Source organism: Nicotiana tomentosiformis, chromosome 8 (genome assembly GCF_000390325.3).
Source record: "Nicotiana tomentosiformis chromosome 8, ASM39032v3, whole genome shotgun sequence".
Taxonomy (NCBI): domain Eukaryota; kingdom Viridiplantae; phylum Streptophyta; class Magnoliopsida; order Solanales; family Solanaceae; genus Nicotiana; species Nicotiana tomentosiformis.
The window spans coordinates 132633606-132777784 of NC_090819.1; positions in this window are offsets into that span (position 1 = coordinate 132633606).

Genomic DNA, 144179 nt, shown 5'->3' on the forward strand with positions numbered 1-144179 from the left:
TTTAGCACGTCGGGCATTTTAAATAGCTTCAAAATTAATTGTGGTGTCGCTCTTGGTTTGTACTACAACTGAGTACACTTCTTTGAGTCTGGCCCTTTCAGAACCGGTGGTGCGCCTGGGATTTGGTCCATGTGGGTGTTCACTTACCTCATAAACCATAAATGTACGCTCTTGAAGCGACCGTTCTCACTGTTGGGGTCGAATCCTCTCCCCCAGCCACATCGGATCCAACCTCGCCCCTCGGGGTGTTGTTGTCGACCTTTTGCGTTGCCTGATTCGCAGGAGTCCCGGGAGGAACTGGACCTCATCAATTCGCACTATAAAAAGCCCCCGACAATGCCTACTTCAACTTTGTCATAACCTTATCCTGTTGTGTGAGATGGACTATAATGGTCGCCTGATGCTCTTGCAGGACCTTTACCACTTTAACGACTTGCTCCTCTTCAGCATCATCGAGAGTCGCCTCCGGAACATGTCATGAGTACCGCCTGTCGTGGATCGGTGTGGCATCATTTCCCTCATTACAGGTGTCACTGACTGAATCCTCATGATGAGGTTGCTCTCCTTGGGCCTCAAGATTGTATGTGTTATTAACAACGTTATCTGCCATTTTATGATATTTTTGATAAGACAAATAATCGAAACACGTTAGTAAAAGAGGCAAGGATCAACTTAATTACATGGATGTCTAGGCTCCACATTGGGCGCCTAACTGTTTACTTGTAAAAAAGATACGATTGAATTTATACGTGGTTTCTAGATAAGTAAATTAATTTGATCCTGAAATAATAATATAATTGAAGAAATACGCAATACTTAGCCATGAAGTGAAGATAAAATAGCAGAAACAGTAATTCTGGGACCAGGGTTTCCATGAACAACAACAATGAAATCAATGAATAAGAAAATAAAATTGTATAAAGCTTTGAATCGATTGTAGCATAAGTTTGCCAGAAAAGTCGTGTCCTTTATAATGATAACAAAGCTCACTATTTATAGTTGCACATAGGGAACAAGGTCCTAGAATCATGCCCTTATTTAATGTCAATTATGAGGGACATTGAAGAAGGTGTAACGGTGAGCATAAATGACAATTTCTCTGTAACGGGTTGTGGAATAATTTTCATTGAATTCTACTGGGAGGAGGGTATTTATTGCATCTTTACGAGTGTCATCCTTTCCGGTGACAAACGGGACAGTTGCCTTCTGTTTTAACTGATCCCCGCGTTAGGCTCCACGTGTCATTCTCTTAAGCGGCCACTTAGCATAGAATATTTTACTCTATACAGTGTATTAATTTGTTAAGAATATAAAATCACTTACTACATGATTTGTGGTGTAGTGTGGCGTGACTTCGTGTCATGATGTTGGGTCGTTAAAAATTATTTCTTCGATGCCGTAATATATTTGGGACATTATGTATGCTGCCGTGGTAGATTTGAAGCATTGTGTATGCTGTCTTGGACTCGTCGAGGTATTTGGTTAATTTCCTTCACTGTCGCTATGACAAGTCCATAGTATAGATTATGTTGAGATAAATAGTGTTGCGGTTGAATATTTGTTTGGAACTTATTGAGTATTATATGGTGATATAATTTTTGTGTATATTATATTTGTGCTCATTATATGTTAGTATTTTTTAACACTTGTTCCAGGAGTATTTAAACTGATAGATTGAGGATCTTACTAGTTATATTTACGTATAACTTACTCCTTACTTGCATGTTCATGCAAATACTGTTGCTGACGATAAACCTAATAGTTGACGACGAAGCTAGAATTGATCCAATTGTTGAGATGATCCACCGATAGAGTCTTTATTTATTTATATTTATTTCAATTGGTATTTGTGAACATAACTCTGAGCCTTTATGTGTTTCTTTAGATGCTTTATGGTCCAATGTGAGAATTGGGCAAGAGTTTTAAATATGTATTTTGAGATATTAATCGTTCATAATTAATTATCGGCTTGTTTGAACCGTATTTAAATTATTAAATAACGTAAATTAATGGTTAATGTATGAAAATTTGATTCGTCTGACGATGAAAATCTGATTCGTCTGACGGATGACGTGTGCTGGGTGTCAGTCACATCTAGGGGTAGTTTGGGACATGACAATTCCGCTTGATTTATGATTGAAAATTGACGCACATATACCATTGTTAACAATTGTTAACAATGTTTTAGCCAAATATTTGGCTTAGCAATTGTAGCTTAATCAAATTGGTTACGGATAGACAAATTCTCCAAACTCGACGAATATACAGGAGATCTTGGTGTTTTCGTGGAGTTCTTATGATATCTTTGATATCCCGTCCCCTTGCTTTTGGTTCGTTAAATTTTAATAGACAAAGCATCTTACACTACAACAACAATGACCCAATGTATTCTCATAAGTGGGGTCTGGGGAGGACGAGATATATGCAACCGGGCGAGACAAAGCATCTTAAACTACTTATAATAATTTACATCATCATAAAATGTAATCTCACCATAAAAGACTCACCTGAAACATCAATTGGAAATCTAAAAATTTTGAGTAGTTTTGTTTTTAAGTAGGTGTAATAGGAGTATTTTTGGAAACACCTAGACAAAGTTATATACAAAGTTGAAGGAGATTAAAGGTGATTTGGACTTCTTTTGAGACAAAATTCAGAGCTGACATCGACTTGGAAAACGTTGTGACGATAATGTATATCACATATGTATATTGTATATATCCACACATATTTTCATGGATATCACAAATGTATATGATATATAGGAGATATATGTACATGGAAGATCTACACATGCATGTATATAGGGTATATACACAATTATATATACATCGCGCTTCAGCACGTCTTTTTCCAGCTTGTCCAGCTCGAAATTCCGACTAGCGGCTCTTTAAATCAACCCACAAGTGTTTTCAAATCAACGTCCAACTCTTCGAATGAGCTTTAGTTTTAGAACAAGCTTCACACAAGTGTTATCAATAAAATATTTGAACATAAACTTCAAATTATAATATCTTAGAGCTTCAAGCTTGATCAATAGTTGTGGGTTTCAAAATCTTCTCCAAATTCAGTGAATTCAATGAATTTCTGATGGTGTTTTAGTGAATGAAGGTGGCGGAAGTGTTAAAATGGCATTGACGATGTGGTACTATTACGTGGTAAAGGAATGCTGAGGAAGAGGATGAACTATTTTGAACTTTGCTAATTGTTTTACTAAAATAATTGAATTGGGCTAAATCATGCCAATAATGATAAGTTGGGATATTTCATGCCATATGTTTGTCCCATTGGCCATAGAGTGCCAAATTTCCTTTTATTTTAGAGTTGCTTAAGTTACACATATAAGACGTTGTAATTTTCTTAACTACACTTAGAGCAATTTTACAAGTTATCATATCAAAGTAATTATGATTTGTGTTAGAGGTCAACTTAACTTGATATGTAAAAACTTCTGAAATAATTAGAGGGCAAAACATAAACTCTTCATTTTATACGAGGAAGTCCTTGAAATAAGCTTTATTTCGTATATTTATATTATTAATAAAAAGAGTGTGTTATAAATTTGAATGAAGAATTATCTTAATTATAAGCTTGGTCCAAACCTAACGATGACTTCTTCAAACATGAGCTTGGGTATAGTAGAGTGGAATAACATATGGATTGGCCTGTTTATATATGGCTTCTAACATTTTGACCACTTGTGAATCCTACAGAGCACAAGTATTTAATGGTAAGTAGGTAATGCCAACACAGAAGTCCAATTTATAGAAAATAGGATCATATTTCAATCAAAAGGTCATTTGAACAAAGTGATCTAGTAATTACAGATTGCTATTTTAAATTAGAGATGCACATTAACTCAAATACAATCATACTTGGATGGAGAAATATTAGTCCTCGTATACATGACATTATTAAAGCATTTAAAACTAATAATGTATCAAGCATCATTAACTAAATCAAAGAAGGAAATGAATGAAAAGTAACAAAATAACATAAACTGAAAAGATATTAGCAGCATTCGACAAAATAAGTACTTTATGCACTTATTCTGCATTTGAGATTGAAAGCATTAGTAGAAGTCCACTGTTTATGGCCCAGAAAAGGGGGGGGAGAGAACTGTCGATCTCGTAGTTTCACAAAACCAACACAACTGCAATTGGACTTATTTCTGTCATAGTGCCTATTTGGATACCAATTTGTTCTTCTCCACTTGTGCAACTTTACATGGGCGTGCCAATCTCAACTTTATCGGCATATGGTCTGAAATGTCGCTTCCTAGAATCGTTGGTGTTACACGTTCAAATGAAGTGTAAAATTTCGAAGTGCAGATTATCTTATCAAGTTTGGAAAATCTTTGTGGTGGTTTGGTATCTCCACATGTAAAGGGCTGAAATCTAAATCTAAAATACTGGGCCTAGCCGTAAAATTGATGAAGTTACTCATTTGCTCTTTTGTATTTGGAGATCTGATGATTCTCTCTGATGGGCGGGTTAGATTACCATCCCCCGATCATAGGTCATGATATATCATATAACTTATTACGTGACTCAGGATGTGGTGTCAATTTTAATGTTTCTAAATCTAGACCATATGTTAGATCTCCATAAACTCCATAAAATTTGAACTTAACAGATGGATATTTAACCAGTTGAATATTTGCCAATACATATTTGTCAATCCCTCTGGCATTTTCTTTGTGATAACTAAAAGATATATCATAGTTAATGCGTTCTTTGTCCCATAGTAACACAAAGTTTTCATATTTAGTGCTAGTTTTCCATTTGATGTGCGTTTCGCACTCTTGCCATATTATCAAGTGTGGTTTGTGCATTTGTATATATGCTTCTATAGACTATTTACTAAATGTATTTTTCTCATAACAGTGACTGACATTCCACGTAACAATTTCCAATAATATTCATGGGAAATGTTCGATGAACTTGAAGCGCTCATTCTGTTATGCTTCTCTCTTTGTTCAAACTCTAGTTTGTTTTTTGAATTTGTATAGCGTCTATAAGTAAGAAATGTCTCTTGGTGCATATATATAGAGTTATTGGTGCATATATATAGAGTTCTTGGTGTATATGCTTCCCGTACACCCTTTCTTAATTACTGGTTTGTTTCCGATCCTAAAGATAAATTAGAGATGAAAAACTCATTATTTCTAGTTGTATTATTTAACTTATTTTTTTCTCCATTTCATAATGATGTTTCTACACCCCAAACTTTAGACAGAGTCCCACATCGGCGAAACGCAAGAGTGATGCTTGGTATATAAGTTAACAAGCCTTAGACCCTAGTGATGGGTTTTAATCCGTGAATGCCTAGGCCCCGAGCGGACAATACCACTAGCGGACTGGTCTGCTACAAATGGTATCAGAGCCACTCTTGTGTGAGCCATGTTGATGGTGGGTCAGATGTCAACTGAGTTTAGAAGAATTCCAGTTAGACGGGGCAAACCTCAGTGCTGAGTCTAGGCGAATACCATACGATGGGGTAAACCTTAGCGAGGACGCTGAGTCCATAAGATGGGGTGTATGTAACACCCCAGAGTTTAAATGGAGTGCCACATCGATAAATCACAAGAGGGATGATGGGTATATAAGTTAACAAGCCTTAAACATTAGTGACACGTCTTAAACCCGTGAGGGCCTAACCTAGAGCAAACAATATCACTAGCGAGTTGGTCTGTTACAAATGGTATCAGATCCACTCTTGTGTCAGCCCTGCCGATGTTGGGTCAGAGTTCAACTTAGTTTAGGAAAATCTCGGTTAGGTAGGGCAAGCCTCAGTGCTGAGTGTAGGCGAATCCCATGAAGTGGAGGCAAACCTCAACGAGGACGCTGAGTCCCTAAGAGGGGGTGTATGTAACACCCCAGGCTTTAGAAAGAGTCCCACATTGCCAAAACACAAGAGAGCTCTAATACCACTCTTGTGTTTTGCCGTCGTGGGACACCGTCTAAAGTCTGGGGTATTACAGATGCATAGTACTTGTTTCTAAAATAGGAACCAAATAAATTCCACTTCATATTAAGTGCATATTCAACTTTCTTTGATACTTTGTAGTACTCTAGAACTTTAATGTAAAAGATTTGAGATCTTCCTTTGTTCTCTTTACTGTCTTTTTAAAACTTTATCTTCTCAGGTACAATATTAAGAGGGTAATATATTACCGCAACCGGTGTTTTCATCTACTTACAACTTTCTGCATAGATCACTTTTTAAAATATGAAAACTTGACTTGAGCCCTCGCTATGACATAGCCGGGGGTGTTCATGATTCGGTTTAGGTCGATTTTTCGAATATAGGAACCAAACCAAACCAATTGAGTCGGTTTTTTATCGATTCGGTTTATGTCGATTTTTTTCGGTGTTTCGATTTTTTCGATTATTTATCGGGTTTTTTCTTAAATATGAGACATACACTACCAAACGCATATTTCGGCGAATACATTTTCAACGTAACACTATCAAATAAATTACTCTTTGAGAAATCTATCATTTTCAAGATATATTGATGATAATTGAATCAAATAGTGATGATGAATTTAAGTACTCAATTAAAAATTATTTATTTTTAACATGAAATAAATTCTTGTATATAGTAAAAGAAAACTACCAATCAAACTAGAATGTAAAGGCAAAAAATTAGCTTATTATAATAGCAAAAAACTAGACTAAATATACAAATGACTAATATGTACCATATAATTTTAGAAACTTTGTATAAAAATATACATATATATATATATATATATATATATATATATATAGGTGTAATAATAAATTTAAATAGCTACTTTTATAGTCGGTTTATTCAGTTTTTTTGGTTATGATTTGATTAAGACCAAAACCAAACCTAAAATGTATCTATTTCTTTGGTCGGTTTGGTTCAGTTTGATTCTATTTTTTGGGTTCTTATGAACACCCCTAATTGAAAGCATTAGTAGAAGTCCACTGTTCATGGCCCAAAAAAAGGGGGGAAGGAGGGAAGGGGGGGGGAGGCTAAAGAGAAGAGAATTGCCAATCTCATAGTTTCACAAAACCAACACAACTGCAATTGGACTTAATTCTCACATAGTGCCTCTTTGGATACCAAAATATTTTTCTTCTGCACTTGTGCAACTTTACCTGGGCATGCCAAACTTAACTTTATCGGCATATGGTCCGAAATATCGCATCCTCGAATCATTGGTGTTACAATTTCAAGTGAAGTGTAAAACTTTGAAGTGTAGATTATCCTATCAAGTTTGGATAATCTTTGTAGCGATTTGGTATCTCCATATGTAAATGTAATGAACCGACTTGTCGTTTTGTGAATTAGCATCCTGTTCAGCTACATAAGGTCCCAAGCAGCTTTGTGATGTGTATTATGACTTGCGTGTGTGGTCGAGTTTGATTTTCGGATGATTGGGAATCAAATTGGAAGAACAATTTTTATTTAAGAAGCGTAAAAGAAAAGAGTTGACCGGAGAGTTGAATTTTGACCAAACGATCCAAGAATAGAGTTTTGATGATTCCAATAGCTCCGTATGGTGATTTAGGGCTTAGGAGCGTGTTTGGAAAAGTTTTTGGAAGCTCGTAGCTAAATTAGGCTTGAAATGGCTAAAATAAAATTTAAGTTTGGAAGTTTGACCGGGGAGTTGACTTTTTGATATCGGGGCCGGAATCCAATTCTGAAAATATGAATACCTCCATTATCTCATTTATGACTCGTGTGAAAAATTTGAAGTCATTCCGGATTGATTTGATATATTTCAGCATGAGTATTGGAATTTATAAGATTTGTAAATTTATGAGTTCGATTTGTGGTGTGATTCATAGTTTCGACGTTGTTTGATATAGTTTGAGGCCTCGATAAGGTCCTTGTTATATTTTACGACTTGTTGGTATGTTTGGTTGAGGTCCCGAGTGGCTCAGGTGAGTTTCGGGGTGAGTTTTGAACGATTTGGGCATTTCAGCACTCTGATGATGTTTTGTGGCAGTTGAAGTGCGGAGGGCACATTTTGGAGTACGGATGTGCGGCCGCAAACTCCCAAAGTGCGAAGGCAGTAGTAATTGTGCGGACCGCACTTGAAATTGTGCTGTCCCTCGCGGCCGCAGAAATGAGATTTTCATGTTTGATGGTCCGATTTCGGAAGCTTATATGTTTTACTCTACAAGGAATTTGGAGATGACTCAATAAGCAAAAGTTGTAGCCCTTTGAATCTAGTTTCTAGAAATATATACCATTAAGCATTTAGAGATTTGTGTAGAAAGTTTTGATCAATTTACTGAAGCCTGGTAGTGCAAAGCTGCTGAAGTGCGTCCGCTCAATTTGGAGTGCGACCGCACAAGAAAATGTGCGGTCAGCACAATGGGGATCAGATTTTGTACTATATGAACGAGGATTTTATCTCAATTTTTATTTTTGGACTTTGGGAGCTCGGTTTGTGGCGATATTTCATGGGATTTTCAAGAAAATCATCGGGATAAGTGATACTAACTCAGATTTGGTTAATATACATGAATATATCATTGTTTTCATTATTTAATTAGTATTTTGAGATGGAAATTTGGGGAAAATTGTAGAAATTTTATATAACGAAAATTTAAGATTTGGAGATCGTTTCGTTATCAGAATTTGGTATGGTTGAACTTGTATTGGAATGGGCGTTTGGATTTCGTGAAATTTCTGTCGGGTTCAGAGAGGCGAGCCCCGCGTTAACTTTTTAATGTAACATTTTAAGTTGACATTTTATTATCTAGAATTATTTTTGATGAATTTTAATGAAGTTATACAATTAATTTGGTTAGATTTGAGCTGTCTAGATGTCAATTCAAGCAAGAAGGCAATTTTGGAATATCGGCATAACTTCAAAAAGGTAAGTATCTTGCCTAACCTTGAGTGGGGTAATTACCCCTTAGGCATCGAGTCTTATGCTCCATTTGTGAAATGAGAAAAGCCGTGTACACGAGGTCTAAATCAAGACCTTATGTTAGGTCTCCATAAACTCCATGAAATTTGAACTTAACCGATGGATATTTAACCAGTTGAATATTTGACGATAAATATTTGTCAATCCCTATGGCATTTTCTTTGTGATATCTAAAAGATATATCACAGTTGATGTGTTCTTTGTCCTTATAGTAACACCAAGTTTTCATGTTTAGTGCTAGTTTTTCATTTGATGTGCGTTTCGCACTCTTGCGGTATTACCAAGTGAGGTTTGTGCATCCGTAGATACGCTCCTATAGCCTCATTTCTAAATGTATTTTTCTCATAACAGTGACTGACATTCCACGAAACAATTTCCAAGTAATCTTCATTTGAAATGTTCGATGAATTTTAAGAGCTCATTCTGTTATGCTTCTCTCTTTTTTCAAACTCTAGTTCTTTTTTTTCTTTTTTTTTTAAATTTGTATAGCGTCTGTAAGTAAGAAATGGTTCTTGGTGCATATATATAGAGTTATTGGTGTATATTCATCCCTTCTTAATTATTGGTGTGTTTCCTATCCTAAAGATAAATCGCAGATGAAAAACTCAGAATTTCCAGTTGTAATATTTAACTTGTTTTTTTTCTCTATACGATAATGATGTTGTAACACCTCAAACTTTAGATATAGTCGTACATCGTCAAAATACAAGAGTGATGCTGGGTATATAAGTTAACAAGCCTTACACCCTAGTGACGCATTTTAAATCTGTATTGTCTAGGCCCAGAGTGGACAATATCACTAGCGGGCTAGTCTGCTACAAATGGTATCAAAGCCACTATTGTGTCAGTCATGTTGATGGTGGGTTAGAGTTCAACTGAGTTTAGGCAAATCCTGGTTAGGAGGGGCAAACCTCAGTGTTGAGTCTAGGCGAATCCCATGCAGTGGGGAAAATGTTAGCGAGGACGTTGAGTCCATAAAAAGGGGTGTATGTAACACCCAGACTTTAGACAGAGTCCCACATCGCCAAAAAATAAGAGAGCTCTTATACCACTCTTGTGTTTTGCCGATGTGGGACTCTGTCCAATGTCTGGGCTGTTATAGATGCATACTGCTCCTTTCTAAAAGAGGAACCAAATAAATTCTACTTCATATGTACATCTTCTGCTTTCTTTGATACTTTGTAGTACTCTAGAATTTTAATGTAAAAGATTTGAGATCTTCCTTTGTTCTCTTTACTATCTTTTTAATACTTTATCTTCTAAGGTACAATATTAAGAGGGTAATATATTACCGCAACCTATGTTTTCATCTACTTGCAAATTTGCTTACATCTTTTTGCAGAGCTCACTTTTGGAAATATGAAAACTTTACTTGAGCCCTCCATATGACATAACTAGGGTTCTTAATAGTCCGGTTTGGGTCGATTTTCCCTAAAACGAAACCAAACCAAGTAAGAGGGTTTTTGAAATATTGGAATCAAACCAACTAAGTGGGTTTTTGAAATATTGGAACCATACCAAACCAATTGAGTCAGTGTTTTATCGATTCGGTTTATGTCGGGTTTTGTCGGTTTTCGGTTATTTATCATTTTCTTTCTTAAATATGACACATACACTACCAAACGCATATTTCGGCGACTACTTTTTTAACGTAACACTATCAAATTAATTGCTCTTTGAGAAATCTATCAATTTAAAGATATATTGATGATAATTGAATCAAATAGTGATAAAGAATTTAAGTACTCAATTAAAAATTGATTATTTTTACAATGAAATAAATTCTAGCACTTAGTAAAATAAAACTACCAATCAAACTAGAATGTAAAGGCAAAGAATTGGATTATTATAATAGCAAATAACTAGACTAAAAATACAAATGACTAATATGTACCATAAAATTTTAGAAACTTTATATAAAAATATACATCTATATAGGTGTAATAATAAATTTAAATAGCTACTTTTATAGTCGGTTTGGTTAGATTTTTTCGGTTATTTTTTTATTAAAACCAAACCATACCAAATTTGATCGGTTTTTAAAATTCAAAATCAAAACCAAACCAAACCTCAAAAGTATCAGTTTTTTTGGTCGGTTTGGTTTGCTTTTTCGGGTTTCTTATGAACACCCCTAATTGAAAGAATTAGTAGAAGTACATTGTTCATGGCCCAAAAAAGGTGGGAGGGGGGTAAAGAGAAGAGAACTGCAAATCTTGTAGTTTTACAAAACCAACACAAATGCAATTGGACTTAATTCTTACATAGTGCCTATTCAGATACCAATTTTTTCTTCTCCACTTGTGCAACTTTACCTGGGCGTGCCAACCTCAACTTTATCGACATATGGTCCGAAATGTTGCTTCCTAGAATCGTTGGTGTTACACGTTCAAATGAAGTGTAAAATTTCGAAGTGCGGATTATCTCAGATTTGGATAATCGTTGTGGTGATTTGGTATCTCCATATGTAAAGGGGCTGAAATCTAAATCTAAAATACCGGGGCTAGCCGAAACATTGATGAAGTTACTCATCTGCTCTTTTGTATTTGGGGATATGATGCTTCTCTCTGATGGGGGGGTTAGATTAACATCCCTCGATCATAGGTCATGATGTATCATATAACTTATTACGTGACTCAGGATGTGGTGTCAATTTTAATGGTTCTAAATCTAGACCATATGTTAGATCTCTATAAACTCTGTGAAATTTGAACTTAAGCGATGGATATTTAACCAGCTGAATATTTGGCGGTATTCATGATTTTAGTGTTGTTTTAGGTGATTTGAGGGTTAGACAAAGTTCGTATGATATTTTAGGACTTGTGGGTATATTTGGTTGAGGTCCTGAGGGGCTCGGGTGAGTTTCGGATGGTTAACGTGTTGGATTTTGGACTTGGAACTCTGTTGGAATTTTTCTGATGCACCATCTGGTTTCCTTCATCGCGTTCGCAAAGAGGAATTGAGAGCCTGGCAATATTTGCCCTTCGCATTCGCGAAGGGTGGATTGGGTGTGAATCGCGAACGCGAGAGGTGTTACGCTTTCGTGAAGAAGAGAGGAAGCAGCTGAGGACCCCAGGCAATTGGTCTACGTGCTCGCGTAGGGTGTGTCGCGTTCGCTTAGTGAGGGGGGATGAAGCATCTCATTCGCGATGGGTGGAACGCGTTCATGTAGAAGGCATTGAGGCAAATGCATTTTTTGCTTTGCGAATGCGAGTGTGATGTCGCGTTCCCGAAGGAGGAATTTGGACGAGAACTAGTTTTTGCTTCGCGAACGCGAGGAATTGACCGCGTTCGCAAAGAAGAAAAGCCTGGGCAGTGAGTTTAAGTTCTGAACAGTTTTTGAAGAATTGGAGCTTAGGAAGAGGTGAGTTTCGGGAGTTTTTCAAGAAAAACAATGGGGTAAGTGTTCTTAACTAAATATTGGTTAAATTACCTGAATCCATGGTTGTTTTAATCATTTAATTGGTGAATTGAGTTGGGAAAGATTGAAAACCCTCTTGGTTTAAATTGAAGATTTGAGGGTCGAATTGGAGTCGGATTTTGGTAAAATTAGTATGGTTAGACTCATGGTTAAATGGGCTTCTACATTTTATACCTTTTGTCGAGTTCCGAGACATGGGCCCCACGGGAGATTTTTTAGCTAATTTTAGGATTTTTATGGAAAATTATTATTTTCTTATGGAATTTATTCCAATGAATTTTATTGACTTAAACATATTATTTATAGCCATATTAGAGGTGTTTCGAGACCAATTCACGAGTAAAGGACATTGCAGAATAAGAATTTCATAGCTTGATGTAAGTAACACTTCTACACTTGGTTCTGAGGGTCTGAATCCCCGAATTTGGTATGATATAAATTGTTTGGAGGTGACATACACGATAGGTGACGAGCATGTAGACGTGCACCATATAAATTGTATCTTTAATAAATCTTGTGCAGTTTTAAGATTAATGAATCATGTTATTATCTGAACATTCTCCACGTGTAAGAGAAATTGAGCTGACGCTCGTATTCAAGATCATGTTTAGTCTATGTGCCAATATTTTGGGAACCATGGGGTCGTGTTGTTGTTGAATTAATTGTTCAAAAATATATATTTCAGACTCAGTAATAATTGTCCATTGTGAGGATATTTATGGGATTGAGCTGCGCAACGCAGCAGTCCATTTGGCTTTATATATTTTATTATTAAATGGATCGGGGTTGCCCGCCTGCAGCAGGCTAGAATGGATTTATTCATTATTATTGTTCTGGATCGGGGCTGCCCTCCTGCAACAGGCCTTATTGGCTTTACTATTTTTTAGATCGGGGCTGCCCGCCTGCAGCAGGCCTTATTGGCTTTACTATTTTATGGATCGGGGCTGCCCGCTAGCAGTAGGCCAGAATAGCTGTATACATTATTATTGTTCTGGATCGGGGCTGCCCGCCTGCAACAGGCCTTATTGGCTTTACTATTTTTTGGATCGGGTCTGCCCTCCTCCAGCAGGATTTATTGGCTTTACTATTTTATGGATCGGGGCTGCCCGCCTGCAGCAGGCCTTATAGGCTTTGTTATTATACGGATCGGGACTGCCCGTCTACAGTAGGCCATATTGGACTTGTATTACAATTGGGCGGAAGGAGCCCCTCCGGAGTCTGTACACACCCCTAGTGAGCGTAGATGATCATCGATATTCGGGATGGACTTTCCAGGGCATGGACTTGCCTTACTTAGTGCTTATATATATATATATATATATATATTTGGGATGGATTTTCCTAGGGCATAGACTTGCCTTACTTATTTATATTGTAATGAGTTATGTGGACATGGATCTTGTCAGTATCATTTATATTTAAGGATAAATTATCCTAGGGCTGGATTGGCCTTATACTGTACTGGTGACTGATTGTCAGTCGATGTGCTTATATATATACGGGTTGGAACACCCTTGGGTTGGATTTGCCATAAACATTACCAAGTGACCGGATAATTTGTGACCAGTATTTACTTGAGATATTTCTACTGAGATGCCATATGCCTCATATCATGCAGTATTGATCTATTTCACTTGTATTGAGTTTACTGTTGAACTTGAAAGCATGCCTAAAATTCTGTACCATTGTTTTTACTGGACTGCACCTGCGAAGCTCATCATTTCCTTCAGTCCAGAGGTTAGTCTTGTTACTTATTGAGTTAGTTGTACTCATACTACACTATGCACCTCGTGTGAAGATCCAGGTGCTTTCGGACATAGTGATTGTTAGATTTCAGAGTACTATCAGTTGGAGACTATCAAGGTAGTTGTTTGGCGTCCACTGACCTTGTCTCTCTTTCCTTCAGTTATTAGATTGTTCTATACTTTCTGACAGTCGCTTTTTATCAGTCAGACATTGTATTCATATTAAATTCTCATGTACTCACTGACACCGAGTTTTGGGAGTGATATAAATGAAATTTTGAGATTTATTCCGCTGAATTAATTATTTCATTTTCAAATTTAAAAGAAATGGTGGTTTATTGGGACTTTTGGCTTGCCTAGTATTGAGATAGGCGCTATCACGACAGGTGATATTTTGGGTCGTTTCAAGTTGGTATCAGCGCTCTAGGTTACATAGGTCTCATGAGTGATGAGCATGTTTAGTAGAGTATTACGGATCAGTACAGAGACGTCTGTACTTATCTTCGAGAGGCTGCAGAACCCTTATGTTCAACTTGCAACATAATCTTTGAATTCTATCATGCAGCATCGGTTCAACTTGCAACATAATCTTTGAATTCTTTCCATGCATTTGTATGTGCACATGACCGCTTGGTATAAGTTGTGCATCGCCAGCTTGTGATTCTATGAACGAGGTTCAAGATGTGTATTCTGTGTTTTGGAGATGGGCCAGTCTGGAGGACTTGAGGCCAGGTTTAGACCGCAACTTAGGGTCGGTGGCTTCAGTTGTAACATGTACATTTGGAATCATATGTCCGATAATATCCCTACGAGTTGAATTTGTGGCTCGATTAGCGGTGGAATGGCTTTGTGATAATTATGATGTAACTGCGGGATGCATTAAGATGATTTGAATGTGACGAGAAGCGTTTCCTTGAAATGTAAAGGAAGGCCATTGGGTGCGTTATTTTTGTTTTGATGTGACGTACAATCTTGAGTGTGAATACTTTGAAAGATTTTTCACCTTGTTAAATTTTGGGTAAAATTAAATTCTCGTGTCTGGTTAATGAGTTTGGACTCAGAAAGATTAAGTGATTTCATAGTAATTGTGGTTGCGAAAGGGTATAACAAGATGCCAATTTGAGACTAAGCATGTGGGTTATCTCCTGCGGAGTAATCTATATAGGTGTGTTCCTTATGATGTGAATAGAGAGTTTCTTTTCTACCAGTGGGGTGTATGTAGAGTTACTTCTTTGAGTGTTGTTGTGCTGATGGGGCACGTGTCTTTTGGCCCATTTGGGCGGTGTAATGTGAATTTAAATAAAGGGGGTGACTCTAGAGAAAGTGCTAATGGATTTGAGATTAATATGTAACAATTGAGAATGTTTGGCAAATTTGTTTATGGCAAAATTCTGAGATTTAAGTTGAATGGTATCGAGACTTGTGGAATTTTTGTATATCATTATGGATTTTATATTTAGGTATCAGGAAGGTGAATGAAACAGCCTTATACTCAATTATGGTATTTTCAGAGTGGGTGTTTCGGTTGCTTTATTTATAGGGGTAATTATGATGTGGTGAGACTCTATATATGTTTTGGTGGCAATATTCTTTGGTTTTGGTGACCTACGTGGTTTGGTCGAGTTAGAGGAATTTAGTTCTAATAGCTTGGTTCTGTGCAGTTTAATTTCAAAGTGTTCTTGATGGTTTCTACCATTGTTTGAACCGGATATTTCTACTAGTATGGGAAACATGTTGTGTATTGTGATTTCCTCCTGGAAGGAAGCAAGAGGAAGGTTTCTAACTAGACGGGTATGTAATTTGTTGGTGACTCACAGTTGATAATGAGATTCTTGTCTTTTTCACATGATGACATGTTAGATGTTGTGTGTTGTGCGGGATTTAGATTTATATGTACGAGGTGGCAGTTCATTCTGGAAAGGAAGATCACGAATTCTAGACGGAATGGTCGGTGTTATATATTTAGATGAATGTTATAGTTTCTCGGTAATTCATGATAAGGGTGTGCGGTTGAAAGGGGAATTGTGTTTTGATTTACTAAGGTGCATTGGTATTACGATACTCTCCTAGTTATTAGAGTACTGATATACGAGTTATTGATATATGGCACGGAAGAATTATAAAAATATTCCTAGTGGGATGAACGTGCATGAAGGATGTGATAGCCATGCGAGTGCTGGAGTTGTGGTCAGTTACGATGGTTCATGTGTACTTATTTGATTACTCTAGTATGATATGCTTGGATTAGAGGCCTGTGACCATGCCATGTGGATTATGTTATTGGCACGTGAGTTGTCCGTGCGGATCCATGTACTGATATTTTTGGCACGTAAGTTGTCCGTGCGTGTCCAGATATTTATATTTTTGGCATGTGAGTTGTCCGTGCGGGTCCAGATATTTATATTATTGGCACGTGAGTTGTCCGTGCGGGTGTCACGACCCAAACTAACCCCTGTCGTGATGGCGCCTATGGTGGAACTAGGCAAGCCGACTCATTTCCAAAACAAACCGATATTTTCATTTCAAGGATGATTTCAATGTTATTTAATACAAAAACCTTCGTAAAGGAGTTCCAATCAAAATAAAAGTGCGGAAGGAAAAGCCCGACATCGGGGTGTTACTAGTCATGAGCATCTACTACAATCTGTCTAACAATATCAAGGCTAACTTAGCCTGGAAAATAGCTAAATACAACTAGAGGAAGATAAGAGGGAGAAGAGCAGGGGTCGCGGTCGCCAAGCAGCTACCTTGCTATCCCCGAGAAAATCTGCAACCAAAATAATCAACAACCTCTACCGTCTCATGCAACACCCGGATCTGCATACAAGGTGCAGGGAGTAACGTGAGTATGCCAACTCAGTAAGTAACAACAATAAATAAAGACTAAGCAGTAGTGACGAGCAATAAAGCATATAACGTTCATATCAGGAAATCTCAGTAAAATACCACATGCTTTTAAAATCAGGATTTGAATTAAAATATATCGTTTAAACACAGTTCCAGTAAAAATCATTTAAAGATATTTTTCAACAGTTTTCAAACAGAGGAAAAATGCAAAGGTGAGCAAAATGATGAAATCATAAACAGCCCCTCGGGCAAAACATCACTCATATACAGCCTTTCGGGAAAACCTTACAGTCACTTGCCACTCGGGCATACCTCACAATCACTCTTTCCACTCGGGCATACCTCACAATCACTCATGCCTCCCAGTCACTCAGCACTCGGCACTCGACACTCGCACTCAGTAGGTACCTGCGCTCACTGGGGGTGTGTACAGACTCTGGAGGGGCTCTTTCAGCCCAAGCGCTATAATCTGCACACGGACAACTCACGTGCTGCACGGACAACTCACGTGCTATAATAATAAAGTATGCTGCAAGCGGGCAGCCCCGATCTACACTCATCCTCACAAATCAAGCTGTCGGCCTCACTCAGTCATAAACCTCTCAAGCCACTCCGGTATTTCAGTAAAACCGAGCATTCGGCCCAAAACATTTATATGCATCAAAATAGAGTCATAAAACTGAGTTATACAGTAAACAAGTATAAACATTACTGAGTATAGATTTTCAATCAAAAGCAATGAGAGGATGGTAAGAAATAGCCCTTAAGAGTCCAAACAATGTTGCTATGGGACGGACCAAGTCACAATCCCCAACAGTGCACACCCACACGCCCGTCACCTAGCATGTGAGTCACTAAAGAAAGTAGAATGATACAAAATTTGGGGTTTCATACCCTCAGGACTAGATTTACAATCGTTACTTACCTCAAACCGTTCAAATCTCTACCCGGCAATGCTCTTGTCTCTGGACTCGGCCTCCAAATGCTCCAAATCTTTTTACAATCAGTACAATACCATCAATATACGCTAATGGAATGAGCTCCACAAGAAAAACTATCAAATTACACCAAAACCCGAAATTGGCTCAAATCCGGCCACCGGGCCCACATCTCGAAATTAGACAAAATTTACAAAACTAGAAAGCTCATTTACTCACGAGTCTAACCATACCAAATTCATCAAAATCCGACATCGTTTGGTCCTTCAAATCCTTAAATTAAACTCTTATAAATTCCAAGCCCTAACCCCTCATTTTCACTAATTACAATGATTAAACAACAGAAAATCACCATGTATACAAGTATTAGGTCTCAAGCAACTTACCTCTAATAGCCCTTGAATCACCCTTCAAAAATCACTCCAAAAGCTCCAACAACTAACTTGAAAATGGTGGAAATGAACCAAAATCGCGAAGGGTTATATTTATGGTTTCTTTCTAGGTTTTTCGCACCTGCGGGCTCTTTTTCCGCGCCTGCGGGACCGCACCTACTGTGAAGCCACCACATCCGCGAACTCCACTTAATTCCCCAACTTACGCACATACGCTCCGGGCCTCGCACATGCCGGGTCGCAGGTGCGGCAAAATCCTTCGCGCCTGCGCTCCAGCCTTGGCCTCACATTTTTTCGCATCTGCGAAGCAAATTCTCGCGCCTGTGAAAGCGCACCTGCTTGTCATACTCCGCTTCTGCGAAGCGTGCCCAGCATCCCCCTTTTCGCATATGCACCCCAGGTTTTGCACCTGCGGGCTCGCAGATGCGACCTCCAACTCGCACCTGCACAACCTGCCTAGCCCAGCATTGCCCACACCTGCGAACTCCCCACGCCCACCAGCGGCCTCGCATCTATGACTCCTCCTTCTGCACGTGCGGAAATAGCAGTAGCGGCAGCTTCCGCTGCATTTTCCATCTTTGACAAGTCCGTTAACCACCCGGAATCACCCCAAGGCCCTCGGGACCTCAACCAAAATTACAAAAAAGTCATATATCAACATACAAACTTATTCAAACCCTCGAATCACTAAAAACAACATCAAATCACCAAATTACCCTCGGATTCAAGCCTAAGAACTTCTATATTTCCAAATTCGGCAACCGATGCCAAAACCAACAAAACCATGTTCGAATAAGCTCAAACTTTGTACACAAATCACAAATGACGCTATGAACCCATTCCAACGTCCGGAATTCCATTCCGACCCCGATATCAAATTTTCCACTGCCGGTCAAAAATTGCCAAATTTCCAATTTCGCCAATTCAAGCCTAATTCTACCACGGACCTCTAAATCACATTACGGACACACTCCTAAATCCAAAATCACCTAATGGAGCTAACATAACCATCAGAATTCAAATCCGAGATCGTTGACACATAGGTCAACATCCGGTTGACTTTTCCAACTTAAGTTTTTACTTAAGAGACTAAGTGTCTCAATTCACTCTGAAACCACTCCAGTCCCGAACTAACTAACCCGATATAACATAATATAGCTCAAGAGAATAAAGGAAACATAAATGGTGGGAAACCGGGCTATAACTCCCGAAACGACCGGTCGGGTCGTTACATCCTCCCTCACTTAAACATACGTTCGTCCTCGAACGTGCCGAGAGTTGTTCCAAAAGCCAATAAATGGCTGTGTAACCTTACCATGCACATACCCGGGGGTGATCCCACGTCACCCTATCCCATACAGGTCCATATGAAATACCTCAAGCCATCCTGCTAAAATCAATAATCATGCGCAATTCGACATCAAGTACCCAAAGTTCATTACCATAACCATGGAGAAGCAAACGACAACATGCCACACAAAACCCGAAAGAACATGACCAATACACCATCAACCAATCAATATCCAGTACTATTCTCGCTCAAATTCCTCTATAAGGCCACAATTGAATCGCACCATACGTACATGTAACCAACGAATCACAACTCCTCGTAGCATAGAAGAGTAACTCGCAGATAATTTTAGAACACGAATAATCTTCACATCAACCGAATGGCACATCCTTCAACAATAGCAGTATGGAACCAGCCAATCCGTCTCGGTGTAGAATACACATCCTAATTGGGCCTACCAATGGGCCCCAAATCAACTATGGTCATCCACAAATAGATAAACAACCTCCGAAAGTCCACAATGACGGAATCATAATACCTTCTATCGTCTGTCTAGCTCCGGCCACAACTTCATAGTCCACAACCATGAAATAATCTGCTCCTGAGAACTCTCAATCTCTAATTTCATAGAGCACATGAATCACCATATTTGATTCCACCTCCACCACCCGAATGCCTAACATCTCTCTCATACACAATCATCCCACGAGAAATAGTTAAAAAAAATTCTTTAGTGCCACCTCGCAAAAATTTGAATATCAACAGTCGATCAACTAGGAGAGTGCTGCAATACCAACGAAGTACCCATAAATCAAAACACACTGCCCCTTCTGAAATGTACACTCTCATCAAGCCATACCAAATAGTAATATCATTTATCTAGTCATCTGAAACCATCCATGCTGCCTAAGAATTTATGTCCTTCCCTTCAAAACTGAACTGTAACCTTGTACATGTAAATCCTATTCCCGCACAACACACCACATCTATTATGCCATCATGTGACAAGCATAAGAATTCCATTATCAACTCTAAGTCACTAGCAAATTACATACCTTATTAGTCATAACCCTCTTTCTTGCTTCTTTCTAGGAGGAAATCATAACACACAACACGTTTCGTACATCAGTAGAAAATATCCGGTTCAAACCATGGTAGAACCCATCATGTACACTTTGAAATCCATTTGCACATAACCAATCTATATGAACTGAATTCATCTAACTCCACCAAGCCACACAGGTTGCCAAATTCGAGAGCATTGCCACGAAACACCTGTAGATACTAGCCACATCATAAGTACCCAAAGAACTGATCATACCCATTATTGTGCTAACCCAACCTACTACCAAGCCGTCCTATTTCTCCAAGTTCTTTCTAAATTGCCTTCAAATTGCTACTTTTTCCTTGTCAGAACACTACTATCCTTAACTAAAACTTACCCCACGAACTCTAGCAAAGAATCAAGCCGCCCTAAGGCTTATAAGCCGCCGAACCAAAAATGCCTACTCCGAAGAGACTTTATGTGAACCTAAAACTGTTTCCTTCACCTTCTTGATACTGAAATGCATAATTCACAATGATATAAGATGCCACGAGTCTCAATACCGTTCAATGTAACTCCCAGTTTTCTAGCCATATTTATAAATCTTGAATCCATTGGAACCATTCTCGAGAGTCATCCACTCTACTCAAATCTCGAATTAATCGACCAGACGGACCAAAAGGACATGTGCCCCATTAGCACACAAACACCCGAGGGATTAAAGATTAACCCACACTCCTATGCAACCGAGCATAGGAGTGTACACTACATTCTCTGTGAATAACCACTCAATTATTTTATGGTCCTCCTATAACCATAGAGTATAATACAACTTTTGTCCAGAAATTCCTTTACCCGAGTCATCCTCGATCTCAACCTCCGTAAGTCATAACTGATTCACCAGTATACCCCGAACCAAAACTAATACGACCCATAACCGTGCAATCAACTTGTCGATAGCAGACTTCCCCACTTAGCCTTAAGCTACAATTATATAAAATTAGAACTCGTAAGGATTTCTCCTTCTCAATTACCAAGGTCTCGCACCATTAACCTGCTAAACTTCTCGAAGTCTTTTATTAAGCCTTTCATGAACATTCTGAATCTCCAGCCAAAATCATACACGCGACCTCCTACCGGGTAGCAAGTAATATTCCTCGCAAAAGCTTCATCAATATCATCCACCACTAGCTACACACAGGAGATAACCCACATGTGTAATTCCTTACCGACATCTTCCAATGACACTGCACTGAGTGCAACGACCACTAAATACATAAATTCTCCTGAGTTCATGCTCGCCCACCATATGTATAAGTTTGCACTTTCCCTATTGACATCAACTGTATGTCAACAACACCTTCCGAACTCAAGTCATATTGCACCTGGCACGATAATCAGATCTTCACACCTCTATTCATTTCAACCACACTCCTTTCTGCTATATTCAATTTTTCCTTTGTACACTAACCATTACTCCAAATAGAGTCTGCAGGCCGATTAACATACTAACACAATTCCAAACCATTCTACACTTTCTCAAGGCACACGACTACCCTACTAGTTAATTCATATGCTAATCTGCCACTCTTACTTCGGTTAAATCATCTCCTTTAAGAAACTTCTCAACCTCTATTTCTCCTACTTGACCTGCTAGTACTTCAACCATCGCGAAACACTTCCCGTCATGTCTTCCCTCATACTTTGCTACCCAACTGCTGCATCAAATGGAAATGTATCTCTGTCGCACCTGAACCAATAAAATGTTACCGACTCTAAGTCTCTTCAAAGATCATCTTTCTAGAGCCATCAATATCAAAAATACCCATTCGCAACCACAATTACTACACAATCACTTACTCTTCTTGAGTCCAAATTCATTGACAAGACATGAGAATTTAATTTGCCCCAAAATTTAACAACGTGAAAGATCCTTCAAAACATTCACACTCGAGACCGTACGTCACATCAAAACAAAAAATCAAGTGCCTAATGGCCTTCCTTTACATTTCAAGGAAACACTTCTCGTCACATTCAAATCGTCTTAACACATCCCGCAGTTACATCATACTCATCACAAAGCCATTCCACCGCTCATCGAGCCATGAATTCCACTCGTAGAGGCATTACCGGACATATGAGTCCAAATGTACAGGTTACAACTGAAGCTACCGAGCCGAAGCTAGGGTTAAAACCTAGCCTCAAGTCCTCCAGACTAGCCCATCACCGAAACACATAATACACATCTCGAGCCTTGTTCATAAAATCACAATCCGGCGATGAACAACTGATACCGAGCGCTCATGTGCGTATACGAATGTGTGGAAGGAATAAAAAGAGTTATGTTTCAAGCTGAATCAATTTCGCATGATAGAATACAAGAAAGTGAAATTTTCCTATGGGTTCTGCAGCCTCTCAAAGATAAGTACATACATCTTTGTACCGATCCGCAAGACTCTACCATATCCGCTCATGACTCGTGAGACCTATGTAACCTAGGCTCTAATACCAATCTGTCACGGACAACTCACGAGCTGCACGGACAACTCACGTGCTATAATAATAAAGTATGCTAAAGGCGCGCAACACCGATCCACACTCATCCTCACAAATCAGGCCCTCGGCCTCACTCAGTCATAAACCTCTCAAGCCACTCGGGCATTTCAGTAAAATAGGGCATTCGGTCCAAAATATTTATATGAATCAAAATAGAGTCAAAAAACTAAGTTATGCGGTAAACAAATATAAACATGACTGAGTATAGATTTTCAAACGAAAATAATGAGAGGATGGTAAGAAACAGTCCCTAAGGGTTCAAACAGCATTGGCGCAAGGCCCAAACATGGCATTCAGCCCAATTTACAAAAACTTTCTAAAAACACATAAGTATCATATAATTTCCATAAAATATACAACTTTTCAGTTGCTATGGGATGGACCAAGTCGCAATCCCCAACAGGGCATGTCCACACGCCCGTCACCTAGCATGTGCGTCACTAAATATAGTCGAATGATACAAAATTCGCTGTTCCATACCCTCAAGACTAGATTTACAATCGTTACTTACCTCAAACTGGTCAAATCTCTACCCCGCAATGCTCTTGTCTCTGGAATCGGCCTCCAAATGCTCCAAATCTATTTACAATCAGTACAATACCATCAATATATGCTAATGGAATGAATTCCACAAGAAAAACTATCAAATTAGACCAAAACCCAAAGTTGGCTCAAACCCGGCCCCCGAGTCCACGTCTCGAAATCCAACAAAATTTACAAAACTAGAAATCTTATTCATTCACGAGTCTAACCATACTAAATTCATCAAATTCTGACATCGTTTGGTCCTTCAAATCCTTAAATTAAACTCTTAAAATTTCCAAGCCCTAACCCCTCATTTTCACTAATTACAATGATTAAACAACGGAAAATGACCTTGTATACAAATATTAGGGCTCAAGCAACTTACTTCACTGATAGGCCATGAATCACCCTTCAAATATCACTCCAAAAGCTCCAAATATCGACTTGAAAATGGTGGAAATGAACCAAAATCGCGAAGGGTTCTATTTATGGTTTCTGCTAGGGTTTTTGCACCTGCGGGCTCTTTTTCCGCGCCTGCTGGACCTCACCTGCGGACAAGGTGCCACATCCGCAAACTCCACTTAATTCCCTAGCTTCCACACCTGCTCTCCAGCCTTGGCCTCACATTTTTCCGCATCTGCGCAGCAAATTCTCACGCCTGCGAAAGCACACATGCGCGCTCATGCTCCGCTTCTGTGAAGCCTGCCCAACACCCCCCTTTCCGTATCTGCGCCCCACGTTTCGCATGTACGGGCTCGCAGATGCGACCTCCAACTCGCACCTGTGCAACCTGCCTAGCCCAACATTACCAGCACCTGCGAACTCCCCACGCGCACCAGCAGCCTCGCACCTGTGACTCCTCCTTCCGCAGGTGCAAAAATAGCAATAGCAGCAGCTTCAGCAACATTTACCAACTTTGACAAGTTTGTTAATCACCCGGAATCACTCTGAGGCTCTCGGGACCTCAATCAAAATTACCAACAAGTCATATATCAACATACAAACTTAGTCGAACCTTCGAATCACTCAAAACAACATCAAATCACCAAATTACCCTCGTATTCAAGCCTAAGAACTTCTAAATTTCCAAATTAGGCAACCGATGCCGAAACCAACAAAACCACGTCAGAAATGATGCTACAAACCCATTCCAATTTCCGTAATTCCATTCCGACCCCGATATCAAATTTTCCACTACCGACCAAAAATCGCCAAATTTCCAATTTTGCCAATTCAAGCCTAATTCTACCACGGACCTCCAAATTACATTCGGGATGCACTCTCAAGTCCAAAATCACCTAACAAAGCTAACGAAACCATCTGCATTCAAATCCGAAATCTTTGAAACATAGGTCAGCATCCGATTGACTTTTCCAACTTAAGTTTCTACTTAAGAGACTAAGTGTCTCAATTCACTCTGAAACCACTCCCATCCCAAACCAACTAACCCCATATAACATAATATAGCTTAAGAGCATAACTCCCGAAATGACCGGCAGGGTCGTTACAGCGGGTCCAGGTATTGATACTATAGCACGTGAGTTGTCCATGCGAGTGATGTTAATGTGAGCTCTAGAAGAGCTAGTTACTATTATTAAATTTGTGTGTCTTGGTTCTACTATATATAATGACCTTATAGCATTACAGTTGTAGTGGTGCTTGTTAAACTTGCAATATGGTTCTCTTCCTTGAGACATCTCTCATATTTGGGTACACGGATTGGGCAGTTGTGGCTGGAGTTATATTGAGGTGGCGTGTCCATGGGATAGTTGTGTTTAATAAAAATAAGGTCATTGGACCTAGAACAGATACTATCATGGTTGATTCTGGTATATTGGGAGGATAATATTGAAAGTCGGCTTAGAAAGTGATTATGGTTATGGTTGGGGCGAGAGAGCTCCATGGCTTGTTGCTCTGATAAGGGGTCATGATATTTTTGCACGTTTAGTTTATTATCAGCAGTGCACGAAGGTTTTGGAATGAGGTTTGGCTTGATATGAGGTTTAATACTTGTACTTGGTTGGTTTGAGTAGTTACTATCATCGGGAATGGTGCTGCGAGCATGTGAGTTGCGTAATATGTTACATGATTATATATGGGGTTATGGCTGTAGCTTGATACAGCTTGTTCAGACTTATACGGTGTGTGAGATTTAGATCTTGGAAAGAATTCTTGGTGTTAGAAATTGGGCTCCAAGTTTTGGACTAAGGTTAAATTAATGATTTTCAGTTGTGTTATGTTGTCAGGCCTATATAGAATAGGGTGACGTGAGATCACCCTCGGGTATGTGTGTGGTAAAGTAAAATAGAGATTTGAAGTTTAAGAACAACTCTTGGCACATTCGAGAATGAACGTATGTTTAAGTGAGGGAGATTGTAACGACCCGACCGGTCGTTTTGAGCATTTATTCTTCTTTCAACTATTTGAAGTCTTGAATGACTTCCTACGAAGTATTATGAATTGTATGAATTGTCGGTTTTGTTTTTAAGTATTTAGAATTTAGCTTGGAAGGATGAATTTTCATGTTGGAAGCTTAAGTTGAAATAGTTGACCGTATATTGACTTATGAGTGAACGATGTCGAAATTTAATTTTGATGATTCCAGTAGCCCTGCATGGTGATTTCGGACTTAGGAGCATGTTCGGAAAATTATTTGGAGATTCGTAGTGGAAATAGGCTTGAAATGCCGAAAATTTAATTTTGGGAAGTTTGACCGGGGAGTTGACTTTTTGATATCGGCCTCAAAATCTGATTCTGGAAAATGGAATAGCTTCGTTATGTCATTTATGACTTGTGTGCAAAATTTGAGGTCAATCGGACGTGATTTGATAGGTTCTGGAGTCGTTTGTAGACATTAGAAATTTCAAAGTTCATTAGGCTTGAATTGGGGTGTAATTCATGGTTTTAGCGTTGTTTTAGGTGATTTGAGGGTTCAACTAAGTTCGTATGATGTTTTAGGACTTGTGGGAATATTTGGTTGAGGTCCAGAGGGGCTCGATCGAGTTTCAGATCGTTAACGGGTTGGATTTTGGACTTGGAACTTTGCTGGAATTCTTCTGATGCACCATCTGGTTTCCTTCATCGCGTTCGCGAAGAGGAATTGAGAGGCTGGCAATATTTGCTCTTCGCATTCGCGAAGGGTGGACTGGGTGTGCATCCCGAACGCGAGAGGTGTTACGCGTTCGCGAAGAAGAGAGGAAGCAGCATAGGACCCCAGGCAATTGGTCTACGCGTTCGCGTTCGCGTAGTGAGGGGGAACGAAGCATCGCGTTCGCGATGGGTGGAATGCATTCGCGTAGAAGGCATTAAGGCAGAGGCATTTTGTGCTTCGCGAACGCGAGTGTGATGTCTCATTTGTGAAGGAGGAATTTGGACGGGAACTATTTTGTGCTTCGCGAACGCGAGGCACTGATCGCGTTCGTGAAGAAGAAAAGCCTGGGCAGTAAGTTTAAGTTCTGAAGACTTTGTCCCATTTTCAGTTTTTGACGGATTAGAGCTTCGGAAGAGGCAATTTTTGGGAGGTTTTCAAGGAAAACAATGTGGTAATTGTTCTTAACTCAATATTGGTTAAATTACTCGAATCCATGGTTGTTTTATCATTTAATTGGTGAATTGAGTTAGGAAAGTTTGAAACCCTCTTGGTTTAAATTGAAGATTTGAGGGTCCAGTTGGAGTCGGATTTTGGTAAAATTGGTATGGTTAGACTCGTGGTTGAATGGGTGTCCGTATTTTGTAACTTTTGTCGAGTTCCGAGTCATAGGCCCCACTGGCAACTTTTGAGCTAATTTTCGAATTTTTATGGAAAATTATTATTTTCTTAAGGAATTAATTCCAATGAATTTTATTGACTGAAACGAATTATTTATAGCCAGATTCGATGCGTTTTGAAACCAATTCATGAGGAAAGGACATTGTAGAATAAGAATTTCACGGCTTGATGTAAGTAACACTTCTAAACTTGGTTCTGAGGGTATGAAACCCCGAATTTGGTATGATATAAATTGTTTGGAGGTGACATACACGATAGGTGATGAGCACGTGGACGTGCACCATATAAATTGTGTCTTGAATAAATCTTATGCAGATGTAAGATTAATGAATCATGTTATTATTTAAACATTCTCCACGCATTAGAGAAATTGAGCTGGGGCTCCTATTAAAGATCATGTTTACGCTACGTGCCAATATTTTGGGACCCATGGGGTCATGTTGTTGTTGAATTAATTGTTCAAAAATATATATTTCACACTCGGTAATAATTGTCCATTGTGAGGATATTTATGGGATTGAGATGAGAAACGCAACATGCCATTTGGCTTTATATATGTTATTATTAAATGGATCGGGGTTGCCCGCCTGTAGCAGGCCAGAATGTCTTTATACATTATTATTGTTCTGGATCGGGGCTGCCCGCGTGCAACATGCCTTATTTGCTTTACTATTTTTTGGATCGGGGTTGCCCGCCTGCATCATGCCTTATTGGCTTTACTATTTTATGGATCGGGTCTGCCTGCGTGCAGCAGGCCTTATAGGCTTTGTTATTATATGGATCGGAACTGCCTGCCTGCAGTAGGCCATATTGGCTTTGTATTACGCTTGGGCTGTAGGAGCCCCTCCGGAGTCTGTACTTACCCCCAGTGAGCGTAGATGATTATCGATATTAGGGATGGACTTCCCAGGGCATGAATTTGCCTTACTTACTGCTTATATATATATTTGGGATGGATTTTCCCAGGCCATGGACTTGCCTTACTTATTTGTATTTTAATGAGTTATGTGGACATGGATCTTGTTAGTATCATTTATATTTAGGGATAAATTATCCCAGGGCTGGATTGGCCTTATACGGTACTGGGTGACTGATTGTCAGTCGATGTGCATATATATACGAGTTGGAACACCCCTGGGATAGATTAGCCATAAACAGTACCAAGTGACCGGATAATTTGTGACCAGTATTTACTTGAGGTCTTTCTACTGAGATGTTATATGCCTCATATCATGCAGTATTGATCTATTTCACTTGTACTGAGTTTACTATTGAACTTGAAAGCATGCCTATATTTTTGTACCATTATTTTTACTGGACTGTACCTGCGGAGCTCAACATTACTTTCAGCCCAGAGGTTAGTCTTGTTACTAATTGAGTTAGTTTTACTTATACTACACTCTGCACCTCATGTGCAGATCCAGGTGCTTTCGGACGCGGATATTGTTAGATTTCAGAGTACTATCAGTTAGAGACTATCACGGTAGATGTTTGGTGTCCGCTGACCTTGACTCTCTTTCCTTCAGTTATTTTACTGTTCTATACTTTCAAACAATGACTTTTTATAAGTCATACATTGTATTCATATTAGATGCTCATGTACTAAGTGACACCGGGTTTTGGGAGTGATATATTTGAAATTTTGAGATTTCTTCTGCTGAATTAAATATTTCGTTTTCAAATTTAAAAGAAATGGTGGTTTATTGGGATTTTTGGCTTGCCTAGTATTGAGATAGGCGACATCACGACAGGTGAGATTTTGGGTCGTGACAGTAAGTAGAAAATGGTTCTTGGTGCATATATATAGAAATCTTGGTGTATATGCGTCCACAACACCGCTTTTTAATTATTGGGTTTGTTTCCTATCCTAAAGAAAAATCGGAGATGAAAAAATCAAAATTTCCAGTTGTATTATTTAACTTATTTTTTTTCTTCATTCCATAATGATACTGTAACATCCCAGACTTTAGACAGAGTCCCACATTGGAAAAACACAAGAGTGATGCTGGGTATATAAGTTTACAAGCCTTAGATCTTTGTGACGTGCTTTAAATCAGTGAAGGCCTATGCCTAGAGAAGACAATATCACTAGCGAGCTGGTGTGCTACAAATGGTATCGGAGCCACTCTTCTGTCAGCCATATTAATGGTAGGTCAGAGTTCAACTGAATTTAGGCAAATCTCGGTTAGGCGGGGCAAACCTCAGTGCTGAGTGTAGACGAATCTGATGGGGTGTTGCAAACCTCAGCGAGGACAGTGAGTCCAAAAGAGGGGGTGTATGTAACACCCCAGACTTTAGACATAGTCCCACATCGCCAAAGCACAAGAGGGACAACTGGTGGATCTGCAGGTATTGCCCTAGCTGTTGTACGGGCTGCACCTCTTCCCCTGCCACGGCCTCTACCGCGGCCTCGGCCTCTCACTGCCCTGGCTGGTGGTACTGGTGGCTGGCCCTCCTGACCGGTAGTGCGAGTCCTCACCATCTGTGAGAGAATGAAACAACAGATGTTTAGTTACTAGAATCAATAGATTCGCACAACAAGAATTTAAGAATGTGGAGTTTCCTAAAGGTTCTGCAGCCTCTCGGAGATAAGTACAGATGTCTCCGTACCGATCCGCAAGACTCTACTAAACCCGCTCATGACTCGTGAGACATATGTAACCTAGGCTCTGATACTAATCTGTCACGACCCAAAACTAACCCCTGCCGTGATGGCGCCTATCGTGGAACTAGGAAAGCCGACTCATTTCCAAAACAAACCGATATTTTCATTTTGAAGATAATTTCAAGGTTATTTAACTTAAAACCTCCATTTAAAGAGTTCAAATCAAAGAAAAATAGAAGTGCAGAAAAGAAAAGCCCGACATCGGGGTGTCACTAGTCATGAGCATCTGCTACAATCTGTCTAACAATAACAAGGCTAACTCAGCCTGGAAAATAGCTAAATACAACTAGAGGAAGATAAGAGGGAGAAGAGTAGGGGCCGCGATCGCCAAACAACTACCTTGTTATCTCCAAGAAAATCTGCAACCAGAACACTCAATAACCGCTACCGTGTCTAGCTATACCTGAATCTGCACACAAGGTGCAGGAAGTAACGTGAGTACGCCAACTCAGTAAGTAACAACAATAAATAAAGAGTGAGCAGTAGTGGCCAGCAATAAAGCATATAACGTTCATATCAGGAAATCTCAGTAAAATACCACATGCTTTTAAAATCAGGATTTGAATCAAACATCTCGTTTAAACCCAGTTCCAGTAAAAAAAATCATTTAAAGATATTTTTCAAACAGTTTTTCAAACGAAGGCTCAATGCAAAAGTGAGCAAAAATGATGAAATCATAAACAGCCCCTCGGGCAAAACATCACTCATATACAGCCCCTTGGGCAAACCTCACAGTCACTGGTGCCACTCGGGTATACCTCACAATCACTCTTGCCACTCGGGCATACCTCACGATCACTCTTGCCACTCGGGCATACCTCACAATCACTCATGCCTCCCAGTCACTCAGCACTCGACACTCACACTCAGTAGGTACTCGACACTCATACTTATAGACTACGGAGGGGCTCCTTTAGCCCAAGCGCTATAATCTGAACGGATAACTCACGTGCTATAATAAAGTATGCTGCAGGCGGGCTACCCCGATCCATACTCATCCTCACAAATTAGGCCCTCGGTCTCACTCAGTCATAAGTATGTTGCAGGCGGGCTGCCCCGATCCACACTCATCCTCACCAATCAAGCCCTCGGTCTCACTCAGTCATAAGTATGTTGCAGGCGGGTAGCCCCTATCCACACTCATCCTCACAAATCAGGCCCTCGGCTTCACTCAGTCATAAGTATCTCAAGCAACTTGGGCATTTCAGTAAAACATGGCATTCGGCCCAAAACATTTATATGCGTCAAAATAGAGTCATAAACTGAGTTATGCGGTAAACAAGCATAAACATGACTGAGTATAGATTTTCAATCAGCATTGGCGCAAGGCCCAAACATAGCATTCAGCCCAATTTACAGAAATTCTTTCTAAACCATATAAGTATCACATAGTTTCAACAAAGTATGCAACTTTACAGTTGCTACGGGATGGACCAAGTCACGAATCCCCAACAGTGCATGCCCACACGCCTGTCACCTAGCATGTGCGCCACTAAAAATAGTAGAACGATACAAAAATTTGGGGTTTCATACCCTCAAGACCAGATTTACAATCGTTACTTACCTCAATCCGAGAAATTCTTTATTCCAATAAGACTTTTCCTCGCGATTCGGCCTCCAAACGCCTTGAATCTTAGTCAAAATAATTCGATACAATCAACACGAGCTGTAGGAATCAATTCCAAATGAAAATGCCAAATTTCACAAATAAATCCGAAATTGACTCAAAACTCAACCGTGGGGCCCACGTCTCGGACCCCAACAAAAGTTACAAAATATGAACGCCCATTCAACCACGATTCCAACTATACAAAACTTTCTAAATTCCGGGTCCGATTCGGCCTTCAAACCCTCTAATCAATTTTTGAAACATTTATATTCTAATCCCCCAAATCACGAAATAAGTACTGGAAATAATGTTAGATTCATGAATAACGGACCAAATCAAGTTAAGATCACTTACCCCAGTCCAATTTGTGAAGTTCGCCTCTGAAAATCGCCCAAACCGAGCTCCCCAACTATTTTTATGTCCAAAATGGCCAAAAGACCAGTTTATAGAGCCTCTAACGTTTTCGAGCGTCACAGGTAGCGTGGGGTGCTGCCTGTGGCGCAATTTCCAGTACCCTTAAATATCCCAGCACCAGGGCAAACGCCCCACGCTACTCTGGGCGCTCGCGGCGACGGAAAATCTTTTCCGATACAGAAATGGGCATAACTCTCTCAAACGATGTCCGAATTCGACGATTCTTTTTGGTATGGCTGTGAAATTTCAATACGGATCAATTGTGATATCACTTATTCTCGAAGTACCATCGTCGAACATTCTTGAAATGCCAAAATCAAATTTCGTTGACTACCCGAGACCCTCGGGGTCTCAACCAAATATACCAACAAGTCCTAAAACATCATACAGACTTATTTGGGGTCTCATATCACGTCAAACGACGCTAAAATTACAATTCACACCTCGATTCGATCTTTTGAGTTTCCAAACATTTCAATTTACAAATATTGTGCCAAAACATGTTATATGAATCCAGAATGACTTTAAATTTGGTACACAAGTCATAAATGACATAACAGAGCTATTTCAATTTCCCGAATCGGATTCCGACCCTGATATCAAAAAGTCAACCCCGTGGTCAAACTTCTCAAAAATCAAACTTTCGGCATTTCAAGCCTAATTCCTCTACGGGCTTCCAAATAATATTTCGGACACGCTCCTAAGCTCAAAATCACCATACGGAGCTATTCGAATCATCAAAATTCAAATCCGAGATCGTTTACACATAGGTCTATATCCGGTCCACTTTTCTAACTTAAAATTTTTTAATTATGAGACTAAGTATCTCATTTCACTCCGAGTTTCTTTCGGACCCGAACCAACTAACCCGATATAATATAATATAGTTGAATAACATAAAAAAAGTAGAAATCAGAAAAACGGGGCTATAATCCTCGAAACCACCGGCCAGGTCGTTACACAGAGCCACGCTTGTGTCAGCCTTACCGATGTTGTGTCAGAGTTCAACTGAATTTAGGTAAATCTCGGTTAGGTGGGGCAAATATCAGTGCTGAGTGTAGGCGAATCCCATGCGGTGGGGAAAACCTCAGCGAGAACGCTGAGTCCATAAGAGGGGGTGTATGTAAGACTTGACTTGAGCCCTCGCTATGACACAACCATTCTATATTTCTTCACAAGGCTAAAGATAAATCACAGTTGGTGAAGCCAAAACTTTTACCTCTTTATTTATAAATATATTCAGTAAATGCATTTCCTATGGTTCTTTTCATGGTACTAATATAATGTCTCTTTTCATCTTTTTGAGCCGATGGCCTTTCGGAAACAGGCTCCCTATACTCTTCGGAGTAAGGGTAAGGTTTGCGTACACTCTACCCTTCCCAGATCCCACTTGTGAGAACTCAATGTGTTGTTTTTGTTGTATTCAGTAAATGCATCATGCTGACATGAGATTCTTTCTAATATGGGAACAAAATAAATTCTATTTCAAATACAGCTTTGAAATCTTTCTTTTTTTTCTTTCTGCTATTCTCAGGTACAATATTAAGAGAGTAAGTATTTGGTAGAATACATCTTTAAGAAATCTACTTTATCAAAAAGGTTATCTTTAAAAGAGAACAAATAACTTCCTTCACTTATGAATTGAAAAATTAATTTCTTTTGTGAATAATTTGAATTCTCGCTTTATTTTGATTGTCTCAATTCTCAATTCAGAATAATGTTAGTGTTGTATTTTTCTTTTCCAACGTATAATATAATGTTTATTGATGAGAAAAATTCCAAAACATTAAACTTTCAAGCTCAACGTCACATTTTCATGTTCAGTTATGTGTGCTTTATTTTTATATGCTTTAATTTCTATTGTACAATCTAAACAAATATTTTTATAAATAAGCAGGCAATTGTCAGTTTATTATTGTTCATATAAATTTGCAATAGTTATTATTTTTTTGAATTGAGTTAACTTTTATTTTGTAACTCCCACTCATTTTTCATCCTTGCAGTTTTAAATGTGCAAGTACTCTGATATTTGAAGCATTAATCCTCTCTGCTCTCCAGGGTAGGGGTAAAGTCCGCGAACACATTACCCTTCCCAGACCCCATTTGTGAGATCACATTGGGTTGTTGTTGTTGTTGTTGCAATCCTCCCAGAAGTGCGTACCGACACGAGCTCCTTTCTCAAATAGGAACAAAAACAAATTTCTTATCTTATGAAGTACATTTTCCAATTTGAGCTTTAATTTATTTGATACGTTCTACTTTCTAGTACTAATACTTTAATGCTACAGGTTTGAGATAATTGTTTTTTCATTTTTCTTTGTTTGTGTTTTCTTTGTCTTCTCAGGTGTAAGTAATAAGAGGGTAAAATTTTATCCTCAATCGGTGTTTATGGAAAATTAATGCATTACATGTATTTGCATACAGATTCTCTCACTTATCCATGAAGCTCGCAACATTTGCCCCGATAAACCCCAATTATTTAATTTTTCATCTCCCCTGAATTTGCCTACACCTTGAACTTGTTCGAAAAAATTAGGATTCTTAATGAAACAATTTTGCTACTGTCACGATTTCACGACCCCAAATTCCCTCCGTAGGAGGTCATGATGGCACGTAGTCTCTAAGACTAGATAAGCCTATCAATGCAGAATAATAATAATAAATATCTTAAATAAATAAACTTCAATTCAAACAATTACAACTCTCAAAATCCGGTAGAAATAAGTCACAAGCTTCTAAGAATTTATACTCTACGTCTCTATACATCAGAGTCTAAAACAAATAAGGAAGACAACATAGTAAGATAGAAGGGGACTCCAGAGTCTGCGGACGCTGGCAGATATACCTCGAAGTCTCCTTGTACAACTAGTTTACTGATGTCTGATCTGATAAGATGTACCTAGATCTGCATAAAATGATTTGCAGAAGCGTAGTATGAGTATACCACAACGGTACCCAGTAAGTGCCAAGCCTAACCTCGGTAGAGTAGTGACGAGGTCAGGCCAGGCCCTACTGGAAAATAAATAATGGCATGCTAAAATGTTTAACAATATAATAAGATAAACTGACAATGAAAATAAATCAACTAGTATGTCACCATTTAATTACACCAAATAATGGCAATTTATACCTCGTGAAAACAAAACAGAATTCTTTTCAACTTTAAGAAAATCACAACAATAATCGAAGGCAACTGCGACCATAAATCAATATCAACAAGGGCACTCCTGAGGTACCGCCTCGTAGTCCCAAATCATAAATAAATTCACAATATCTCATTTCCTTATATCACCGCGGGAGCTTTCGCAATTTATTTTAAAGAAAATATTTTTTCCTGAAATAGCATCCCATGTTTTAGCCATCCTTATCACACCGCATGACTTCTAGTAGATTCCCCTACTAGCCACGCGTATCAAGCCATCCTTATCTCACCGCATGCATTTCAACACCCAAATCTTATACCACCGCATGCGTATCAATATCACAATATATCACAATTTGCACCTCAAGTGCGCAAATATTTCAATTTGCCAAAGTAAATCAACAATAATATTTTGTTTTTCCATAAATAAGATTTCACGGCTCCATCACAATGAGTATGAAAATCTCACAATAACTCAACAAAATAATATTTCAAAATTTTAATACGTTGCTTCAATACCAAATTTAAAATGTCAAATAATTCATATTAATAATATTTAATTTAAATAAAATCAACCTTCCAATAATGCACAGAATAAAAGAAACCAAGTTTCAACTAAATATGTAAAACAGTTATCAGGAAAAGGTCAAGAAAAATTAAAATATAAACATTTAAATCAATGATGAAGAATATAACAAGGTAAAATTATTTAATTAATATGCAACAACGATCTACACAATTTAAAGGCATAACATTTCACATTTAGCCCGTGTACACACTCGTCACCTCGTGTACATGACTTTCAACACATTTCAATTTTAACATTAATACCAATCCTAGGGATAATTTCCCCCACACAAGGTTAGACAAGTCACTTACCTTGACTTGCTCCAATTTAATCACGTAGTAATGCCTTTTCCTCGACTTTTCGACGCTGATTGACTCGTATCTAGTCATAATAAATGCGATATAATCAAGAAAAATTATAGAATCAATTCCATAAGAAAATACAATATTTTTAATAAAATCCGAAATTAGTCCAAATATTGCCCGTGGGGTCCACGTCTCGGAAACCGACGAAACTTACAAAATCCGATAACTCATTCAATTACGAGTCCAACCATACTAGTTTCACTCAAATCCAACTGTGAATAGATACCGAAATCTCAAAAATTCGTTTTATGCGATTTCTAAAATTTTCCCAAATTTCCATCTCAATGGACTAATTAAATGGTTAAAACAATGATATATTCGTGTATATTGACCAAATCCAAGTTAGAATCACTTACCCAGTTATTTTTCCTTGAAAACCTGCCAAATATCACTTCAGCTCAAGCTCAAGTTCGTCAAAAATGACAAATGGGACGAAATCCCCAGTTTTATAAACTGCCGAGGCAGCCATCGATCCTGGGTATCGATCATGGCTTCGATCTTTATGGCGCTCGATCCTGTCCTCGGTTATAGCCCTCGATCCTGTTAAAGAATTCTAAAACCTACAATACGGAAATTTTTACTATTAAGCACCGAAACGCTCCTGGGTAATCCAAAACCCAAGCCGAAATACGCCCAAGTCAAAAATCATCATACGAATCTATTGGAACTATCGAATTCCGGTTCTGAGGCTATTTACTCAAAATATTGACGAAGGTCAAACTTAGCCTTTCTAGCCAACCTTAAGGAACCAAGTGTTCCGATTTTAACCGGAAACCTTCCAAATCCCTAACTAACCATCCCCACAAGTCATAAAATAGTAAAAGCACATAAGGGGAGTCTTATTTAGGGAGACGGGGATCTTTAACACATGCGACCTATCGGCATGATACCTTCGGGGCATAGACATGTGGAAAACTGGATGAACTCCTGATAGATTGGGAGGAAAGGCAAGCTCATAAGCAATCTCCCCAACTCGCCTCAACAACTCAAAGAGACCTATAAACCTTGGGCTTAACTTTCCCTTCTTCTCTAACCTCATGACTCCCTTCATCGGCGAGACCTTCAAGAGAACTTTCTCGCCACCATAAATGATAATTCGCACCCCTTCTGAAATCACTCCTGAATCAACTTTACCTTTTCCAAGGCATCCTTCACCAAATCAGTGCTATATAATTTAGCCTCGCCGGGCTCAAACCATCTGATGGGTGAACGACATCATCGACCATATAAAGCCTCAAATGGAGCAATCTCGATACTTGGCTGATAATTGTTATTGTAAGCAAACTCGGTCAAAGCAAGAATCGACCCCACTGCCCTCCAGAGTCAATCACACAAGCCATAAACTTATCTTCAAAAATCTGGACTGTCCGCTCCGACTACCCGTCGGTCTGTGGATGAAAGGCTGTGTTGAGTTCTACACGGGTACCCAACTCACTCTATACTTCTCTCCAAAAATGCGAAGTAAGCTGGGGCCTCTATCTGATTTAATGGAAACAGATACACCATGCAACCAAATAGTCTCTTGAATATAAATCTTGGCCAACCTCTCTAAGGTGTATGTAGTCACAACTAGAATGAAATTTTCCTACTTGGTCAACCTGTCGACGATGACCCAAACTGCATCAAACTTCCGGAAGGTCCGCAGCAACCCAACTACGAAGTCCATAGTAATGCGCTCCCATTTCCACTCAGGTATAGTCATATGCTAAAGTAGACCACATGGCCTTTGATGCTCATACTTAACATGCTGGCAATTTAGACACCTTGCAACATACTCAACTATGTCCTTCTTCAACCGCCGCCACCAATAATGCTGCCTTAGGTCGCGATACATCTTTGTAACACCCTGATGAATAGAATACCGAGAACTGTGTGCCTCCACTAGTATTTTCTCCCTCAAGCTGTCAACATTATGGACACATAGGCGACCCTAGAGTCGCAAAACACCATCCTCACCGATAGTAAACTCCTTGGCACCACCATACAGTACCATATCTCTAAAAACCAACAAATGTGGATCATCAAACTGTGGAGCCTTGATCTGCACAAATAGTGAAGACTGGAGAACGACACATGAGGGAACTCGACTGGACTCTGAAATATCCAAACTCTCCAGTCTGCTAGCCAAGGACTGGCTGTCCAAAGCTAGTGGTCTCTCCTCCGCTGAAATAAATGCCAAACTACCCATACTCTCTAACTTTCTGCTCAAGGCATATGCCACTACATTCGCCTTGTCCAAATGATAAAGGATGGTAATATCATAATCTTTTAGTAACTCAAGCCACTTGCGCTGTCTCAAATTGATATCCCTTTGCTTGAACAAATATTGCAAGCTGTGATGATTGGTTTAAACCTCACAGGACACTCCATATTATGTCTCCAGATCTTAAGAGCATGTACAATGGCGGCCAACTCAAGGTCGTGTACATGGTAATTCTTCTCATGGGGCCTCAGCTGACATGTAGAATAAGGAATAACTCGCCTATCCTGCATCAATACACAACCCATAATAACATGTGAAGCTTCGCAATACACAATATACATCCTTGAACCGGAAGGCAACACTAACACTGGTGTTGAAGTCAATCCTGTCTTGAGTTTCTGAAAGCTCACCTCACAATCATCTGACCATTGGAACAGAACACCTTTCTGGGTCAATCTAGTCAAAGGTTTTGCAATAGATGAAAAGCCCTCTACAAATAGACTATAATAACATGCTAACCCAGGAAGCTCCTAATCTCAGTCGTTGTGGTAGGACGATGCCAACTATAAATTGCCTCGATCTTCTTGGGATCAATCTTAATACCTTTGCCTGACACAATATGTCCCAAGAATGCTACGGAATCTAGCCAAAACTCACACTTGGAGAACTTAGCATATAGCTTTTATTCCCTCAACGTCTGATGTACCACTCTCAAATGCTGCTCGTGCTCCTCCAGGCTACGTGATTAGATCAAAATGTAATCAAAGAAGACAATGATGAACGAATCAATATGTGGCTTGAACACCCTATTCATTAAATCCATAAATGATGTTGGGGCATTAGTCAAACTGAAGGGCATTACTAGAAACTCGTAATTGCAATATCTAGTCCGGAAGGTATTCATCGGAACATTCGAATCCGAAATCTTCAACTGATGGTATCTCGATCTCAGGTCAATCTTAGAGAACACGCTGGCACCCTGCAACTAGTCAAACAAATCATCAATACGCAGCAACGGGTACTTGTTCTTAATGGTAACTTTGTTCACCTGGCAGTAATCAATACACATTCGCATAGTCCCGTATTTGTTTTCACAAATAATACCGGTGCTCCCCAAGGCGACATGCTCGGTCGGATGAACCCCTTCTCTAGTAACTCCTCGAGCTGCTCTTTCAACTCCTTCAACTCTTTCGGAGCCATGCGGCACGGTAGCATAGATATAGGTTGCATACCTGGAGCCAAATCAATATATAAATTAATATCACAATTTGGTGTCATGCCTGGAAGATCAGTAGAAAACACATCACTGAACTCCCGAACTATGGGCACTAAATTTATCGCCGAAACCTATGCAGTAGTGTCCCGAACATAGGCCAGATAAGCCAAACAACCTTTCTCAACCATGTGTCGAGCCTTCAGAAAGGAAATAACCCGACTAGATGTATTGATAGATGAACCCTTCCACTCCAATCTAGGCAACTCTGGCACCACCAAGGTAACAGTTTTGGCATGGCAATCAAGGATGGCATGATATGGAGATAGCCAGTTCATGTCCAGGATGACCTCAAAGTCGGTCATATCAAGGAGCAGAAGATCCGGTCTAGTCTCATAACAATAGAAAGTAACAATGCGAGATAGATAGATTATATTCACAACAATAGAGTCGCCCACAAGAGTGGATACATAAATAGGAGTACCCATGGACTCATGAGAATCACCCAGGAAACGAGCAAACAGAGATGAAACATATGAATACGTATACCCTGGATCAAATAGTACTGAGGCATCTCAACCCCAGATAGAAATAATACCCGTTATCACGACATCTGAGGCCACTGTATCTGATCTAGCCGAAAAAACATACAACCTAGCTAGAGCGCCACCTGACTGACCTCCACCTCTAGGACAACCCCTACACACTTGACCCCGCCTCTAGACAGCCGGACGATTGGTGGGGCGGCTGGTGCTGAAATCATAAACTGCTGACCTTGCTGCACTGCTTTGCCCCGAAGCCTAGAGCATAATCTCCCCATATGACTGAAATCCCCACACTCGAAATAACCTTTCGGTACATTAGACTGCTGACATGAAGTATGACCCTGATGGACTGAATACTCACTGGAGGAACCCTAGATAGCTGGTGGGCTGTAGGAACTCTCTAACATAACACTAAAATAAGGTTGCACTAGGGCACCTAGAGGAGACGGCGGTGCTGGATATGCGGGCCTGCTAGGCTGACCCCTCACAGACTGACCCCTGCCCCCTGCCGGGGCACTATTTAATTTCCCAGAATATTTGAACCTCTTGTCCCTTGCCGCTCACTCTAGGTTTTGCTAACGAATACCCTCGATCCTTTGAGCTATCTCTACAACTAGCGTGTAAGAAGTCCCCATCTCCACCTCTCGAGCCATGGTGGCCTAGTTACCTGAGTGAAAAATGGTGACAAACCTATGTACTCTCCCTGCATCAGTAGGAAGTATCATAAGTGCATGGTGAGACAACTCAGAGAATCTCGTCTCGTAGTTAGTCACGGACATCTGGCCCTTCTGAAGTTGCTCGAACTAAAACCGCAACTCTTCCCTCTAAGAGGGTGTAATATATCTGTCCAAGAAGAGGCGTGTGAACTGATCTCAATTCATGGGAGGAGAGCATGCTGGTTTGCCGAGAAGATATGACTGCCACCATCTACGGGCCCTGCCCTCCAACTCAAAGGTGGTGAAGTCCACCCTGTGGGACTCTAATATACTTATGATGTATAGTCTGTCCCTACACCGATAAATAAGATCCTGGGGGTCCTCATGTCGCTCAGCTCCGAAAGCAGGAGGATGAAGCCGAGTCCATATGTCTAATAGCTTTTGCGGATCACACCGCAGCAAGTCCGGGCTCAGGTATAGCGGCTCCAACTGGCTAAGCTCCGCCCACAGGTAGTGCACCCGGGGTCTGATATACGGTAGATGCATGCCCTGGAGCCTGAGCAGTAGGGGTTTGTGCCCTCCCCCCTGCTTGAGATATGGGTGGGTCCGCTGGAAATAAACCAGCCTGAGTCATAGTATCCATAAACCGTAGCATACGACCCATGACCCACTGGAATCCCGGTGCGAATATGAAATCTACCGGGGCTGGATCTGCTACGAGAACCTCTCACTGCTCCTCAATAATGAGATCCTCTATTGAATCTGCTGGAGGCATAGCGGGAGCAACGCTAGTCCTCGTCCTCTATATGGGATGGAGTCCTTCCTCGGTCTTTGTGTCAACCCCTAGCAACAAGCGGAGTAGCTCTTCCCTGGTCAGGAACATCTGTACAGCGCGTTCTCATCATCTGTGAGAGAATGAGATAAAGATACTTAGTACCAGATAAACTACATGATAAAAGATGAAGAAGGGTAATTCGCTAACACCGTATAGCCTCTCGAAGATAAGTACGAATGCCTCCGCACCGATCCGCAAGACTCTATTAGACCTGCTCATAACTTGTGAGACCTACGTGAACCTGGTGTTCTAATACCATGTTGTCACGACCTACTTTCCTCTGTAGGTGATGATGGCGCCCAACGTTATCGCTAGGCAAGCCAATTAGTGAATTAGACAGATTATTCCTCTTTTAATAAGTTTCTGAGTAATTGAATTTTTCATTAATTAAAAGATTTAAGAAATAACAGGTTTAAATAAATAAAACGAAAGCACCTGAGTGCAATCATAACCATAGTAATACTCCAAAATAACTAATCTACTGGTTTGTACCAAGACCTGGTGGAACAAGTGTATGAGCATCTAGGAGCTGCAGAACGGCTTAGGAAGCAGCTCAACGCTAACGTTCGGGATATCTAGGTTGCGCACCTGTAGGACCGCCTGATGCACCTGCCTCAGATCCTGCACGGTCGATGCAGAAGTGTAGCGTGAGTACATAAACAACATGTACCCAGTAAGTATTAAGTCTAACCTCGAAGAAGTAGTGACGAGGGGTCGATTTCGACACTTACTAAGGGCAAATATTATTAAGATAGAAATTTTAAATAAACATGGGTTATGTAAATAATACAGAAATACAATAACAAGAAAGAGCAAATAATTCTTTCACAATTTTTATAATTTCAAATAAGTCACTTTCCGTACAAGCTCTAACCTTACAATCTAGAATAATGTGTACACTGCCGAGGGTCGAGCGACACGAACCATAGATGCATCTATCTACTACCGAGGCATTTGGCTCGCTCCACAAGAAGAGAGAATACTTTATAAGCATTTAACTTATTCATTATTAAGGCTAATACACATTGCAATACAATTTCCATTAACGGTCTTTCACCCTTTTATTTAATAAGCTCTAATATAATTTAGGCACTTAAAATTAACAAGTAAGGTGCACACATTTCAAATAGTTCATGATCTGGGTCCTAAAACTACCCGGACACAAGCATAATTAGTAGCTTCGTACGGATTCTTGTCACTTCATACGTACGTAGCCCCTACAATTAGAAGCAACATTAATATGAATCACCTATGGGGAATATTCCCTCTTACAAGGTTAGACAAGAGACTTACCTCTTCTCAAAGCTCACTTCCCGGTTCCAATTTCGCTCTAAAGCCTTAACTCGGTGCCGAAAAATCCGAAACTAGTCAAATATTATATAATTTAAGTAATACATGCTCAAAAGTTTATAATTTAACTATTAGAGTAATTACCCAACCCAAATTTGGAAGATTTCTAAAATTCACCCCGAGCCCACGTGCCCAGATTTCGGAAATGTTGGAAGGAAATTGTTACCCATAACCTTAAGAAATCAAATATACAATTTCATCTCATTCCATAACCATTTTCGTGGTTAAAATCTTTTTTTTTTATCAAAACCTAGGTTTTTCATCTAGACTCATGACTTTTCACAATTTACATGTTAAAATCTACCCATAATCTATATATTTATCTTACAATAGGCTGATTTTACTTACCTCCAAGTTTCTAGGTGAATACCCCTCCCAAGAATGCAATAAATGGGCTCAAAAATGGTTGAGTCCTGTTTTTAAAACATTCTTCCCAGCTCGTGAATGCAATAGGGTCCTCACGATCGTGAAGGCTAGGCCAGCCCAAGCATCGCGAACTAAATAAGCCCCTCGCAAACGCGAAGATTAACGACCCTCAGTGTCACGACCCGACATTCCCACCTTCGGACCGTGATGGCGCCTAACATTTCACTTGCTAGGCAAGACAACGTTAGAATAATATTATCCATTTTTAAAACAATTTTTAAATTTATTAATAACAAAGAACAATTGCGGAAGTAAAGTTTGAAATATAGTGAATAATCCATAAAAAACAATGGTATCTAAATACCATCCCAGAATTGGTGTAACTAGTGCACGGGCTTCTAGAATAATACAAATAAAGGTCTGGATAAAATAATGCTGCAGGGACCAACTCCAAAATCGGTACAAGAAGTGTAGAGTGTAGTATCAGTACAACTGACCCCATGTACTGGTAAGTACTGAGCCTAACCTCGATGAAGTAGTGACGAGGCTATGGCGGTTCACTTACATTAGCCTGTACGCAATATTAATGACAACAACAAATAATAGAAATAAAACAGGTAACTCATTTATAATAATTGAAGCCAACTCAGCAGTCATAATCCATTAACATTTCAACCAATTCTGTTGCAGCGTGGAACCCGCTCTCATAATATATTCATATTTAATTCTGTTGTAGCGTGCAACCCGCTCTCCCAATATATATATTCTTTTTAATCAAGTCTGTCATATATTTATTTCAATCAAGTATATATATAGAATTTTATATAAGTCTGTTGCGGCGTGAAATCCGATCCCCCAATATTGACTTTTAAATAAGTCTATTGCGACGTGCAATCCGATCCCCCAATATTAACTTTTAAATAAGTCGATTGCGGCGTGCAATCCGATCCCCCAATATTGACTTTTACTTTCATTTCCGTTGCGGTGTGCAACCCGTTCCCCCTAATATATATAACTTTAAACAGCTCATAATGTGAATAAAAATTACTCCAATAAATACCACGTCCAGTGAGAACTATTAAACATCAAGGCACACAATAATTATAATTTATTTAAGAACAAACAATGGTAATAACAATTTATTTTGTAAATCAAGGAGAAAATAGACAGTTTAATATTTAATATTCTAAATGTCAAGTGGCAATTAGTGCACATAATTAAAATAAGCATGTAGCAATTATTACATGAATTTAAGAATTAATATTTGGCAAAGAATAGGAGAGAAACAATCATTATAACAATTAATTTATGGTTTAAAACAATTTTTGGGTTTTAAAGTAAGCAGGCAACCAATAAATTTCACGACGTATAGACACTCGTCACCTCGCTTATACGTCGTTCACATGCATTTCACATAACAAATAATTTAAGGGTTTTATTCCCTCAAGTCAACCCTCAGGTGCGAGCAAATTGGCGTAGAAGCAGGAAAATGGAGGAGTGTCAGGGGTTGCAGGTGCGAGGTGTTTTTCGCATCTACGATGCCCGCAGATGCGTTATGGGACTTTGCAGGTGCGCAAGGTCCGCAGAAGAGGAAGGGAATTCCGTAGGCGCACACGCGTAGATGCAACCCTTTCATCGCAGGTGCGAAGGCAGAGGAGGGCCAAAGAATTGTGCAGATGCGCACAATTTCCGCACAAGCGCACCCGCAAGTGCGAGCCCAGGTTCCGCAAGTGCGGAAATACCTGGGTAGTGGTTAAAACCTAAGGGCTTCGTGATTTTTGTCATTTTTGACTTTGCAAACTCGGTTGAGGGCGAGTTTTGAGAGCAGTTTCGAGGAATTTCTTGAGGTAAGTCCCTTGTGCTTATTTTTGATCAATAATCTTGCCTTGCCATGTATTTTCCCACCTAGTTAGTGTGTATTTAAGGTGTGATTTGGAAGTTAGAGGCTAGGGAATTGGAAGTTTGATTTGTGGATTTGAAGGAAAATTTGGTATCGGAATTTAGTAATTTTGGTATGGTTAGACTCGTGGTGGAATGGGCGTTCCTATTTTATAACCTTTACCCGATTCCGAGACGTGGGCCCCACGGGCAATGTTTGAGTTAATTTCGGGATTTCTGTTAAAGTGTTGATTTCATTAATTAGATGAGTCTAATATTGTTATATTTATGATGTGTAATTGCTTTTGGCTGGATTTGGGCCATTCGGAGCCGGATATTCGTGGTAAAGGCATTGTGACCGACTGATTGAGCTTGGTTTGAGGTAAGTGGCTTGCCTAACTTTGTGGGGGGGGGGAATCCCCTTAAGATTTGGAACCATTGTGTTATGTGAGCGCTATGTACGTGGGGTGATGAGTACGTACATGGGCTAGTTGTGGTAAAACCCGATTTTCTTACCGAGCAGCAACATGTTTTCCTGTTATTTTGAGTTATACCATTTTAATGAGTACTAATCTATTCTCATTCTTAATTGAGTTATTCCAATATGTGTTGCTACCATGTTTAGTCTGATACAGCATGTCTATGTGTCTTAATTGTTTATGTGAATTATGTGCAGCATGCTTAGTGAATTTCCTGCTTCTTCCCTAACTGGTACTTAGTCTAAATTGTAAGATCTTTGCGATGTAGTTGTATTTCTATCATTCGCGCTGCATATTTACTTTGGGACTACGGAACGGTATTCCTGGAGATCCCCCTGTACTGCATATTTACTTTGGGACTACGGAACGATATTCCGGGAGATCCCCCGGTACTGCATATTTACTTTGGGACTACGAAACGGTATTCCGGGAGATTCCCCTGTCTTGCTATTTACTTTAGGAGTACGGAACGGTATTTCGGGAGACCCCCCTGCACATTTACTTTGGGACTACGGAACGGTATTCCGGGAGATCCCCCTGCACATTTACTTTGGTACTACGAAATGGTATTTCGGGAGATCCCCTATTGTGTTTCTATGTACTAAGTTGTTACATTCTATGATTTCATTGTAGTTAAATTTCAGCCTTTATTTTATTTTGGTATTACACTCTATATTGTTTTATTATATATTTACCAGTAGGGCCTTGACCTGACTTCGTCACTACTTGACCGAGGTTAGGCTTGGCACTTACTGGGTACCGATTGTGGTGTACTCATGCTACTCTCCGCACATATGTTTTGTGTGCAGATCCAGGTACACCTTATCAGCACACTATCAGTGAGACGGGACAACTTTGGAGACTTCAAGGTATCTCTACCGCATCCGCAGACCTCGGAGTCCCCTTCTACTCTTTCTCATGTCCATTATCTTCTGTTAGATTCTGATGTATAGAGACACTAGATTTTTCATTCTGTAGTTTGTTATTCACGATGTTCCGGGTTTGGGGATTTTTTGTGTATTTTTGAATAATTGGTTAAATTTATATTTATATTTCAATATTCCGCAAAATATTAGGCTTACCTAGTTGTAGAGACTAGGTGTCGTCACGACGTCACACGGAGGAGGAAATTGGGTCGTGACAGTCCATTTTCTAGAAATGTTGACCAAAGTCAACTCAGTTGAGTTTTAAAGCTCTATTTCAAATTTTAATCAATTTTTCACATGAAAACTTTTTGGAAAATTTTACGGACTGTGCACGCAAGTCGATAAATGATAAATGGTGTTTTTCGAGGTCTTAGAACACAGAATTACTTATTAAATTTAAAGATGACATTTTGGGTCATCACATTCTCCACCTCTAAAACAAACGTTCATCCTCGAACGGAGTTAGAAAACAAAGTACCTGAGCTAGAGAAAAGGTGTGGATATTTACTCCGTATGTCCGACTCGGACTCCTAGTTAGATGCCTCTACCGGCTGACCTCTCCATTGCATTCGAACTGAAGGATAACTCTTAGACCTAAACTGCTGGACCTACCGGGCTAGAATAGCCACCGGCTCCTCCTCGTAAGTCAAATCTTTGTCCAATTGGACTGAGCTGAAATCTAACACATGGGACGGATCATCATGATATTTCCGGAGCATAGACACATGGAACACCGGATGAACCGCTGATAAACTAGGTGGTAATGCAAGTCTGTAGGCTACTTCACCCACCCTTTCAAGAATTTAAAAGGGTTCAATATACCTAGGGCTCAACTTGCCCTTCTTCCTGAACCTCATTACACCTTTCATGGGTGAAATCCGGAGCAATATTCTTTTTCCAACCATGAATGCAATATCACGAACTTTGCGCCCGGCATAACTCTTTTGCCTAGACTGAGCTGTGCGAAGTCGATCGTGAATAATCCTGAACTTATCCAAGGAATCCTATACCAAATCGGTACCCAACAACCGAGCCTATCCCAGTTCAAACCAACCAACTGACCATCGGCATCGCCTTCGGTATAATGCCTCATATAGAGCCATCTGAATGCGTCAAATCTTCTCTGAGTTCGTGGGAGCCCAACAACAAAATCCATAGTGATACCCTCCCACTTTCACTGAGGAATTTCTAACTTCGGAAGCAAACCACCAGGTCTCTGATGCTCGTACTTAACTTGCTTACAATTCAGACACCGAGCTACATATGCAACCATATCCTTTTTCATTCTCCTCCACCAATAATGTTGCCGCAAATCTTGATACATTTTGGTGGTACCTGGGTGAATAGAATACCTGGAACTGTGTGCTTCTTCAAGAATTAATTCACGAAGCCCATCCACATTAGGCACACAAATACAACCCTGCATTCGCAGAACCCTATCTTCCACTACAGCAACCTATTTGGCATCACTGTGCCGCACTGTGTCCTTAAGGACAAGTAAATGAGGATCATCATACTACCTCTATCTTATGTTCTCATATAAAGAAGACCGAGCAACTGTGCAAGCTAGAACCTGACTGGGTTTTGAAACATCTAACCTCACGAATAGATTAGCTAAAGTCTGAACATCTGCAGCTAATGGCCTCTCACCAACCGGAATATACGCAAGACTGCCCATGCTCACAGCCTTTCTACTCAAAGCATCGACCACCATATTGGCCTTTCCTGGGTGATACAAAATGGTGATATCATAGTCTTTCAACAACTCCAACCATCTTCTCTGACTCAAATTAAGATCTTTTTATTTGAATAGATACGGAAGGCTGTGATGATCAGTAAATACCTCACACGAGACACCATAGAGGTAATGCCTCCAAATCTTCAGCACATGAACAATGGCTGCCAATTCTAAGTCACGAACATGATAATTCTTCTCGTGAACTTTCAACTGCCACGACGCATATGCAATTACCTTGCCATCTTGCATTAATACTGCACCAAGCCCAATGTGCGATGCGTCATAATATACTGTATATGATCCTGAACCTGTAGGTAATACCAACACTGGCGTCGTAGTCAAAGCGATCTTGAGCTTCTGAAAGCTCAACTCACACTCGTCTGACCATCTGAATGGGACACCTTTATGGTCAATCTGGGCAATGGGCTTGCTATAGATGAAAACCCTTCCACGATCCGACGATAATAACCTGCTAAACCTAGGAAACTCCGGATCTCTATAACTAAAGTAGGTCTAGGCCAATTATGAACAACCTCAATCATCTTAGGATCCTCCTTTATGCTTTCTGCCGATACAACATTCCCCAAAAAGGAAACCGAGTCTAACTAAAGCTCACATTTTGAAAACTTTGCATATAACTGATTATTCTTCAAGGTTTGAAGCACACTTCGAAGATGCTGCTCATGTTCCTTTTGACTGCTGGAGTAAATCACGATATCATCAATGAATACAACCACAAAAGAATCCAAATAAGGCTTGAACACCTGATTCATCAAATCAATAAATGTTGTTGGGGCATTTGTCAACCCAAATGATATCACTACGAATTCGTAATGCCCATACCGAGTTTTAAAACTATTTTAGGGACATCAGATACCCTAATCTTCAACTCATGGTAACCAAACCTCAAATAGATCTTGGAAAATACCTTGGCACCCTGAAGTTGATCAAATAAGTCATCAATTCTTGGCAGCGGATATTTTTTTTTGATAGTGGCCTTGTTCAACTGCCGATAGTCTATATACATTGACATCGAGCCATATTTCTTATTTACAAATAATACTGGTGCACCCCAGGGCCAGACACTAGATCTAATGAATCCCTGGTAAAGCAAGTCTTGTAACTTTCGAGGTCTTATAACACAAAATTATTTATTAAATTTAAAGATGACATTTTGGGTCATCACACTCAGACCCTTGGCCCAAAATCCTTATACGCGAACGCGAGAGGGCCTTCGTGAACGCGTAGGCCTGGGATCTCAAAGCCTTGTGAACGCGACTCCCTACCCGCGAACGTGAAGAAAAATCACCCATATTTACAAATCCTTCATCGCGAACAAGAGGGTCCTTCCGCGTTCGCGAAGAAGGAAACTATAATTAGAAATTCTGGTTTTTCCAACTCACCTTTGGGTGGTCCGAAACACACCCGAACCACTCGGGACCCCTTCCAAATGCACCAACAAGTCTATAAACATAATACTGACCTGCTCGACCTCTCGAAATGCGTAAAATAATAACGAAAATAAGAGTTGCACCCCACAAACAAATTGAACCAATTTATATATTTCAAGTTTCCAATTAGCTCAAAATGCGCCGAATCATACTTAAACCACTCGGAATGATACTAAATTTTGCACGCAAGCCTTAAATCACTATAGAGAACTATTACTAGGGGCGGAATCCAAAACGGACCTGGATAACAACAAAACCTACTCAAAACCAAATTTAAAGAACTCTAAACCTTCAATAAGGCAATTGTTACTATTAAGCACCCAAATACTCCCAGGTCATCCAAAATCCGATCCGAACATACGCCCCAATCCAAAATCATCATACGAACCTAGTGGAACCGTTGAATCTAGGTTTTGAGGTCGTTTACTCAAAATGTTGACCAAGGTCAAACATAGCCTTTTAGCCAACCTTAAGGAACCAAGTGTTCCGATTTCAACCCGAAACCTTTAAAATCCCAAACTAACCATCCCCACAAGTCATAAAACTGTAAAAACACATAAGAAGAGTCTTATTTAGGGAGACGATGATCTAGAAAGCAAAACGACCGATTAGGTCGTTATAGTTACTCAGCAACCATGCATAGAACAACCTCAGTAGCCAATTATACTACTGGGCGGTCTGCCCAGTAGCTAATTTATTAATAATAAAATAAAAAGAAAAAAAACACAAAGGAAGAGTACAAGTAAGGGGGGGCAAAACCTACAGTAGTGATCTCCAAACACATACTAAGCTAGACCTTACCTTACAATTCCTATTGAGGCATGAACAACCTCATCTTTTAGCAAGCGTGTAAAAAATAAGAACTCGAAAAAAAGCAAGTACTCTCTGATGATCATAGAGTTTATAACACACTCTATGATGATATTACATATGATATTGCCCCTCATTCATGATACTTGTGATTTCTTCAAATTGTAGCTCCTTAAAATCCTCTTCAACTCTCTTCAATACATCTTCAAAATTCCTCATTTCTTCTTCGATGAATTGGAATTTGTGGATGTGGTCGGGGCTGTCCCTTTTCGCTTTGCATCTCTCATTGGGAGTATCCTAAGTGTTACTCCTTCATTCACTTTACCATCCCAACTATTCTCCCTTGTGTGTATCATATGTTTTTTCCACTATGCGTAGGAGATAAATCTCCACATCTAGCCGCCTCAGCTCGGCAGTAATCAAGCAAATCTTCTTCCTTGCCTTCTTCCCAAATTCGAACACGTACGTTGTTCTCTAGTTGTTGAATAGCACATTTCTGTGCAACCATCTCTAATGGTTCATTCCTTTTCACAACCATGGCATTAGATTTTATTACGGAATCTTCCAATTGAGAATTTTTGTTCTTACCCGATTTTTTCTGCCCCTTTTCAGCCATCTTTGAGGTCACCTGGAATTGAACATTATTGATGATTCGGGCTTCTGCACTATGGATTAGTTGCTACTGTCCAGTTGCATACTTCTTCTTATGCTGGTGTTTTGCACTATCTGGAGTGCTGGTTATTCCACTGATTGACATCGCATCAGCATTCAATTGTTGCACATCCTTCCCGTGTTCCATCATAGAATGATTCTGCTCGTTAACAAGAACATCCGGTACTTTACTTCCCTGACCAATATTATCATCAATAGTTACGGTCTCAAGTCGAGCATGTATGCCATTTGTAATATTTTGATGCTTTTCAGCAACTGTACAATAGGTTTTTTCAGCTACTGATCTTGCCTTATCATCCAGCTGCTGCAAATCCTCTTCAGTAGCTAGCTTGGACTGTTGCTGCATTTTCCTCCTCCCTGTATTCGAACTCTTTTGAGCCTCATTGGCGTTGGTTTTACGATCCGGCGCCTTAGCTTCATTTATGGTTGTTCAGTTTATGAAAACTTCATCCTTTTCCACAAGTGCAGCGAACATATTTGGTCCAGTAGCTGCAAATATTACACTCATCTGCTGCTTTTTACTCTTCAGTGTTGGTGTTGTTCCTTGCCTCCCATAAGATCTCACAACTTCTTTCCCATCATCCCCAAATGTGTTCTTTATATCTCCATCACCCTTAATTAATTTTCCACTGAGTTCATGCTCAGATACAGTCGTGACAGTAGCTTGCAATGAATTTGATTGCACACCATCATCCATTGCCTTTCCCACTGCCTCGTAAATCGTTGCCAAAGCTCTTGTAGCAGGGATATCAGCTGGAAGTTTATTTTTTACAACTACTGGAGCTGCACCAGTTGTTCTTGGCAATACCTACCCAGCCTTATCAAATTGTTGCCCTGGACCTGGCCCCTTAACAACCCCAATTGGAATATGAAACAAAACAGTTGCATCTTTCAGTTCCTGCCCCTGCTTTTGGACATTAGCACCTTTCAGGTCTGTTTGTTTACCACTTGTAGCTGCTTGTTGCATTGTAGTCTGCCCAATTGATGCAACTCGACCAAGCTCCTTACCATCCTGCACAACAACATTAGTAACCACTGTCACACTATCAGTCACAGTATGAGCAGATGCACCCATAGCCATTTTTCCAGTGCAGTTATTCAAGAATTGTAATTTTATTTCCTTTGGATGTTTGGCTAGTAAATCTAGGATAACTCTTACCCTAGTTGTACTTGGTCATGTATTTGCTTGTGTTGCCTTATCAATTGCAATTGGTTTTCCAGCAACTGCTGCTATGGACATTAAAGCTCTTCTTGCGAAGAGGTCTGGTGATAAATTGGGCAACGAAATCCACACTACAGCCATTGACGTCTCCTCTTTAGAATTGAAATAAAGTGTCCATGAAAAAATTCTAAGTTGATGTTCTTCCCCTTTGAATGGTAGATAGTTTACTGATCTTGATAAATCTTTAACAAAATCATCATATTGATCAAAACGAACACGAGCCAGTAAACCTATCAAACAGTTGCCCTTTATGCCAAAGTGTTTGGGCAGTAGATTTTTCCATATCTTTAAATCTGGTGCAGCTTGATTAACTTTGATGACAATGGCCTGGTGTAAGCCTTCCATCCTTGTAATTATTCTCGTTCCTCCATAGAAAACTTTAGAGTTGGAATTCCATGTATAAGCTCAATAGGATTTAGCTTCGTTGTTGTTGGATTTTGGACTGACCTGTTTGTCACTAACCTTGCGGCATATGAAGTGATGGGATTTGGAGTAGAATTAGTATTTACCACATGTAAAGGATTGGTAGAAAGCTGCTCATCCATGGCAGCCTTGAAATTGCTCAAATCACCATTCTTATAACTCATTATACCGGCAATGAAATCCACCGATTTTTGTCGGAGAGATAGCTCTTGATGTGGAAAACAAACCCCATCGCTTTGAATTGCAAAATCCGAAGAAGAATCATGCTGGAAAATTCCAGCAGTTCCATTGCGATTTCGAGCTACAGTAATCACGTCACCAAATAGGAGATCTGAAGCACTTGGGTTTGAGTTTAATGGAGTGCCTAGTTGGGGTTTGTACGCCTTTGGATTGTGCATCTTTTGGGACTGGTCCGGTGGCTTTTTACCACCGGACGACGGCACAATGGCCATTACTGTGTTGTTTGGTTACTAGGTAAGTGACTTGCCTAACTTTGTGTGGGGGAAATTACCTTACGATTTGGTACAGATTTTACCATGCGAGTGTCGTGTACGCCCATGCATGGATACTTGCTTCATCTTTTGTGGTATTTTTATTAGTTCTTTAAAAGTGGAATTTAATGGCAATCGGTGGGTGCGATTCATTCGGTCCAGTCTTTGTCATAAGTAAACTTTCAAAGAGAAATACTGAAGTTTCCGTCTATCCTAAACTAGAAAACCACGTTTTTAAATATCTGATGTATTGTGAAGAATTTAGACGTTCTTCACGTATCACACTTTTCGTGTGCATGCGCTTTTGCTGCTAAATTTTAGAATATATTTTTAAAAAAGCTGTATGCATAAAATAATTTTTTTTTCTAAATATCCATATCACACGTTTGACTTGGGTATTGTTGTGCGGTGCCTTCCTGAGATACCCAGGAAGGGCGACGTAAGGCAATGCAACCGACTTCCGTGTGATTACTTTTTGCCAGTCAAACAACCCCTCTGCATGCTAGACTAGACTGTCAGTGCCTTGCGGGAAAGCCAATGTCAGGATCACAATTTTTAACGAGAAAATTGAATGAAAGCTAGCTTGTATTAACGGAGAACAATGATTGAAAGAAAGCCAACGTGGTGCCAGGAGGGGAGGAGACACTAATGAAGAGATTTTATTGCTTGCAAAAAACTTCAAAGACTATACCCTCCTTATATATATATCATAAAAATTAAAACTTAAGTTATAGGAGTAGACATAAATAAGCTAGAAAATCATAATGCAAATACATGAAGTAAAACTACTCTATATTTACATGGAAAGAGACCTAGGCTTATACAAAGGAAAAGCTGGATCAGCGGCCGACACTTGTAAGGCTGGCGTCCTTGTCAATAACATTAGTGTGCGCAGGACATGAGCATACACTCTGTCTGCGGGGCATCTTCTTGTAGGCGCAAGATGCGGGTTGGCACTGCCTCCTGACGGGTGCTTTTGAGCATCGCCTGTTGCTGGGCGCAGGCGCGGACTATCGGTGTGGAAGCATAGGCACATGCGCACTTATTTCTTGGTGCTGCCAAGACACGGGAACATCCTCCCTGACACTCGGCGCCAAGAGGTTTATTAGGGTGCTATGGGGCACAACCAAGGAGTCATAGGGAAAGATCGAAAGGCGGCCCATGCATGACATTATGAAAGATGTATAAGGCCATATGTTGAGGAAGTGGTTAAAATGGTGCTCACCAATATATTAAGTAGTAAATGAAAAATCATTTTATCACTCAATCCCTAATGCATACCAACAAGAATAATCAACTACTAGTACAATCAAAGACAGATCTAGAATTTGGAGGTGCCCGGTACTAACTATTTTGGGTTTGGTTTAACCCTATTTTGAACTTTATCGATTTAGGTTATTCTTCTTTTCTGTTTATATAGACAAACCAATCAAACGAAATAATTTACTCCCTCTATTCCAATTTACGTGGACCTATTTTCTTTTTGGTCTATTCCAAAAGAATGACCCATTTCTAAATTTGGAAATAATTTAGCTTAACTTCCAATTCTACCCTTAACGGGAGCTTTTATGACCACACAAATATTCTGGACCGCTTTTTGACTTGTTTAGGACCACAAATTCGAAAAATCTTCATTTTTTCTTAAACTACGTGCCCAATCAAACAAGTTCACATAAATTGAAATGGAGGGAGTAATAATTATGACTACTTGGAGCAGAGCTTAAAAATTAAACAATACCACTAATATAAATAATAATATATCATTCATTTATAACATTTCTCAACGAGTTTTCATATTCTAAAGCTAGCTATCATGCGACTCGAGGATGGAAAACTAAAACTAAAACATACTATACATGCATATTTTATATTTTGATATTCAAAGTAAAAATGTATACTAATTGAGACTCATAACTTTGAAATACAAGCAAGAATCAATAAAAAGTGCAACATGTATATCTGACAGCAAGACAAGGCTGAAGCCTTGATATGAAAAAGGCGACACAGACAAAGATGAACCCAAGATTTAAAAGTCATGGTGCATTACCGCCTTTGATGTAAATCTATCACTCGCCGTATAAAAACCACAAGGGTTTGCATTTTGTTGGATAGTTGAATTTTGATTAATTTATGTTATTTAGTTAACCCATACCATTAAAAATACTATCTCTTTATACAGAAATATTAAATGGAATCCCAAAAAGTTCAAACAAGTCAAGGAAGTGCCTATATTAATTTTGGTAATTTGATTAAAAGAATAATTGAATTTTGATATATGCTTTTTTTTACTTAAAGAGTAGACCTTTAAATTTAATTTTTTTTCCATCTCAATCCTAATGAATTTAATCGTTTTCCTACAAAAATGTAAGGGGTCGTCTATCTCTTTCTCTTCAATATAAGTGGAGTTTTGGGTAAAATGGAATAACCTGAAAACAACAAGGGCTCGGTCGTTAAAAAGAATAAAACAAGAAAAGACAAAAATAGAGCTCCCGCAGCTTGAGGAAAGAAGAAAACAAGAAAAGAAGAAAAGCACAAAAGGAATAATAAGAATATGAGTTCCTTGTTATTGAAACAAAATTGAAATTTAAAGCTTTGATTCTTAACAAATTCGAACACAAGATGCACAAAATTCTTAACAGGGGCTTCCTCGAGCAGTGACCCCCTTCCTCACTTATGATGGCGGGTGCCAACTCTTATATATTGGAGTTCCTAGATGTAAATCTATACATATATACTGAAACATTCCGAAGCCTCAGTCTTACATGTAGGTCCGCCTCCGGCACAGGAGAAGGCGAGAAGCTAAGCCTCAGAGGCATGCTTCATCACAGACATAAGATCGTGCCACGAAACATGTAACATAAGAAGGCTAGCTTGTAGTTAGGTGGGACTACGGGCGCCAACGAGCAATTTGAGTGCCTCTGACACTTTGGAGAAGTTGGCTCGTGACAGTACACTTGCATAAAATCACAGAATTATGTATGAACAACAACGGAAATTAGCATATTTCATATGATGAAGTGTGCAGTGAATAAGATCCATAGAGACTTCACAAGGGAGGTTTAGCTGACCCAGCTTGAAGTCTACCAACCCTTTTCAAGTCGAGAATTCCACATAAGTCTGATATTCTAATATTACTTCATGAATTTTTCGGCTGATATTCTCGGATAGCCTTTTTTTATGACACTGTTTATATTTTGTTTCTTGTTTTAAAAGATCTGCAAATATAATCTATGCGGTTTAGCAATGAAAAAAAAAGAAAATGTATCGCCATCGGTTCCGTATAACTATAAACCAAGTGTACATAATAGCAATTTGGCATCGTAAGATCAACCATATTAGATTAACTGCAAAATAAAATGATAAGTAAAAGTAACGAAGCTTTGTCCTAAAAAGTTTTATAAAAGAAACTGAATGCTTATATGGTAAGGGTTGGCACTTACATTTTTTTGTTTTCGTGCTGCTCATAACAATATTTTAATTCTCTAAACTCCAAATTTCATGTGATGGCTTAACCCAAAAAAAATAGAAAATATTTTCATGGTTGTTATCAACAAAAAACTTGAGTTCATCAACCGAAGTTTTAACCTAGCGATAATTTCTAGTTTCTTACTGTGACATTTGAATTATTATATCGAATATGTATGGAAGACATATACTCATTGCAGTTTAAATAATAAACCACTGATTTGAAGTTCAAGAGCAGGATTAGTTTGAAGTTCACGTGCAACTGTTCGAACTTCACAGTATTGATACAAAGTTCAGTTGCAACAACTTTGAACAAAACAGTTAATCTGAAGTACAAACTGTTGCATCTGAACTTTAGGCCAATGATGCATTGACTTGAAGTTCAGTCGTATTCTATACCAAACTTCAAACCAAAAGAAGAAGAATAGTGTGGCGAAGAGATAGAAGTGATCATGGACCCCGAGGATCTATTTCAAAGGTCTAGGGAGTGGAAATGTTTACTAGTATTCTCTCTCCGGAGAGAAATTGTCAAGAAGACATCAAAAAACATAAACTGGCCAAGTGGCCTCCTATTTTCTTTTTCAATTTCTTTTGGATTGAAAAATTTCTAAATGCGTGGCTTAAGGTGGTTGGGGCCTTTTTAATATTTTTCAAAACTTGTGGGTCACCTATAAGGTTTGAAAAACCTTATTTCACCAAAATATTTCCCCATTTTCTGTTTCATCTCTCTATTGTCTATTCTCACTATCACTCAAAGTCTACCAGTAAAAAAAAAGAACAATATCAAGGTCTAGATTAGTTGACGAAGACATACATGTTAGTAAAAATCTGTTTCAAGGAGATTAGTATTAGAGCGTGCTACTGAGGAGGAGGAAGAAGACTTGGACATAAATTTAGCCCAAACTCAAATGGAAGAGTAGGTTTCCGAAAAAATAATTTTCAAAGAAGAAAATGATAGTGATGATAAATCTTTATGTGGGGAGGATGATGAAAATGGTGATGATGCTGCATAGAAGGATGAAAATGGTGATGTTGCTCAAGAGGTTGATAAAAATGCTGAAGATAGTAAAGATCGATTGGAAAGTGGAACACATGCAACAGTTGAAGGTGACCAGGATGCTCTGTCAATTCTTATGTTTGTAAGGGCGATCGACGTATCTAAGTACAAACTCTGGACGTTTCTAAGAAAGCATAGACATTTTTCGGCCAAGATTAGTGTGATGTCTTGGATCAATTTATTCCATGAGTTGAAGAAAAAATATAGAATAATAAAATTAGTGGAAAAATTTGGTAATAGTTGTTTTGGACAGTTTGCAAAACTTTCAGAGCATTGGACATAGTTCAATGGATAGCTTGTTCATTTCGTGCTGATTCGCCGAATTTATTGCGCAAAAAAGCATGCGTTATGGTTTTCAGTTGGAGACAAGCCTGTTCACTTTGGATGCGTTATGATGACAGGATTGAACTATTGTGCCAAACCAAGTAAAGAAGAAATGAACAAAGTGATGGATGAGGGCAAAACATTATGAGACAAAGTTTGTGTATCTAACAGGTAGGAGGTGAAAGCAGAAAATCTTTTGGAACAGTTGAAGTATGAGAGGTTTGGCACAGAAGATAGGTTTAAGCTTGCATTGTGTGATTTGTCCATTTAATCTTACTTTCAAGGGATAACATAGAGCGTGTTGATGAGAAGTGGACTTGTATGGTTGACAATTTAGAAGTTTTCATGAAATTTCCATCTGGCACGGAGTGTGTTGAGTAAAATTGAATACTTGAAGAAGGACATGTTGCCGGTTTACAAATCATATGTGAGAAAGAGTAAGGAAAATAAAATCTTTGGAAAAAAATCCAAATCGGCTAGTTATGCCCTGTACGGCTTCCCATGGGCATTTCTAGTAAGTATTTAACAAACCCCCTCAAAAGTTCTTTGCAATTGAGACTATTATTTTATTGCTGCAGATAAAAATTAATATTTTTTGTTCATGAAAAAATTATAGGCATGGGCATACGAAGCAATTCCGCTATTTGGCCGTAATATCGAGAAATCAAAGGTCGTACTGATGCCAAGGATGTTGAGATGGCACAATAAGAAAGTGATATATGTCCTTGATTGGTATCCCTTTAAGCACAGCGTTGATGACCCTGGTGTGGTAAGATAGGGAGTGCAATAACACTCCACTAGTAGATTAGACTCAACCAAAGTAGGAGATTATCATAGACCTCGTGTCTATTTTTTTTGTATTGTTTGTCTATTGACTTGCATCCATGCTATATTTCAGGAGGTGCACCCTTACCTTATTTCTATCCTACGTGAAGAATTTGGTACCATACAACTATGAGGTAGTAGATCCTATAATCGACCAACTAGTGGTTGATTTAAAATTGGTAACTGCCATTAGGAAGGCACCTTGTACAGTGAGCTTAGAGATTAGTGATGAAGTTGACTTTGCTGATGATGACCCTTTGGGTGGGAGTATTCCTAGTTCACCATTAGTTGGTGGTTTTTCTTGTATTAGTAGAGGAGGACCATTTAGGATGTGTAATGCTCAGCCAAGTGATGTAGATGTGCGCGAAGAGTTGAAGGTTGTGAATGACAAATTGGATAAGGTGTTGAAGATCCTTGGGGAGATGCAAAATCAGAATGAGAGCCCTTCCAAACTAGTTGAGTCACCTTGGTACAGAGTTATAAGACTGCAAAGAAGATTGAGGAATTCTCCAATTTCTGCAGGCAAGATGAGGAAACTGAAATATATTAAGAAGAAGAAAACAAAGGTAGACGTACTCAAACTAGTTGCGGAGGAACATACGAAACTATTCTGTGAATTGTTTGACAAGAAAGAGAAGTTTCCCAAAAACGTTTTGACAGGCAGCTATGGTTGGAGGTTTTTTGAGCAGTTGTGCTGTCCTAACCCGTCCGTTTTCACTTTTGTAAGTCCCTTAATGTAACGACCCGGCCGGTCTTTTCTGGAGTTATAGCCCCGTTTCCCCTATCTCTTCTTCCTTTATGCTCTCAAGCTATATTATGATATATCGTGTTAGTTTGTTCGGGTCTAGAATGGTTTCGGAGTGGAATGAGATATTTAGTCTCTTATTTAGAACCTTAAGTTAGAAAATTCAACCGGATGTTAACCTTGGTGTAAACGATCTCGGATTTGAATTATGATGGTTATGTTCGCTCCGTTAGGTGATTTTGGACTTAGGAGTGTGCCAGGAATGTGATTTGGAGGTCCGTGGTAGAATTAAGCTTGAATTGGCAAAATTTAGCGATTTCGGTCGGCAGTGGAAAATTTGATATCGGGGTCAGAATGGAATCCCGGAAGTTGGAGTAGGTTCGTAGTGTCATTTGTGATGTGTGTGCAAAATTTGAGGTCATTCGGACATGGTTTGGTTGGTTTCGGTATTGGTTGCCGAATTTAGAAATATAGAAGTTCTTAGGCTTGAATCCGAGGGTAATTTGATGATTTGATATTGTTTTGAGTGATTCGAAAGTTTGACTAAGTTTGTATGTTGATATATGACTTGTTGGTATTTTTGGTTGAGGTCCCGAGGGCCTCGGGTTGATTCCGGGTGGTTAACGGATTTGTCGAAGTTGGAAATTATAGCTAAAGTTGCTGCTACTGCTATTTTTGCACCTGTGGAAGAAAGAGTCGCAGGTGCGAGGCCGCTGGTGTGCGTGCGGAGTTCGCAGGTGCGGGCAATGCTTGACTAGGCAGGTTGCGCAGGTGCGAGTTGGAGGTCGCATCTGTGAGCCCGCAGGTGCGAAACCTTGGGCGTAGATGTGAAAAGGGGATGATGGGCATGCTTCGCAGAAGCAGAGTATGAGAGCGCAGGTGCACTTGCGCAGGCATGAGAATTTTCTGCGCAGATGCGGAGAATGTGTGGCCAAGGCAGGAGCACAGGCGTGAAGGATTTGGCTGCACCTGCGAGCCTGCATGTGATGACCCAAAAGGTCATCTTATATTTTAGAACTCGAATCTGTTCTCTTAAGCCTTAAAAGTTTTATTTTTACCCTCCTCGATTTACGTGCGCAGTCCGGGCAGGTTTCCGAAAAGTTTTTATGTTGAAAACTAATGAAAATAAGAAATTTTGCCTTGAAAGTTGATTTTAGTTGATTTCGGTCAATACTTTTGGTAAATGGGCTCGGATTCGTGCGTTAATGGTCCCGGTGGGTCCGTATTGAATTATGGGACTTGGGCGTATGCCTGGAATTGAGTCCGGAGGTCCCTTGCTCAAGTTATGACTTTTTGATGAAAATTAATATTCTAAAAATTAATTATTTTTAAGAATTGATTGATGTTTGACATTGCTAGTGCCTGGTCTGTATTCTGGTTCCGGAGCCCGGTACAGGTTCACTATGTTATTTAGGACTTGTTTGTTAAATTTGATGAGAAACGGAGTTGATTTGACGTGATTCGGACATCTAGTTGAGAAAATAGAAATTTTAAAGTGTTCTTGAGAATTTCATTTGATTTGGTGCTAATTCGTAGTTCTTAGTGTTATCTTGGCGATTTGGTGTGCATGTTGCTTTTAGAGCCACGAGGGTTCAGGTGACTTTTGGATAGGCCACGGGATGTTTTGGACTTTGAAAATCTGGTATTTTGCTGCAGCAGGTGTTCTGGCATGTCCTTCTTCGCGTTTGCGAAGGTCCTCTCGCGAACGCGAAGAGTAAATTGTTGAGGCAAGAATTTGTTCTTCACGTACGCGTAGGCTTGGCCGTTAACGCGAAGCGATGGGGGCGTTACCCTTCGCGAATGCGAGCTGTGTCTCGCGAATGCGAAGGCTTGGCAGCCAGAACCCTTCGCGAATGCGATGAACACTATTGCCCAGCACTTAACATAATCCAAAAACGGGATTTAACCCAAAAACTCATTTTTCTCAAAAATCAAATGGTGAGAGGCGATTCTTTAAGAGCCATTTCTTCCCCAAATTGTTGGTAAGTGATTCTAAACCATTTTCTTTCAATTACCCATTACATTCTTGAATTTTTAACCTAAAATCAAGAGTTTTCATGGTAGAATTAGGGGTTAGGGTAGAAACTAGGGATTTCAGGAATTTTGGGATTTAGACCTCAATTTGAGGTCGGATTCCAAAACCAATTATATATTTGGGCTCGGGGATGAATGGGTAAATGGATTTTGGTCCATACCTCGGGTTTTGACCATGCGGGCCCGGGGTCGATTTTTTGACTTTTTGGAGGAAAGTTTGGGAAATTTAATTTATGCAATATAATTGATTCCTTTAGAAATATTTGATATTATTTTGTCATATTTGAATTAGATACGAGTGGTTTGGAGGTGAATTCCAAAGGAAAAGCTGTGATTGAGAATTAAGTGGCCTTCGGGGCGAGGTAAGTGTTGTGTCTAACCCTGACTTGAAGGAATTAGGAACCTTCGATTACTTGTTAAGTAAAATCCATGTGAGCGGCGTATATGAGTGGTGAGGAGTACTTATGCGCCGCCAATTTACTTGTTTTCCATGTTTCTCTATTTTCCTTATATTGTCTCTTTCCTATGCCAAATTGCTACGTGTTATACTAGTGTTGTTCAATTTATCATTCTTATCATGTTTACGGATTTTTCTGGTGATAATTGAGTTTTTATTTCAAAGTTGAGATTGATATTATGGAACCAAATGTTGAAGTAAGGTTTGTGCTTGTTATTCTATCTCCATGTTGTTATTTATGCATTTCATTATGGTAAGGGAGAGTGTTAATGCACGAAGGGTGATGCCGTGACACATTGTGAATGTTAATGCACGAAGGGTGATGTCGTGCCATATTGTGAGTGTTAATGCACGAAGGGTGATACCGTGCCATATCGTGAGTGTTAATGCACGAAGGGTGATGCCGTGCCATGATATAAGAGTTAATGCACGAAGGGTGATGCCGTGTTGTTTCTATTAATTTTATGGTGAGATTGAGAGTAAAAGCACTAAGGGTGATGTCGTGCATTGTTTCTTACTGTATTCACTATTCATGTTGATTCATGGTATATTGACTGCTTTGGTGATCATTCTGTTGTAGTTCTTATCTTGTATTCCTCTCAGTATGTTCCCCTCCCGACATTTCCTGTTTAGTTCTTCATTTCTGTTATTTGTATATACGCTGTTAAATTGTACAGGTTGATTTGTAGGTGCCTTGCCTTAGCCTCATCACAACTTTGTCGAGGTTAGGCTCGACACTTACCAGTACATGGGGTCGGTTGTACTGATACGGCACTCTATACTTTCTATGTATATTTTGATACCTGCTTGGGTTGATCGAGATTTTGCTATTGGTCCGCCGTCCGGAGACTCAAGGTAGATCTGTCGGCATTCACAGTCCTTGAAGTACCCATCTAGCTTTTCTGTTCTACTGTTTCTTTCATTCAGACAGTTGTATTTCTTTCAGACTATTTCTTATAGTAAATTCTAGAATGCTCGTGAATTGTTAATTATTAAATGGGAATAAGGAATTGGTTTAATTATTCTCTAACGTTAGCTTTCCTAGCAAGTGAAATGTTAGGCGCCATCATGGTCCCGTCGGTGGAAAATTTTGGGTCGTGACAGTTGGTATCAGAGCTCTAGGTTACATAGGTCTCACGAGTAATGAGCAAACTTAGTAGAGTCTGAAGGATCGGTACAGATATGTCTGTACTTATCTCTCAGAGGCTATGAAGTTTAGGAACAATATCATTTCTTTCATTCCTTATCGTGCGGCATTGATTTTTGATTGAAACCTATATCTCGTATTCCTTTGTATCCACTCGTATATGACATTGCGCACTTGGTATCAGTTGTGCGTCGACGATTCGTGATGCCGCTGATGAACTATGAGGGAGCCAAAGATACTCAAACATTACCTCAACGTGTGATTCCGATTGAAGATGCAGACGTATTAAGAGATCACCCTGTGAATCAGGTGGGGGGTGTAACAGACCTTGGTATCTGGTTGATTTATACAAGCTGTGAAGGTTAATATTGTGGACCATCGAACGTGGTGAACTATGACTTCGCACCAAGTGGAGGGGGAGTCCACTATCAATGGATGGATTGCGGGGTCATGTGTTATATCAGTTTTGGCCCGAAATGTATATATGTGGTACTAAAAGGTTTCCCCAAAAACATAATTACACATGTTTAAGGCCTGAGATTTTGTAGAGGATAAAGTTGGTTATTGCGGTATGTCTGCCTACTTAATAATCCTATACTTCAGTACCAAAGAAGTTAGAGAAACAACTTTAAATTTACAGAAGATCTACTCAGCATGGACGTCATGGTTGCGGATTATGGGATTCTTCGGAGGAAGTACAATGGTTGATGAGATTTTGGACTATGTGGTTTGTGCCAAGATTTTCCTGTATGGAGCTCTACTTGTGTGATCGTTGTGTATAAAGGGGGGTAAGGGTTACCCCAAAGAAGAATCGAAGAGTATGTTAAGAAATGGGTCAGCTAGACAATGTTGAGTGAGCATAACAAAAGAAGAAATTGGGCTTGGGAGAGATAATTCTCCACAGGTGTCTGTGGCAATCCTATGAAGAGGGCAGACCAGTCAATACAACACCGCCCACTTGGCTCGGTTCTCAGAAATACTTTTGAAAGAGTTTGTTTCCCGGACTCTCCATAATGCATGGCGCATAGGGTTTGAACGATTGCGTGAGGTCACCATGACGATGTCATAATATGCATTAGGTTAAATATGTAAGCTCATAGACTCATTAAAGGACTTAATTATTATCGTAAAATTTTGTATGACTCGGGAGCTACAGGCTGATACTTCACTTCCACTAGTGGTAGAAATTGCCAAGATATTAGGATGTGTTCGGGGTGAGGAAACAGGAAACTAAGGAGACCAAGACGTCTCGAGGTTCTGGGGATTCAATGGATTCTACTCTGCTAGTATAAATCATTATGGCGGGGGCTCGGGTAGTCGGCTAGCCCAGTTCACACGTCGGATTAATCGAGGTGCTCCAGTAAGTTCTTTTAATGCACCATTGACATAAGTTTCCTACAATGGTTATTCTAGTTATCTGGCACAGACTCATGTGTTGTGGTTTTGTGTAACGAATGTTATTTACAAGGAGAAAATGGAAAGTTTTGATTGGCAAGATGTGCATATTACTTGTGATTCAGAACTGAGGCCGAGGTCCTCGTATTTTAAAATAAATTGATATGTTTAAACTGGGCTATGAGCTATGGTGGAAGTTATATAAGGACGTGATCCTTGTGATAAAAATTCTTGTGTTTACATTCTCCGTTGTGAAAATTTAATTTGTACTATAGTGTTAATAGGGAGTCATGCCTGCTAGGCTTATTTGAAATTTTTTTGTTTGAAATTATCTGTGCATATTTGCCAAAATATTGAATTTTGTAATTACTGAGTTTTAACCTACGAGGTAGGTGCCCGCCCAAGTGGTGTTAAATGTGACTCGTTAATTCGGGTAAATAATTATGAGGTCTTCATGCCTCGCATCTTTTTATTAGTATTGTGAAGGTTTGAAATGAGATTTTTGTTAACATGAAATTAATTGATGATTCTGTAATTGATTATGAACAACTTTTAAGACCAGATTGACCTAGAAAGGTGCCCCATTTGGATGGTCAGACGAGTGTGAGTTGAGCTTTCAGAAGCTCAAAACCGCTTTGACTACAACACTAGTGTTTGTATTACCCACAGGTTCAGGATCGTGTGCGGTATATTGTGATGCCTCTCACATTGGGCTTGGTGCAGTATTAATGCAAGATGGCAAGGTAATTGCATATGCGTCGCGGCAATTGAAAGTTCACGAGAATAATTAACTTGTTTATGACTTAGAATTGGCAACCATTGTTCATCTGCTGAAGATTTGGAGGCATTACCTATACGGTGTCTCGTGTGAGGTATTTACTGATCATCGTAGCCTTCAGTATCTGTTCAAACAAAAGGATCTTAATTTTAGGTAGAGAAGATGGTTGGAGTTGTTGAAAGACTATGATATCACCATTTTGTATCACCCCGGAAAAGCCAATGTGGTGGCCGATGCTTGAGTAGAAAGGCTGTGAGTATGGGCAGTCTTGCGTATATTCCGGTTGGTGAGAGGCCATTAGCTGCAGATGTTCAGACTTTGGCTAATTAGTTCGTGAGGTTAGATGTTTGAAAACCCAGTCGGATTCTAGCTTGCACAGTCGCTCGGTCTTCTTTGTATGAGCACATCAGGGAGAGGCAGTATGATGATCCTCATTTACTTGTCCTTAAGGACATGGTGCGGCACAGTGATGCCAAACATATTGATGTGGGGGAGATGGAGTTTTGCGAATGCATGGTTGTATTTGTGTGCCTAATGTGGATGGGCTTCGTGAATTAACTCTTGAAGAGGCACACAGTTCCAGGTATTCTATTCATCTAGGTATCGCCAAAATGTATCAAGATTTGCGGCAACATTATTGGTGGAGGAGAATGAAAAAGGATATAGTTGCATATGTAGCTCGGTGTCTGAATTATCAGCAAGTTAAGTACGAGCATCAAAGACCTGGTAGGTTGCTTCAAAAGTTAGAAATTCCTAAATGAAATGGGAGCGTATCACTATGGATTTTGTTGTTGGACTCCCACGGACTCAGAGAAAATTTGATGCAGTTTGGGGTCATTGTGGACAGGTTGACCAAGTCAGCACATTTCATTCTAGTGGCAGCTACCTATTCTTCAAAAAGGTTAGCTGAAATTTACATTCGTGAGATTGTCCACCTTCGCGGGGTGCCCGTGTCTATTATTTCATTAAAGGTACGCAGTTTACCTCACACTTTTGGAGGGCAGTACAACGTGAGTTGGGTACGCGGGTTGAATTGAGCATAACATTCCATTCTCAGACGGACGGGCAGTCCGAGCTTACTATTCAGATCTTGGAGTATATGCTTCGTGCCTATGTTATTGACTTTGGAGGTTCTTGGGATAAGTTCATGCCGTTAGCGCAGTTTGCCTATAATAACAACTATTGGTCGAGCATTCAGATGGCTCCACATGAGGCATTATACAAAAGGCGATGTCGTTCGCCAGTTGGTTGGTTTGAACCGGGAGAGGCTCGGTTATTGGGTACCGATTTGGTACAAGATGCGTTGGATAAGGTCAAGATTATTCAGGATCGACTTCGAACATCTCAGTCTAGGCAAAAAGAGTTATGCCGACCGTAAAGTTTGTGATATTGCATTCATGGTTGGAGAAAGAATATTGCTTCAGGTATCGCTCATGAAGGGTGTTATGAGATTTGGGAAGAAGGGCAAGTTGAGCCCTAGGTATATCGGGCCATTTGAGATCCTTGAGAGAGTGGTGGGGGGTAGGTTATAGACTTGCATTGCCTCCAGGGTTATCCTCAGTTCATCGGGTAGTCCATGTGTCTATGCTCGGTAAATATCATGGTGACCCGTCCCACATGTTCGATTTCAGCTCTGTCCAGTTGCATAAGGATTTGACTTACGAGGAGGAGCCGGTGGCAATTCTAGCCCGACATGTTTCCCAGTTGAGATTAAAGTGTTACCCTTCAGTTCGAGTACAGTGGAGAGGTCAGCCTATTGAGGCAGCTACTTGGGAGTCCGAGTTCGATATGCGGAGTAGATATACCCACCTTTTCACCAGCCCAGGTACTTTTCTATGTCCGTTTGAGGACGAACGGTTGTTTTAGAGGTGGAGAATGTGATGACCCGAAAGGTCATCTTATGTTTTAAAACTTGAATCTGCGCTCTTAAGCCTTAAAAATCTCATTTTTACCCTCCTCGATTTGCGTGCGTAGTGCGGGCAGGTTTCCGGAAAGCTTTTATGTTGAAAACTAATTAAAATAAGAATGTTTTCCTTAAAAGTTGATTTTAGTTGATTTCGGTCAACATTTTTGGTAAACATGCCCGAATTTGTGCGTTGACGGTCCCGGTGGGTCCGTATCGAATTATGGGACTTGGGCGTATGCCCGGAATCGAGTTCGGAGGTCCCTAGCTCAAGTTATGAATCTTTGATGAAAATTAAAAGTCTGATAATTAATTGTTTTTAAGAATTGATTGATGTTTGGCATTGTTAGTGCCAGGTCTGTATTCTAGTTCCGGACCCCGGTACAGGTTCATTATGATATTTAAGACTTGTCTGTGAAATTTGGTGAGAAAAAGAGTTGATTTGACGTGATTCGGACGTCCAGTTGAGAAAATAGAAATTTTAAAGTATTCTTGATAATTTCATTTGATTTGGTGCTAAATTCGTAGTTCTAGGTGTTCTCTTAGAGATTTGATCGCGCGAGCAAGTTCGTATGATGTTTTTAGACTTGTGTGCATATTTGATTTGGAGCCCCGAGGGCTCAGGTGAGTTTCGGATAGGCCACGGGATGTTTTTCACTTTGAAAAACTGGTATTTTGCTGCAGCAATTGGTCTGGCATGTCCTTCTTCGCGTTCGCAAAAGTCCTCTCGCGAACACGAAAAGCTGATGATGCAGGGATTTATTCTTCGCGAACGCGAAGGCTTGGTCACGAACGCGAAGCATTGGGGGCGTTACCTATCGCGAACGCATAGTGTTAGGCATTGGGGAGTAACTATCGCTCCGAACACGAGCAATGACTTGTGAACGCGAAGTCCAGGGGGGAGTAACCATCGCTAGCGCGAGCTGTGTCTCACGAACGCGAAGGCTTGGCAGCCAATACCCTTCACGAATGCTACAGTTCTCTCTCGAACGCGATGAACATTGTTGCCCAGCACTTAACAAAATCCAAAAACGGGATTTTAGCCAAAAACTCATTTTTCTCAAAAACCAAACTGTGAGAGGCGATTTTTTAAGAGCCATTTCTTCCCCAAATTGTGGTTAAGTGATTCTAAACCATTTTCTTTAAATTATCCAATACATTTCTTGAATTTTCAACGTAAAATCTAGAGTTTTCATGGTAGAATTAGGGGTTACGGTAGAAACTAGGAATTTCGGGAATTTGTGAATTTAGACCTCAATTTGATGTCGGATTCCAAAACCAATTATATATTCGGGCTCGGGGATGAATGGGTAAATGGATTTTGGTCCGAACCTTGAGTTTTGACCAAGCGGGCCCGAGGTTGATTTTTCGACTTTTTGGAGGAATGTTTGGGAAATTTAATTTAAGCAATATAATTGATTCCTTTAGCAATACTTGATATCATTTTGTCATTTTTGAATCGATAGGAGTGGTTTGGAGGTGAATTCCAAAGGAAAAGTTGTGATTGAGAATTAAGTGGCCTTCAGAGCGAGGTAAGTATTGTGTCTAACCCTGACTTGAGTGAATTAGGAACCTTCGATTACTTGCTAAGTAAAATCCATGTGAGCGGCGTATATGTGAGGTGACGAGTACTTATGCGCCGCCAATTTACCTGTTTTCCATGTTTCTCTGTTTTCCTTATATTGTCTCTTTCCTATGCCAAGTTGCTACGTGTTATACTAGTGTTGTTCAATTAATCGTTCGTATCATGTTTACGGATTTTCTGGTGATAATTGAGTTTTTATTTCAAAGTTGAGATTGATATTATGGAACCAAATGTTGAAGTAAGGTTTGTGCTTCTTATTCTATCTACCTGTTGTTATTTATGCATTGCATTATGGTAAGGGAGAGTGTTAATGCACGAAGGGTGATGCCGTGCCACATTGTGAGTGTTAATGCACGAAGGGTGATGTTGTGCCATATTATGAGTGTTAATGCACGAAGGGTGATGCCGTGTCATATTGTGAGTGTTAATGCATGAAGGGTGATACTGTCCCATGATATGAGAGTGAATGCACGAAGGGTGATGCCGTGCCGTTTCTATTAATTTTATGGTGAGATTGAGAGTAAAAGCAAGAAGTGTGATGCCGTGCATTATTCCTTACTATATTCACTATTCCTGTTGATTCATGGTATATTAACTGCTCCGGTTATCATTCTGTTGTAGTTTGTATTCCACTCAGTATGTTCCCCTCCCGACATTTCCTATTTAGTTCTTCATTTCTGGTATTTGTATATACACTGTTAAGTTGTACATGTTGATTTGTAGGTGCCTTGCCTTAGCCTCATCATTACTTCGTCGAGGTTAGGCTCGACACTTACCAGTACATGGGGTCGGTTGTACTGATACTGTACTCTGCCCTTTCTGTGTAGATTTTGATACCGGCTCGGGTTGATCGAGATTTTTCTATTGGTCCATAGTCCGAAGACTCAAGGTAGATCTGTCGGCGTTCACAGACCTTGAAGTCCCCATCTATCTTTTCTGCTCTACTGTTTCTTTCATTCAGACTGTTGTATTTCTTTCAGACTATTTCTTATAGTAAATTCTTGAATGCTCGTGAATTGTGACTCCAGATCCGGGTGGTAGTAATTAATACAGTTTTATGATATTCCGCACTTATTATATTTCATCTTAGTTAATTATTGTTAATTACTGAATGGGAATAAGGAATTGGTTTAATGATTCTCTAACGTTGGCTTGCCTAGCAAGTCAAATGTTAGGCGCTATCACGGTCCCGTCGGTGGGAAATTTCACGTCGTGACACCGCATGTGCGAGGCTTGGAGCTCAGGTGCAGAAGCTGGGGAATTAAGTGGAGTTCGCGGATGCGGCACCTTGACCGCAGGTGTGGAAAAAGAGCCCGCATGTGCAAAAAACCTGGGCAGAAAGCATAAATACAACCCTTCGCGAATTTGGTTTATTTACACAATTTTCAAGTCGGTTTTTGGATCTTTTGGAGTGCTTTTCGAAAGGTGATTCAAGGGCTATCAGTGAGGTAAGATGGTTGAGCCCTAATACTTGAATACATGGTGATTTTCCGTTGTTTAATCATTGTAATTTGTGAAAATGAGGGGTTAGGGCTTGGAATAATTAAGAGTTTAATTTAAGGATTTGAAGGACCAAACGATGTCGGATTTTGATGAATTTTGTATGGTTAGACTCGTGAGTGAATGAGTTTTCTAGTTTTGTATATTTTGTCAAATTTCGAGACGTGGGTCCGAGGGTCGGGTTTTAGCCAATTTCGGGTTTTGGTCTAATTTGATAGTTTTTCTTGTGGAATTCATTCCATTAACGTATATTGATGGTATTGTACTGATTGTAAATATATTTGGAGCATTTGAAGGCCGATTACAGAGACAAGAGCATTGCAGGGTAGAGATTTGACCGGTTTGAGGTAAGTAACGAATGTAAATCTAGTCCTGAGTGTACGAAACCCCGGATTTTGTATCATTCTACTATTTCTTTTTTAGTGGCGCACGTGCTAGGTGACGGGAGTGTGGGCGTGCATTGTTGGGGATTTTGACTTGGTCCGTCCCGTAGCAATTGTAAAGTTGTATACTTTGTTGAAACTATATGATACTTATATGTTTTAGAAAGAGTTTCTGTAAATTGGGATGAATGCCATGTTTGGGCTTTGCACCAGTGCTGTTTGGACCCTTAGGGGTTTTTTCTTACTATCCTCTCATTGTTTTCGGTTGAAAATCTATACTCAGTCATGTTTATACTTGTTTACCACATAACTCAGTTTTATGACTCTATTTTGATGCATATAAATATTTTGGGCCGAATGCCCTATTTTATTGAAATGTCCGAGTGGCTTGAGAGGTTTATGACTGAGTGAGGTTGAGGGCCTGATATGTGAGGATATTTATGGGATCGGGCTGCACGGCGCAGCATGTTGCATATTTATGGGATCAGGCTGCACGCCGCAGCATGTTTGATATCGGCCGAGGGCTTGATTATGAGGATGAGTGTGGATCGGGGTTGGCCGCCTACAACATACATTATTATTATAGCACGTGAGTTGTCCATGTAGATTATAGCGCTTGGGCTGAAGGAGCCCCTGCGGAGTCTGTACACACCCCTAGTGAGCGTAAGTACCTACTGAGTGCGAGTGCCGAGTGCTGATTGACTGGGTGGCAAGAGTGATTGTTAGGTATGCTCGAGGGGCTGTATATGAGTGATGTTTTGCCAGAAGGGCTGTTTATGATTTCATCATTTTTGCTTACCTTTGAATTTTTCCTCTGTTTGAAAACTGTTGAAAAATATCTTTAAATAATTTTTACTGAAACTGGGTTTAAACGAGATGTTTTGATTCAAATCCTAATTTTAAAAGCATGTGGTATTTTATTGAGATTTCCTAATATGAATGTTATATGCTTTACTGCTCGTCACTACTGCTCAATCTTTATTTATTGTTGTTACTTACTGAGTTGGCATACTCACGTTACTCCCTGCACCTTGTGTGCAGATCCAGGTGTAGCTGGACACGGTAGCGATTGTTGATTATTATGATTGAAGATTTTTTCGGGGATAGCAAGGTAGTTGCCTCGCGATCGCAGCCCTACTCTTCTTCCTCTTATCTTACTCTAGTTGTATTTAGCTATTTTCCAGGCTAAGTTAGCCTTGATATTTTTAGATAGATTGTAGTAGATGATCTTGACTAGTGACACCCCGATGTCGGGCTTTTCCTTCTGCACTTTTATTTTGATTGGAACTCCTTTATGAAGGTTTTTGTGTTAAATAACTTTAAAATTATCTTTGAAATGAAAATATCGAATTGTTTTGGAAATGAGTCGGCTTGCCTAGTTCCACAATAGGCGCCAACACGATAGGGGTTAGTTTGGGTCGTGACACTTAATCACTGCGTATATTTATTTTTTTAGTAGCTCCATATTTAACGTACACTTTTTATAATATTTAGCATGTGGAGCAACTATTAACACTGATGCGTACATGAAACATAAAATGTCCGCACTTTTATGCCCATAGTCTAGTTGTTATGGATGTTGCATTATGCAGCAACATGTGCACTACATGGAATAAGATCAAGGAGGTTGCCGGTAAAGATGGGAGTGATGGACTTTTTTGAGACAGTTGATTCTTGCTAAGACTTGTGCGTTACACCCCTAATGGTATATCCTCAAGGAAGTATGCCAAAACCTGGGGTTGTGGAGAGGTGCAAGGCTAAGGTGTTGTAATATTTGTGGCAAATTGATAAAAAATATTTTGTGCCTGTTATTTTCCATTTTACAGAGAGTTTGATTCGAATTTACGATAGCAATGTTAGTTTGTATGATGATGGTAAACTAGAAGAAGTTTTACAACCACTCGCACTCATGATGGATAGGATTTTTATAAAAACTAGTCAGTGTACAAACTTAGGCCAAGATGTGCATACAGAGAAATGGTCCTGAGAGCGTATAATGGATGTGCCACCCATTCAGCAAAGGTAAATTAAATATGCCATCCATTATGTTTTACTCATTCTTCTAGTTTCTTTAATAACTAATTGTGTATTTGATTATTGTAGTGAAATTAGTGTAGCTTAATGACAAGCGAATGAAGTTGTTTAGGGAAATATAGCAGCAGATATCTTCAGGGGAAGAATGGACCCTTAATAGTTTTATTAGTGTAATTTGTGTTTGTGTTGGTCATGGGACAAATTCATTTTGTGTAAGTGATTTAAGACACTTGTATATACATCTATGTAATGAAACTACCTTTTTGCTGATTAACTAGTGATGCTTTAATTTTTGTTTCCCTAACACTTCTTTTATGTATTACAACATTCATCTAGAGGTTGCGCAATACACAATGTTGTAATGACTCGACCAGTCGTATTGAACTCTAGCACATCGTTTGGTGGTTTGAGACATTGAGTAGCTTTACTTCATATTTGATGACTTGTATGCTTAGTCGGAATTTAATTTTGGGAAGTTCTGAGTTGATTCGGATGGAAAATACTCAATTCGAAATCTTTAAGTTGGAAGATTTGACCAAGGTTTTACTTTTTAGTAAATGACTTCGGAATAAGAATTTTAAGGTTCCAATAGGTTTGTATGGTAATTTCAAACTTAGGCGTACGTTCAGATTTAGTATCGGGTATTCCGGGAGCATTTCGGCGCTTATTGTGGAAATTGGCATTTTAAAGGTTTTAGAATTTTTTATGTTTGGTTCGAAGTGTATTTTGGTATTATCGATGTTTGTTTGGGGTTCTGAGCCTTGGAATAGGTTCATATCATGATTTTTCACTAGCACGTAATGTTTGGCATCATGATAGAATGTTTAATTGTAATTCTGACGCGTTCAACAAAGTTTGAAAGTTTGCAAGTTGAAAGAAGGATTTTGATCGTCAATTCATGATTTTGATGTTATTCGTGGTGTTTCGAGCATTTGGATAAGTTCGGATAAGGTATTGGGACTTGTTGATGTGATTGGATAGGGTCCCGGGTGAGTTTCGAGGTAGTTTCAGATTGGCTGTTGCTGTTGCTGGTTCTAGTGTTGTTCGTCGCGAGTGCGTAGGGGTACTCGCATTCGCGAAAAGAATTTGAGATGAAGGATTTTTGTTCACTGTGTTTGTGATTGGGTCCCGCGTTTGCAAAGGTATGGGAAGATGTGCACCACATGAGAAGTGTTAACTTGAAGGCAATTCAGAAGAAACTTGCAGGAAATAGGATAGCTTGGTAGTAGGTTGGATCAATATGGTAATGGTATACTCGGTTCTTTTTATTCTTACGATGTGATGAGGCTTTATAGATGTTTTGGCAATAATTTTGGGTTTGGCGGCCTGCGTGACTTGGTTGAGTTAGAGGGATCCAAATCTGATGACTTGGTTATGTGCATATGGGTTCCGCAGAGTTGCTTAATGTGATTTTCTCTTGGATGGGATCAAACAGAAGGTTTCTAACTAATTGAGAATGTATTCTGCTTGTGACTCAAAGTTGATAATGAGATTCTCGTGCATTTCACATGACGACATGATAGATGCGGTGTGTCCTGTCGGATTGAGATTTGCATGTACAAGGTGGCGATTCAGATTTGTAGGGAAGGTCATGAATTTTGGATAGCATGGACGGTTTTAGATGAATAGATAAATTCTATTACTACTTAGTATTGCCTGAGAAGGTGCACATTTCAGAAGGGGCCTTGTGTTTTGACTTACGGATGCTTCATTAGTATTGCAGTACTCGCATGGTTGATTGACTACTAATGTTCATATTCTACTATGTGGCACAGAAGAATGATAGAATTATTTCTCGTGAGATGATTGTGTACAAGGGAAGTGTTAGTCATTCTGGTGATGGAGTTGGGATCAGTTATGGTGATTTATGTATTCTCGTGATTGGGAGACTTAAGTCTTAGAGGGAGGACTATTCCTTAGTTGCGGACTATAAAGATATGACCAGAGTTAGACAGTTGATGATATGTGTTATGGATATGTTTCAGCGGATCTTTGGGGGGGGTTATCTATCTATTTCGGAAGGATGGGAATCGATTTAGAGGCCATTGGTAGGCCCAATGAGAATATGTACTCTACACCAGGTCGAATTTGTTGACTCAAATCTATTAGTGTTGAGGGGTGTGTCATTCGGGTAGAGTTGAGCTTGTTCATGTTCTGATATGCTCTATGAGTTACTCTTCTATGCTACAGGGGGGTTGCGATTTGTTGGTTATATGCACACATGATGTGGTTCTGTTTGGGCCTTGTAGCGGAATTCGAGCGAGATGGTTATTGGGGTATTGAATGGTCAATTGTGCCTTAGTTATGGTCTTTCAGTGCTGTGGTATATTGTGGTATTCGCTTCTCTATGATTATGGTCATGCACTTCATGTACTTGATTTCAAATTGCGTGTGATTGTTGATTTTGAGCATTGTGCCTTGAGGTATTTCATATGGACCAGTGTTGGATGGGGTCACGTACTGAATATGGGTTATGTTGGGATATGCTCCTTTGTGATAAATTTGTGTGTTTTGGTTCTACTATGTGTAGTGGGTTCTTAGCATTGCGCTTTGTGGTGGTATCTATTGAACTTGAGGGGTGATTCTCTCATTTGATTTATTTTTCATTTTTGGTTGCATTTGAATTGTTGCGTATTATTGCACGGATTGCACGGTTTGTGAATTGAGATTGTATTGATGTGACATGTTAGCAGAGTGGCTTTATTTGATGAGATGAGGTCATTGGACCTAGAATTTGTGCTATCAGATTTGATTGAAGTATATTTATTATCACTAATCAGCTTAGAAATTGGATATGGTTCTTGTCGAACGAGGGAGAGCTTTGTGCCACGTTGAGTTGATGAGTGGTTATGAGTTTCTGCGTTTTTCACTCACCACTGGCAGTGTACGAAGTGTTGGAACAAGGTTTTAGTTGATCTGACGTTTGTTGCCGGTGTCGGGCTTGTTTTTGCGAAGCTATTATGGTCAGAAGTTACTGTTGTGGGTATGCTAGTTATGAGGTATATCATGTAATTACATCTTGCAAGTCACAACTTGTTGAGACTTATACATTGTGTAAATGCGAGATTCGGGTCTTGTTTGGAATTCAAGATTGGTTTCTACTGTTTACGGTCTAAGGTTGAAGTAATGAAATTTAGTTATTTCGTATTGTCAAGCTTACATGGATTGGGGTTACGTGGGATCACCTTCAGGTATGTGCAAGGTGAGTTACACAATGATTTGATGGCTTTGGAATGACTTTTGGCATGTTCGTGGACGAACATATGTTTAATTGGGGGAGAATGTAACGACCCGATCGATCGTTTTGAGCAATTGCCCTTTTCTCAGTGGTTTGAGGGCATTAGTAGCTCTGTATTATGTGTTAGGACTTATGTGTATCGTCCATTTTGATTTACATGTGATTCAGGATTGATTTGAAAGAATAACTCTCATGTTAGAAGCTTTATGTTGGAAGAATTGACCAACTTTGACTTTTATGTATTTGACCCCATATCGGAGTTTTGATGGTTCTGTTAGGTCCGTATGGTGATTTTGGACATGGATGTATTCTTGAATTTGTAATTTGATGTTTCTAGAAGGTTTCAGCACTAATTGACGAAAGTTGGCAATTTGAAGGATTGGATAGTTCATAAGCTTGAGCGGGACTTGACTTTCATGATATTAAATTCGGATCATGGCCCCGAGAATTGGAATAGTTTTGTTATGTTATTTGGGATGTGTGTGAAAAATTTGAGGTCATTCCGGTTTGGTTTGAGTGATTTGAAGCCTCGAGTAAGTCCATGTTATGCTATGGAACTTTTTGGTATATTCGGTGGGGGTCCTGGGGGGCTCATATTAGTTTCGGACGAGTTTCGGATCGTTTTGGATCATTCTGGCTATGCTGATTAGGCAGGGGTTCTGGTGTGACCGCACCTACGAAACTATGGGCGCAGGTGCTGAGCTACAAAGTGGCAAAAGATGTCGCAGAAGCGAAAAGTGGAGTTGGGAGCAGGAGTTCGCAGAAGCGGAAGATTAAACGCCTCTGCGATGGCGCATATGCGGGCTTCAGACCGCATGAGTGGCATGCTTCGCATATGCGCATTTCTTATCGCACCTACGAATGCGCAGAAGCGGGACTTTATCCCCACGTGCAAATGGATGGGGCTACAGTGGTTTCCACAGAAGCGGGCAAGTTGTCGCAGAAGCATAATTTTGTTCATAAATGCAAAAATAGTTTAGTAGAAGTTATAAATCGAGGGTTTTGTTCATTTTAACACATTTTAAGTTGTGGGGCTCGGATTTGGGCGATTTTGGATGTGATTGTCAGCCCATTGATTGGGGTAAGTATTTTCTACCCGGTTTTGATTATATTTCATGAATCTATCTTCACTTTCGGCATTTAATTAATGATTTCAAAGGAGAAATTGGGGGGGGGGGTTGTCTAAACTTTCGTAGAGTGAAATTTTCAGGTTTGAACATGGATTCAGAGTCGGATATGAGTGAAATTAGTATGGTTGGACTTGTAATTGAATGTGTTTTCGGATTTTGTAAGTTTTGTCGGGTTCTGAGGTGCGGGCCCAGGTTTGACCTTTAGGTCGATTTGAGAAAATGTGAAAAGATTCAACCTTTATCATTTGGGAATATGTCATTAGGCATTATTTGATGTATTTGAGTTGCTTTTGGCTAGTTTCGAACCGTTCGGAGGTTGATACACGCTGGATGGCCTTTATACAGTATAGCTTGGCTTGCTAGGTATTGCATTTGGTTTGTTCGAGGTAAGTAACACTTTTAAACTTGGTATTGAGGGTATAAAACCCCTGAAATACGTGTTATATGGTTGGTATTGGGGTTACACACATGCTAGGTGACGGGTGTGTGGGCGTGCACCATGGTAATTACAGCTCGAATGATTATGTGATACTGTGTAGTTACCTAGTCTCGTTTGTACTTGTGTAACTCCTACGTGGTAAAGTAATTGAGTTGTGAATCATGTTCGAAATCATGTTTAGGCTATATGCTTATTCGGTTGATACTAATGATATTATTTCTATTGTTTTGAGTTATCTTCTTTAACAATAGTCATAATTCTTCATTTGCGTATCATATCTTAGTATATGTTCATCATTCATTATTACATCACATGTTATCATTGTTGGGCTGAGTAGTACGAGATTGTGAGCCTTTGAGACTTGAGAGATTGATGACTGGGTTGAGCCCTGAGAGCCGGATTGTGAGTGATATTTATGGGATCGATTTGTATGACGTAGTAGGCTGTAATTGCTTTATATCTATTATTATTATTATGGACCGGTTTGCATGCCACAGCAAGCCTTATTGGCTTTTTATGGGATCAGACTACATGCCGCAGCAGGCCATATTGGCTTTATATCTATTATTATTATTATTATTATTATTAATATGGATTGGGTTGTACGCCGCAGAAGGCCTTATTGGCTAATTTATTATTATGGGATCGGTCTGCATGCTAAAGTAGGCCATATTGGCTTTATATTAGCGCTTGGATGTGCCTTCGGAGTGTGACATACCAGCAATGAGCGCATGTACCGTCAAGTGTTGAATGATTAAGAGTGTTGAGTGATGGAGTGTGCCAAGTGAGTGAGTGTGCTAAGTGATTGAGAGTGCCGAGTGATTGAGGGTGATGCGTTACATTTGACATGCATATTTCACATGTAGGAATAGAGAATTGACATTCCTCATGCTAGTGGTACCCGGAACATTTATCAGCCTAAATTCATGTACTGTGTATGAGCTGAGTATGGAAGTCCTCTAAAAATGATTGTCATTCTCTTGTTATATCTGTGTTGCCATTAGTTGGTTCAGACTATATCTTCTCTGTTTTTGAAATGTTTGGGAAAAAGAACCATAGTTTTTATTATATACCCTTATGTTTTGGTGACTTCAGTGAAAGATATGGTGTCACGACCCAAACCGATGGGCCATGACGAGTGACTAAGTCCTACCTGTCGAACACCCCTAAGCATACATCTAAGATATAAACATGAAATAAGTGTAGGTCATGCATAATGTCTGGCAATAAACTACTTAATCATGTGAATAACGTATGGGAGAAACCATGCCCAAGATATATATATATACACACACACACGGAGTACGGTAGGGCGAGCCGACAAGGCCATATACTATCGAACTATACATTGTTGTCTTCAAAACTCTAATAGAGTGTACAATTGTATACAAAAGTATCGTACCCAAACCCAATACAACTCCGGATCAAATAAAGCACACCAACTCTCACTGAGCAAGGATCCTAAGAAGGGAGACCGTCAGCCTGTCTACCTGCACCTGCGGGTAAGGGTGGTATGTGGGCCGGTTAGGACCGGGACAAGGCCAGGACCGCAAGCCCACATGGGCGGTGGGACTAAACGGTCCTAACCGTATAGGACCGTGACCGTGGGGTGGTGGACTGGGTAGTAGGACGGTCTCATAGGGGAGGCCCGCAAGACCGGGACCATTTAGGACCGGGACCGGCTGAGAAGTGGGCCGATTCAAGCGGTCCTAAACGGGCCCAACGGATAATTGTTTTTAAAAAAATGACCGTTTGGCCATTTAAAAACTAGCCGTTTGGTCTGCCAAAATAGCCGTTGGCTATTTGCAAAATAGCCATTTAACCCCCCAAATTTTGTTTTAACCCCAAACTTTTTATAATTATACTTTTCTCCATTTTCAACTATAAATACCTCCTCATTCTTTTATTTTTCTCACAAAATCATCAATCTCTCTCTAATATTCTTCTATAATTGCTTACTTAATTGTTACAATTTGTGAAAAATTGTGAAGTTGGTGAATTGAAGTCTTCAAGTCTTCAACAATAATTATTTTTCAACAAGTTGTTCGTCAATTCGGTAAACTCGTTCCAGCTCTTAAGTTTTAATATTATAGTTTTGTTTGTTTTATTTACTTTTCTTGATTAATTAAGATGGCTTATTCCCTAAAAACATGTCTAGTAAAAATAAGGGAAAATCCAAGAGTGGTGAATCTAGTGGACAATCTGTTCCTCCTCCACTTCCCTCGGCTCCCTGGCCGAAACCTGTTACCCGTCCTACACCTGCTATTCTTGATAGCGATAATAGTTTATTACAATTTACCGAGAGTCAATTTTGCCATACTATTGCACCCGGTGAACAATTAAACCATGAATATATGAATGCTCTTTATGGTAATCCAACTATTGATGAAAATTATGATGAAGAAATAGATTTTGATGAAACGCAACCGGATGACGATACACCCACTACTCCTGCTCCTGAAGTTAACCCAACTAATAATAATCCAAATGATCCCCCGTCTGATGCTCCTGTTACTGCCTTACTTTTTCTAGACAACCTTCTAAACGGGCAGAAACATCTCTTGTTTTGCCATTTTTTACTCAACTAAGAGAAAAAAATAGGGCTAAGTGTAAAACTTGTGGCAAAGAGTTAGTTTTTAAATATGTTAGAAGGGGGGGGGAGGGGGGGACGGGAAGTTTGACTAGACACATATTGCTACACCCTCAAGATAAAGCTAGATATTTTCGTATGAAAGCTTTGGCCGAGGGGACAAGTGCACCTAGTCAGGCTGACCTTAGTACCGGGTCAAATCAATTTCAACCGGGAATTAACACTATTACCGGTGGTATTTTATATTATGATCCAAAAAACATATCGGGAAGAATTGGCAAAAATGCTTACTGTTATGTGCTTACCCTATAGTTTTCCTTCTAACCCTCACTTTGTGCATTATATTAGAAAAGTTTATAATCATACTTATAAAGGTTTTCCTCACACAACCGTAAAGAGTGATATTTATAAATATAAACATGAATATGAACAATATTTGCGCTATTTATTTACTCATATAAATTGTCGTATTGCTATTACAATTGATATTGGTAGAAGTGGTAATGACTGTGATTACCTTACTGTTACCAGTCATTGGATTGATGAGGATTGGATAATGCAAAAGCGCATTATTGCTTATAGAATAATTAATTCACATCACACATGGCAGTTTATTTCTAGCACGATTACAGATATTTGTAGATATGTTTGCATTAGTGATAAAATAATGTCAGTTTCAATGGATAATGCTACTAGTAACACAAATGTTGTTGCCTTGCTTACCACTACACTAAGTCCTGCATTTAGTAACATTTTTCATGTTAGATGTATTTGTCATATTTACCATTTAATTGTGGGTCATGGTATGCGAATTTTAAATGTTGAAATTGAAAAGGTTAAAATGGCTCTTAATTGGCTTTTTTATTGATACCCTAGAAGTTGACTTAGAGAATATTTTAAAAGATGCGATGAATTTGGCCTAAGAGAAAGAAAGGTTCCTAAACCTTGTCCAACTAGATGGAATTACATGTATCAAAGTTTAGTTATTGCATATGAATATAGAAACCCCATAAACTCAACGTTTAATGCTCATGTAAGTGATGATGATGAGCCCCATATATAGTAAGATGTATATAAATCTATATATCAAATATACATCTTAAGATATATATATATCTTAAGATGTATATATAGTATAGTATAGTATATATATTATAACGCATTGCTTTGAATATCTCTTTACAATATTTTTTTCTTTAAATTTGAATTAAACAATTTAGGTGACAATTCTATAATCTAATTTACTAGGAATTGCCTTAGATATTTTTATTATCATTTTTTTTCTCTAACTTGTATAAAAATAATTTAAAAAATAGAAAGTTTCTGTTGGGCCCACTTGAGCCCGCTGAGGACCGTTTGGGCCCGCTTAGGCCCGGGACCGGTCCACTTAACACGTGACCACTAGTTAGTGGTCCCGATCCCGGACTTGTTCCAATGAGAAGCCCGCGAAGCCCGGGACCGCTTAGGACCGGCCCGCCTAGGACCGGCCCACTTAGGACCGGGCCCGGCCCACATACCACCCCTACCAGCGGGCATGAAACGCAGGCCCCCGGGCAATAAGGACGTTAGCACGAATAATGTATCGAGTATGTAAGGCACGAAAATTAGTACATAAAAGACATAAAACAAACAAGGAGTAAAGGACTCCACCTGTAAGCCTAAATAGCTATGTGAATCCTGAAACATTTATAATGTCATGTATGTGCGTAAAAATTCCATATCATGCATATGTATATGTGTACATAATATCATCAAGACTCTATGGGCATCCCATCGTATCATCTCAGCCTCAATGGGCGAAATCATCAACGTATACCAACTGATCAGGTGGTGGTGCGTATCTAACACCATAACCTTTTCCCATACCCAATATACATATAATATACTCGTATATAATGCCATATGGTCATTGGTCAATGTACATGTTTAAATGAATGCAATGCATAATGAAGTAAGTCAATAAGATCTCTCGGAATGTCATAAGATCAGTATGCCTTCGGATAAACTTTATCAACTTGTGTATTTTTTTGAGACCCATGAACAAACGATATAATAATAGGACACATGGGGAATCAAGAACATAGGAATCACTAGTACTTCTATGAATAGAGGCATTTATGAAAGTTGTGCGTCCTCGAATGTTAAACTCCGAGATATCTAAAGAAATTTTGGCATAGTCTCCTCTGTAATGGTACTACTACCAACTGATCACACAGAAAACCCAACAATACAAAGCCATACGGGACCACAATCATTAATAACACCAATGGCATCACATGACCAATGACAGTAATTAACATAAGAATCCAGTATCATATATTTACCTAAAGACAGTGATGTCTCAGCCTGCTCCTCCTCCGGAAGCGGAAACAAGTGACGATACCTAGACATCATGTCTTCTTCAGCTTCCCAAGTCATCTCGTCCACATTCTTGTTTCTCCAAAGTACTTTAACCAAAGCTACATCCTTAGTTCTCAATCTTTGAACTTGTCTATCTAGTATAGAAATGGGAGCTTTCTCATATGATATGTGCTCACTCACCTGAACATCATCAACTAGAACGACTCTAGAAGGATCTCTGATACACTTACGAAGCATAGACACATCAAAGACTAGATGTACATACTACAAGTTGGAAGGCAAGTCTAGCTCATATGCTACGTGGCCTACTCTGTGTATGATATTATAAGGTCCAATGTACCAAGGGTTAAGCTTTCCTTTTTTACCAAATATCATAACGCCTTTCATCGATGACACCTTTAGGAATATCAGGTCGTCTACCTAAAACTCCAAGTCTCGTCGTCAATTATCTACATAGGACTTGTGACAACTCTGAGCTGCTAATAGCCTTTCCTATATAAGCTTAATCTTCTCAACTGCCTGTTGTACCAACTCTGGTCATACTAACTTAGTTTCCCAATATCAAATCATCTGATAGGTGACCTACACTTTCGTTTGTAAAGAGCTTCGTATGGAGCCACCTGAATGGTGGAATGATAGTTATTATTATTTCCAAATTCAATAAGCGGAAAATGATCATCCCAGCTACCCCTGAAGTCTATCACGCAAGCCCGTAGCATATCATCAAATGTCTGAATAGTACACTCAGCCTTACTATTTGTATGGGGATGAAATGTTGTACTATGACTTACCTGAGTCCCAAATCCTTTTTGGAAGGACCTCCAGAAATTAGTTGTAAATTGAGCACCTCTATCTGAGATAATAGCTATAGGGACACCATGAAGTCATACTATCCCTTAATGTAAATCCTTGCATAATCCTCTACTGAATACATAATATTGATAGACAGAAAATGGGTTGATTTTGTAAGTCTATCAACAATCACCCATATAGAATCGAACTTACGCTGGGTACGAGGTAAGCCTATGATCAAATCCATAATAATTACGTCCCATTTCCAAGTCAAAATTTCTATAGCCTGCAATAATCCACCGGTTTATGATGCTCCATCTTAAATTACTGACAATTAGGGCATTGAGCAACATAATCTACCATATCATTCTTCATTTCGTCCCACCAGTATATTTCCTCAATATCACGATACATCTTCGTCACTACTGGATGAACATAATAATGAGAATATTGAGTTTCTCCTATAACCTGTTGGCGCAGTCCTGCCATATTATGAACACATAATCGACCTCAATATATGAGGAATCCATCTCCTGTAATCTCAAATGGTGTCTTCTCGTTTGGAGGGGTTGTATCTCTGTAATGAACTAGCATAATATCCTCATACTGGCATTCCTTCACTTCAGTTACAAAAGAGGATGTTGTTGTGTCATGAATAGTAACTCTGGTACCACCTGAATCTAGTAATCGAACTCGAAGATTAGCTAGCTGATGAATCTCACGGGCTATCTCACTCTTCTCTGGCAGTAAATATGATAGACTACCCATAAATCTATGGCTGAGGGCGTCAGCTACTACCTTCACCTTCCCTAGATTATATAAAATATCAATATCATAGTCTTTTAGTAGCTCCAACCATCGCCTCTGATGTAAATTCAATTCCTTTTGCTTGAAGACATGTTGTGGGCTCTTATGATCCGTATAGATATCACACTCATATTACCCTGGCGAAGGGTCAAGAACCTATCAACTCTGGACCATCTAAGCTCTAGTGGAAAATAATGACGAAGAAAAACCTCTATAAACTCCCACCATAGTGCTAAAAGAGAATCCTCACCTCTGGACAACTCCCAAGACTCGTACCAATTAACTGCAACATCCCGAAGTCTATAGGAAGCAAACTCAACTGACTCAGTCGCAGTGGCCTTGATTACTCTCAGAGTCCTCTACATCATATCGATAAATACCTTAGGGTCCTCGTTTGGATCTGCTCTGATAAATACCGGAGGGTCCAAATTAATGAAATCATGAACACTCTCACTAATGGCCCAATTTGCATAACCAATACATACCTTCTGGCGATGATCCTGTACAGTCACTAATCGAGTCAATTGATGAATAACATCTCTCATCTCCTAACCTGATGCATCTGGTTGAGGAGCTGTGGGTACTGGGGCGGGCACTGGAGCTGGTGCCCCTTGGATATCCTCTGGATGGGGCAGGGTATGTGAAGTCTGAGATGGAGTCTCACACTGAGACTCTCCCCAAGCCCTGGTAATTCGTGGCACTTGACTTGTAGTCTCATCAACCATAGACTTGCCATTCTAGGCGGATATAGCCTTCTTGGGCATCGCTGAAAACATAACATATCATTAGGAAAATGAATCCTTTTATCGCATGATCTAAGATAAGAAGGGAGCAAAACATCCTATATGCTCTGCAGCCTCATGTTTATAAGTGTGGTACACAACAACTCATAAACAAGACTCTACTAGACACAGTCTGTAGACAACCCAAGGATGGAACTACTCTGATACCACTTTTGTTACGGCCCAAACCGATGGGCCATGACGAGTGCCCGAGTCCTACCCGTCGAACAACCCTAAGCATACGTCTAAGATATAAATCTGAAATAAGTGTAGGTCATACATAACGTCTAGCAATAACCTACTGAATCATGTGAATATATATATATATATATATACGGAATACGGTAGGTCAAGCCAACAAGGCCACATACTATTCAACTATACATGACTGTCTAGAGACATCTAATAGAGTGTACAACTGTATAAAGGATAGGACTAAGCCTCGTCATACTCATATATGTATACAAAAGTATCATACCAAAACCCAATAGCAACTCCGGATAAAATGGAGCACACCGACTCTCGTTGAGCAAGGATCCCAAGAAGGGGGACCGTCTGCATGTGTACCTACACTTACGAGCATTAAACTCAGTCTCCCAAGCAATAGGGGCATCAGTACAAATAATGCACCAAGAATGTAAGGCATGAAAATCGGTACATAAAAGACATAAAAGAAACATTGAGTAAAGGACTCCACCCGTAAGTCTAAATAGCTATGTGAATCCTGAAACATTTATAATGTCATGCATGTGCGTATTAATGCCATATCATGCATAGGTATATGCGTACATAACATCATCAAGCCTCATTGGGCAACCAAACATATCATCTCGGCCTCAGTGGGGGAAATCATCAACGTATACCAACTGATTAGGTGGTGGTACGTATATAATGCCATAACCTTTCCCTATACCCCATATACATTTAATATAAGCGTATATAACGCCATCTGGTCTTGTTTCAATTTACATGTATAAATGAATGCAATGCATAATGAAGTAATTCAATAAGATCTTTCGAAATGTCATAAGATAAATATGCCTTCAGATAAACTTTATCAACTTACGTATTTTTCTAAGAGCCATGAATAGACGATATAATAATAGTACACATGGTGAATCAAGAACATAGGCACCAATAGTACTTCTATGAATAGAGGCATTTATGAAAGTTGTGTGTTTGCTCGTTTCGTTTATATCATATGGATCATGCCAAAAAGAAATAAAGGATATACTTAACGTACATTATAGAAATCTGTCCAATAACAATGCTAAACTCAACTTACTTTACCTTAATCTACAAGAACGACAGTGAAGCTATTGTAATGCTACGAATGACTCTGTCATTTATATAACGAAAGTTACTTAATTTGTAACAAACCGGGCAGCATTTCCCCTGATTTTACTGCTCCCTAAATCCTACTATAGGTGAGAAAACTAACAATACAATCAGCAACTCAAAAACAATCTAACTACAATTCATGACCTTTAATACAGCAAAAAACCTAAATATACATAACACACCCAATCAACAAGTTATCAGTTAGCCTGAAATTGGAACTACAAGCGACCAACCCACTACCCTACCATATGTGGTGTTTCTCCATGCCCTTTATACTTCCAAACTCCAAAAATCAGAAGCACAAGAAGCCAACATGAGTGGACTACAAAACAGTTCACTAAAAGTGGAATATATTGAACTCATGGCTTCCGATCACCGTCCCGTGAGTTCTAACTATTAGCAAACGAATTAATAAACCTTCCTTGATATTTAAAAGCTTAAATAAATAAATTAGGATTTTTAGTAACTATGAAGTACCTTCCAAAACTCAAACTACAAAGAAAAAGAGAGGCGGTATAATGATACTTACGTCGTAGGGATCATTCTAATATTATCGCTTCTTGATTTCGTACCCGGGATTTTAATCTTCTTTGAAACTCCTGTAGAGATCTTAAGGATAGGTTTAAGGGAGGTTTTATGTTATAGTTCTATGAAAAATGAAGAGAAAAATTATATAGGACCTATATATATCAATTTTTGAAATGTCAAAGTACCCTAGCATTGGCCCTTCTTTAGACGCTCATATCATTTTATCCGGACATGGTATGAATGAACAGTTAAGAGTATTGGAAACAAAATTCAAAGACCTTTAATTTAGTACATAATATGTCCCAAAAATACCTCATATAATACACGAAATGTATTTCTCAAAAAGCTTCGTTACAAGATAAATCCTTAGTCGTTATTTCCGCAACTTAAATCCGATTTTTTACAAACTTTATATTTTAATTAATAAGTCTCATATTCATTATACGTCACTTTGGGATGCACATGGTGTAACATATGGGTATCACTGTCACACCTGAAAAACATGTCTAGTTTTCCATGACTGCAAATGAACTGAGCATAATACTTTCTGAGTTATTCCTAGTATTGCTTTCATTATGTTGCTATGAGTTGTGTTTTGCATTTGGTGTTGGACTCTGACAGTATTGTTGTGCTCATCACTGATTTCAACCTAAGGTTAGGTTTATTACCTACTGAGTACATGGGGCCGGTCGTACTCATACTACACTTATATACCCTGCATGCAGATTTTGGAGCTGATTTTGCTGTGTATGGTAGGAGATGGCATTGAATATGTACCTCCGTTCTGGTTATAGCTGCCTCTTATTCTAGGTAGCTTTAGATTTATAAATCTGTTTATGTATATTTCAAATAGTTGATGTATTTATTTCGTACTAGGTTTGTAAACTCTAAGTCTTAGAATCTCATGATTTGTATTACCAATCCTTGGGTTGTTGTATAAAAGTTCAGTTATTTCATAATTTTTTCTTAGTAAATATTATTTGAATTGGATTATTGTTAATTGGTTTACCTAGCGGTCGTGTTAGCTTCCATCACGACTAGTGGATTTTCGGTCGTGACACCAATACTCGAGCATATTCCATTTGAGACTTCTTTGGCATTTATTATTTAGAAGAGTATTGTTAAATCACGTGGTGTTCTTGAAACTTTAAAGTCCAAATATTTGAACTTTTCAAGTACCATTTTAATATAATGATATTGTGACAAGATTAAACCTTAAGGAGTCTTAAGGATATTAATTCCCAAAATTAAGTCGGCAACTCTTAAGTCTTTCATATTAAACTTAGTAGTAAGCATGCACATAGTAGCATATATGTTAGCATTGTCTTTACTCATTATCAACATATAATCCACATATCAACAAACAATGACTATTTGATTCGGAGCGTTCTTAATGTAGACATATTTGTCACACTTATTGATCTTGAAACCATTTGACAACATTGTTTGGTCAATTTTTGCATGACATTGTTTTGGTGCTTGTTTCAGTCCGTAAAATGATTTAACAAGTCGGCACTCCATTGTTTCTTTCCCGGGAACCACGACCTTCAAGTTGTTCCATATAAATATTTTCCTCCAAATCTCCATTTAAGAATGTTGTCTTCACATCCATCTGATAGATTTCAAGGCCATACATTACTGCTAATGCTATTAACACCCAAATAGATGTAATCCTCGTTACCGGCGAGTGTATATCAAAGTAATCAAGATCTTCTCGTTGTCTAATCCCTTTAACAACTAATTTTTCCTTATATATTTCAATAGTACCATCAACTTTCATTTTCCTTTAGAAAATCCACATAGAACCCAAAGGTTTATTTCCTGGAGGAAGATCTACTAATTCCCAAGTATGATTACTTAATATGGATTCTATCTCACTATTGACTACCTCTTTCCAATATTGTGCTTATGAGGATGACAATGCTTCTTTGAGCAGTTAAGGCTCATTTTCCAACAAGAATATCATAAAATCTGGTCCAAAGGAAGTAGTTGTCCTTTGACTTTTACTACGCCTTGGATTTTCCTTATTAAATGCACTTTCCTTTGCTTCTTCCCGAGGCTGCTTAGATTTTTCACTTTATAACTCATATTCCTTTTTATACGGATAAATGTTCTCAAAGAATTCAGCATTGATTCGATCATTGTGTTACTATAAATGTCGGTATTTTCTATTTTATGAACTAGAAAATGATATGCCTTACTATTTGTTGCATATCCTATGAAAATGCAATAAATGGATTTTGGTCCAATCTTTACCCTATTGGGTTTAGGGATTTGTACTTTAGCCAAACACCCCCACACTTTAAAATATTTTACATTACATTTCCTTCCTTTCCATTTTTATATGGAATGGATTGCATTTTGCTATGGAAAACTTGAATAAGTATTCTATAAGAATAGATTCCCCCCACAAGTTCTAAAGGTAAAAAGGAATATGTTAACGAGGCATTGATCATCTCCTTTAACGTTCTATTCTTTCTTTCCCCAACTCCGTTAGATTGCGGTGAGTAAGGGGAAGTTATGTGTTGAATAATGCTATATGCCAAACATATTTCTTCAAAAGGAGATTCATATTCGCCACCCCTATCACTTCTTATCATTTTGATATTTTTATTTAGTTGCTTTTCATCATCATTTTTATATTGTTTGAATGTGTCAGTTGCTTCATCTTTACTATTAAGTAAGTAAATATAGAAATATCTAGTATTATCGTCAATAAAAGTTATAAAATACTTTTTTCTACCGCGAGATGGTAGTGACTTCATATCGCAAATATCTGCGTGAATTAAGTCTAAATGATTTGAATTACTTTCAACTAAATTATAAGGATGTTTAACATACTTTGGTTCCACACATATTTGACATTTCTAGTTATTGCATTGAAACTTAGACAATATTTCCAATTTAATCATTTTTCGCAAAGTTTTGAAGTTGATATGACATTAACGTTCATACCATAAATTATTTGACTCAAGAAAGTAACAAGAAACTGAAATTCTGTTCATATCAATGGCAATTACATTAAGTTTGAAAAGGCCGTCAGTAAGGTAACGTTTTTTGTAACAACCCGGCCTGTATGTTTGCTTTCTAGATCACTATTCCCCTAATTAAGACTCTCATATGTTCTTTTACTATTTTATAACTTGCGAATATGGTTGGTTCGCGTTAGGAAGGGTTCGGGTAGAAATCAGAACACTTAGTTCCTTAATAGTAGCCTAAGATGAAAGTTTGACTTGAGTCAACATCTTGAATAAACGACCTCGGAATCGGGATTTGATAGTTCCTGTAGGTTCGAATGATGATTTTGGAGTTGGTGTTACAACCCAAATTCGCGTACCTTAGATCACACCGTAAGTTAATCAACATAAATTCAAGAACAGATTATCTTTGAGATGATAAGAAGTAAATCCTATAGGTCTTAAACGATACAAGGGTGTATAAGAGTGGTTAACAAGTATTAGAAATTAAACGAATCAAGGATGTTGTAACCCGTATTTTCGGGTAACACTAGAGGTGATTAATTGTCCCAAGAGGTCATGTTTTAATGTATTTGAATTATATAATATCCGTATCATAAGTCTTGAAGTCAAGCGAGTTATGAAACAAAGTCGATAAAAGTTGTCGCAACTTACGTTTATAATTTTACTTAAACTTTAGGTCAAATGTTACTACATTTTTATCCCAATATACTTGGAATTATGGGGTGATCTACCTATCAAATTGAATATCTATGAGTCTAGTTTCCAACGCATTAAACCATTCATCGATACGATCTCGGAATAGAGAGATATTATCGTTTTTTGTGAGAGTGCGCCAAGCAGCTCTCTATGGGGCCCACATAGGCGGTTTAAGACATATGGATATATATAAGATACTTCAACCCCATTTTAAGTCATTATTTTTCAGTATATTCAGACCTTAGAACCCTAAAAACACTCTCTCAAGGTTCTCTCATGATCCAAGACCCAAACAAAGGGCAAACAACACAAATCAAGTGTCAGGAATCCCGTGGCGCTAGTAAGTTTCCTGTTCTTCTTGTTGTTGCTGATTTTTGTGTTGTTCCAGCTCGTGTGGGAGGTTTTTTTAAGTATTTTATGTTCTGTAAATACTCCTTCAAGTTTTTAATATCAACCCTAGGTGATTTCCAGTCTTCTAAAGTAATTCTAGTGCCGAAAAACCCGAATTGATTGCTAGTTTCGCTTCCTTGTTCTTGTGGCAGAATTGGAGAGATATTTCGGGGAAAATTAAGGTCAAATTGGAGTTGTTATTTCTGTTTAAAGGTAAGGAACCTCTTACTCTATATATATATATATTTAAGATTATCCAAGTTGCAACTAAGTTGTTGAAGCTAGAACTTGTGAAATATATATATCGAAAGGCTTGGTAGTAATGTTGTTGGTTGGTGGACGGTTTTGGGAGGCTCAAGATAATTATTAATGATGTTGTTTTGGCTGTTTGGTGATTGTATTGACTTGTGTGAAGTCATATAAATAGGGGAGGTGCTGTCCGTTTCATCGTAAAATAGGTTGCGGTCGATACATAATAGTTACGACGCTTAGACGATAATGATAGTGTCATTTCTCTTATTGTAGACTAAGGAGTCGTGACATTTTCATAGCTTGAGGTTGGGCAGTATATACAAGGTATGCGAGGCTATCCCCTTCATTCTTTTGCACGACTCCGATTGTACATAATGTAATGAACGAGCTCCCAAAGATACTCTACTCTTAGAAGCTAACAGTACTTACATTGCTGCCCTTCTTATGAAACGATTGATATTGATGTTACTTCTCTTATTCTTATATTATCAATGTTGTTGGTAGTTCCTGATTCTAATAAGATTCTTGATGAAGATTTAATCCTAATAACGTGTACGAAGGATACTGACCTTACGTCACCCCGAAAGGTTCAAAATGTGATTCCAATGAGTCCAGCATGCATCATATATATGTATCTATTTTACTCTACCGAGCCGCGCTATAGTCGGCCAGGTATGGCACCTATTGTGCAACCACTGATCAGTTGGGTTTTACCGAGCTCCACGTGGTCGTGTATGATTCTACCGAGCCCTATGATGGCCAGGTACGTTTTACCGAGCCTATTACGGCTGGGTATGATATGATGATGTTGATGCCCACAAAGGCGTATGTTTTAAAAGTTTATGTATATATATGTATGTATCATGTGTTTCATGTCAGTAGCCCTCAGAGGTACCCAGATGTCACTGGTTGTATATTCCCTATCCCTGTTTACATTACTGTTCTTACTTATGATTTCCTGCCTTACATACTCAGTACTTTATTCGTACTGACGTCCTTTTTATTTGTGGATGCTGCATGTCGTGCTGCAGGTCCTGATAGACAGGTAGACGTAGCTCCCCCACCACAGTAGGCTGTCCAGTTCAGCGGTTATTGGCGAGATCCCTTCTCCGGACTTGCCGTGGTCTTGGTATGCATTTTTGTTATAGACCTTATGGGTATGTCGGGGCCCTGTTCCGGCAATGTTGTAGCACTTATGTTCTTTTAGAGGCTCATAGACAGGTGTCGACTCATGGTAGCTCGTACCTTATATATAGTTTCTTGACAGTCTTGTCGTCCCATGTTATGTATGTTCATGACATTATCTTTCATTGTTGGATGTTCATGATCCATGTCTACCATTTATATTGATCTTGTCGGCCCTTAAAGATAATAAGGAAGGTTAGATAAAATGTACGTTGGTGCTCGGCAAGTATGGCCCGGGTGCTAGTCATGACCCTCCAGTTGGGTCGTGACAAACTTGGTATCAGAGCAAGTCTGTCCTAGGGGTTGTCTATGAGCCGTGTCTAGTAGAGTTTTGATTATGGATGTGTAGCGCGCCACATTTATAATCAGGAGGCTACGTGACATCTAGGGTTGTTACCTTCTTCCTGAATCTAGATCGTGCGTAGAGTTGAGTCGTAAGTGTTCATATCTAATATTCACCTTGTTTTCTTTTAGCGATGCCTTCGACTAGGAAGCAAGCGATTAGTAAACGGCTTGATACAGCTGTAGGAGAGGGTAACATTCAGGTGCCTCCAGCCATAGCAGGCCAAAGTGAGCCTCAGAGTGAGATGCCGTCTCATACCTCTCTGTCTCCTCCAGAGGATATTAGGAGGCACCCAGTACATCCAGTTCCTCCGTCTGGCACTACAGACCACGATATGCGCAGTGCAGTGCAGTTGTTGAGTAGCTTAGTAGCTGCTCAGGCTCAGAGGCAGAATACCGGTGCTGCTGATAAACCGGTTAGTGCGAGAGTTCATGATTTTATTAATCTAGACCCTCCAGTGTTTACCGGATCAGACCCCAAGGAGGACCCGCAAACATTTATTGATCAGGTTGATTGTACATTGCGTGTTATGCATGCTAGTGATACGGAGGCAGTAGAGTTGGCTTCTTATCGGTTACGGGATTTAGCGATTTTATGGTATGATAGTTGGGAGAGATCTAGGGGTCTGAGCGCTCCTCCAGCCATGTGGAAGGACTTTTCTGAGGCCTTTCTTCGTCACTACTTGCCAGCTGAGATACGACGAGCTAGAGCTGATAAGTTCTTGAACCTTCGACAGGGTAATATGAGTGTACGAGAGTATAGTATACAGTTTGATTCTTTAGCAAGGTATACTCCCCATATGGTGGCCGAGATGAGTGATAGGGTGCACCTGTTCGTGAACGGGTTGGGACCACATCCGATAAATGAGTGCACAACAGCCTCCTTGGTAGAGGGCATGGCTATTTCCCGTATTCAGGCTTATGCCCAGACCCTTCAGGATCATAAGTTATATGCTAAGCTCTCTAAATGTGAATTCTTGCTGAACTTAGTAGCATTCCTTGGCCATGTGATATCTGATGAGGGTATTAGTGTCGACACTCAGAAGATCGATGCAGTGAAGAATTGGCCGAGACCTACAACACCGTCAGAAGTCCGCAGCTTCCTGGGGCTAGCAGGATATTATAGGCGGTTTGTAGAAGGGTTTTCCTCTATATCAGCACCATTGACTAAGTTAACACAGAAAGCTACCAAGTTCCAGTGGTCTGATGCTTGTGAACATAGTTTTCAGGAGCTAAAGAATCGATTGACATCCGCGCCAATGCTCACTCTCCCAGAAGGAACAGAAGGTTATGTGGTATATTGTGATGCCTCAGGTATAGGTTTGGGGTGCGTATTGATGCAACGTGGGAAGGTGATTGCTTATGCATCAAGACAATTAAAGAAGCATGAAAAGAATTACCCGACTCATGATTTGGAATTGGCTGCAGTAATATATGCTTTGAAGATATGGCGACACTACTTATACGGCGTCCATGTTGACATCTACACAGATCACAAGAGTTTACAATACATCTTCAAGCAGAAGGAGTTGAATTTGAGGCAGCGTAGGTGGCTTGAGTTACTGAAAAACTACGACGTCGAGATATTGTACCATCCCGGTAAAGCCAATGTTGTGGCAGACGCTCTCAGCCGTAAGTCAATGGGAAGCTTAATACATATTGAGGCAGGTAGACAAGGGTTGACCAAAGAGCTTCACCACCTAGCCAATATGAGAATGAGATTGTTGGACTCTGATGACGGAGGTGTTACTGTACAGAATACAGCAGAATCATCTTTGGTAGCTGAGGTAAAAGCACGACAATATGAAGATCCTACCTTAGTAAGATTGAGAGAGGGAATTCAGCAGTGTAAGATTACAGCTTTCAAGATCGGAGGAGATGGGACACTGAGATACCAGGGCCGATTATGTGTGCCTAGTGTGGCAGGGTTGCGAGAGAATATTATGATTGAGATTCATCAGTCTCGATATTCTATCCATCCCGGCTCGACAAAGATGTATCATGACATTAAGGAGTAGTATTTGTGGGATAACATGAAGGAGTCTATTGCAGAATTTGTAGCTCAGTGTCCTAATTGTCAACAAGTAAAGATCGAGCATCAGAAACCCAGTGGATTGATTCAGAATATAGAGATTCCGACCTGGAAATGGGAGGTGATTCATATGGACTTCATTATTGGATTACCTCGCTCTTATCATAAGTTTGACTCCATCTGGGTGATAGTTCATTGACTTACAAAATCTGCCCATTTTCTGCCAGTTAAGACAACTTACACAGCTGAAGATTATGCGAAGTTGTATATCAAGGAGATTGTTAGGCTTCATGGTGTGCCGGTATCTATTATATCAGACCGAGGAGCTCAATTTATGGCTAACTTTTGGAGGTCTTTTCAGAAGGGTTTAGGCACACAAGTAAATCTCAGCACTGCATTCCATCCGCAGACTGACGGACAGGCTGAACGTACCATCCAGATGCTTGAAGATATGCTACGAGCATGTGTTCTAGATTTCAAGGGTAATTGGGATGACCATCTGACACTTATAGAATTCGCCTACAATAATAGCTACCATTCCAGTATTAAAATGGCCCCGTATGAGGCACTGTACATGAGGAGATGTAGATCACCAGTTGGATGGTTCGAAGTCGGTGAGATAGAATTATAGGGGCAAGATTTGATTCACCAAGCCATTGAGAAGGTGAAAGTGATACAAGAGCGACTGAGGACGGCACAAAGCAGGCAAAAGTCTTATTCCGATGTCCGACGTCGTGATCTGGAATTTGAGGTTGGTGATTGGGTTTTCCTGAAGATCTCGCCGATAAAGGGTGTTATGCGTTTTGGGAAGAAGGGTAAGTTGAGTCCGCGGTATATTGGGCCGTACAAAATTCTTCGATGAATTGGACAGGTTGCTTATGAGTTAGAATTGCCAACCGAATTGGAATTTGTACACCCGGTATTCCATGTATCTATGTTGAGGAAATGTATTGGAGACCCTTCTCGGGTCGTCCCTATCAAAGATGTACAAGTTACAGAGGATCTATCATATGATGAAGTGCTAGTGGCTATATTAGATCGACAAGTCCGCAAGCTGAGAATAAAGGATGTAGCTTCCGTCAAAGTATTATGGAGGAAGAAGAATATAGAAGAAATGACATGGGAAGCAGAAGAGGAGATGAAGTCTAAATACCCTTACCTATTCCAGAGTGAAGATAACGAGGATGCCGGGGGACGCATTATAAGGTGGAACGGCTCTATGAGGTAAGCAATAGCTTGTGAATACTTTTTTTTTAATACAAAATGGTGATATGCAGATAATGTACATATCCATTATGCTTTGTATAGTCTTGTAAGGCCATAGGTTGGGTTTAACTGATTGAAAGTTTGGCTAGTGTCCATTTTATAGGGGAAGCTCAGCCGGAAATTTCCGTCGGAATCCACGATGAGTTAGACACCCCATAAACCCTTACATTCGAGGACGAATGTTCCTAAGTGGGAGAGGGTGTTACAACCCAAATTCGCGTACCTTAGATCACGCCGTAAGTTAATCGACGTAAATCCAAGAACAGATTATCTTTGAGATGATAAGAAGTTAATCCTTTTGGTCTTAAATGATACAAGGGTGTATAAGCGTGGTTAACAAGTATTAGAAGTTAAACGAATCAAGGATATTGTAACCCGTATTTTCGGGTAACACTAGAGGTGATTAATTGTCCCAAGAGTTCATGTTTTAATGTATTTCAATTATATAATATCTGTATCATAAGTCTTGAAGTCAAGCGAGTTACGAAACAAAGTCGATAAAAGTTGTCGCAACTTACGTTTATAATTTTACTTAAACTTTAGGTCAAATGTTACTACATTTTTCTCCCAATACTTGGAATTATGGGGTGATATACCTATCAAATTGAATATATATGAGTCTAGTTTACAACGCATTAAACCGTTCATCGATACGATATCGGAATAGAGAGATATTCGCATTTTTTGTGAGAGTGCGCCAAGTAGCTCTCTATGGGGCCCACATAGGCGGTTTAAGACATATGGATATATATAAGATACTTCAACCCCGTTTTAAGTCATTAGTTTTCAGTATATTCAGACCTTAGAACCCTAAAAACACTCTCTCAAGGTTCTCTCATGATCCAAGACCCAAACAAAGGGCAAACAACACAAATCAATTGTCGGGAATCCCTTGGCGCTAGTAAGTTTCTTGTTCTTCTTGTTGTTGCTGATTTTTGTGTTGTTCCAGCTCGTGTGGGATGTTGTTTTAAGTATTTTATGTTCTGTAAATACTCCTTCAAGTTTTTAATATCAACCCTAGGTGATTTCCAGTCTTCTAAAGTAATTCTAGTGCCGAAAAACCCGAATTGATTGCTAGTTTCGCTTCCTTGTTCTTGTGGCAGAATTGGAGAGATATTTCGTGGAAAATTAAGGTCAAATTGGAGTTGTTATTTCTGTTTAAAGGTAAGGAACCTCTTACTCTATATATATATATATTTAAGATTATCCAAGTTGCGGCTAAGTCGTTGAAGCTAGAACTTGTGAAATATATATCGAAAGGCGTGGTAGTAATGCTGTTGGTTGGTGGACTATTTTGGGAGGCTCAAGATGATTATTAATGATGTTGTTTGTGATGTTTGGTCATTGTATTGACTTGTGTGAAGTCATATAAATAGGGTAGGTGCTGTCCGTTTCATCGTAAAATAGGTTGCGGTCGATACATAATAGTTACGACGCTTAAACGATAATGATAGTGTCATTTCTCTTATTGTAGACTAAGGAGTCGTGACATTTGCATAGCTTGAGGTTGGGCAGTTATACAAGGTATGTGAGGCTATCCCCTTCATTCTTTTGCACGACTCCGATTGTACATAATGTAATGAACGAGCTCCCAAAGATACTCTACTCTTAGAAGCTAGCAGTACTTACATTGCTGCCCTTCTTATGAAACGATTGACATTGATGTTACTTCTCTTATTCTTATATTATCAATGTTGTTCGTAGTTCCTGATTCTTGTAAGATTCTTGATGAAGAGTTAATCCTAATAACGTGTACGAAGGATACTGACTTTACGTCACCCCGAAAGGTTCAAAATGTGATTCCAATGAGTCCAGCATGCATCATATATATGTATCTATTTTAATCTATCGAGCCGTGCTATAGTCGGCCGGGTATGGCACCTATTGTACAACCACTGATCAGTTGGGTTTTACCGAGCTCCACATGGCCGGGTATGATTCTACCGAGCCCTATGATGGCCGGCTACGTTTTACCGAGCCTATTATGGCCGGGTACGATATGATGATGGTGATGCCCACAAAGGCGTATGTTTTAAAAGTTTATGTATATATATGTATGTATCAGGTGTTTCATGTCAGTAGCCCTCAGAGGTACCCAGATGTTACAGGTTGTATATTCCCTATCCCTGTTTACATTACTGTTCTTACTTATGATTTCCTACCTTACATACTCAGTACTTTATTGGTACTGACGTCCCTTTTATTTATGGACACTGCATGTCGTGCTGCAGGTCCTGATAGATGGGTAGATGCAGCTCCCCCACCATAGTAGGCTGTCCAGTTCAGCGGTTATTGGCAAGATCCCTTCTCCGGACTTGCCGTGGTCTTGGTATGCATTTTTGTTGTAGACATTATGGGTATGTCGGGGCCCTGTTCCGGTAATGTTGTAGAACTTATGTTCCTTTAGAGGCTCATAGACAGGTGTCGACTCATGGTAGCTCGTACCTTATATATAGTTTCTTGAAAGTCTTGTCGTCCCATGTTATGTATGTTCATGACATTATCTTTCATTGTTGGATGTTCATGATCCATGTCTACCATTTATATTGATCTTATTGGCCCTTAAATATAATAAGGAAGGTTAGATAAAATGTACATTGGTGCTCGGCAAGTATGGCCCGGGTGCTAGTCATGACCCTCTAATTGGGTCGTGACAGTTGGGTACCCAGGTAGAGCTCAGCACAGCCTTCCATCCATTGACCAACGGGAAATCGGAGCGGACAGTTCAAATCCTGGAGGATTTACTTCGGAGGGCAGTGGGATTGATTATAGCCCCTGACCGAGTTTGCTTATGACAACAGTTATCACTCCAGCATTGAGATTGCACCATTTGAGGCTTTATATGGTCGGCGATGTCATTCTCCCATCGGATGGTTTGAGCCCAGTGAGGCAAGGTTATATGGCACTGATTTAGTGAAGGATTCCTTGAAGAAGGTAAAGTTGATTTAGGAGCGACTTCGTACAGCACAGTCAAGACAGAAGATTAATGCAGATAAGAAGGCGTGTGATTTATCATTTATGGAGGGCAAGAAGGTTCTCTTGAAAGTCTGGCCGATGGCAAGATGAGTCTGAGGTTTATTGGCCCATTTGAGGTGTTGAGGCAAGTTGGGAGGTTGCGTATGAGCTTTGAAAGTACCATGCCGATAGGTTGCATGTGTTATATTACTGCACGGTTCAGCTAGATGAGAGTTTAGGTTATGAGGAGGTGCCAGTTCCCATTGATGACATGTAGGTTCTCCAGTTGAGGTATAAGAATATTTTTGCAGTAAAGGTCTGGTGGTGGGGTCAACCAATCAAGGAGGAAACTTGGAAGACCGAGGATGACATGCGGAGCAAATATCCACACTTATTTTGCACTTGAGGTATGATTCTAGACTCGTTCAAAGACGAACATTTGTTTAAGAAATGGAGAATGTAACGATTCGATCAGTCATTTTTCTTTCTAGATCCACGTTCCCCTAATTAAGACTCCATGTATGTTCTTTTACTATTTTACGACTTGCGAGGATGGGTTATTTGGGTTAGGAAGGGTTCGAGTTAAAATCGGAATACTTAGTTCCTTAATAGTAACCTAAGATGACCAAGTTTGACTTGAGTCAACATTTTAAGTAAACGACCTCAAAACCAAGATTTGATAGTTCCAATAGGTTCGTATGATGATTTTGGACCTGTGCGTATGTTCATATCGAGTTTCGGGTGATACAGGAGTGTGTCTGCGCTTAATGTTGAAAGTTAGCACATTGAAGGTTTTCAAGTTCTTTAAATTTGGTTTGAAGTTGCCTTTGGTTCTATCAAGTTCTATTTGGGATTCCGAGCCTAGTAATAGATCCATATGGTGATTTATGAATTGTACACAAAATTTGGAATCATTCCGAGTTGTCTATGTATGATTCAACGCGTTCAAAGTTAGTTGAAGAAGTTTGAAGTTCATAAGTTGATCAATTTGGTTTTGGGGTGCGCTGCTTAGTTTCGATGTTGTTTTATGTGTTCTGATGGTTCGAGCTTGTCTGTATTATGTTTATAGACTTGCTGGTGCAGTTGGACGGGGTCACGGGTGGCTCGAGGGTGTTTCGGACCGCCCGAAGCTAAGTCCAAAACTACTGAAGTTGCTGGTTCTAGTTTCCTTCTTCGCAAACGCAGAGAAGCCCTCGCGTTCGCGATGAAGGAATGGTACTGGGGGAAGTTATGTTCTACATGTTTGTGATAAGAAGCTTGCGTTCGCGAAGGCTTGGGCCACTGGTCATCGTGTTCGCGTACCTGGGTCCAAGATCGCGTAGGAGAAATTATGTCTGGGGTCAGCTGGCCAATTTCGCTTCGTGTTTGCGAAGGTGTGGCCGCGTTAAAGAAGCTTTGGTCATGCAAGCCTTCAGGTTCACGTGCACTTCTTTGAATTCGTGAAGTACATTTTTAGAGGGCCTTGGCAACTTGCCTTCGTGATCGCGAGGCCCCTTTCGTGACCGCGAAGAAGGATTGCTCGGCTGTAGACTTGATTAAAAATGGGAATTTGTCTTATTGTTTTCAGTTATCTCAACTTGTGGTTAATTTTAGAGCTCTTTGAAGAGGGTATTTCATCTAGCACATTGAGGTAAGTAATCTCTGCATAGTGTGAGTTTAATACATGAATTATGGGTGGATTTTAATATTAATAATGTGAAATTTTAGGATTTTGCTGAAAAACCTAGATTTTTATAAAAATGGGATTAGATCACAAAAATTATTGTGGAATTGAATTAAAATTATATATTTGTGTTCGTGAGGTTATGAGTAATATTTATTAACAAAAACTTTCGGAATCCAGTCACGTGGCCCTGAGGGTGAATTTTAGGAATCTTCCAAATTGGGTTGGGTAATTACTCTAATAGTTAAATTATGAACTTTTGAACATATATTGATTAGTTTGTACAACCCTTGGCTAGTTTCAGATTGCTTGGCACCGATTTGAGGCTTTTCGTGTAAATTGTGGACTGTAAATGAGGTAAGTCATTTGCCTAACCTTGTAAGAGAAAATTATCCATATAGGTGTTTTAAATAGTGATTTGCTAATAATTGTGGGTGCTATGTACGCGCGATGTGACGAGAGTCCGTACGTAGCTAAATTCATGCTTGTGTCCGGGTAGACTTAGGACTTTACCATGAATTACTTGTATTATTTGCACCAAACTTGTTAGTTTAGTTACTTGAATTCATAAATGAAATTGGGTAAAGGATTTTAAAAGACTGAGCTTCATTACTTTGAGTTTTGGCGGAATACTTGATTGCTAGAAGAATTTATGCCTTCTTTGAGTATTATTCTTATGTAGTAGTCGTTGATCGGTATTTGTACAGTTTTCTCTATTTCTATGGATTAGGTCGAATGCCTCGACAGTATATTAGATGCATCCATGGTTCACGTCGGTCGACCCTCGATAGTGTACACACTATTCTGGATCGGGCAGCACGACCTCACCATAAATCGTGCATGATAATCTCGTAGTCCGATTATACTTGATATTTCTTTCTTGATCAAAGACTTGGAAAATTACATGGTGACCCTTATGCGTTAAAGACTTAGCATGCTATAGTTGGAGATATTACATTGATATTATGTTTAAGAATCATTATTTATTATTTCTTATTTCACTGTTATTATTGTATTTCATGCCTATTCATGATTCCTATACTTTATTTATTGACATTTAGTAAGTGTCGATGTCGATCAATCGTCACTGCTTTTTCGAGATTAGATTAGCTACTTACTGGGTACATGTTGTTTATGTACTCACGCTACACTTTTGCACTAATCGTGCAGGATCTGAGGTAGGTGCATCTGGTGGCCAGTCAGGCGCGTATCCCCGCTACCTAGATACTTAGTGGTGAGTTGCTTCCTATGTATGTTCCGCAGCACCCGGAGTCTCCTCCTTGTTGTATTTACTTTTCAGTGTATCTTACTTTAGACAATAGTATAGGAGGTTTTGTATATTCTACTAGTTGCTCATGCACTTGTGACACTGGGTTTTGGAAAATTCTAGTAGACATTCATGGTTCTGTTTATAATTTCACTACTTTACTCTTATGTTTATTTTATGCTTTATATTACTATGGTCATCCACTATTTGTTTCTTTATTAAATAAAATCAATGACTTTAACAATATTAAAATGAACAATTAAATGGATAGTTCACCATTGGCTTGTTTGACGGCGACGTAGGGCGCCATCACGGCCTATAGTGGGAATTGGGTCGTGACACTTTTCCTACATACATTTCATTCTTACTAACTACAACCTTGTCTGAACAAAAGCACACTTAAAGTTGTTATTGACTAGAAGTGATGTCGAGACTAAATTCTTATGCATTTCAGGAACATGAATGACATCATTTAAAGTCACAATCTTGATAGAAGTCATCTTTAAAGCTATCTCGCCCGTTCCTTCAATTTTTTCAGTAGCGAAATGTGCCATAAAAACTCTCTCTTCGAGCCTTTGGGGAGGATAAAAAGTAAAAAACTCCTTGTTAGTACAAACATAACGAGTGGCCCTAGAATCAATCCACCATTCTCTAGGATTTCTTACCAGACTGCATCCAGATATCATGGCACACTAGTCATATATTTCTTCATTCTTCCCAATCATGTTTGCTTGGATTTTCTTTTTGTACTTCTTCGATGCACGACAGCCAGCAACCTTATGTCCAACCTTTTCACAATTTTGGTAATTACCTTTAAACTTTTTTTACTTGGGTAATTCTTTAGTCCATATGGATTCTTTCTATTTTAGCTCGTTGGGACTTCCTCAACAATATTTTCTCCCATTATTGTTGAGTTTCCACAAGTAACGACCCGACCGGTCATTTTTAGTATTTACATTTCATTCCGCTGATTGAAATCTTGAGCAGCTTAATATTATGTATTATGACTTGTTTGGATCGTCAGTTTTGGTTTTCAGGTGATTCGAGATTGATTTGGAAGAATAATTCTGAACTACAAAGCTTTAAGTTGGAAAAGTTGACCAAGTTTGAGTTTCGAGTATTTGGAATCAAATCGGAGTTTTGATAGTTCCGTTACATCCGAATGGGGATTCTAGACTTGTCATATGGTCGGATTTGCATTTGGATGTTTCTTGAAGGTTTTGGCATTACTTGGCGAATGTTGGAAATTTGAAAGTTTGGAATGTTCACAAGTTAGACCAGGAGTTGACTTTAATGATAACGGGTTTAGATTGTGGTTCCGGGAATTGGAATAGCTTCGTTATTTCATTTGGGACTTGCAAATTTGAGATCATTCCGGGATGATTTGATATGGTTCGGCACGAGTTTTGAAAGTTGAAAGTTCAAAAGTTCATTAAGTTCGATGAGGTGCGATTCGTAGTTTTGATGTTGTTATATGTGATTTGAGGCCTCGAGTAGGTCCGTGTTGTATTTTGAAACTTTTTGGAATGTTCGGACGGGGTCCCGAGGGGCTCGGGGCAGTTGCAAACGTGTTTCAAACCATGTCTCTTCATGATTCCATTGTTTGATGCCTCAATTATTCTTTGGGATCGCGAAGATAGAGACACGATCGCATAAGGTAAAGTCTGGAGCAGGAAATTGTTTGCTTCGCGTTCGTGAGAGATAGAACGAGTTCGCATATGTTATGGGGTCTTGAGTATCGTGTTCGCCAATGAAGAATCACAGTCGCGTAGTGTTGATACTGGCCAGGTTGGAGCTGGAGAATTCTTCAAGCGTTCGCATAAGATAGGTTGCATTCGCGAGGCTTTAGAGTATGTGGTCACTGCGCTCGCGTGGCTAGTATCACGAACATAAGAGTATGTTGATTGCGGTAGCGTTCATGTTCTTCGCGATCGCGAAGGTATTCCCGCGACCGCGAAGAGTATTTCGGTTCAGTGGTTATAAGTACTCTATTTTTGGACTTTAAGTTATTTCACTACATGAATTGGGGTAAGTATTTTCTACTCGGGTTTGATTATATTTCATGAATCTATCTTCGATTTTGGCATTTGGATTATGAATTTTAAACAGAATATTGGGGGGTTTGTTTAAACTTTCCTAAAGTAAATTTTTAGTTTTGAACATCGATTCAGAGATGGAATTGAGTGAAATTATTATGGTCGGACTCGTAGTTGAATGGGTTGACAAAATTTGTGAGTTTGTCGGATTCCGAGGTGCGAGCCCGTGTTTGACGTTTTGGTTGACTTTGAGTTATTGATTTAAGATTCATTCTTTATTCTTTAGGTTTGCTTCCTATGGCATTATTTGATGATTTTGAGTTGTTTTTGACTAGTTTCGAGTCGTTGAGTGGTCGATTTGAGCGGGATGGCGCTTCTAGTGTATCGATTTGGCTCTTTTCAAGTAAGTGTCTTGCCTAACAATATTGGAGGAATTTTTCCTACTAATTAATATTGTTTGCTACATGCGAGGGTGATATATATATGAGGTGACGAGCATATATGCATGTGTTAGGAATAATCATACTTGGGGGTAGATTATATGAGTATTTGTGCCTTGTATGATTATGTGACCTTCTTGTTTAGTGTTTTACTTGATTTATAGATTAAGATGAATATGAAGTTAAATTCTAGAAATCATGATTTAGCTTATTATAACTTGATTAAAATTTTACTGACTATTGTTGAAATTATTGATGTGCTAAATTTGGTCATCATTATACTTAATCACAAATACAACTCTATGACCGTTATCCTTGAGATATTGAATTCTATACTTGAGTTGAACATCATTGTCACGACCCAAAATCCCACCACAGGCGTCGTGATGGCACCTAGTCTCTAAGACTAGGTAAGCCGATTTTTTTTAAGGCAAATTATACTACTAGGCATGCCTAGTAGCTATTTTATTAATAATAATAAAAGAAAAGAAAAAAGAAACCACATAGGAAAAGTACAAAATAAGGGGGACAATAGCACCAGTAGTGTTGCCTATATGCCTTGGCTATATAGTCACTCCTCTGCGCCTCTCATTGCCTTATGATGGTAGCCTCATGTAGAGGATCATGGTGTAGCTGCCGGCAAAGTCTCACGAGGGCATACAATCTCATAGTCATTTAAATATCTTTCCAAAGGCATACGACTAAAGCAACACATACTCGGCTAAACCTTACCTTGCTAATCCTATTGAGGCATAAAATAGCCTCACCTACTAGCATGCATGTAAAACGTAAGAACTAGAAAGCACCAAATATTCTATGATCATCACAGAGTTTATAACATACTCTCTTATGATATTACAAATGACTATACTAATAAAATGATAGAATAAAATGTAGTATGAATTAAAGTCTTGTCCCTTCTTACCCAAACTTGTAACTTCTTCAAGTTGTAATTCCTTTTCATCTTCTCCACACCTCTTCAAAATGTCTTCAAAATTCATGACTTCTTTTTTGAATGATTGGATCTCATAGATGTAGTTGGGGCAGCTTGTTTTTGTTTTCCAACTCTCATTGGAAGTCACCTAACATTTACTTCCTCATTCAACTTGCCGTCCCAACTCTTCTTCGTTGTATGGGTCTTCTTACTTTGTCCAATGTACATAGGTGATAAATCACCCTTTTTGGCTGCCTCTGCCCGGCATTGTTGCAATATTCCGTCTTCCTCTCCATCCTCATAAACATCCCTTCCAACGTTCACTAGAAGTGGCAACCTTTGATCAAGACCCTGTTTCATCAATACATTCCCATCGTGCGTATTTGCCAAAGTTGACTTGTTTTATTGTAGTTCTATGCCTTGTATCTTGTTCCTGTTCTTACCCAGACGACCAGTGCTAAAAGCAGAAAGGTTTAGTGAGTTTATAGTTTTGGAACTTACCATCGGGTCTAGTAATTTTCTCTCCTCCAAAGTGATCAGTGGTGCATTTAACTCCTCCTACTGCTTTCCAGCCTTTGAAGGCAATATTAAAGCAGCTGACATGGTTGAATTTTGTTGCTGCTGTCCAGTACTCGACAGTGCTGCTGCTAATTCCTGTTGCTGCTGTTCAGCGTTTGAAGTTGATATTACAGCATCTGGCAAGTTTGCAATTTGTTGTTGCTGTTCAATAACTGATGGTATTGCTGCATATTGATCCTCCACAGAGGTAGCATCTGGTGTGATTGTAATACTCTGCTGCTGCCCAGGCCTAGTTGGTGCTGCATTTTTCAACAGAGAAGCACCTATTGTGCTTGTTCCTATATGTTGTTGTCCAGTTTTAGGCACAAATACTGGTGCTTTTGCATTAAGTTTGTTGCTGGAACTTACCATCGTAAAGCTTCCAATGTTTGGCAAAGATGGTGAGCTAACGGAAAGCAAACCCCCATCTTCATTATCTTGATCATCTTCCTCAGTCGAGTTCCCAGCATACTCATCACCCCAGCCCTCTTCATCATTATCCTCACGTTGGTCTGCCCATAGCTTATATTTGATAACCATCCACCTCACATTTGCCTGTGTAACTTCGTTGTTATTTCCAGAGGGCAACATCAACTGCCCTGGCTCACCTCCACATTCACCACAGGACTCCAAAGATTGTGATGCTACTTCAAAAACTGAGGTGTTCAAAGTGACCATTGATTGCTTAACCATATTAGTATTCATCATCATTGCATTCTGGGACTCTTTGAAGATTTTCTCCACGTGAGGGTTGGAAAAATGCAGTGTAGGAGTATTAGAACTGTGTGCCTCGGCCTTTTGCGCATCAGCAGGAACAATGTCCTTCGAAATAATTAGTCGACCACCTGTGTTCTTGGAAAGTTGATGTTGTTTGCTACTGCCTGGGGATTGTGGTTGCCTATTTTTTGGAGTTGTGTTCATCATCATAGCTGCCTGGGCATCCTTTACCATTGTAGCTAGCTCTGGATTGGAAATATGCAGTGTTGTTGTAGCTGCAGCAGGTATTTGACTTGCCTCACCAGTGTGATTATCAACAGTTGGGATCTCAAGTCGAGCACCTATGTCCTTTGCATTTTTCTGCTGCTTTTCACTGCCTGTAGAGCTGGTTTTTCTAGCTACTGATCGTGACTCGTTATCCATCTGTTGCTCCTAACTTTTATACTCCTTCGTAGAATGCTCACTCTCATTCACCAAAGCATCAAAAGTGTTCGAAACTCCAATGACTTTTGATGGTGCAATCTGATTTTGAAGGCTTGGAGTTTGCTTCTTGCTAGGTGATTTATTCACCACTGTCCAGTTGTTACTCTTTGTATCTGATTTGATTGGAGTTGTAACAGATTGCCTTGGAGTATTAAGTTGCTGCCCCTCCACATGCACAATTGAAGCCTTAAGACCTGATGGCTTTTCAATTAGTTCACCAGGTGCAACAGTAGGTCGTTTCTCCCGGACAACTGATACCTTCTCCTTCTCATATGCAAACTGTTGTACATTACCTTCCCCGGCTTTTGCATTTTGCACACCTTGAACTTCAGAATTTTGGGCAGCAGCTACCCACAACTGCCCAACACTTTTAACCTTAGGATCAATTGCTGCTCGATCAACAGTAGGTTTCAAATAAACAGTAGGTTTCCAAGCCCCAGTATTAGCTTGCACAATTCCAGCTGAATTTTCCATATTCACAGCCTTAGAAGCTATAGCATCTGCCCACTCCAAAGCCTCAACGCCTACATGTTCATGCCGCTCATCATTCACAACAATAGCCATAGCTTGAGACATCCTAGCTAAGGCACGATTGACAGGAACAATAGCAACATGTTCATGCCAACTCTTTTTGCATTAAGATATTCCCTAGCATCACCTTGTAGTTTTTCAATAACTGGACCATCTACCTCGACCAAATCATGATCACCTTGAGATGCTGCCACTGTTACTTCCTCTGCCATCACCTCTTTTCCTGCTTGTTCCTTCATCACTCGACAAACTTTTTCATCATGTCCTTGATGCTTGAAATAAGTGCAATATTTAGGAAGATTATCATACACCACCTCTTGGTAATGCATGATAGTTTTACCCAAAATTCTATCCACAACTAATAGCTTAACCTTTTTAAGATGTTTGTCCAGAAGATCAAGTATAACCTTCACCCTCGCTGCACCGGGTCTAGTTCTTTCTTGTTTTGCCTTGTCAACAGCAAGAGCTTTACCCACAGCTAAAGCAATAGACATTAACGACCTATTCGCAAAACAATTAGGTGGTAAACCTGGAAAAGAGATCCACACAACTGCCATGGACGTTTCCTCTTTTGGATTGAATCCTAACGTCCATGGAAAAGTTTTGAAAATTCATCACCTTTGGATTTAAGATATCCAGTCGACCTTGATAGAAACTGAACATAGTAATTATAAAGATCGAATCTAACCAGCAGGTGACTATATTCAAGCTGTCCGATATTGTCGCTACCTTGCACATCAAATTGCGATGGAAAATTCTTTCGAATCTCCTGTAATTCAGGTTTTTCATATGAAAACTTCACTACAACTTGTTGATGCAGTCCTTCTTCCCTTGTTAAATGATTAACCTCCTCCATAGAAAATTCTATCATTGGTTCTCCATGAACGAGCTTAACAGGAAACAACTCGACTTTGGACGAAACTGCGGCAGATTGTTTTGGATGAAGCTGGGCAGCGTAGGATTGTTTTGGATTAGTGTTAGGGAGTGTTTCATTAAGGTTTTGGATTACCTCTCCCACAGCCAAAGGCTGGGGAGAGATCGCAGCAGCCATGGCTGCCCTAGTTGACTGAAATCGCCAGAGAGAGAGAGAGAGGGGACAGAGCAGCAGCCGTTTTTTTAGTTAAGCCGATTTCAATTACATTTTTGGAGTTTCTATTTTATTTTTTATTTTTTTATGAATAATAATCAAAACTAACAGCAGAACAAATATGAATATACAACCTCCCAAGAATGGTATATTGAGTCACGAATTCTAACTGAATACATGCGATGATCATGAGGACCGAATATATAATACTGTTTGATTAAAAATTAACAATACAATGAAAAGAAAATACTCCAAGGGACTGCAACGACCAAGCAGCTCTACCTTGAATTATTATGATCCCGTTTAAACTATGCCCAAGTCCGATATCTCTAATACATGAAAGTCACAACCACCACAACTCCACATCATCACATATCGTCCCTGGCAATAGCCACCCTTATCGCAACTATAGACACCCTTATCGCTCCGCCCAGACAATATCAATAGCCACCCTTATCGCTCCTATAGCCACCCTTATCTCTCCGCCTAGACAATATTCCAACAAACACAACAACAGTGAAACTGTTACGACCCAAACTAACCCTGTCGTGATGGAGCGTATCGTGGAATTAGGCAAGCCGACTCATTTCCAAAACAAACTGATATTTCATTTCAAAGATAATTTCAAGGCTATTTAACATAATAACCTTCGTAAAGGAGTTCAAATCAAAACAAAAGTGCGGAAAAGAAATGCCCAACATCGGGGTGTCACTAGTCATGAGCATGTACTACAATTTGTGTGACAATATCGAGACTAACATAGTCTGGAAAATAGCTAAATACAACTAAATGAAGATAAGAGGCAGAACAGCAGGGTTGTGATTGCCAGGAAGCTACCTTGATATCCCCGAGAAAACCTACAACCGGAATAGTCAATAATCGCTACCATGTTCAGATACACCTGGAACTGCACACAAGATGCAGGGAGTAATGTGAGTACGCCAACTCAGTAAGTAACAACAGTAAATAAAGACTGAGAAGTAGTGACGAGCAATAATGCAAGTAAAGTTCATATCACAAAAAACATTAAGTAAAATACAGTATGCTTTTAAAACCAGGGTTTGAATCAAATCAACTCTTTAAAATCTAGTTCTAGTAAAATCATTTAAAGACATCTTTCAACAGTTTTCAAACAAAGGCTCAATGCAAAGGTGAGCAAAATAATGAAATCATAATCAGCCCCTCGGGCAACATCACTCATATACAACCCCTCGGGCAAACCTCATAATCACTCGTATACAGCCCCTCGGGCAGACCTCACCATCACTCATACCTCCCAGTCACTCAGCACTCGGTACTCGGCATTCGCACTCAGTAGGTACATGCGCTCACTGGAGATGTGTATAGACTCCACAGGGGCTCCTTCATCCAAAGCGCTATATCAAGCCAATCATGGCATAAATCAATGAGGCTCTTGGCCTATATCAAACATGCTGCGGCGTGCAACCCGATCCCATAAATATCCACACAACTCAGGCCCTTGGCCTCACACAGTCATAAACCTCTCCAGCCTCTCTGGCTCTCAGAAAACAAAGTATTCAGCCAAGACAACATTTATATGATGCATCAAAATAGAGTAATAGAGACTGAGTTATGCTGTAAATATGTATAAACATGACTGAGTATAGATTTTTAATCAAAAACAATGAGAGGATAGCAAGAAAGGACCTCTAAGGGTCCCAAGAACACTGGCATAAAGTTACAATCCCCAACGTGCACATCACCTAGCATGTGCGCCACCTCCAAATAATACAATGATACAAAATTTCGGGGTTTCATACTATCGGGACCAGATTTATAATCGTTACTTACCTCAATCCGAGCAAATCTCGACTCCGCAATTCCTTTGCCTATCGAATCGGCCTCCGAGCGTCCCGAATCTAGCCACAAGCAATACAATACGATCAAAATAGGATAAAGGGATCAATTGCACAAGAAAAATACCAAATTATAGCCAAAATCTGAAATCGGCCCAAACCCGGGCCCCAGGCCCACGTCTTGAAATCCGATAAAAGTCAAAAAACATGAAATCCCACTCACTCACGAGTCTAGTCATACTAAAATTACCAAAATCCGACAATAAAATCCCCTTCAAAACCTAAAAATTCCATCTCAAGATCTCTTCCACTTTTCCCCAAAATTTCACCCCAAATCACAATTTAGATGATAGAAATCAAGATATAATCATGGAATTTAACCAAAATCAAGTGAGAAACACTTACCCCAATCAACTCCCTGAAAATCCCTTCAAAAATCAACTAAATATGTGGTCTCTAGCTCAAAATATGAAAAATGGGTTCAAACCCTCGATTTTGAAATTTAACAGTACTACCCATATTTCCTTAATCGCGATCGCGGAAAAGGCCTCGCGATCGCGAAGAACAACTTCGCTCCCTCAGACATTTACTCTACGCGAACGCGTAACTTCTCAGGCAAACGCGATGCACTAGTTGCTCACACCTACGCAATCGCAATTGTCCTCACGCGACCGCGAAGAGTAACACTGAAACTCCACTGCTGCCTCACTTCTTCTTCGCGAACGCGGCTTAGCCCACGCGTTAGCGGTGCACTGCCTGATAACCTTACACGATTGCGTCATCATCTTCGCGAACGCGAAGAGCAGAAGATCGATATCGCACAGAAGGCCTGATATCGCCCTATTTGAGATACTGATTCAAGTCAATTTTATCTGACCTCTCAGATGACCTACACAATCGCGAGATCTCCCTCGCGAACGCGATGTAGAAAAATGTCTGCAATAACACCAGAAAATATGCCAACTCCCTAAGTCCAAAAATGACCTGTTGAGCAACCAAAACACGCCCGAGGCCCTTGGGACCTCAACCAAACATACCAACCAATCCTAAAACACCATACGAACTTAGTCGAACCTTCGATTCACTCAAAAAAATATCAAAACACCAAATTACACCCGGATTCAAGACTAAGAACTTCTAAACTTCCGAATTCCACCAACGATGCCGAAACCTACCAAATCACATCCGAATGACCTCAAATTCTGCGCCTAGGTCTAAAATGACACCACGAACCTACTCCAACATCCTGAAATCGAATCCGACCGCGATATCAAAATTTCCATTGCCAGCCAAAATCGCCAAAATTCTAGTTTTTGCCAATTCAAGCCTAATTCTACCACGGACCACCAAATCATTTTCCGGACGTGCTCCTAAGTCCAAAATTACATAACGGAACCATCAATATTAAAATCCGAGGTCGTTTACACATAAGTCAATGTCCGGTTGACTTTTCCAACTTAAGCTTCTACTTTAGAGACTAAGTGTCTCAATCCACTCCAAAACCACCCCGGACCAGAACCAACTAACTCGATATATCATAATATAGTTGAAAAGCACAAAAGGAAGCAGAAATTGGGAAAACGGGGCTATAACACTCGAAACAACTGGCCGGGTTGTTACATCCTCCCCCTCTTAAGCAATTGTTCGTCCTCGAATAGGTCTAGTAACATACCTGGAGTCTGAAATAGGTGTGGATATCCGATCTGCATGTCCTCTTGGTCTCCGAGGTGGCCTCCTCTATAGGTTGACCTCTCCACTGCACCTTCACCGATGTTATGTCCTTTGACCTTAACGTCCGAACCTGCCGATCCAAAATGGCCACCGGCTCCACAACATAAGTCATATCACCCTCCAACTGAACCGTGCTGAAGTCCAAAACATGGGACATATCGCCAATATACCTTCGGGGCATGGAAACATGAAACACTAGATGCAGAGTTGACAAGCTGGGTGGCACGGCAAGCCTATAAGCCACCTCCTCTATCCTCTGAAGCACCGCAAATGGCCCAATGAACCGGGGGCTCAACTTTCCCCTCTTCCCAAACTTCATAACACCCTCCATGGGTGATACCTTCAGCAAAACATTCTCCCCAACCATAAAAAAAACATCACTGACTTTTCTGTCCGCGTAGCTCTTCTGCCTAGACTGCGCCGTGCGAAGCCGCTCCTGAATCGATTTCACCTTATTTAATGAATCCTGGACCAAGTCTGTACCCAAGAGCCTAGACTCACACGGCTAAAACCATCCTACTTGAGATATACACCTCCTCCCATATAAAGCGTCAAACGGAGCCATCTGAATACTCGACTGGTAACTATTATTATATGCAAACATGTCCTCCAACATCTGAATATTCAAGAACTGGTCCCATGAACCCCCAAAGTCAATGACACAAGCGCGCAACATGTCCTCCAACATCTGAATAGTGCGCTCGGATTGGTCATCCATCTGAGGGTGAAAAGATGTGCTCAACTCAACCTGAGTACCCAACTCCCGCTGCACGAACCTCCAATACTGCGACGTAAATTGAGTGCCCCTATCTGAAATGATGGAAACTGGGACACCATGCAGCCGAACAATCTCTCATATGTAAATCTAAGCCAACCACTCTGAAGAGTAAGTAGTGCCAACTGGAATGAATTGCGCGTACTTGGTTAGCCGATCCACAATAACCCAAATAGCATCGAACTTCCTCGAAGTCCGTAGGAGCCCAACTACGAAGTCCATGGTGATTCGCTCCCACTTCAACTCTAGGATCTCTATCCTCCGAAGCAAGCTACCCGGTCTCTGATGTTCATACTTAACCTACTGACAGTTGAGACACCGAGCCACAAACCCAACTATATCCTTCTTTATCCGCCTCCACCAATAGTGCTGCCTCAAATCCTGCTACATCTTCGCGCCACCCGGATGGATGAAATACCGCGAGTCGTGGGCCTCCTCAAGAATGAACTCCTTAAGCCCATCTAAATTAGGCACACATATCCGGCCCTGCATCCTCAACACGCCATCATCACCAATAGTCACATGCCTAATATCACCTCTCTGAACCTTGTCTTGAAGAACGAGCAAATAGGGGTTATCATACTAACGCTCCCTGATACGGTCATAAAGAGAAGACCTGGAGACCACGCAAGACAACACCCGACTTGGCACCGAAATATCCAATCTCACAAGCTGGTCCACTAAGGCCTGAACATCCAATGCCAAAGGTCTCTCTGCTGCCGGAAGATATGCTAAACTCCCCAAACTCTCCGCCTAGCAACTCAAAGCATTGGTAACCATATTGGACTTCCCCAGATGATAAAAAATAGTGATATCATAGTCCTTAAGAAGATCCAACCATATTCGCTGACGCAAATTAAGATCGTTCTGCTTAAACAGATGCTGCAGACTCCGGTGATCAATATAGATCTCACAATGAAACCCATATAAATAATGACGCCAAATCTTTAAGGTGTGAACAATGGCTGCTAACTCAAGATCATGGACATGATAGTTCTTCTTATGGGTCTTCAACTAGCGTGAGGCATAGGCAATCACCCAACCCTCCTGCATCAGAACACAACCAATACCTACCCTCGAGGCATTACAATACATGTTGTAAGAACTTGAAGCTGATGGCAGAACTAACACTGGAGCTGTGGTCAAAGCAGTCTTGAGCTTCAGAAAGCTCCCCTCACACTAATCCGACCACCTGAATAGAGCACCCTTTTGGGTCAATCTAGTCAGGGGAAATGCAATAGATGAAAATCCCTCCATAAAGCGACGGTAATAGCCCGCCAAACCAAGGAAGCTCCTAATCTCCGTGGCTGAGGACGGTCTAGGCCAACTCTGCACGGCCCCTACCTTCTTCGGATTCACCTGAATACCCTCACTAGACACCACGTGCCCAAAGAATGCTACTGAACCGAGCCAAAACTTACACTTGGAGAACTTTACATAAAGCTTCTCCTCCCTCAATCTCTGTAATACAATCCTCAAGTGCTGGGCATGCTCCTCTTGGCTACGAGAGAATACTAGGATGTCATCAATGAATACAATAACAAATTAGTCCAAATAGGACTAGAATACACTGTTCATCAGATGCATGAATGCTGCTGGGGCATTGGTCAGCCCAAAAGTCATCAACAAGAACTGAAAATGGCCATTACGGGTCCTGAAAGTTGTCTTAAGAATATCCGAATCCCGAATCTTCAGCTGGTGATACCTGGACCTCAAATCAATCTTGGAGAACACCCTCGCTCCCTGAAGCTGGTCAAATAAATCATCAATACAAGGCAAGGGATACTTGTTCTTGACTGTGACCTTGTTCAACTTCCTGTAATCAATGCACATCCTCATGGAACCATCCTTCTTCTTTACAAATAGAACCGGTGCACCCCAACGTGACACACTAGGCTGAATAAACCCCTTATCAAGGAGTCCCGAAGTTGTTCCTTCAACTCCTTCAACTCCGCCGGTGCCATACAATACGGTGGAATAGAAATGGGCTGAGTGCCCGACACCAAATCAATACCAAAGTCAATATCCCTGTCAGGCGGCATGCCCGGTAGGTCTGCAGGAAATGAAGGTAGCTGGCTACACCCACTGGAGCAGACAGGGACTGGGCGTCCGCTGGGAAAGTAAGAATGCCCGTTCTCATACGATCGGGGTCTACACTCGAGGTAAGGAACTACTTTACTAGTTTCAAGATTAAGATCGCTCCCAATGGAAAATCATTTTTTGGGACCTCCAGGGGACCAAGCCCGGAGAAGTCCTCCAATACGACCTTGTCCATGCCATCGAAGAACGTGTTCAAAGAATCATCTGGGCCCGACGCCGTCTCGTTTGATTTCTCTTTATCATCTTGAGACTCTTTGAGCATGGACGCAGTATAGGACGACGTTTCTATGAATTCAATGACACCATATACCTCCTTCGAGATAGGAGCGACTTCTCGGGAGGCCGCGACCTCTGTCTCTCCATATGGTTCCCGAGCTAGAAGGGGATCAACCTCGTGATCACTTTTCCCGATTGCCGCCTGCTCCCCCTCGTTGAGGGTCGACTCATGAGCAATCACCTCAAGGTCATCATCCTCATGATAATCCCTGAGCCGGTAGAGTGAATTAGAGTTTGGTACCCTATACTTGGTGGTATTTTTGCTTTTCTGGACCCGGAACGCGACCCTCTTCTTCTTCACCTCGGAATCCGGGGAGTCCGAAGAGTTCCTCTTCTTCATTTTTTTCTCCTCATTTGCGCCAGCCCCGGGCTGTCCTAAATAGGAGGATTCGGTAAGAGACGACTGATCCAACAACCTGAGCTAGGTTATCTTGGGCAAATCTATGAGAAGGAAGAAGACATAGCGATATATAAGTAAAGAGTATCAATGTAATCATTCGGGAAAGAGCCTTACCATGGGAACATGCCTCCTACATTCCCTTCGAGAGCTTGCTCCATGCACGCTCGATGTAGGACATCTGTTTGAAGATCCCCTCGATTCACTCCTTTGACCGAGGGACAACATTAGGACCTCGGGCAACCGGTGCACAACGATAAGCATAGGAAATTAGAAAACAATAAAATGGAGTGCCAAATACTTGAGAAGGAATAGACTTACGGGATGCATTCAATTTTTCGGGGAACGGTATAAATTCGAAGGGAATGAGGTCTTCGATTTTTACCCGAACAAACATTCCCTGCCAAGCTCGATCTCGGTCCTCGTCAATGCTTGAGAACAAATCTTTATTAGCTTAGTGAACGAGATTGATCAACCCCTATCGGAAGATTCAAGGATTCTAGAGACAAAGCAGATGGCCGAAGGTGAGTCGAGCTACGTCATTGTTGTTTACAAAATGACGGATGAGTATTACGATCCACCAAAAAGACGGGTGAATCTACCCAAGGAAGACCTCATACCTTTTGCAGATGTCGAGGACTACGGGATCCACCAGGGCGAGAATGATGGGGTAAGAGTAAACACTTAAGTTCCCTTCATGTGAATGGTGATGTCTTCATTGGGCCCGAGGACGGCCACCTCCTTAACCTCCCAGTTACAATCTACTAAAACTGTGGGGAGTGTCTCCTCAGTAACAGAGAATATGTACCTCCATTCCCCCTCGCCCCGGCCCTATTGACTGGAGGCCTTCTCAATATTGAATTTGTTCTTAATAGAGCAAACCCCGAGGACAAAACTCTTTAAGGGAGGCTGCTGGGCCACCTCGGGAATGGCCACCTCGGCATCTGCGTCCAGGTTGAAAGATTAAGGGGAAGTTTGTTCAGGCACGAATTTAGAAATGTTTGCCTAAGATTCTGGAAAGTATGAAGGTTTGAAGAAAATATATGAAGGTTTGAAGATGGGATGAAGAAATGAAGATATGGGTTGAGGATTCAAAGAGAACGGATGAAGATTTGAGGATGAAGATATGAAGATCTAAGGAGCAACATATGAAGATTTGAAGAAGTGAAAGGTGAGTAGAGAATTCGAGGGTAAGTCAAAGAGTTCCGGAATCGGAAAGTGGAGAAGTAAAAAAGGGGTTGGAGTTTTTATAGAGGAAGAACAATTAATGCACGACGTTTTGCATTTAAGGACAGCCAACCAACGTCTGACTCGTGTTGGAAGTCAAAACGACGCGACTGACTTTTCGCTTGCCATAGCTTCGATAAATCTACCCTCAAGAAAATGAGGGGACAATCTGTGTACGGGTAAAATTGGGGGCAATGTCTGCCCCAATTTTTCGGTGAGAGAACGAAGGGAAAGCATGGATCTGCGAGTTTATAATTGAGGTCAGAAACAACGGGCATGGTAAAGTAATGGACGATATATCCGACATCGGGCATGGTAAAGCAATGCGCCCTGGACCGAGTACAACTTATAGACCCCGGGAGATATGGTGGACCGTTATGCATGACGCGTAGGAGGCATACTCGCCCTCAATAGGATATTACGACACGAATCTCGTGCAATATCGATTATGGATCAACTATTATCGGTAAAAGAAGATTTTTACCTTTTTTAAACTTATACTAGGACTAAAATTCTTCTACTATATAAAGGGAAAGTCTTTCTTTAGGCTAAAAAATTGTGACATGCAATTCAAAGCAATGAAAGTTTTATTTTGTCTTCTAGCCGCTGTTAAAAACACTACTCAATTGTTCTATTCTCCATTCCTGACCGGTCTTGATCCGAGGGTCCAATCGAGGACGAGTCCCACTGTTCAATCCAAGATCATACTCGGTCATCGTATCGCAATTGATTTGATTGTTTATTTTGTCTTAAAATCATATATCTATTATTGTTAATTATTCGTATTGAATTAAACCATGTATCCTTTAAACTGCGTATAATTTAATTGTGACTCATTTTTTGGGTAAACAGGATTTAATAAGAAAAGGAGTAATACATTCTTAATCAACAACTTTAGACACACACCATAAAGTTTTAGGATTTTAGTCAAATAAAATTCTTAAATATTACAATTCTATCCAAAATCGATCAATTTTTAAGGCTATTTTGGTCTATCAATATTGTATTCGTGCTTTTATAATAATAAGTTCTATAATCGTTCGTTGCACGAACATCTCAAGTCATGTTAGATTTGAAATAAAATACCATATGTAGTGTTGGATTAGGTTTTTAAATTCTTTTTGAATCGTAAAACGTTGGTAGTTTGGGCTAAAATTACTCCGACCTTTATTTTTTAGTTGGAATTCAAAACGAAAACTACCAGTTTTTCTTTAGTTTTGTAAACTGGATTATTATGTTGATAAAATTACAATAGGTGGAATATAGGCACCGAAAACTAACACATTGTTTCCTAAGATATACTAAATTTGAATGATTGAATGCAAAAGAAAAATAAAAAGCACTTTATAGGGAAAACAACCGCTTGTGGCAGTACCTCTTTCACTTTCTTTTCGTTAAAACATTTGAAATAGGTAATTGACGATTTTCATTCCTAATGGTTGGTTTAATGGAGGTCTTGCTACAAAGATGATTCACTCCTAGTTCCTGCTTTATGGTAGTCTTAGCAGTAAATAAATTGTTGGTCCAGCTTCCATTGTATTGTTCCACATTGATTCTCCTCAATCCTACCCCACGCCAAAATTAACATACCTATGCAATAATACCAAACCCTAAATTTTAAACTTGTAAGTTTCCTTACTTTGATACTATTGGGATATATTAGATATGCCCTAGATCCAATCTTATATTTGATGATTTGAACATATTTTTATGAATGTTATTTGATATAAAAATATATGGCATTTGATATTCGTTTATCATAGTTATTATTAATTGCTTGATTAATTTAGTATGGTCCTTGATTAAATTTTGAGACTTGTCATCATGATGGAGACCATGATTGTCACGACCCAAACGAACCCCTGTCGTGATGGCATCTATCATGGAACTAGGCAAGCCGACTCATTTCCAAAACAAACCGATATTTTAATTTCAAAGAAAATTTTAATGTTATTTAGCATATAGAAAAACCTTCGTAAAGGAGTTTCAATCAAAATAAAAGTGCGGAAGGAAAAGCCTGACATCGGGATGTCACTAGTTATGAGCATCTACTACAAGCTGTCTAACAATATCAAGGCTAACTCAGCCTGTAAAATAGTTAAATACAACTAGAGGAAGATAAGAGGGAGAAGAGAAGGGTTGCGATCGCCAGGCAGCTACCTTTCTATCCCCGGGAAAATCTGCAATCAGAACAATCAACAACCACTACCGTGTCTAGCTATACCTGGATCTGCACACAAGGTGCAGGGAGTAACGTGAGTATGCCAACTCAGTAAGTAACAACAATAAATAAAGACTTAGCAGTAGTGGCGAGCAATAAAGCATATAACGTTCATATCGTGAAATCTCAGTAAAATACCTCATGCTTTAAAATCAGGATTTGAATCAAAATATCACGTTTAAACCCAGTTCTAGTAAAAATCATTTAAGGATATTTTTCAACAGCTTTCAAACAGAGGAAAAATGCAAAGGTGAGCAAAAATGAAGAAATCATAAACAGTCCCTCGGGCAAAGCATCACTCATATACAGCCTCCCGAGCAAACCTCACAATCACTCTTGCCACTCGGGCATACCTGACAATCACTCTTGCCACTCGGGCATACCTCACAATCACACATGCCTCCCAGTCACTCAGCACTCGGCACTCGCACTCAGTAGGTACCTATGCTCACTCGGGGTGTGTACAGACTTCAGAGTGGCTCCTACAGTCCAAGCGCTATATCAAGCCAAATCATGGCATAAATCACTCAGGCCCTCGGCCGATATCAACATGCTGCAGCGTGCAGCCCGATCCCATAAATATCATCACAAATCAGGCCCTCGGCCTCACTCAGTCATAAACCTCTCAAGCCACTCGGGCATTTCAGTAAAAACAGGGCATTCGGCCCAAAACAACATTTATATGCATCAAAATAGAGTCATAAAACTGAGTTATGTATTAAACAAGTATAACCATGACTGAGTATAGATTTTCAATCGAAAACGATGAGAGGATAGTAATAAAAGGCCCCTAAGGGTCCAAACAACACTAGCACAAGGCCCAAACATGGCATTCAACCCAATTTATAAAAACTCTTTCTAAAACATATAAGTATCATAGAGTTTCAACAAAATATGCAACTTTATAGTTGTTATAGGATGGACCAAGTAACAAATCCTCAATGGTGCACGCCCACACGCCCGTCACCTCAAAGTAGTAGAATGATACGAAATCCGGGGTTTCATACCCTCAAGAGTAGATTTACAATTATTACTTACCTCGAACCGGTCAAATATCTATGCCACAATGCTCTTGCCTCTGGACTCGGCCTCCAAATGCTCTGAATCTATTCACAATCAATACAATACCATCAATACGTGCTAATGGAATGAGTTCCCCAAGAAAAGCTAAACAATTAGACCAAAACCCGAAATTGGCTCAAACTCGGCCCCTCGGGCCCACGTCTAGAAATTCGACAAAATTCACAAGCCCTAACCGACATCGTTTGGTCCTTCAAATCCTTAAATTACACTCCAAAAATTCCAAGCCCTAACCCCTCATTTTCACTAATTACATGATTAAACAACGGTAAATCACCATATATACGAGTATTAGGGCTAAAACAACTTACCTCACTGATAGCCCTTGAATCACCCTTCAAATATAACTCCAAAAAACGACTTGAAAATGATGGAAATGAAACAAAATTCGCGAAGGGTTCTATTTAAGGTTTTCACCAAGATTTTTCGCACCTGCGGGCTCTTTTTCCACGCCTGCGGTCAAGGCACCGCATCCGCGAACTTCACTTAATTCCCCAGCTTCCGAACCTGCTCTCCAGGCTTCACACATGAGGGCTCGTAGGTGTGGCCAAATCCTTCACGCCTGTGCTCCAGCCTTAGCCTCACATTTTTCCGCATCTGCGCAACAAATTCTTGTGCCTGCGAAAGCGCACCTGCGCATTTCCTCCGCTTTTGCGAAGCCTGCACAACATTCCCTTTTCCGCATCTACGCCCCAGGTTTTGCACCTACGCGCTCGTAGATGCGATGGCCTTCTCACACCTGTGCATTTTGCCTAGACCAGAATTTCCCGCAGCTACGAACTCCCCACACACACCGGCGGCCTCGCATCTGCGACTCTTTCTTCTGCAGGTGCGGAAATAGCAGTAGCAGCAGCTTCAACTGCATTTTCCAACTTTGACAAATCCGTTAACCACCCGGAATCACCCCGAGGCCCTCGGGACCTTAACCAAAAATACCAACAAGTCATATATCAACATACCAACTTAGTCGAACCTTCGAATCACTCAAAACAACATCAAATCATCAAATTACCCTCGGTTTCAAGCCTAAGAACTTCTAAATTTCCAAATTCGGCAACCGATGACGAAACTAACCAAACCACGTCCGAATGACCTCAAATTTTGCACACACATCACAAATGACACTACAAACCTACTCCATCTTCCGGAATTCCATTCAGACCCCGATATCAACTTTTCCACTGCCGACCAAAATCGCCAAATTTCGAATTTTGCCAATTCAAGCCTAATTCTACCACGGACCTCCAAATCACAATCCGGATGCACTCCTAAGTCCAAAATCACCTAACGGAGCTAACAAAACCACCAAAATTCTAATCCGAGATTGTTTACACATAGGTCAAGATCCGGTTGACTTTTCCAACTTAAGTTTCTACTTAAGAGACTAAGTGTCTCAATTCACTCTGAAACCACTCCGGTCCCGAACCAACTAATCCGATATAACATAATATAGCTGAATAACACAAAAAGAAGTAGAAATGAGAAAAACGGTGCTATAACTCTCGAAGCGACCGGCCGGATCGTTACAATGATAATGAGAGTAAAGTCTCTTACAACTTAATCTAAATTTTGTTCTTGATCGTATGATTATTAATTTGGATATTAGTAAATCGGTTACATCAATATTTAAGTGATCGTTTTTATAGGATAAGTATTAGTTGATCTGATTAACTAATCACATAAATAGATGATGCATATAGAGATATGATCATTGAACCGATTCATTGGATAATACCTAATGGTTAGAATTACCATAAATTGTCAATGGGATATTCTCTTGAAGAATGTGATGTAAGAGTTTCATTTGACCTGATATCATCATAGTAATTGACAAGTTATTTATTGTGCTTTGATACTAGACAACTATGGCCATAGGGCGATAGTTGAAAGGATATTGGGTACGATTAAATATTTTTAGAATTAGTGATTGATCAAGATGAAATCTAACAACTCTTGGTAATGAATTTTAGCTCCATGTTGTCATGAATTATAACCGACCAAATCAAGACCTTGGACAAGGCAGTTGAATGAAAGTAGAAAAGAGTTTCTTAGGTCATTCAATGGTCGATTATTTTTTACATGAACACATAGTTGGTCGCCTATTAGGATTTGACAGTTGGAGCATATCCTAGGGTGACCCAGAGCTATAAGAACAGAAGGAATTAATGCATTATTCTTCTACGGGTTCTTGAGAGTAAATTGTATACTTCATGCTATCCGGTCTTTGAGGAGTGTTGCTAGACACTACCCTTGATTAGTATATTTGTCATGACTCAAAATTCCACCACAAACATCGTGATGGCACCTAGTCTCTAAGACTAGGTAAGCCGATTTAAATTAAATTTCGAAGCCATTTTTGTTTTTTAATAAACGAAACCAACAACGGAAATAATTATAACAACCTCCCAATACTTGTAGTACTGAGTCACAGACTCTAACATAATACATGAAATGATCTCAATGATCGAATACTCAATAATGTTTGATTAAAAATTTACAGTACAATGACCAAGCAGCTCTACCTTGAATACTTGCGATCACACTCTAACTTTGTCCAGGTCCGATACCTCCAATTCCTGGCTCTGCACAAAAATGTTCAGAAGTGCAGTATGAGTACACCACGGTTGATAACCAGTAAGTATCAAGACTAACCTTAGTGGAGTAGAGACGGGGTACAGTCAAGACACTCACTAGTCAAATAACCTGTACAATATAGCAGTATACAATAGTACTGGAAAACAACTAGCAATGATAACAACAAACTCAACCAGTGATATAACAACAAGGCAATAAGAACATCATAATTATTACTCAGGTGAATAAGGAATACAAGTACAATCAACAAATCAAGTCCTTAAAATATAAATCCTTCACATATTATTCTTTAATATATATATCTTTCGAATATACTTCTTTTGAATAATTATCTTTCAAATATAATTCTTTCCAATAAATATATTTTCAAGTAAAAGTCACCATGTGACACCGCATTTCACAATCATAAAAATTACGGGTCTTAGCCCAATTTCATATTTTCCACGGCACCTCGTGCCCATATTTCTATCACCATCACACCGACAACTCATGTGTCAATAATGAAATCATCACATTTTTCCCCGGCACCTCATCCCCATATTATTTTCATAACTGCACGGACTACTCACGTACCAAAATATCAATGTATATAAGATCCGCATGATCAATTTATTTTCAATAAAGTAAGGTTAAAAATCTTTAAATCAAGTAAGAAATCAACAAAAGGATAAGTTTATTTTAGAAATCGTTTGAGTGAGGAAAAATGACATTTACATTAAAATAAAGCATCAACTAAACTACTGATTTGGATATACAATTTATTAAATTAAACATACTAGAAAATTTTCTTTTGTTTAAAACAACTCAATCATCAAAAACAAGTACAACCCAAAAATACAAATCCTCAAAGTCTCATAAGAAAAATTCAAGGTCAACACAATACATCAAGAAATACAAAACACTTAATATTAAGTCAAATAATACATCACGGAAAACACAAGAATTTACAAATTACGGAAAAACAAAATAACCAAAGGCAAGTTCATCCATAGAAATATATCAACAAAAGGGCACTCCCGAAGTGCCGCCTCGTAGTCCCAAAAGTAAATATGCAAGACATGGGGAATCTCCCGAGGTACCGCCTCGTAGTTCCAAAAGTAAATATGCAAGACAGGGGGATCTCCCGGAATACCGGTCCGTAGTCCCAAAGTAAATATGCAGGGCAGGGGGATCTACCGGAATACCGTTTCGTAGTCCCAAAGTAAATATGATTTCAACAACTGCACATCAAGTGGTCACATATCAAAAATGGCTCATCAAGTGCTCAAATATTATAACATATCACAAATTGCACATCGAGTGCTCAAATATTTCAACTTGCCACATAAATCAACAATACATCATTTTCCACAATAAGGAGTCCATGGCTCGACCATAATGTGCACAAAATCTTAAAAATATATATTTCACATAAATTCAAGGTGGCAATCACACCAAATCATCATAAAAAACCAATTTCAATAAACAAGGATCTAGGCATGACAAATAGAGGATTTAATAAGTGCCAATAATTTCCAATTTAATACATAAGGGCATCTAAGGATTTTTAATCAATGATATTCGCACAGTTAAACCAAGTACGTACTCGTCACCTCGCGTACATGGTTTTGAATTACACAATTTGCTTATAAAACTCAATGCCTAAGGGGAAATTCCCCCACTAGAGGTTAAGCAAGACACTCACCTTTTTGAAGTTAAGTCGATATTCCAAAATCGCCTTCTCGCTTGAATTGACCTACGGACGGATCCAATCTTTCTTGAGCCTTCTTACATTAATATGAGGTTTTGAAAATTCTAGAAACTTCAATCTATTTAGAAGCATAACAAAACTGAACCATAATTAGGTATATTTTTCATGGTTTCAGCTCATTTGAGCATTTTACCAAACACTAGGTGTGCAAATTTGGTTACAAGGTTCTTCTACAATATTTACTTCATTCCACAACCCAATCTTTACTTATTTGATCTCAACAATCTTCCTACAAACCTTATTGGTACAAGCATATATACATAATACTCTTACACCCAAGAATCATACTCCCAATCACCAATCTTTTACCCCAAACTCGAAATTGAAGACTAGGGGTTGAATCTTACCTCTTAGATGAAGATCTTGTGATTAGCTTCCTTGATTCTTGAAGATTGGATGATTAGAATGTTAGGTTCCCTCCTTATCTCTCTAAAATGCTCTTACCTCTCTCTAAAATCCTCAGAAAAACACCCCAAAATATGCCCCAAAGCCTATTTATCAAAATGGGGTTGGGTTATGAAAATAGAAAAATTAATCCTCCGAAAGCAGGTCTGCGGTCGTATAATGGACCGCAGAATGGGTATGTGGGCCGCACAATTAATCGCAAAATCGGTGCCCAGAACTGGGCTGTTCTGGTCCATTATGCAACCAGTTTTGCAGTCGTAGAAGCAGTTCCGCGATCGCGTAACGTTTTTGTGATCGCATAATTGGTCATTGAATCGCATTTTTCAGCCTTTGGTAATTTGGTCATAACTTCTTGTAATAGTTTCCAAATGATGAACGGTTCAAAGATTTGGAAACTAGATACATAGACCTTTCTTTTGATAGGTAACACACCATATAACTGTTCATATCAAGAGAGGTATGCTCGTTTGAAGTTAGCTCTTGTGCGAACTCACTTGAAACTTTGGTCTATTATGAAATTTCCAACTTCAACATTCGATACCGAAACCAATCGAATCAAGTCTGATTGACCTCAAATTTTGCGCAAAAGTCCAGAATCGAATTTCGATCTCGTTATAAAAAATTAAACCTTCGATCAAACTTTCCGAAAATCGTCTATTTTCCAACTTTCGCCAAAATGCGTCAAATTGTCCAACGGACTTCCAAATCCAAATACGAACACGCGCCTAAGTCTAAAATCACCATACGAATCTATTAACATCATCAAAATTATATTTCGAGGCCATTTGCTCAAAAGTCAACTCTTTGGTCAACTCTTTTCATTTAAGCTTCAAAATGAGAATTTCTTTTTCAATTAAATTCTAAATATTCTGAATATCAAACTCGACCATACCCACGGGTCATAATACATATTTTGAAGTTGCCTGGAACCTTAGGTCGTTGAACGGGGCGTTAATTCTTAAAACGACAAGTCGTGTCGTTACATTCTCCACCTCTTAAACATACGTGCGTCCTCGAACGTGCCAAGAATCTTTCTGAGGACTTTAAATTACTGAGTGTATTCTTACACACATACTTCTGTGTGATTCTACGTTCCCGCAATTTAACACGGGTCTGACGACACCATATCAATTGAGATTATTTCTTTTCTCCATTCTTATAAGCTTTAAGCGAATTCCCTAACCCTACAAACATTTCCAATAGGCCTGATTTTCACTTCGACACACGGTATTATTCTCAACTGGCTATAGTAACTCGTGCCTACGCATACATCAACTTTCTTGATAGTGTTGAAGTACTTCAAAAAAAAAACCGGGTTGCTACATTCTTCCCCGCTTAGGATCATTCGCCCTCAAACACATAACATATTTATCTCTTCCTTTGCAAATCTCAATCCTCTAAAATTTACTAACTCTCAAATTTTTTAAGAAATTTCGGCAGAGTCCCCCTGTAATTGGGCCTATCCACCTGCCAAAGTAACACCAAAACCACTCCTAACAACACATCCACAACACAACAAAATATCACAAGGTATATATCAATAACACAAATCTCAGCATTATAAGCATTGCATTATCATAATGATATCAGGACATGAAGCACATCATATGTATGCTCATCACCACATTTCTAGTCTTAAAAGTTGTTCATAATTAATTCTAGCATCATCAATTAATCTCATATAAACCACCACCTCATTTCGAATTTTCACAACGCTGACAACAGAATGCGAGGCATGAATACCTCATGATTGCTTACTCGGATTGATGAGTCATGTTGGGACCAAACACACTCATGCAAGTATATGTGGTCGTCAAGTAATAGAATAGTGAATAGAGTATCGTTCCCACAAGGACTTATGATTAACTTTTGACTAATTCAAACTCAAATAGCTTATCGATTCAAGCGATTTCTTATAAAATAGATAATTGTCTAATTTACTACCTAAAGACTATCAAGTAATGGAATACCAGAAATCAACACAACACTTAAATAGTTTTAAATAACAATCAATGGGAGATAATATTCCAGGGTCATGGGTTATTTAACAATCATGTTGCATTCTTAGCTTAAAATAACTAATTGATTTTTCTGGATTGTTGGTTCACAGGGTTGATATTACTCATAAGAGTCTGTCGAGCCCTTACTAGCCTATTCAAGCTAACTTAATACCTATATGTCTATGGAATTAAACTTAACAAGAACGCATGTACAATTCCTGTATTGCAATGGAGCAAGGCAATTAGGTATATGTCTATCCCAATTGCGAATCCTTTCCCCTATGCCCGGGTTTAAGATCTTGCTCTATTTAATTCTATATGCAATCTAGAGTTCCCACTTTCGAGTTCAACTCTAGTTTCGTAGATAGTATTTCACTGTTAGCTACTCAGCAAAATAAATAAAAACAGAATTAAATAAATAACCCAATATGATAAAATCAATTTCGTCAATTTACACTTCAAACATCAACATTCATGTATACCCATGACCCTAGAACAATAGGGTTCTTAACCACTCATATTCAGGCAATCATAAAAAATTCACAAGAGTGCATAAGAATCAATAAAAGAAAGAGAGAATATGAACTCAAGACGAATTCTCTGGTTTTAGAACTTTTTTGTGCCTTTTTCCTCTTCTCCCATATGTTAGCTGACCTAAATGAGGCGTTTTTGGCTTATATATTGCGTACAAAAGTCGTGGGCCAAAGCTCTCCTATTCCTATTCCAAATCGGCTTCAGTGATTGATGCTAAGGTGGATGCGACGCATCCACCTCGTCCTCCATTTCAGCTTTGCCTGCTAGGGTGGATGCGACGCATCCACCTCGCCCTCCATTTCTCAGTTTTGCATGTGAGGGTGGATGCGACGCATCCACCCTTTGTTCCTCCATTTATGCTTTGCCCAGGTGCGGATGCTATGGGCCGACTTCACTGCTAAGGGTGCACGAAATCTGATCTTTTTCTAGATTGGATGCGACGCATCCAATCTCTCTTCCTCTACCTAGAGCACCTTTTCTTCATATTGTTTCACTCCAAACACCCTAATTTACCAGACACAACTCAATTAGTCATAAAACCAATAAATAAACCATGTTGGGCATTTTAAAGATCAAATAACATCAAGAAGCGGTTAAAACATGGGTAAAGTAATATCAACACATATCGAAATATGCCAAACATCACTACCCCACACTTAAACCTTTGTTCGTCCTCGAACAAACCATCCTATAGTAGACCAAACAAAATTAAGCTCTTATCATTCAAAGCTCACTGCACCTGTGACCATGGTTATTTGCAACAATTAGGCTCTAGACTATACATCACATACACTTCCCTTTACTTATGCCCTTCTTTAAACATATTCGAACAAAGACAACATGCTCACAACAACCCTAACCTCAAAAACCGACTCAATGTCACTATGCACTCATGGCTTGAACACCCAACATCATAGAGAAGTCTAATAACGTTACCTATCCCTCGTGAAACCATGTGCCCTCACAACAAGAACAAGAGAGCGAGTTCAATCCACACATTCGAATCTCATGATCAAATATATTTTAATGACTCACATATATCAAAGAAAATCGCTCACTCTCACAAAGAAGTCACATGCATGAAATTAGTACCATAGGCTTGCCCTTAATGTAAATCTCTACTAATGTAAGCTCGCTCGATCTAAAATCAATTAGGACTTTTTCATGGTTGTAATGTGGGCTAAGGGACGGGTAGGATATATTTAAGGAATAGTGACTCACCCTCCTAAGCACTTTAACACATCATCAAATAACTTAAGCGCGAATTCTTCAACACCACTTCAATCTCACAAATAATATCACCCCCGAAAATATTTCCTCTTTCTTTAAGCACTACTTTAATTCATACCCACTAGCAAGAACAAAACAACAATTTATTCATCTATATTTATTCCAATTTTATTTTTATTTTTTTCAATTTTCGCTAGTGGTGTATTATTTTACAAAATAAGTGCACCCTTCTTTCATTGGTTCCACTCAAAAGTCACCCCACACTTAGTCCCTTCTTACTTCTTTTAGTGCTCATCTAACAATTAAAGTGCTTTAAGAGGTAAAAGGATCAAAAAAATATCAATTAAGAATAAAAAGGGTATAGGCTTGTAATGTGGGTACCAAATAAAAGTCAATAGGCTCAAAATGGTTAACTAGGGATAAATTTTATTTATGATAAGCAATAAGCTCAAAAAGATCAAAGAAAGCCTAAAATCATTTTTCAAACCAAGCATCACCTAAAATTTTGCTTCAAATCACATACCGGGCAAGTTCTAGGCACAAGTACAAACATGGACTACACAAAAATCTCACCACACATGGCACATGACTCACTAAGGACGGCCTCATTCCGACTCTCAAACAATGAAAGTATTCACGGAGAAACGAGATATTAAGCATTAAGCGCAAAGTGAACATAAGTCATGTAAACGAGACATAGGTGTCACAAACATACTGTCCAATATATGAAGGCTTCATGATCAATTTCAAAACATAGGAAAGGCACTACATATGTCAAAGCCTGAATATGCTACTATCAAACAAGTCAAGAGCCCCCTAGGAATATCATATTTCTTCCTCCCTTTATTTTCTAACTCTAATCTATTCTAAAAGAAACAATTTACTACCCGGTTCAAAATACATCCCATGGAAAAGAACCGATGCACAAAGAAAAACCACAGGGGATTATTACACCCTATACAAAAAAATTTACTAATTACTCAAGGCTACTACTCAATTTTTTTTTTAAAATCAACTTAATACTTTCAAGAATCAACTGAGAGTTACTCCATATAGATGAATTTACTGCTATTACATGCCATTAATCCAGTGAATGTTACAGCCCCCCAACAGTCAAAGTGTAACAGTTTAGTACATTCATCCATACAAAAAAATATGAATAATCCCCACCCCACACTTAGAACTGTGTGTTGTCCCCAATGCACACAAAGAAGGTAAAGTAGGGTGACAAAAAACTCCCTCAAGTCAAGGTGGAAGGCTCATCCGCAGTCTATGGAAGAGCATCTACATCCATGGCATTCATCAGGCCCCCCTCCGGCCTTGTAACATCATCCTCACGCATAGGGAGAGCTGTCATTGTCCTATCATCACCAACTGGAGCTGATTCTGTAGCAGGTGGTATAGCGATCTCAGTAGGCCTGATGTGTGGATCCTCAGGGACTATAGGAGGAACATGAGTGGATGGTCCGGCAGTGGACGATGCAATCAGCTGTGATATGTCTATATCTGCACGTTGAACCAGAGCTCTGAGGAGTAATGATATCTCCCTCATCATTGTTTCCTGCTCAGTCTGGACTCGGCTTAGATCCGCACGAGTCTGACTCAACTCATCCCTGGTGGCACTCAACTCGACACGAGTCGCTATCAACTCAGCCCTATTCTCTTGCATATCTGCTTGTATCTGCTCAAATAACTTTTGAATGGTGAGCTTAGAAGACCATCCCCTGTTCAGCTCTAGAACATGAGTGACATCGTATGTTCCTGGAGCTTTAGCCTCAATGTCGTCATTCTCCCCATAGTACTCCCATCTTTGTCAAGAAAGCTGATAGGGTATTTGCAAAGAACAGCCTCCACTTGTAATTCATCCTGGTGCGCTGCATTTGATCATGCATGATGGCTCCTATGTTGAGCGGTATCCCCTCCAATAAAGCATACAATACTAGTGCGCGGTGACGAGGGACATCAGTTTTGTGTTGGCATGGCATCAGGCGGTTGCATATGAAATTTAGAGCCACACGTGCTAACGCACTCATGAATTCCTTGGCTATAGAATGGTACACCATACTCCCATGCTTCCAATCTGCATCCTTCCTGGTAGGGCATAGGACAGACTTAATGTGTGCATAATCTGGTGTTTTGCATATGGAGTGAAACCTATCTATTAGTGTGTGTGGCACCCCTAATAAATTATTCAGAGCTTCAGCTGACACATTAATATCTACCCCTCTTACTCTCACAATGTTCCCCCTGGCGTGACGGCAATTGGCGTAAAGCTCTCTAACAATAGTGAGGTTGGCTTTGTCGTGACCCTTTGAGATGGGTCCCCATTATTGCACCTCGCGAATTGATTTCAGAAACTCTGGGTACTTTTTCTTAAGTGTTCCGATGTTGATCGGCTTTTCTAGAATGTACTTCTTTGAACCCAGTATCTTATTATAGGCTCGGAATGCCTTCTCATTAACAAAGTTCTTCTCCAAAGCAACTCGGTCTATGGATTCACCCTCATCTTCATCACTCATGTCGACATGTAGAAGGTCATTATCCGAATCAGATTCGGATTCAGATTCTGTAGTAATCTTCTCCTTTCCCTTATTAGTCGGATCACTCTTTTTGGAGGCTTTTCTATGGTATGTCACAGGCTCTCTTATCTCTATCCCTTTGCTTGGTGGATTTAATGATGTTTTTGTAATACCCTTCTTCACTGTCCTCCTGACTAACGGTTCCTCTTCTTCTTGCTTTGAATCATCACTTAAATGCCTAGGCTGCAGTTCCTTTTCCTTCTCCGTCCGCTTCCTTTTTTCTGTGGATTTGGGGCACTTGCTGCCTTTCCGGTAGGCTTTTTGAGCGGTTGCTTGTTATTATCTTTGTCTTGTTGCTTGGACGGTTTACTCGTTGCTGCCATTTTACGAACCTAAGTACCTGCAATGCAAAGAAATCAACAATTAGTGTATAAAACAGTGAAGTTCAGCTCTAAAGCAGTTGCAACAGCTTGCACTTCCAATTATTTACAGAGTCATGCCATTCAATACTTCATGAAACTATTGCTCATGGCTTTCAGCAGGGATGTGATAACTCTCTTCAAACTTTACAAATAAGCATTGCGCTATATAGATATCATTATGCCCAACATGAGGTTTATCCGAGTGACGCTCACTAACCACGTTCAATTTCACATAGCACCTCACTCTACCCCACACTTATTCTCACGACATATCATTACGCATAGCGCTCACACAATGTAAATCGAGTAACACTTTATAATTCAAGATGTCTAGCATGTGCCGGATGTTCAATTCATTTAGACAATATATCATAGGCTCAAAACATTGTTGTACACAATCAACACAAACAACCTCACACTTATACACAAGCATATACCAATGCTGCTCGGTTACTCAGACTTCACCGGCGCCCAAATTTACCTCACGGTCAATTCATCGAACATGTGATATGCAACAGTTGTTCCTTGTTCATTCTATCAATTGGGTAATGCGACTACCCTCCCCAAAATTAACGAGATGAAGGGAATTATATTTTATCATCTCGCAACCATTACAACTAACAAGAACGACAGCCCTAAACCTCAGGCATTTTCAGTCCCTCTCTTAATCACATGTGTGATATTTGAAATAGGCAAAACATAACTTGTTGCTACCATTGAGAGAGGGAAGAGAGGAGAATTAGGAGAGAAAAAAAAGAAAGACGAAGAAGATAATGCGTACCTGTCGCATTTGGATGCATCGCAATTGGGATTAAAGAAAGAACGAGGAAGACGAGCTTTTTTATGTTAGGGTGTCGTGTTTGTTTTTATGTTTGAATTTTGTTTTTGGCCAAAGATGTGTTAAAATATAGCACTTACCTGTGTGTGCGAGCTTGGACACGACGCATCCCCTCTACTTTCTCCAAAAATTGGTTGGACGCGACGCAGACACGATATACAAACTTCACTGCCTTGAGCAATTAGTCCATCAATGTTTTCATGCTGAGGGGGATGCGACGCATCCCCTCTGCTTTCCCATATCTAAAAGCCAATTTTTTTTTTATATACATACAAGATCTAATTCCTACAAAACAATGAACTAACTAACTTGGGTGGCCTCCCAAGAAGCGCCTGATTTAACGTCGCGACACGACGCAACACGTTCTTCATGCCTCTACTAAATCCATCGAGGTCTGGTGACGTGCAATGTCACCACCCCAATAGTGTTTTACTCTCTGGCCATTTACCAAGAATGTCGCATTGGAACCTGTATCACGCAATTCTACCGCACCATGAGGTTTCACACTAACCACTTCAAACGGACCCGACCATCGAGATTTAAGCTTTACTGGAAAAAGCTTTAGCCTTGAATTAAACAAGAGAACTTCTTGACCTGGCTCAAACTCACGATGTTGGATGTGCTTATCATGCCACCTTTTGGTCTTTTCTTTATACAAGTTGGCATTTTCATACGCATGCAATCGAAACTCATCAAGCTCGTTGAGTTGTAGCAATCTCTTCTCACCGGCCAAGTCCATCTCCATATTTACCTTTTGAATCGCCCAATATGCTTTGTGTTCAAGCTCGACGGGTAAATGGCATGCCTTCCCATAAACCAACTTGTACGGAGAAGTACCTATGGGGGTCTTGTATGCAGTGCGATACGCCCATAATATGTCATCTAGCTTCCCGGCCCAGTCCTTTCTATTCCCACTTACTGTTTTTTCCAAAATCTGCTTTACCTCTCTGTTGGAAACTTCTACTTGACCACTCGTTTGGGGATGATAGGCAGTGGAAACCTTGTGCTTAACTCCATATTTTGCAAGAATATTGTTCAGCAATTTGTTACAAAAGTAAGTTCCCCCGTCGCTTATCAACACTCTTGGAGTCCCAAAACGTGTGAAGATGTGCTTCTTTACAAAGCTTACCACTACCTTTGCGTCATTAGTAGGAAGAGCAATGGCCTCCACCCACTTAGAAACATAGTTGACCGCCACCAAGATGTACCTATGCCCATTAGAATATGGGAATGGTCCCTTGAAATCAATCCCCCAAACATCAAAAAGCTCTACTGCCAGAATAATTTGCAAGGGCATCTCGTGTTTCCTCGTGATTGTTCCGATTCTTTGGCGTCTATCACAATTTTTAACAAAGGCATGTGCATCCTTAAATAATTTTGGCCAATAAAAACCTGATTGTAGTACTTTTTGGGCGGTTCTATCCCCGCCGTGATGACCTCCATATGGCGAAGCATGGCAGTCATGCAGTATAGCGTTCATCTCTTCCTCAGGAACACACCTTCTCACCAACTGATCTGCGCACTGCCTATATAAGAATGGCTCATCCCACATGTAGAGCCTTACATCATGTAAGAATCTTCTTCTATTGTTAGGTGTCAATTCTAGTGGTGTCACCCCATTTGCAATAAAATTCACATAATCTGCATACCATGGGGCTTCACCTGAGGTGACTGCTAATAATTGCTCATCAGGAAATGTTTCTTTGATTGACCCTCCTTCAGCTACATGGTTCCGACTTTCTAATCTGGACAAATGATCAGCCACTTGATTTTCTATCCCTTTTCGATCTTGGATCTCTAAGTCAAATTATTGCAAGAGGAGGACCCAACAAATTAGCCTCAGCTTGGCGTATTTCTTTTCAAACAAGTATCTAATAGCTGAATGATCTGTGTAGACGATGACTTTGCTTCCCACTAGATCGGATCTGAACTTGTGAAACGCCCACACCACTGCAAGCAACTCCCTTTCAGTAACTGTATAATTCATCTGAGCTGGATTCATAGTTTTGCTCGCATAATAAATGGAGTGAAAGATTTTATCCCTCCTTTGCCCCAAAACCGCTCCGATCGCTATGTCACTTGCATCGCACATCAACTCAAATGGTTGTGCCCAATCTAGGCCAATGATAATTGGTGCAGTCACCAATCTTCCCTTCAGCTCCTCAAATTCTTTCAGACATGCATTATCAAACTTGAAGGTGACATCTTTCTCTAGAATCCTGCACAAAGGAGAAGAAATTTTCGAAAAATCTTTAATGAAACGACGATAAAAACCTGCATGACCCAAGAAACTGCGAAAGCCTTTGACGGATGTCGGTGGGGGAAATTTCTCAATCGTCTCCACCTTTGCTTTATCCACCTGTAGACCATCTTTTGACACCTTGTGCCCCAAAACTATACCTTCGCGTACCATAAAATGGCACTTTTCCCAGTTTAACACCAAGTCCGTCTCTTCACACCTAGCAAGCACTTTATCAAGGTTCATCGAACAATTATCAAAAGAAAATCCAAACACAGAAAAACCGTCCATGAATACTTTTACAAATATTTCAACCATGTCTGTAAAAATAGCCATCATACACCTTTGAAAAGTAACAGGTGCATTACAAAGACCGAAGGGCATTCTCTTGAACGCATACGTGCCATAAGGACATGTAAATGTAGTTTTCTCTCGATCATGTGGGGCTATAGCAATCTGATTATACCCCGAATACCCGTCCAGGAAATAGTAGTATTCCTGGCCAGCTAACCTATCAAGCATTTAGTCAATAAAGGGAAGGGGAAAGTGGTATTTCCGGGTGGCATTGTTCAATTTTCTATAATCTATGCAAATTCTCCATCCAGTGACAGTTCTTGTAGGAATTAAGTCATTATTTTCATTAACTACTACACTCATCCCCCCTTTCTTCAGCACACATTGAACGAGGCTTACCCATTTACTATCAGAGATTGGAAATACAATACCTGCATCAAGCCACTTAATCACTTATTTTCTTACCACTTCTTTCATGATTGGATTTAGTCGGCGTTGATGCTCTACACTTGGCTTGTGTCTGTCCTCCATGAGGATTTTGTGCATGCAGAAAGTTGGACTAATGCCTTTAATGTCAGACATTGTCCACCCAATTTCTCGCTTGTGCTCACGTAGCACCCTTAATAGCTTTTCTTCCTGCAATTTAGACAAGTGAGAAGAAACAATAACAGGTGAAGTGTCAGAACTACCCAAATAAGCATACTGAAAGTGAGGGGGTAGGGGTTTATGCTCAAATTTTGGAGCTTCTTCAATTGAAGGCTTTGGAGGGGGCCACTTGGCCTATTCAGGGGCTCAAACGGGTGTATTCCTTGCATATAAGCGCATGATGCATCTAGGATATGCATCATTTTTTCAACCTCATCATCAATCATCAAGCTATCAAACAACATGATTGCTTTTTCTACAAAGTCCTCTAGATATACACTCGTGTCGAGAAGTTGCACATCCACCTCCACAACAGATATCATAGAGAGCTCCTCATAGTGGCGGGGAAGTTGGATTGCTTTGTAGACATTTAAGACTTCTTCCTCGTTGTCCACCCTCATAATCATTTTCCTTTTTCTCACTTTAATTATTGCATCACCAGTAGCCAAAAGAGGTCATCCCAATATGATTGGAACTTGTTCATCAGCCTCGAAATCTAGAATAATGAAGTCAGCTGGGAAGATAAATTTCCCAATTTGCAGTAGCACATCTTCAATCACTCCTTCGGGGTAGGCTATGGACCTATCAGCTAATTGCAACATCACCGTGGTTGGTCTCAGAGCTCCCAGACCCAATTGCTTAAACAAGGACAAGGGCATCAGATTTATGCTTGCACCCAAATCACAAAGAGCACGACCAACATCAATATTACCGATTCGCACTGGAATAGTGAAGCTGCCAGGATCCTTAAGCTTTTGGGGAAGCTTGTTTTGGACCCTTGATGTGCACTCCTCAGTAAGCGCAACCGTCTCGAACTCAGTCAATTTCCTCTTGTGAGCCACTATATCTTTAATGTACTTAGCATACTTTGGAATTTCACGAAGTACATCCACTAATGGAATATTTAATTGAACATGACACAACATAGACAGAAATTTGTTGAACATGCGATCCTCATTATTTTTCTGCAATCTCTGGGGGAAAGGTGGTGGTGGCCTTGTAGCCTCCATTCGCTCTGAACTTGCATCATTTTCCTTTGACTCGTGTATTGCCTTAGGTGTCAGCTCCCCCTTAGGTATAGGTTTTTCCTATCTCTTATTTGGAACTTCCTCTAGTTCCCTCCCGTTTCTAAGTGTAACTACATTAACTTGATGGTTCTTCTCTGTATCACTGGGAAGAGAGCCTGTAGGTCTAGTATTTTGATTTGCTGCTAACTGCCCCATTTGCCTCTCAAGATTTCTTAAATCGGTCCTGAGCAGTTGATTGTCTAGCAACAACTTTTTCAGCAAGTCATTCGTACTCTCTTCTATTTGTTGGGGTGGCTTCTGAGGATGATTAAAATTTCCTTGAGGCTTATACTGATTCTGATTCTGTTTATTTCCTCCCCATGAGAAGTTAGGATGATTCCTCCAATTTGGATTGTAAGTGTTCCCATATTGTGCATGTTGATTCATAGGGCCTCTGTTTTGTTGCCCCACATAGTATATAGATTCAGGATTCGTGGGGCACATGTCACTCATATGACTATCACCACATATTTCGCAACAAATAGACATCTGTTGTACATGTTGCATTTGTTGTGTTGTCATTCGATTCATCTGATTTTCCAGCTTTGCAATATCTGCTCTCATGGCTGAGAAGTCATCAAGCTCAATCAACCCGCCTGACTTCTGTTTAATTGCTCTTCTTGCATTCCCATCTCCTTGCCAATTATGGTCATTGGCAGTGAAGTTATTTAGCAAGAGTTGTATTTCACTATACGGCCTCGCCATCCAACTACCCCCACAAGCTGAGTCAAGATTCATCTTTGATGCTTCATCTAATCCATCAACAAAAGTGTGACCCAATACCTCATCACTATGACAATGATGCGGGAAGTCTCTGAGTAGCTTCTTGTATCTTTCCCAAGCTTGACAAAGTGTCTCGCCATCCCGTTGTTGGAACCCAAGAATTTGGCTTCTCAGCGATTTTGTCTTCTTAGTAGGGAAAAACTTGATTAGCAATTTCCTTGCTAAATCATCCCAAGTGTGGATTGAGTTTGCGGGCTCCTTTTGCAACCATTCCTTAGCTTCCCCCAACAGTGAAAAGGGAAATAGTGTCAGCCTGACATAGTCCTTGGAAACGTTCGGATAATTGTAAGTGTCCATAATATCCAAGAAGTTCTGAATGTGCCTCTGCGGGTCCTCATGAGATAGACCTACATATTGTCATGTGGACTGAATCAGCTGTCCCATGTACTGTTTGAGTTCAAAATGCCCAATGATATCAGGCTTCAGAATAGCCTGAGTCATATTCGCAAGATTGGGCCTTACGGCTTCAATCACCGGACGCTCTTCATTACCTGCCATCTCTATTGGCTGTGGTTGAACTACGATGTCCAACTCTCTTTCTATTCTCGTTCTAGCTTCGACTTCCTTTCTCACTCTATGAAGTGTTCGTTCAATTTCCTTTCTTTATTCTTTTCAATATATTTAATAAACAATTTTCACAACATATAATGAACCCTCATATCGAATTGAAATCAATTATTCTGAAATCACATCAAAACTCACAACAGTGAGAAATAAAAAGTCACGTTTGGACTTATAGCCCTCAATGATTTACAAAAGAAAAATGATAGACACAGGCTAACATCGTCAAACCTCCCAACATGGATACACATGTGAGTGGTTCACAAAAATTCGAAGCTTACCCATAAGTAGAGCAAAATAAGAGGACTCACCTCAATATTCGGATCCGAATCAAATTAAGGGAAAATATCCTTTTTATAACAAATCAGGATCATACCTGTAATGACACCATCTGGTGTATCGACCTCAACTAAATCATAGCATTTATAACAACGGGTCGGGTCTCCACCTTTTAGGCGTCCTCCACCCGCCTGTCCTCCACCTCTACTAGTTGTGTACGTGGAGTAGTAACTGCATTGGGGTCCATAGCTTGAGTGTTCTGATAAAAATTCATTCCTCCCAAGTCTGGGACAATCTCACATAATGTGCCTAGTGTCACCACACTCATAACAGCCTCTCTGAGGTCACGGTTGTTCATACGAGTTTGTGCCGGATAACTGGAATAACCATTATAGGAATTTCGTGCCGGTGTTGCATTGTAAAATCTTACTGGAGCACTCTGAGAAATCTGATGTGCGGACTGAGCTGGCCGACTGCTCGAGCCTCTGCTATAATTAGTCCTAGCTGAAGAGTAAAATCCACTGAACCCTCCAGATCTTTGAGACCTTTTGTCCTCGCCTAAAACACCCTCAATCTTTCTCGCAATCTCCACTACTTGTTGAAATGGAGTATCAGTTCGCAACTCTCGAGTCATGCATATCTTAATATCATAATCGAGCCCCTCAATGAATTTGCGGGCCCATTCTCCGATTGTAGGAACTAAGATAGGTGCATGACGGGCTAGCTGACTAAACCTGATAGCATATTTTGACATTGTTATAGTGCCCTAACGCAACCGTTCAAACTCTGTGCGCCACAGATCAAGAACATTTCCGAAAATTGAGCCCAAGTTAGTGGTGTGGCATCGACTGGTCTACCTTCTTCACAGATTTGCCACCACCGATGCGCTGTGCCTGAAAGTTAAAATGTAGTATAGGAAACTCCGCTAACTTCCACAATACCCATGGTGCGGAAAATACGGTGACAATATTTCAGAAATCCTTGGGCATCCTTTGTAGCTGTGCCACTAAAGGTTGGTGGATCATATTTCTTAAACCTTTCAAGTCTTTTTTGTTCTTCTTCTTCTGATGCCTTGGGCCTGAACTCATGCCGAACCAGAATAACAGGTTGTATCGGAACTACACCCGGAACCTGTCCAACGTGAACCTGCTGCGCTGGAGTTGTGGTTGGAGTCTGAGCTACTCCCCCAATTTGCGGAAATGTTTGGTGCAACAGAGATCAATCTCGCATGAGTTAATGTACCAAACATACACACGAACTGTGCTAAAGTCTCCTGAAGTCCTGGGGTAGCAATAGGTGCTTCTAGTACCTGTCCCCAACTGGAGCTACTACTAGCTCCTCAACTGTTATTCTGACAGATGCTCTAGTCGTAGCACGTGCCCTTCCTCGACCTCTACCTCAACTTCTACCTCGGCCCCGGCCTCTTGCAGCCCTAGCAGTATGTGCGGATGCCTGCTCAGCTAACCCAGTAGCACGTTCCCTCACTATCTATGAGAGAATGGAGATACAAAGGTTCAAATTCCAAATTGAACAAATTTCGCACGACAAGAATGAAAGAAATGAAAATTTCCTAACAGTTCTGTAGCCTCTCGAGATAAGTACAGACGTCTCTGTACCGATCCGCTAGACTCTACTAGAATCATTCGTGACTCGTAGAACCTATGAACCTAGAGCTCTAATACGAACTTGTCATGACCCAAAATACCACCACAAGCATCGTGATGGCACCTAGTCTCTAAGACTAGGTAAGCCGATTTTCATTACTTTTCGAAGCCATTTGTTTAATAAACGAAACCAACAACGGAAATAATTATAACAACCTCCCAAGACTGGTAGTACCGAGTCACGAACTCTAATATAATACATGAAATGACCTCAATGATCGAATACTCAATACTATTTGATTAAAAATTAACAGTACAATGAAATGAACAGACTACATGGGACTGCGACGACCAAGCAGCTCTACCTTGAATCCTTGCGATCACACTCTAACTCTGTCTAGGTCTGATACCTCCAATACCTGGCTCAGCACAAAATGTGCAGAAGTGTATTATGAGTACACCATGGTCGATACCCAGTAAGTATCAAGACTAACCTAAGTCGAGTAGAGACGAGGTACAGTCAAGACACTCACTAGTCAAATAACCTGTACAATATAGCAGTATACAATAGTACGGAAAAACAACTAGCAATGATAACAACAAACTCAACTAGTGATATAACAACAAGGCAATAAGAACATCATAATTATTACTCACGCGAATAAAGAACACAAGTACAATCAACAAGTCAAGTCCTTCAAATATAAATCCTTCACATATTATTCTTTAAGACAAATGTCTTTCGAATATTCTTCTTTTGAATAATTATCTTTCAAAAATAATTCTTTCCAATAAATATATTTACAAGTAAAAGTCACCATGTGACACCTCATTTCACAATCATAAATATTATGGTTCTCAGCCCACTTTCATATTTTCCACGGCACCTCGTGCCCATATTTCTATCACCATCACACCGACAACTCACATGTCAATAATAAAATCATCATATTTTTTCCCGGCACCTCATGCCCATATTATTTTAATAACTGCACGGACAACTCACGTACCAAAATATCAATGTATATAAGATCCGCATGATCAATTTATTTTCAATAAAGCAAGGTTAAAAATCTTTAAATCGAGTAAGAAATCAACAAAAAGATAAGTTTATTTTAGAAATCGTTTGAGTGAGGAAAAATGACATTTCCATTAAAATAAAACATCAACTAAACTACTGATTTGGAAATAGAATTTATTAAATTAAACATATTAGAAATCTTTCTTTTATTTAAAACAACTCAATCATAAAAAATAAGTACAGCCCAAAAATACAAATCTTCAAAGTCCCGTACGAAAAAGTCAAGGTCAACACAATACATCAATAAATACAAAACACTTGATATTAAGTCAAATAATACTTCACGGAAAACACAAGAATTTACAAATTACAGAAAAACAAAATAACCAAAGGCAAGTGCATCCATAGAAAAATATCAACAAAAGGGCACTCCCGAAGTACCGTCTCGTAGTCCCAAAAGTAAATATGCAAGACAAGGGGAATCTCCGGAGGTACCGCCTCATAGTTCCAAAATTAAATATGCAAGATAGGGGATCTCCCGGAATACCGTTCCATAGTCCAAAAGTAAATATGCAGGGCAGGGGGATCTCCCCGAATACCGTTCCGTAGTCCCAAAGTAAATATAATTTCAACAACTGCACATCAAGTGCTCACATATCACAAATGGCTCATCAAGTGCTCAAATATTTCAACTTGCCACAGAAATAAAAAATACATCATTTTCCACAATAAGGAGCCCATGGCTCGAGCATAATGTGCACAAAATCTTAACAAAATATATTTCACATAAATTCAAGGTGGCAATCACACCAAATCATCATATAAAACTAATTTCAACAAACAAGGATCTAGGCATGACAAATAGAGGATTTAATAAGTGCCAATAATTTCCAATTTAATACATAAGGGCATCTAAGGATTTTTAATCAATGAAATTCGCACATATAAACAAAGTATGTACTCGTCACCTCGCGTACATGGTTTTCAATTACACAATTTGCACATAAGACTCAATGCCTAAGGGGAAATTCCCACACTCGAGGTTAAGCAAGACACTTACCTTTTTGAGGTTAGGTCGATATTCCAAAATCGCCTTCTTGCTTGAATTGACCTCCGGCTGGCTCCAATCTTTCTCGAGCCTTCCTTACATTACTACGAGGTTCCGAAAATTCTAGCAACTTCAATCTATTTAGAAGAATAAAAAAAGTGAACCATAATTAGGAAGATTTTTCATGGTTTCAGCTCATTTGAGCATTTTATCAAACACTAGATGTGCAAATTTGGTTACAAGGTTCTTCTATAATATTTCCTTCATTCCACAACCCAATCTTTACTTATTTGATCTCAACAATCTTCCTACAAACCTTATTGGTACAAGAATATATACATAATACTCTTACACCCAAGAATCGTACTCCCAATCACCAATCTTTCACCCCAAACTCGAAATTGAAGACTAGGGGTTGAATCTTACCTCTTAGATGAAGATCTTGTGATTAGCTTCCTTGATTCTTGAAGATTGGATGATTAGAATGTTAGGTTCCCTCCTTATCTCTTTAAAATGCTCTTACCTCTCTCTAAAACCCTCAGAAAAATACCCCAAAATAAGCCCCAAAGCCTATTTATCAAAATGGGGTCGGGTTATAAAACTAGAAACATTAACCCTCCGAAAGCAGGTCTGCGGTCGCATAATGGACCGCATAATGGGTATGCGGGCCGCACAATTGATCACAAAATTGGTACCCAGAACTGGGCTGTTCTGTCCATTCTGCGACCAGTTTTGCGGTTGCAGAAGGAGTTTCGCGGTCGCATAACAATTTTGCGATCGCAGAATCACATTTTTCCAGCCTTTGCTAATTTTGTCATAATTTCTTGTAGCAGTGTCCAAATGACAAACGGTTTAAAGAGTTGGAAACTAGACACATAGACCTTTGTTTTGATAGGTAACACACAATGCAACTCTTCATATCAAGAGAGGTATGCTAGTTTTAAGTTAGCTCTTGTGCGAACTCACTTGAAACTTTAGTCTATTATGAAATTTCCAACTTCAACATCCGATGTCGAAACCTAACGAATCAAGTCCGATTGACCTCAAATTTTGCACACAATTCATAAGTGACATAACGGAACTATTGAATTTTCTAGAATCGGATTCTGACCTCGTTATCAAAAATTCAACCTTCGATCAAACTTTCCGAAAAGCGTCTATTTTTCAACTTTTGCCAAAATGCGTCAAATTGTCCTACGGACTTACAAATCCAAATCCGAACATGCGCCTAAGTCCAAAATTACCATATGAAGCTATTGACATCGTCAAAATTCAATTTCGAGGTTGTTTGCTCAAAATTCAACTCTTTGGTCTACTCTTTCAATTAAATTCTTAATCTTCCGAAAATGAAACTCGACCACACCCACGGGTCATAATACATATTATGAAGTTGCCCGGGAACTTAAGTCATTGAACGGGGCATTAATTCTTAAAACAACAAGTCGTCGTTGCAATATTGATGTGATCAATTTACTACCGATTTAGTGTTGAACCTATGGGTTCGTACACTAACTAGTATTCTGATCTTTGCTAAAGGATGAATTACTTTACTATTTGATAATTAAATTAAAGAATTTAATTTAGTCAAATAAATTTAGTTATTAGTCCAAATAAAATATTGTTATATTCTTTGCTAGCATACAGAATATAATTAATATTGTGAACAAATTGAAGTTTTCTATTTGGAATAGATAATTATATTATATCTCTTGATTGAAATATATATATATATATATATATATATATATATATATATATATATATATATATATATATATATATGTGTGTGTGTGGTGTGT